Source organism: Xiphophorus couchianus, chromosome 21, assembly GCF_001444195.1.
Source record: "Xiphophorus couchianus chromosome 21, X_couchianus-1.0, whole genome shotgun sequence".
Classification (NCBI taxonomy): domain Eukaryota; kingdom Metazoa; phylum Chordata; class Actinopteri; order Cyprinodontiformes; family Poeciliidae; genus Xiphophorus; species Xiphophorus couchianus.
Genome location: NC_040248.1, coordinates 2,519,248 through 2,663,426, shown reverse-complemented (window position 1 = coordinate 2,663,426; position 144,179 = coordinate 2,519,248). Strand labels below are relative to the sequence as shown.

Here is a 144,179-nt window from a genome sequence, read left to right as displayed (position 1 = left end):
CTTAACACGTTTGAAATCAGAAAAAACTAATTTACAAAGAACCTTTCAGCAACAGATATAGAAGCTTGTTTTAAGTAAATAATTCCTTAATATTGATGAAAAAGTTCTAGTTCAACTGGCAAGTTATTTAACTTAATACTAGAACATTTTCATCAATATCAAGGTATTATTTACTTAAAACAATTTCTTATTGTATAGCTGTTTTTTAATTTCATTTAAGCTATAATAAGATATTTGTAGAAGAAACGATGTCAAAAACACTTTGTAAGATTTTGAGTTTTGCAGTGCATCCAAACCAATCAGGTTGTAGACGCATCAATCCGATATTAATATCTGCATCGGTCCGATATTTAAACAAATTCTAGTGAGAATGTGGCTGATCCATAAGGGCAGATCTATTCAATGCAATTCTAGGCTTTCTGCTATGAACAACCTTTATTATTTAATTTACATTATATTTAGACTTTCAGAAAGTTTTGTCAGTTTCTTTATTATTTATTTTTATTGGTTGTTAAACTCCTAGTTGCAGTGACTGAACAAATTAATGTTTTTTTTTTTACTTTTTTGACCAAGCAAAATGTGCTGTACAGGTGCAAACTTATCAAATAAATTTGTAATTCAGTACATTTATGTCTATATTTTAAAAAATAAACATTTCAAGTGAATTTATTATTGTTTTTCTGTATTGGATAGGCCGATACTAAACATCAGATATTGGTACTGGTATTGGAAGTGAAAAAAGTGGATCGGTGCAAAGTAGCCTGACAATTGAAGACGTCGAATTTAGTCTTTTTCACTTAACTTTTGATCCCTTTATGTAGAAAATGTAATACCATCTACAGGAAGAACACATAATTGTTTAGATATTACACAAATCCTTAAAAGAAACTTTATTACTTGTAACTTCAGAAACACGAGAAGCAAAAAGTTATGTTGAAATACCAGCCAAAAAGAGGAATTAAACGTATATTACATTACAACGTATCAACTGTGCTGCTGGTTTGAACACTTCCTCCTTTTCATGCTGACAAGTTTGTGTCAAAAAAACTAAAGGTAAAGCATCATAAGTGATAGAAAAACAACTAGTTTCCGCATAGATGTGGAATCTATGCGGTGGTTTCATAATTTAATATTTGCAGATGGAATATTGTGAAATTCTTCTGGTTTGTTTATTGTTTTGTGACAGTAATGAGGAGCGGCGAATTGCTCTCACATCCTGTCACCAGAACACGTCCTATAGAGTAATAATATGGCGAGCTAACACTTATCTCACAATAAATTGGCTACAGTGCGTCTGAGAAACATCACACTTCTGCAGGCTCAGTCCTAACTGAAGTCACAGGTTTGCTTTATGCAGACTTTATTCCAAACACCATTCTTACAGCGCTAATTAGGTAAACATTTCTTCCTTTGAAACACTAATCAAACTCCAAATTAGCCCGTCTGTCAGTCTAGAATTACTGTCATGTTTTTATTACTATTTTGTTCTCTTGCATTTGTAATTTAGCATCTCAGAGTTAATCGTTTTGATGTAAACTTGACACGTACTGGAAAAGTATGATGAGTAACCAGAAACCTGAAGTTATGGATGGAAAAACGTCACCAGTTCATCTCAAGGTAAAGTAACGCAAACACACTCAGATCTAAGGGAAATTTAGAAACACAAATTAGCCTCAAGTGGAAGGAAGTCAGAGTACACAAAGAAAAACTACAAATGAGCACCGCAAAAACACAAAATCTTACTTTATAGGACAAATATCTTAGAAATAATGCAAAACTAACTTACAACCAGAGTTGGAAAGCAACTAGCTACATTTACACAATTACATTTACTTGAGTAACTTTTTTCAAAACATATACTTGAGTAATATAAGAGCATTTCTACTCTTACTTAAATAAAATGTCTGGATTTTCTACCCACTGAATGAGAACCAAACATGTTTTAACCAAAAATCCACCAGACTCAGACACACCTGCTGTTTTTATTAAAGTTTCATACATTTTTCATTAAAAGAAAACAGATTTGGAACTTTTTTCTTTTTCCTGATTTTGTCATTTTTTGTTACTTATATGAATTATTTTCATTTTGTCTATAAGATACCAATATTTCCACTTAACTTTATATTTTGGTCCGTCTGATTATGTAGTTTTTATTTATTAAATGATTGATAATTTGATCATTTGAGTAGTAAAAATTACATAATCAGTTGGACCAAATATAAAGTGGAAATTTTTGGTATTTTAAAGATCAAAATGAATAAAATTTATATAAACTACAAAATAACAAAATCAGGAAAAATAAAAACATTTCTAAATAAATTTTTTTCAATATAAAACTTTAAAAAAAACCCTTGTAGTTCTGTGTGTCTGTCATAATAAAATGACTCAAGCAAAAGCAAAATAAATACAGTTTAGTAAAAATACCTTTAAAAGTAATTATTTTTCCCAAAAAGTTACTCTAGTAAATGTAACTCTGGAAATGTGCTATATTATAAATACCTGTTTTAATCTTTGTTTTATATTTTTATCTATTTAAAAATGTCATTGCTGTCAATTTTCTAATTGATTTGATTAGTTAGCTTATTCATAAATTCTACTTTCTCTCAGTATTATTGACATTTTAATCAAATCTAAGCCTCTTCTTCCTGTTCTTGAATATTCCTTCTTCTTCTGTGGTGGCCGAGTTGCAGCCATGTTTGATCCAGATTCACCTTTAAAAGACACTTAAATCCCTTTTGAAAGCGTTTGCTTCCCGTTTAGTTCTGCTGGCGTTTGGTTACACAACGGGGGGAAAAAAGTCAAATTTGTTTAGTTATGCTTATGTTGTGACTACAAAGCATCAGAAACATATTGGATTTTATAATAGGACTCCACTCAGTATGCAAATTCCTCCACAGCGGGTCTTCAAGGCAATCACAGAAACACTCAGCCGCTGCTCTTTGCTTTCCTGGACATGCTCTATTTTTGCACTGAATGGATAAAAAAAGTGTTTATTTTCAGAATTATTTGCTGTTGCTGGCTCCAGCTTACAGTTTCAAAGCAGGGGAAATGAAAGCACTCTCTCCTGGCAGACAAACTCCAAGAGGAATTTGAATATTGTCGCATCATAATTTAATTACATCTCTGCCACATTTCACTTTAACCCAAGTCTGATGGCTTTTCTTCTTGCTTTTGTTGGAGAAAACTGAAACAGGAGGAGCAACACGTGCTCTTCGCTCCTTAGAGGTTGTGACAGTCCTCTCAACACCCCGCCGGTAAACGGAGGAGTTGCACTGAGGGGGTCATTAGACTGACGAGAGCAATCTGAGCTGATCCAAAGCTTTCTTTGTGCGCAATTAAGGAAAATTATCCGTCTTCATTTTGGCAGGGCAGCAAACTAATGAAAATGTGCTGTGGTCAGACTGACTGTAAAGAGGAGGAGAAGCTGCATCTTGGGTCACCTGATGTCTTAGATGGAGACTTTTCCACTGAATTATGGGCTCCATCTGCAGATAACGGTTTGAGTTTCTGATATAAAACCTAATTTAGAGAAGATTTCTTCATTAATTAATAATTCAAAGCATGAGAAGAGATGCAGACGGACTGTAATATTGATGAGAGACGTGTTGCACTAGTCTCTACCGGATTAAATGGATCACAGGTGAAGGGGTGTGAATAAAGTATATGTGTAACATCTGTCTGTCTCTAAGTGCACAGAATCTCTACAGAGCTCCATTCTGTTCAGATTTTGATCAAAAAGTGAATGAAATGTTGAGATTACGAGTAAGTTTAAGATCCATGGTGCAGGGCAGTAAACATTCCAGTTAGAAACTAATTAGGGATAGCAAAAGATGCTTAACGGGGAAAAATTGACTTTTTACTGTATAATCAAGTGAGTACCTTTACATCAGTTTTTATAAAAATGCTATAAATATGAAATATCACTTAAAAATTTACTTCCTGATTTAATGTCTCTTTAAGAAGCTCCTGCTCCTTCTGAAGCTCCGCCTCCAGGATGTGATCACAACATGGCTCCTCTTTTAACCCTTTAGCACCGTTTTTACCAGCGTTTCACTAAGTAGCAGCTCCTATAATGAGCTCAGCAGCTCCACCAGGTGTTTGCTAATTGCTGTTGACTAGTCTGAAGGAGCCGAGTGGGGGAGGAGCTGCGCCTTGAAGGCGGGGCTATGTCCAACTGGACATTTTGGACACTTGAATGGTTGCCACGGAGACTAAAGGATTTCTCAAAGCAAGCATGAAAGAATCAAAGGAACATGTCAGGTATGTTTTTGATGAGGGAATAACAATATAACATGATGCAAATCTCAAAAAAGTACATTTCACATAACATTGCCTTTAATAGGGTTAATTTACTTTTTAATTTTATTGTTCATTTGAAAGGGAGAGATCATAGTTAATTCGAACACTCGTCCCCAGAAGGACCTTTAGATGCAATAAAATTATAAAAAAAGAAATATAAAATCTACTGATTCAAAACTATTTTGATATTTAAAAATGAGTACAATTCTGGTTCATCTTCAGCCAATTTTTAAGCCTTGAAAATAATATTTTAATGTCAGTTACAGTCTTAAAATCAGGTGGTAATGAGCTCCATAGTTTACGACTGCTAATAGAGTCCAAAGGTTGTCCTTCGAATTGGTACTTCACAGTCATAAAAAGAAGAATTTAAACCAAGTGAAGTTAAACTATGATGAGTTCTGGGTAGAAAATATTTACAGATTTTATTTTAAATGCAAAATGTATCTATGTTTTGCCCAGTTTTGGCTTAATTACTGCTATCACTAAGTTTTACAGAAATGACCTGTTTTGAGTCTGCTCCAGTTAAAGGATCTGACAATTATTTAAATAACTGGTTAATCTCATTATATGTTTCAGCCCTACTTGTAACCAACGTATTCACAACTGCAGTCAAAGTCTACCTTCTTCAGGGTTTATTAGCAGGCGGAGACGTCAAAGCTGATCAGTGCAACGCCGGTTCTTGCAGGATGTTCTCTACATGGTATCCTAGAAAGCTGACAGAGCCAAACACCAAACAGACAGTGCATACCACCAGTCCCCCCCTCTGCTCTCACGCAGGCATCGCGTCGTCTCAAATTAGGCCTCCTGCACAGACACAAAGATGTGCGTGTGTCCAACCAGCCTGCAGTCTCCGGGAATCCGGCTTCAAATGTGGCGAGTTTTCATCAGCAGAGTCAGAGCTGCAGGCGAACGCTGCACCTCCTCTGAATCAGTCAGTTAGACACGCACATCGCTTCAGAACAGGTGATATCGCTCCTGAGATCCTTCTGTCACGTTATCTCTTCACTCGCCATTTCAAGGGCTCCTCAATTTACAGCAGGGGCATGAGTTACGTTTTTTTACACCGATAAAGCTGATTTACGGTTATTTACCCTTGGCTGTAAAAAACGGCGCAATAAGCATTTTGCAAAGTGAAAGGGAAAAAAATAAATCCCTCTGCAGGTAAAGATTTATCTGTGTTACTGACTGGCTATATTTTAAACAAAAGTTGTTTACATCTGTTCAGTTACTGAATACGGCAAAATATAAAACCTGGAACAGGCTAATTACCAGCATCAAGGTATACGACTGTTTTAAAACAAAACACTTTCAAAAACTCCCTTTACAGTGCTCTAACAATTTACATTTCTTTAAATAAAAAGACATAAAAAATGCAAGAGGTTAAATCTCTTCATTGTCACCTATTTACTACTTAGTCTGAAAGTTGGCTACTATATTTTATTTCTTGTTTCCAAATAAGAAAGAAAACTGAATATATATATATATATATATATATATATATACATATATATATATATATATATATATTGTTTATTATTAGCATTATTATTAGCTAATAATATATATATATATATGTATATGTCTGGTTGTAAAAAATATGGACAGTTTTGGTTTGAAAACAAGCAGAAATAAATCAACTGTCACTTTTAAGGGAGCATCATTTTAACACTTCACTTGGGAAGCTAATATGTGTGTTTTTCAATAGTTTTACCCAGTTTCAGTAATATTAAGAAGAAGAAGAATTACTTTATTCATCCCAGCAGGAAAATTATTTCGCAGTTACAGCAAGAATTTTTTATACACAGATTAACACACACACGACGGGAGCTGCGTCTGCAGGCAGCCAGCTGAGCCGGCGCCATTTTTGAAAGACGACATGCGGCAAAGGTCGTCGGGAATCGTCGGGACCGGGAGTCGAACCCGCGACGTCCGCGGGTCTAAGGCCTCCAAATGTGGGGCGTGCTAACCCCCTGCGCCACAGCACGCCCCTTTTTTTTTTTTTTTTTACATAATTAGTTAAGCTTTTTTAGTATTATTAGGAATAATTGTTGGTTTTTGGTTCTAAGTTAAAACATTTAGACCATGTTTATTTATGTAAATACAGTGAAACTTTACTCAAGGTTACCAGATTGTGTCAACATCACTCCTCCACACGACTAAGCATAAGTTTAAAATGAAAAGTTCAACAAACTAAATGTTATAAAGAAACTATAATTTAAAAAAAATAAACATCTACATTAGATAGAAACATAATAAGAAACAAAACAGTTCTTTACAAATTGTAGTATTTCTGAATACGTTTTAAAATTTTCCATTAAAGTATGTTAAAGATTGAGATTTCTCAATAGTTTGGTTAGTTCTGAGAATAATTTTTAAAAAATGTATTTGTAATATCAATTATTAACATCGTACATGGCAACAACACCAAAAACTAATATGAATCCTAATATGAAGTGAAGAATTACTCGGTTAATGATTTAATAACAATAAAACCAGGAACATCTGTGTTGCTAAGCTAACCGCTATGCTAACGGTTAGCTGGAGGCAACTAAAGGGGGCTGTTAACAACATACAAGGCAAAAAAAAAACAACAATCCCAATCTTGATCTGTAACTTAACAGTGAATAATTTCCCTGTTGATAATTTAATATGTGTCTGTAACATCAATAAAACCAAGAACATTTGTGATGCTAAGCTAACTTCTATGCTACTAGTTATTTGAAGGCTGCATTCAGAGACTATCAGCATTATAAATGAGAGAAAATGCTAATAATAATCAATTTAGAACTTTATATGTAGGCTATATTGTCAATTAAATCTTTGTAAATATGAAGTAATATGTGGATTCAGGAAAAAAATATATTTTTGTGTTGCTAAGTCAAGCACTGGAAGCTTTTATAGCAAACATTATAGAAAAGATTAGGTTACAAAATTTTAAGAAAATAGCATCAATTGTTTTTAGAAACCGACTGATAAACCGTCAAATAATTTGATTGGTCGACCTCAAGCATTCAAGGTTTGCTTTATAGTTTTTATTTTAATGTGATCTATACTTTAGTTTGCGATAACATGTCACAGTAAAATGAAAAAAAAAAACACTATGAAAAGGTACAATAAATAAGGTGTACTGTTCCTCATTTAAACATTAAAACAGTTAAAATAAATACAATGTTGACTTTGGATTCTCTTGTTTTTACTGAACAAAATCAAAAAGAAAAAAGTGTGAGTAACTAATTTAGCATTGGTAAATTGAAGAAACTGTCAAATAAAAGCTAAAAAACAATAAAAATAACAACTTATCTCACCCTCCGGCACTTTGCATCCAGTAATTAGAGAAAACAGCTTCTAGTCTGGAAAATTGTTCTGTCAAAGTTGAAGCCAAAAGAATGATCTTATTTGATGAGGGTTGCTTACAGTGAATAAATCTCCTTGGCTGTCAAACTCTCGATCAAAGTTACACTTGTTATGTTGTATTCAATCATAAACTGTTATTGATCTTGTTCTGAGAACATCCCTGCAGTGCATTGTCTGAGATGATTAAGTGGAACATCTTCGCTCATTTGTCATGTTTCAAATCCATCGCGGTGAAAATAACTGCAGGACCCAGAACAAGAGCAAATCATGCAATCCTGGAGCTGTTGCTGTAATAAAACCTGAAGATTGAAACCAAATAAATCATGGCCTGATGAAAGAACAGCTGACCAAAGCTAGACAGGCACAGGGGAACATAACCAGCAATCTGCAAGTCTAAACAAAACCCACACAGGTGTCAGGTGTTTCAAATTAAAACAATTGTTCACTCATGGAAAGATTGTCAGCTTTGTGAACAACCTTCCTCTCTGTAGAAGATTAACGGAAATAATTATTACCATTAATAATATACACATGTGATATATGTAAATAGGTAAGCAGGTATATTGTTAGGCAGGCAGTAAAGTGGGTAGGTGGGAAGGTTGGCAGGTAAATAGGTAGGTAAGAAGCTAGGTCAGTAATTTGGTAGGTAGGTGGGTAGATAGGTAAGGAGATAGATAGTTTGGTAGCAGTGACGTGCGGTCAGGAGAGGCATGGAAAAATAATATATAATGATAAAATAATTTATATTGCTTTTTCAACCTGTAGTTTCTATTATAAAGTACCTATTTTTCATTTATCTTAACCAATTCTGATTATTTATTCTTTAAAATCGCTGAATTTTCGCATTTTCCCATTCAAATGCTCGGGAGAGCAGCAGGTGAGGCAGCAGCAAGCTGAGCCTCACCTGGGATTGATCAACCTCTCACTAACTGCACTGGCTGCCATTCCATGAGAGCATGCTCCTCCTGTCTGCACGTCGTCAATAAAATGTTAAAAAACATTTAATATATGAACTGATTTTCCATAATTTAGCTTATGTATATAATGTACAGTGTTTTTTGTCACCAACTGTGTGTGTAACGTGTTTTGTGTGCTGATTAGCGATCAGAAACAGCAGAGAACAGATTTGAGGTGAGGCAGGCAGTTCTCTGGCCTCATGGCAGGGGGCGCTCATGATCCCAGACATTGTGACTCCACAACTGCAGAGTAAGAGACAGAGACAGCGAGCTAGCCATGGAGCTAGCCATACAGTAAAGTCAAGTGCAGCCATACATTTACAGTTTTCTCCTCTTACCACAGCAATCACTTATTAATAAAACCAAAATAAACATTAAGCCTAAAACCATACCACTGCAACAGACTGAATGTTCTGCTCTTTGTGTGGGAAATATCTGAGTGTTTTTTTGTGCTGTTGTTGTCAGTTGCTATGGCAACGAGTCTGCGCGTAGCTGCGCTGATACAGAGAGCTAGAAAGACATGGTTTTGACTCCTTAACGGTTTTTACCTTTGCTGTGGAGAGCAGCACGAAATTAATAATATCTACTTGTCCAAGTTTGATTGAGTTCACGGAGTTATTCTACGGCGGCAGCGCGGCTATGGATGACATGTAAAAGAATTGCCGTTTTGCCCTCCGTTGTTGTCCGCATGCGCAAAATTTCCTCATGTAAATAATAACATGCAGGGGTCTATATTTGTAAATGTGATTATGATAAAGTCAGTGCCTCACCAGCTATGAACCTGAACGCACGTCACTGTTTGGTAGGTAGGTAGGTTGGTTGGTAGGTAGGTAGGTTGGTTGGTAGGTAGGTAGTTTGGTTGGGTAGGTAGTTCGGATGGTAGGAAGGCAGCACAATAGTTAGGTTGGCAGGTCAGTAGGTAAGTTTGCAAGTAGGCAGCAAGGTAGTTAGGCTGCCAGGTAGATAAGATGGCATTTGGGTAGGTGTGTATGTCGACAGGTAGCTAGGTAAGGTAGATAGGTAGACAGACAGACGTGTCATCCCTAAAACGCAGACAATATTTGCTTCTATGAGCCCATCGCTAATTAAGACACAATGCCAATCATCACCGATTGACAGCAAGCTACCAAAACAATGACGACGATCAGTTGATCAAGTATTTTAATTTGCTGCACCAGGCAGCTGCTTTTCTTTTGAAATCTTCTGGACACAGTAGGGGTGTACTTACTTTCTCACACACAGTTTCTCCACAGTAGCTTTGTCTTTAAGCAACAAATGACAGTTCATGTAAAAATTAAATACTTTTAGAACTTGGTAAAAAAGATAACTGATTTCAATCAATTCATCATACATACAGTATGTGTTTGTTTATGGATTTATTGTCTTTATTTTAGCTTTACAAGCCCCAGATAAATAAAAAGCCACATGTGCATTTGTTGAATTTTTTTCAGTTGCTGTTTTGTTGGACAGTAAAAATCACCCAGACCGCGTTTTACCGCCTTCTGTCTCTGTCGCCCTGCTTTATTTCTCATTCTGCTCCCATCTCTGGGAAAACCCTCCCTCCCTCGCTTACTCACCGTGTTTCACACAACATAAAGAGACAAAGTCTTTCACCCAGATCCACAAGCCGCTAAAACAAACATTTGTTTGTTGTTTTTGCTCATTTCCCACTCGCTGCTGCGACATGATGTGTGTGTGTGTTAATAAGTAAGACGAGTGTGCCTGTGTCTTCGTTTTTGTGCTTTTATGATGCATCTGCTGTGAATTGGGAACACGCGCCAAAGACAGGTCACAGCTCTCCTTGTATTTGCACATTAAAAAGCCTTGCTGTTTCCCCTCCTTATTATTATTCATTTTTATTCTGTATAATGCCGGAAAAGGTCCCTGCAGATGTTCCTCTGGCTTACTGTCAAAAGTTATCTGACTGATATAAGGAAATGTCAGCTGAATCCAAAAGTAAAACCAAGCTGATTATTCTTTTCTGTGAAAGGTCACCTGTGACACTGTTTCAGGAAATGTGAGATAAATTTGTGCAACATGAGGTGTGCTCGGCCAAACCTAAGCTGCTCGTCTGCATCTCTGCTCCGGCTCAGAAGAAAGACCTCAGAGTTTTTCATTTGTTTATAAAATCTCTGGTCTGATAAACTCTGTGTCACTCACCGGCGGCTGCAGCTCATCTCAGGACTTTTTGTTGCGTCTGTCTGTTCGCCGTTTCGTAATCTCGTGTCTCCATCGGGCTGATTGTGCACATGCAGTCGTTTTGTGCTCTTTCACAGGTGACTGCTTTGCTCCTAACACTCACGGAAAAAGTGCATAAAGATTGCTTTCTATGGAGCGCGTTCTGAGCGGCCGGGGACGTTTGTTTACCTCAGGCAGGCGGCGACGCTCGGCACTAAGAATAAACATGTTGGAGATGTTTTACCTCATTGTGTGACTTTAAAATAAGGCTGTACGCAGCGCTGTGGGTAAACAGAGGTGATAATATGGTAGAAAACTAAATGTTCACAGCGGTAAAAAGGCAGTCAGACATTATCACCATCATGTTTGACTGGAGGCATGATGTTCTTTTCTGAAACGTTGTGTGAAAGGCTAAAAATACAGAGAAATAATTTCTGCAGGAACATATAAATGTTTTGTTTCAGTCATGCAGTTAATCCTGTTTCCATCCACCTCAGATCAAATCGTAACACTGCAGATGGTCTTTATTTTTGATTCCACAGGTGATCAGTCACCTGAATGACTTTCAAATTAAACAAAATTGGTGTCAAACGTCTGTGCTGCAAATATTTTTTGTTTATGTTATTATTTTAAATATTTTATAAAAAGAAAGGTTCCAGAAGTCACCAGAAATCAACTTTGCTTTAATCCTGTTGATTTTACAACTCAGAGCAGCTAATTAGCATCTAAAAAGCTTAAAAGTGACCTATTATGCTTCCCTGAACAGGTTAGGATAAGTTTATTAACATGTTCAATACATTTTTTTACACCAAATCATAATTTTATTCTGGTCAATTCACTTCAGAATGAGATGTTTTAGGGCATCTTGTCACTTTTATCCAAATAAGCTGCTCCTGGACACAACCCACATCTCAACGTTTACACACATGAGAGTAAATGAGTGCAAACAGATGCGCAATTATACAACCATACATCTTCGAAAAGCAGAAGTGGAGCCTCCTGCACAACCAACAAGAATGCAGCAAGTGGTTTCTATATGGCAAGTCAGCAAGAAAACACTTGTCTTTTCCAGCAGCCATTGTACAGCGCATGTGGCGATAAAACACAGGTGTCAAACTCCAGTCCTCAAGGGCCGGTGTTCTGCAACTTTTAGATGTGCCTCTGCTGCACCACACCTGAATAGAATAATTAGATCATTAGCAAGGTTCTGGAGAACTGATCTACACAAGGAGGAGGTAATTAAGCCATTTCATTCCAGTGTTTTGTACCTGTGGCACATCTACAACCTGCAGGACTGCGGCCCTTGAGGACTGGAGTTTGAAACCCCTGCGATAAAACAAGCTACACAATTGTGCTGGAGTTCAGTTTGTGTTGCTACAACAAGGTTGCTAGGTTGCTAGGTAACGGGGCAGCGTCACCTGATTTGTCAAGTAACGTTCCGGAAGATTTTGAAACCACAGCAAAGGAAAAAATAACACAGAAAAACTGTTGAATAACTCAAAACCACTCGTGATTCTTTTGTCTCCCTCTCTGTGTCAGCTACGCTACGTAGACCCGTAGCAACTGACAACGCCACTTTGTTTCAAGATTCAATATAAAAAAACACCCAAACATTTCCCACACAAAGAACAGAACATTCAGTTTGTTAGTTTTATGGTTTTAGGCTTGATGTTTATTTTGCAATTGTTATTAAATGATCACTGTGGTAGATTAGCTACCGCTGCTATTAGCTAAGTTAACACCGCAGTCGTTGATTAGCTAAAACAATCCTGCGGTGGCAGATTAGCTAATTTAAAAACCTGCTGTACTGATGATCTGTCAGAGTTGGTGTTTATGTTGTGGTGTTTTATTTTTTAACTAAACCAAACGACAGAATCCCACAGCACATATACATGTTAAAGTTGTCATAGTCAAGCTAGCATAACTGACATAAGTCAAGCTTCTCTTTCCTTCGCGATTTCTTTATAAATTAAAACTTTTCCCTCACCTTGTTATCTAGTTGTTGTCGTGTTGACAATTAGTAGCAATGCACTGCCTCACTGCTTCATTAAACATCACATGTACATTTAAGATTTAGCACGCTTTACCTACAGGTCCGAAATTATGTTAAGGAAAAAACTTCTCTCTTTCCCTCTAAACCTCCTGTTAATGATTTGGATAATCTTCTGTCACCTTCCCCACCGAAAAAGGGTCCTATTTCATGTTTGTATGAGAGATTGTGCTGTCTTCGTGAGTCCCCAATTCTCTCAATCAAAGCGGCATGGGAAGAGGACTTGGGTTTTCTGTTTCCAGATGACTTGTGGGATAGAATTCTTTACCGTGTTCATGGTTCGTCACTGTGTGCCAGACACGGACTAATTCAGTGTAAGGTCCTGCATCGCACTCACTGGACTAAGGCCAGGCTTTCTAAAATATACCCAAACGTTAGTCCGGAATGCGATCGTTGCCATCAAACACCTGCCTCACTGATCCATATGTTTTGGTCATGCCCATCACTAAAGCAATATTGGACAAACATTTTTGCAGCCTTGTCTGAAGTAGCTCATATGTCCATCCAGCCTGATCCACTAACTGCATTGTTTGGTGTACTTTCTGAGACGGTTTCTTTGTCAAGACTTGAGGCTGATCTGGTTTCATTTCTCACTTTGTTGGCGAGGCGTAGAATATTGCTGTGCTGGAAATCAGCTTTACCTCCCTCATTTGAAATCTGGATTAAAGATGCTTTACACTTTAGTAAACTTGATAAGATTAAATTTACCCTACGAGGTTCCACAACTAAATTTTTAAAGATTTGGCAGCCGTTTTTTGATTTTGTTCAGACATTGCCGTCCCGTACGGTGCCCAACTAAATTTAGCTTTTGCCTGACCTTTTTATTTACATTATCATATTATTTATCAAATTATTTATTTTGTCATTAATACCCATTGATGTACCTTTTTCTTAAATCCTTCCCCCCCCCTTTTTTTTTTTTTTTTTTTTTTTTTCTTTCTTTCACTATTAAGACCTATATTTATATCATTGTACTTTGCACACAAGACTAATGTCTTTTTTATTTCTTCTTCTAACATATCTACTTTTTGTTTTTTCTTGTTTTCTTTTCTTACTCCTCTGGATTTTATTTGGGAAGGCTTATCCATGTGTTCTGTACGACTTATGTTCGGTTCTGTTATAGAAAAAAAGTTTACATATCTTGTTCATATATTTTTGTACATTTTGTATTTTGATGTTAAAACCTAATAAAAAAAAATTAAAAAAAAAAAAAAAAAAAGATTTAGCACGCTATATTGACAATTTAACAGCTAATTTCAAGGCTAATTATTGTTAGCAAACAGCTTTTTGGGGTGGGATACTGTATATTAGGTATTTTTGACCTGAAATAAATTGAAATGATTTCTTAATACTACAGGTCAGACAGTAACTTGCCCTGGTTGAAATTTATTCACCTTTTTTATTCACCTAGATTATTTATTTTTGTATTTATAAATGAAAACATTTGTAAACAACCTTTTTCATCTACTCGGGTTATATTTGAGTTGAAACATGTAGGTGTGATAAAAACATATCTCTTTTGTTTACTGTTTTTGTAGAGCTTCTTAAATTGTGCTTTATTTTATTTATTTGTGCACCTTTTGCCTCATTGAGAGCCTTTAACTTCCAGCTGTACAAGTCTTTACAGAAAAAGTGAGGCAATGATACGGTGAAAAATCAAAACATACATTGGTGTTTCCCGCAGCTCCTGCTGAGCGTCATGCAGATTTACGCTGCAACCCCGTGACAGTGAACACAGCGCAGCGTGAATTTCCCCCTTGCCTAATGATGCAAATTATTAAAACGCCTTTCCTTTCGCAACCTGTTTCATGCACTTTCTTCCAGAAATAATTGAAGAATCTTTTCATGTTTTCAATTAGCTACTTTTTTCCCTCCCGCCTTTGCCTCCCCGGCTCATATTCCTCCTAATTGCTAAAGATTCAGAGTTTGCCTGAATATTTTGTGGGGCATCGCAAATAACAGACTCTTTATTTTTCCTGTCAGTCTTCTACAATATAACAGAGAAGCAAGAGGGAGGTTAGAAATAATCACTGAAAGAAAAACATTAATTTTTCCCCTTTCTGCCTCGGAAAAGATACACACTTATTCCTCACAGGGAGTAATTAAACAGAGTATTATTGACACAGCGCAGTTATTCTGGTGAAATTTGCTGCACTCGCACCTGATGCCCATAAAATCCAGATACTTCAGGAAGTTTTTCTGAATTAATTCTTGTTAGTGTTTCATTAATGAACTTTTAAGTGCTTGTGTTTCTGTTTCTGGTCCAGTGTTTGCTTCTCATCATGACTTCTAAGGATTTCCATATTGATCTTCCCAATATTGTATGAAAAATTATAATAAATTATTTAAGTCTCAAATGTACAAACACAAAAGATTCCACAGTGTCATTATTTATTAACCAAAGACAAAGAGAAAACGCTGTGAGTGAAAAACTGATGAATCGATAGATTTAAGCAGAAATAACTCTGACTTCACTGGTTTCTCTTTTTGTAACGAACAACGTTCAGCCTGGTCTTCTTTACGTCGCTTCATTCGTTTAGAGTTGGGAGTTTTTCTCAAGAGCTGCAACATCATCCTTGACTGCAGAATTCAAGTGCGACCATAAAAGATTTTGATTTTAATTTCTCGGCCTTCCTTCACGTTTTCGCTCAGTAAAAATCTTGAAAAAGCAGCTGAGGATAAACTAAAACTGTGGTTGAGCTCCTTCACTCCCACAACTTCAAACCTTCACAATAAGAGCCTTAAACATACCGTTTTGTATTTCTAGTTCATTAAAATAGCTTAAAGGAACTTCTCTGCTTGTGAAAACACAGCAGCCTCGATGCCATTCGTGTTCGAATCACATTAATCACTGCTGGTAAAAACCAAAAACCTAAAACTCTGTACAGCGGCCATGAACTGCAAACCACATCAATAAATCATCAAGCACAACTACAAATTAAAAAAATACAACATTAAGAAAACAGCAGGAAACCTGAGAAAGCGCTGATTGGACGATTTGAATTGGCTTTAATTTGTAGAAATATGAATATTACCAGTACTTTCCAAGAATATTTAGAGTTGGAACAAACTTCAACTTCATTCTTTCTACAGTTTGGGCAACGGGCAATAATGTTGCGCTTTCTTAATTTGCAGTTGTTCCAAGTTAATGTTGTGTTCTTCAGTTTGTAGTTGTATTTAGCGATTTATTGAAGTGGTTTGCACTTCAGGCCACCATAAATACGTGCTTGATGCAACATGATGAAAACACTGCAGACAGAAAAGCAGCAGCTGCAGATAAAAGTTCAACACATAAAATATTTAATTGGTGTATTCAGCCAAGTCGTAGGCTATCGCTGTAAAACAACGATCGCTTTAATCAGTGGAAAAGATTTTGTTCGCATCACAGAAATCAATAGTAAATATGATTTCCTGTCAAAAGACGCCTTGTAGTTATGGAAGTACTGATTGCAGTTTTCTGGTCTTTCACTGATATTTTCTGCAAGTTGTGTTTAAAATACATAATAGTATCTTACAAGAACGTTTGTTAATATAAAGATTGATTGAAAGAGACAGCATTTATAATTTGTGGGGATCTAATTATAAATGCAAATAGAAATGTTGTTATTGTCTTTATTTATACACATTGGCTGTTTTGTGTTTATTGATTTTTAGTTGCTTATAGAAAATTTACTTTTGAGAAAAAAGGTAAACTATGTAAGTTTTCCCAACATGTTGCATGTTCATTTTAAGGTGTAAATGAATAAAATAAACAAATAAATCTTTAAGAAAAATTTGGGCCATGGTGATTTTTTTTGTTTTGTTTGAAAAGTAGTGACAAATTTGCTAAGTTGACAACAGTAGGGTGACGATTTTTAACCAGGACGGTTTTTAAAAGACATTTTGAGTCACCATAAGGCTTTTCCGGTTAAATAAAGATGAAACCAAAAAATAATTGGTGCTATCACTCTGATTGATGAACAGCAACCGCAGCTTGTACTGAGGTTTTACAGATGAATTTCCTGCTGCTTTTTAAAAAAATCTATCAAAAACAACAAGAGTGAAAGATCTAGAAGATTTAGAACATTGTAGAGACCAAATCCTTTTTATTACGCTTTTATACTTCAAACTCTCTCTTTTCTTCCATTATTTTATCAAAACTGCTTGACAAAAGTAATAAACAGTTTTTCTAAAATTTGCATAGTTCTCTTGTGTTAGTATTTTTCTAATAACCATATTGTGGTAATTTCTGCGTGGATGTTTCTGATGGCTCACTCTAACTGTATATAAAAGTCCAAATGGCCCATCAGAACCGAGGAAGGAGCTACGTTAATGTTTATGGCTTCTACCTGCAGGCCTCTACGTTGATTTCCCCGCTTTATTATGAATAAGTCGAAGCCGTTACCAAGCGTCCTCAGAGTGCAGTAAAATAGCAGTGGTTGGTATATTGTTCTGTTTGGATTATGTTCAGCCTCCAGCGTGCCCAAACCTTTCCTCACGCCACGAAGTTATGCGTCTCACAAGAAAGATCTGGAGTTTCATTTATGTGTGCAACGATAATTGCAAACGCCGGGACAACTGATGCAAAAATCAAAACAGAAACAGAAGAAGAAGAAGTGAGGTGCCTATGATGGAAACTGCATGTTATATTCTAATTCTTTACAGACTGAAAGTAGAATTTATTGGTCCAGTTTAACCAAAAATAAACTAAATTAACAACTACTGTACATCATGAGCTAAAGTCGGTTATTTGCCCATTTTTAAATGAAAGGTATGAAACAACGATGGTAAATGTGGGAATATATGGAGCAACACTTTCCAGAAATGGTTAATCTCATTGCAGAGACTTCACAGGTTGAAATGCAAATGGACGCCTAATTCAAAAACATCAAATATTATTACTGATAAATAAATATTTTTTATTGATTCACCAAACTTTGGGGTTTTTGAAGATTTAACTTTAGGAAAATCTGGATTTAAATTTAAATTTTTACCAATGCACTACTTGGGTTTAAATAGTTCAGTGGGCGGCCATCTTGTTTTACAGATTTTAATTCAAATCAACTCTACGGCAGAAAATTAGGACCAGACTAAGAGTTTATTTGTAAATACGAGAATAAAGTCAGAATATTACCAGAATAAAGTTGGAATATTAGGAGAATAAAGCCATAATGTTATGAACTCGAACACAAAAAATACAAATCTTTAAACTTAGAAATGTTAAGCAATGTTAATCTTGTGAAGTTATACTTTGGTATATTTGAAAATCATTATCAGTAATTTGTGAAAACTACTGTGTTTATTTCAAAGATAAATCTTGACAAACTCGTTAAAACAATGTATTCTCATAGTTTAAGACATTTCTTCTGGGAAAATTTTATTTGCTAATAATAATATATTCTTGTAATTCAACAAACATTCTCATAGCCTGACCTTAGGGATTCATCGTACAACTCACAGAAGGGATGACTGAAATAAAATCCACTTTGTGAAAATATTTCCTGTAATTTATTTCCTTAGAAAAGAAAATCGGCAAAAATTAAAAACAAAAAAATGATTAAAATCGATTACAGGCAAACATTCATGGAACAAACTACCAGCATATGTCAGAGAAAAATGACAACTTTTTAAAAAGAAACTGAAACATTTTTGTGTCTATTGCTTGTTTTAACATGCTTATGTGTACTTTGATTAATTTTTTTTAACTTCTCTTAGGAAATAGGATGAAATTTAGCTGCTGTGCTAATTCCTGCATATTTACACTGCCATGAACGGTGGTAATGTTGATTAATGTGAACTGTTCTAATCAAATAGATTAAATTCAACATAGTTTTGATTCTGTATTTGGGGAAAACTATTAATGCTGTTTTTGTTCTCTGTAAAGAAGCGAGTTTCTTTTTAATGGTCTCAGCTAAACGCCTTTTTATGTTGCTACAATGAGTCCGTTTAAACTGCTGCCTGTTTTTAGGAAACATGAACTCCAGCAGCGAAGCTGCAATCTGAACAGGCTGCAGGTATTAAAACTCTGAGCCTCGAGAAAATTAAACAAAAAGCTGGTCAAATTCTCTCTGCCCTGTTTACGACACAAATTACTAAAAAATAGTGAGGTTTGAATACTCAATCAGTAACAAACCAGATGTAAGGTAGAAAATGGTTCCTGGAAAACTGGACTCTTAATTGGGTTTATTCCCTCGAGGGTCCTGGTTAGAGATCATCAGAAAAGGTGAATGTCATCCCCAGAAAAGCTGGTATTATTCTGCTTATATGCTAATCGGTTTTACCTCTGTCCCCCTGTGCTGCAGGGCGCCTTCAGGCAGGAACTTTCTCCCTTACGTACCGTGTTCATACACGTCTATTTTCCTGGTAAATGGAGGTGAAGAAGAGTTTTCCTGCTCCACATATGACTATTCATTCATTAAAACATTTATTTTATTGTTTAACCATAAACCCAGCAGGAAGATGGTTGAATTTAGACATATTTGTTGTCCTTATGCATTATTTATATACCGACAACTAAACATATGCTGCTCTTTAGATCCTGCTAAAATTACAGCAAGCAACACTGATTACAGTTTACTTTTAGTTTTAAATTCAATATTGTTTTCAGTACATTTTACTCTGTAATTATTATGTAAATGTATCAAAAAATGAAATCATTGCTTTATTCAAACAGCAAAGATAGTTTTTTGCTAACTAGGAATAGGGCTTGGCTGTTTGGTAAACTGAATAAAGTTCAACATCTGCGTTAAAATTTTGGTTCTCAGATGTAAATGAAAAAATTTATATTCATGCTCTTATTTTGAAGTGACTGTAGGCTGTTTATGCAGGAGTTTCATTTCCTCTCCACATGTTATTTTTCTTTTTGCCCCCAAAAACCAAGAAACATCAAGGAACAAAATGGAAAAACATAAACAGTAGAGAACAAGATATAAACATGAATTCAATATCTAAGGCAACATAGAATTTGTAATTTATGTCAAAATATGTCAGTATTGTGTTTTTCAGGCACATAGCACCATTTTTATAGCATAACCAACTAACTATATTACAATTAGTTGTAAAAATGATACATGTATCAGATATGACTTAAAAGAAATTTTACTACGTAATTTGACATCTTGAAATTAGGCCTCTGTCTCTTTAAGAAGCTCCTGCTCTTTCTAAAACGTCGCCTTGAGGAAGTCATCACAATATGGCTCCGCTATTAACCCTTTCACAATGTTTTTATCAGTGTTTCACAATGAAGAAGCTCATATATGGAGCTCAGTATTTGCTAATTGCTGCTGGCTAGTCTGAAGGAGCTCAGTGGAGGAGAAGCTGTGCCTCGAAGGCGGAGCTATGTCCACCCAGGTGTTTTGCACAGGTGAATGGTTGCCATGGAGCTTAAAGGATTTCTCAAACATGCTTAAAAGAATCAAAGCAACACTCCAGGTCTGTTTTTTTAATGAGGGAATGACATTAGAACATGATGTAAAGGTAAAAAAAGTCAGTTTAACGTAATACTGTCCCTTTAAAGTGCAGATATAATGAACTGACGTTAGCAATTTACCATTAGCTTCTGCTAACACTTTAGAAATAGCATGTTTACGATAACTGTTTTAGTTAGAGGTCCCCAACATTGGCATTTTGTCCAGTTTTGAGCCAACAGTTGGTCGGCTAAATATGTATTTCTTGCTATATTTGAGGAAATACAGAAAAAAATTGTGTGAAACTCAAATTTATTGCTTGAGCTGCTCCAATTTTTCACATTTTATTGAAGTATACGAGCGTGTGTGTGTGTGTTTTACAGAGCAAAAAGCCTGTGCAGCTTGCTTGTAGAGAAGAGCTTTGTGAATGAGTGGGTAAACAACATTTTGAGTGGTAGAGTATCAAGAAGTAGTGCCACATAAAGGTACTAATCAAATAGTTAATTGTCTTTTCATACTTTCACTGGTCAAATTGACCTCAGAAATCAAACATCTTACGGTGCAATCAAAGAAAATATGTCCTTCACGGACCAAGAGCCAAGAAAACACCTTTGGTGCCATTTTTCTTTCAGTCAGTGCTACAAACAGGTCAAAACGACCTGCCATCACTCGAGGGTTAAGTAGACGTTTCATGCTTGACAATGTAATGCACTCAGCACTACAAAAATAAATGGTACATAAATTCTTCTAGGTTTTAAAGGCTGAACAGATTGGTGGTTCTGTCCTTCAGAGAGAACAGCAATTGTAGTTTGAAAATACGTCTGCTACAATGAAAGGTGCTTCAGTCACAAAACAGCAAAGGAGAGACTCCTGCTGCTTACCTGCAGGTTAAATGCTTTGGAAGAAACTGAAAACTCCTCACAGCAAGTGAGAGTGAGTATTGTACAGCAAATAGAATAAAATTAAAACTTATTTCTGCCACGACGGATCAAAACTGAGAACAGTGGGAAACAATCAGCCGAGGTATATCAGACTGTTGGCTTGGCTGGTCAACAGCCAGGACAAATTTTAGTCCAAATACTCTTTATTAAAACTAATAAAACTTTGTTGATATCTGGCCAATGTTGAACAAACACAATTGTTCACGCTTTAAGTCATTAAAAACATTCCTCCAACTACTTCCTGTGGTTTTTCTTTGTGGTTTCTGCTAGTAGCAACATCCTGTTGTTTACCATGTGACTCATGATGCAAAAAAGCGTTCCCATTGCAGTTTTGCGAACTGAACCAATTTTGACAAAGCCAATGAACCACCTCATCCTAGCGCCAAAACTTTTAAAGCTAAAAACAAGAGTTTTTTTCAAAATTGGCACGTTTCCTTTAAGCAAATTTATTTCCAAAATACGCAGCTAGTAACAGTGATTAACAGTACAATTGTCCAAACTGTTCTTAATGAATTACTGGTGAAAATTGGCTAAATGTTTGAATTTAACAGCATCTATCTTTGGTATGGGACACACTTTGTATAAATGCTACAGAATACTTTGAAAAAAAGCTAAGTTTTATCATGTTTTATATTCAGTGTTTAGTAATTACTACATTCATTTAGCATAAATGCTGCCTCATACCATCTGATTTTAGATGGCCATGAGTTCTTTTACTATCAGATCATGTATTATGACTTTAATTCCAGATAATACAGATTTTCATCAAAATCCCATCTTTTGATTATAAGAAAATACGGAATATTTTATATTAATCATATCAAATTTTACTTTATTCCCACTGTTCTTATGGTTTTTTGCTGCTGAATGGTTCCTTTGGTCTTTTCTTGTCAGAAACTTTTCCATTTATTAGTTATGCTAGCTTGATGAATTTGACTAATCAGAGAACGAGCATCGGAAATAACATTTAAATAAAATATTTTAACTTGTATCTGATTATAAAAAAAAAAAAGATCTGCTATTATTGTATCAACCTTCCATACCTCTCAAGTCTTCTGGTTCTGGTTTTAGTCTGGTCTGCATCCCCAGAACCAGAACCAAACACGGAGAAGCAGCATTCAGCTTCTATGGACCACAAATCTGGAACAAACTTCCAGGAAACGGAAAAACTGCCGAAACACTGAGATCCTTTAAATCAGTGGTAAAATCCCTACATGTTGAGAGTTAAATTAGAACCATAATTAACTGACCAACATGTTGATGTTTAATGGCGATTTCAACAGTGGAACTAGACAAAATTTAATGTTTTTCACAATGTTTTGACTGTAAGATGAGCATCAAGGAACTTTTTACTAAAATATGATATACAAATAAACTTGACTTATTGAAATCTCAAATTGTGCAGCTATATGGTCAATGAAATCACAGCTACTGGTGAAAATTGGTTAAAGGTTGAAACTTGATTGGATCATAGATTGGATCCAATACCTTAAAAGAAACAATCAATAATCAGATTATTACATGAACTAGTTCTTCCCCTCTGAGGAGAATTAAATTCCTGACTCCTGCAGCGAGGTGGTGAAGTTGAAACTAGGCTAACCTTTCTGGCCTTTTCCCCCCTTGGGAGACGGTGGCAGCTGTATAAAACCTCTATTGCCCTCCCCAGCACATCTACAGCCCCAAAGCTCTGCAGGCTTCCCTTTCATGCTGCGCCAAAAAAGCCAAGCTGGAGCAATCCCAAGGGAGCTCAAGTTTAGCACCGGCTCTTGGGTCTGAAAATCCACAGAACATCCGCTCAGCCGGATCAGTTGAAGGCGTCCGTTTGCTTGTTTTGTCGTTTTCTGTTCTCATCCTGGTGGACGCAACGGTTTTCCATGACATTTAGGACGAAAACGCAGAACCAAAACTCCAACTCTTCACATTTCCTCCTGGAACCAGCAGGAAGTCACACACAGTTAGCAGCTAACACTAATCAGCCGTGGAAAAAACAAGTGAAAACAGAATCAACCGAGACATTTTCTTCTATCACTCGAAGCATCCTGGAAGTACAACAATCACTTACAGACTAATCCCATAAAGCAACTAATCATGCTGCGAGGTTTGCCTTGAAACATGGACGCCAGAAGAGGCTGTAAAACAAACAGAGATGTGAATAAATCATCATCAGCCGAGCTCTTTTTCTGTTAAATCAAACTTATCCTGACCAAACTTTGCAGCACGTAGATTAAATGTTAATAAAATACACTAAAATGAAACTTAAATAGTCTTCCAGTTCTTGATGAATCTAACTGACAGCTTCCAATTAAACTGTCAACTTATCGCAAGATTTCCGGAAAGCTGAGGCATGACTGAAATTAAAAATCACTAATTATTATAGTTTTACTTGATTGGAATAAAATCCTTCTTACAGCTCATATTAACCTCCAGGCATGAGGAAAAACTGCAGGATTCAATTCGTTCTTTATGAATAACTGCAGAGGAGATGTTCTGCGCTTCTAAATTATTTATGCTTAATATCCAGAAATGATCTGTGAACTGATGGAGAGGACCGACTCTTCCCCCAACTTTACCGTTCTGCTAAAAAGGTCAACATCTGCTCTCACCAGTTCGAAACACAGTGGGAGGAAGAAGAGGACTGGAAATGAACTGGGGCTTGTTTTAACTGGACATTAGAGTTGGTTTATAACTAATAAACTCTAAATGTGAAGTGAAAAGCTTTACAACCACGTTGTAATACGGCTGAAAAAGTACATCACGATATAAACATTTCATATCAGTCGATATTGATAATTATTGATTTATGTTTTTGCTTTAAATATCTAAAATATTGTGTAATCTTTTCTGTTTTATCCACAATTTTCTTTACATGTCGTTTTTTTTATTTTTAAGCAGCTACACTGGCAAAAACTGAAACTGCTGCTGCACAAGTTACTCAGCATGTCGTTGCTAGGTAACCAAAGAATGAGCGAGTTGCTAGGTAACCAAAGAGTGAGCGAGTTGCTAGGTAACAAAAGAATGAGTGAGTTCAGTCAAAGCCACCAACATTGCTTTGCTAGTCTTGAGAGATTGAGGAACTACAGTATTTCCTCTGCCTAAAAAAAGTTACACAAAAGTGTTTCACTGTAAAGACGGTTTGTAGTTTGTTTTGCTGAAACTTGAAGTGTGAAATAAACTTCAGTGGAGTTTGAAAACAAAATATGTGTATATGTTTATGTCTGGTTGAACGATGTGTGCCCAGTTGATTTTTCTTTCTTTGTTGGGGGGGATTTTATTGTAATCCTGAAAATCTTTGGGAACCACTGCCTTATCCGATGTAGTTTCCTCTGTGCTTTTATTGCATGTTGCTGTTTACATCCGGACATTTTGCGTATGCGCACAGTGCTGGGGGGCAAAAAGACGACTCTATTACATGCTATCCATAGCTGTGCTGCTGCTATAGAAAGTTTCTGTTAACTAAATAAAACCTGGAGATGTAAGTATTATTAATTTAGTGCAGAGCGCTGCAGCAAAAAAAAAGAGAAAAAATATTAAAGAACGACTCCGAACGACTCGTCTTCTTCTGTTTTTCTTGCTCTGTGTGTCTGCTTTACTCTGCAGGTCTACCTGTTGCCATAGCATAGCATCATAACATGGGGAAAAATATTGTTAGAAGTTAAATAATCTGCCAAAGGAAATACTACTTTTGTTTTTATCAAAGTGAAGAAATTATTTACTTAAAACAACCTCATATATCTTGCTGAAAAGTTACTTGTACATTGATTTTGTCTTAATTTAAGATATTTGCATTAGAACCTAAAAATATTTGGTAAAATTTTGTGTCTTTGGAGTGATTGCAATCATTTCTAGGACAATTTAGCATTCAGCTAAGCTTGTTTTTGTGGTAGGCCTAATTATGGGTAAAGTTTTGATCTTACTGACTTTAAATGGAAGGAAATTTGCTGACTTATCTCACTGAACCTGGAAGTTCTGCTCTGCTTTGGTCCAGGTCAGACGTCCAGTGAACCTGAAGTTACTTTGTTAAGCATGTAATCCTGCTAACTGCAGGCCGTCTGTTGGGTTTATCTCTGTGCCTCTTAGCTTGAGATCAATGATTACAGCTAATAATCGACTGTAAAGTCCCAAAGTGGAGAAAAAAAACTTGTACTTGCTCTACGTTTCAAATGTGTAAATTAGACAGACGACGTAAACGTTTGACGTTTCTGCTGCTAGTCTTTATGTGTCTGAGTCTCAGATGCTGGATTTAATTTGCATTTTTTCTGTGTGAAGCGTGGCATTTCACACATTCCACGTCTGCGGAGGAGAGAGATGGTCCCCGCAGTGAGAGGCAGCAGCTTCTTCCACCAGTCCACACACCAGCGTGGTATAAATAAATACTCACAAACACACATCCGCTCAGAACCGTGCTGAGAACCTCGGAGCAGACTGACAGTATATGGCTCAGGAAGAAAAAAAAAAAAAGGCAATCCATATTTTTTATTTGATTTGTTGCTGACTGACAGGTTACTGCACACCAGGTTTGTGAGGCTGACAGCTGAACATCAGGTGAGAAAATGAAGAGTCGTGTTGTGATCAAAACCCAACTTCAGTTCGTATCATGTCAAGCGGGACCCTCCGAGTCTGCCGAGCCGTCATCGGCGGACCTCAGCTGCTGTCCGTCATAATTATTCATCATGCCAGCAGCACACAGGTACACAGCAAGCTGGAAGCCGGGAGAACGGCGACTAACCGTCAAAGAAAAGAAAACCGGTTGAGTCCTTTCTTTGCCCCAAGTACCCCGCTGGTCCGCAACGCTGAGAACGAGAAGAAAAGCATCAATCTTGCATTTGCTGTTGACGGCATTCGCAGCCTTTTTCAGGCAGATTTGGTTTATCATTTGAATAATTTGTGCCGCTGCTGTTTTGCAGCCGCACCTCATCAACAATTTACAGCGGCTGTGGTTTCTCCCTCCGCGGTCTGTTTCAGTCAGTGACAAACTTTATGTGACAGTTGTGTTTGCAGTGAAATATTGATCCGGTTCAGGAAGGCAGGTGCAGAGTGGGGGGGGGGCAGAAAGTAGTTGACCACCTGCCCCTTCCCTCCTAGATGCCCCAAGTAACTTTTTTTAGGTTTTTCTGTTGGTTTTGTCATTTGTTAATAACAAATTAGCTAAATAAAACGATCTGGCTCCATTATTGAATATAAACAAACCAAGGCACAGCCTGGTAACGGTTCGGTTCTTTCTTTACTTTGTGTTTTTACGCTCCAGGTTTGGTTTATAAAGAATCCAAACTAAAAGTAAAATATACTTCAAAAATAATACAGACTTATAAAGCCAAGTGCATGGTTAATTAACTAAATATTTAACTTCTAATGAAATATTTAGTTTGGAAAATAAATATAATCTCCAAAGTAAATATTTATTTTCCTAACTAAATATTGAGAAAGTGATCTAAATATTTAACTTGCTTCCTCATTTATTTATTTAGAAAGTTAAATATTTAGCTTCCTAATCAAAAAAATTATAAAGCAAGCTAAATCTTATGTTTGCTAAATATTTAGGTTGCTAGCTAAATATGTTGCTCATAACCAAATATGTAGCTTCCTAGCAAAATAATTAACAAGCAAGCTAAATATTTGGGTAATTATTTTGCTTACTTGTTAATCATTTAGTCGGGAAGCTAAATATTTAGGTTGCTAGATAAATATTAAGCTAGCAACCTAAATATTTAGTTTTTGATTAAATAACTAATAAGCGAGCTAAAAACTTAGCTTGCTAACTAAATATTTAGGTCCAAGCTAAATATTTATGAAAACTAGCAGAAGTAGAATATCAAAATAAAAGCTGGGTTTGCTGACCTCTATATAAACTCTGAGTTGTAGCTCATGTAACTTTTTGTTATTTTATCATTGGTTCTTTTCCTCTCAACATGCCCAACATTGGTAGGACTGTAGGAGTTTTTGCTAGAAAAACTAATTCAGCAAGAAAAAGCCTTATTTTTAATTCTAAGCGATGCGCTCAGGCTCTCTTTAACTGATATTAAAACTAGTTTAATGATCTGAAACGTGTGTGTGTGTGTGTGTGTGTGACGAACAAGAAAATGCAGCAAAAATTTAACCAAGCAAGTAAATCATTTGGGTTTAATATCTTTTAATTGCCTTCCTTTCTGTTTCCCTCTGTAACCCTTTTAGATATGTAAAGCTTTTGATAAAGAGGCTCATAATATTATGTAGTAATAACTTTGAAAACTTGCACCTTGAAAACATCCTGGACGTTGATCAGTGAAAATAAGCTCTTATCCCATTGATGGCGTCCCTGAATATTTAGAATACATTACTGTTATTATGACCCTGAAACATTAATCCCTCGTCTAAATGCCAGTGAATAGATGTAAAACGGTTTCTCAGTAAAATGATCCTATGTTGCTCTAATCACTGCTGCTTGGTTAACTTTACATAAAAATTGTCAATTCATCTGAAGATGGTTTTACTTTTTATTAAGGGAACTAATTCAGTGTTGGAAACCTTGAGATGAGAAAGTATTTCATTCACAGTTATATTATATTTTCCTGCTAATCTCTACAGTTTATAGAAAATGTTATTATTATTAATAATAATAATAATAATAAATAAATTCTGATTGGCTGAAAAGGCCCTCTTGATGGCTCCATCTTTTTGTTTACTTCAAATGATTTATGTTTTTGTTCAGATTTAGTGTGAAAATACTTGAAAGGTTTGTGACAACAACATCACGGGTTGTTTATTGCAAAACTAGAAAGCGGACTACAGTGCAGGGAATTCTGGGTAGATGCAACCAAAACAAGCGCACCAGTATGGGGTTAGTGGGAGAAATGGATTGTGGTTCTTAAGTTGTTCACTAAATATTTAAGTTGCTAGTTCAGTTTTTAGCTTGTAGCTAAACATTTAGAAAATAAGCTAAATATTTAGCTCAACTAAATAACTGGGAACCGAAGCTAAATATTTATCAGTATTTTTTCAATTGTTGTTCTGGAGTTGCAAACGTTTTTTAACGTCATCCTGGTTTACATTTTATTTTTTTCCTAACTTTGAATCCCTCAATTTGACCCACTCTCACTTCAATGTTTCTAAGGCCACAAAACACTATTTTTAGGGTTTAAACACGTAAAAATCCCCTTCAAAATTCTGAGTAATTATATTCTAACACTGATGTAATTTCAGACAGCTTAAGAAGGAATAAATGTGATTTATTAATCGGCAGGAACTGCTTTTTAAACTGAAAAACTTTATGTCTTATCACTTTTCCATCATTGCTAATTTTATATGCTCCAAATGTGGCAAAAAACAAACAAACATGTTTTTGTTTTGATTTCTGTGTAAAGAGAATTCACAAACACTAACTGTTGCTTGAAACAGTGATTTTATCAACGTCTGTTTCCTGGAATAAGAAGACAAATCCCTTTTGAGGGGGAATCAAACATTTACTGGAAGATACGTTTTAGATGACGTAATGATGTGGCTCTGGTTCTCTGCTGCATTTCTATAAAACATGCAACAAATTGTTTTCTAATTTGAAACTTTTTCCAATGTAATTGCCATTTTTTAATAAAATTTATGCACTTTTACAACTTGTACTTTTTATTTCTTTATATTAGAAGCCTAATACGCCAGAGAGGACACTCAGTCCTGTCCTTGCAGAGGGATTTTACTGTAACAGGAACCTAAATCATTAATCCAGCAGGCAGGACCAGCAGCCACTGCAGATGCTGATCGCAAATGGCAGTCGGCTGTGCTGCAGCCCGAAAGTCAGGGACAAACATCCAGCTAAAACCGGCTGCTGTCACGACCAAACCTGACAATTAGGAAGCTGTCGACATCTTTCCCCAACAAATTGCTCACATGCGATGTTGAGCAGCGGCCCCAGAAACAGCCAGCATGACTTCAACCAGTTGTTCTGACTTTATTTACCTCTGGTTGAAACTTTTAGCCACCTGTCAACCGTGAACGTCGAGCGTTTTTCTAGGAAAGATTTGCAAGGAAAAAAATCCTCAAATTTTCTAGAAAAAATGTGAAATTACAGAGTTCAAAACTTCAAAAAAAAAAAAAAGAAACCTCAAAAACATTTAAAAGATTCATTTTTACATTAATTTGACATATTTTCTCAAAATAAACTAGAAATGTTAGTTTCAAAAGTAAAAACTTTCAAAACACGTTTCAGTCCTCAATAAATTCACAATAAAAAAGGAGTAAATTTCTACAAAAGCATGGAAATTCCAAAAGTCAAAAATTTGCTAAAACAAACAAAAAAAAACTGTTGAGATCAACTTTGCATACTTTCTAGAAAAAGCTTGGAAGTTTCTGACTTCCAAAGGTCAAACATCTGTGAGCTCAGAAATTTCTGTTTTTCTCTTAATTTTCTGAAAAAAAAAACAAAACAATTTCCTATCCTGGGAACTTGTCTCCTTTTAACGATTCCTGATTTTTCTTTCTCACAAATTTTCAACTTTTCTAACTGCAAACTTTTCACATTTCTTCAACACAATTTCTGAAATTGATAACCCACTTTTCTTGTTTTCTCCTCACAAATCTTTTACTTTTGGAACTCCAAAAATGTTTTTTGGGTGGAAATGTGCTCCTCCTTTTTCTTTTCTATCTACAATGGCATTAATACGCCGTGACAGATATCAGTTAATCGCATAGACTCCGTTCTGTTTATTAAATTCCACCATTACTTCAACATTTTCCGCATCTCGTAAATAACAAGCCCCCATAGACAAATACAAGTTGGGATTTGAACTCATAACCTTCTTATTGCAAAGTAGCGGGCTACCACCTGCTGCGCCGTAGTGAATATGATGTTAATCAGCGGCACACAGCTTCTGTGTCACACAATAAAATGAGAACAAGAAGTCTTGAGCTCGAGTTGTATGCAATACGAGAATCTGTTTAAGTAAAAAAGTAAAACATACTATGACATAAATGTTAAAACTTGTTTTCCAGGAAAACAGGTCTGTCACTGTGCCTGCAAAATCCCAGTTTAGCAAGAAGTCGAGCAGCGGCCATGCATGGCTAATCACCGGGGCGCAGTGTGTGGGTTTCATATGGATAAGCAATAATGTATTCATCATAATGGGATCCTGGATGGAGGCAGAAGCTTTGCCTGTGGGCAGTTTTTAATGACCTCACTGCAAACCCCAAAGCTGGCCCAGAGCCGGGAAGTAACGGAGCCGAAGGAGGCTTCCAGAGGAGCAGCGGTGAAAATGCCCGAGGAGGCAGAGCGCCGCGCCTGGAAACATGGACTCCATCGCTGCCGCCTCACACTACTCTGACAACGGCGGGGGAAGCCAGAATCCAGACCACACACCACCAAATTAATGAAAAACAAAAAAGTCATTTGGAAAAAAAAAATATACATATATATATATAAAAATGAAAAGTAAGTTACTTTCCATTTTCTTACTTTCTCATTACCAGTTCTTGTAATGAAATGTCAGGTTTATGTTCATCGATTCCATTTACTTGCTTTGAGGGAAATGTGTGAGTTGCAAGCAGACTACATGAAACATGGAATCAGAGCATCTGCAAAAGCTACACTACAGTCAATTAGGTAAAAGACAGGTGAAACACCTGTGAGTGCTCAAGTAATCAACTGAGACATAATTGAGAAAGGTTTTGAGGCACACTGGTTAAAGGGAGAGGAAACCAACCGAACCACTGTTGTGTCAAGGCATAAAGAACAGATCAACAATGCCGAGAGGAAAGGAGACATCCGAGGACATCAGGAAGAAGGTGGTGACAGCCCATCAGGCTGGGGAAAGCTACAAGATGTAAAGGAAGAAATATTTATTATTAACTTTGAACAAAACGTTTGGCTCGTATCTTCCTTTAAAAGCCGGGTCCTCTCGGCGAGCAGCAGGGCAGCTGTAAAACAACCCACAACAAGGCGTGTTGACGTCACAGATCACAGAGTTTAATTCATACAAAGCAACGCATGAATCAGTTAACAAAGCTGCAGAGGTACAGAGATATACATTTTATCACAAAATAACAACAGACAAGGGGAAACACACAAACACGAAACACAGAGACAGACAAACAATGACAAAGGCGCGCCCTTGAGAAAAATGGAAAAAAACTCTCTCTATTTTAGCGTTACATGTAACTTTATACTGAGTAGGTGTTTCCCCACTTCAACATATGCAAAGACGGCGTTCTGTTGTTCAACCAATCAGAGACCTGTTTCGGCCCCCAGAGAAACCCGGAAACTCCCCTCACTACAGCTCAGATGTCTGGTTTTTATCTACGCAAAAGGGCGGACCACTTCGTGCTCATCTCTGTCTGATACGGGCAGACCCCTGGCGCCAAAAGTCCTAAGATGAGATTTCGCAGACACCTCTAACACATTCCAGCGCCGTTTCCATGGAGATGCTAATTTTATGGCTTTTGTGTGCTCTTAAGCAGACAGTGGAAGGCGTCTGCTTGTCTCCTTGGGCCTCTCTCGAAGGGTCACACAAAGCCTGTTTTTCAAATAAAAGTGCTTAATATACCTTTACACATGTTGTAAGATTAAGTGTATTTTTAGCACTAAAATAATCATTTTTTCTTAACAAAGACCATCACAAAAAGATTACAGCTTCATCCATGCACTGTAAGACTAATCATTTACAAAGGGAGGACGCTAGGCATCACCGCAACTCTGCCCAGAAGTGGACGGCCGACAAAACGTACACAACGAAGAGCCAGAAAAATAAGAATGCAGGTAAAGTCCAACCCACACATCACCTCCAGAGAGTTGCAGACCTCTCTGTCAGCATCTGGGATAAATGTACGTGTCTGCAATCCGGCGAAATATCAATAGATGTGGGATTTATGGGAGAGTTGCTAGAAGGAAGATCAAAGTCTGGATCTCAATCCCATAGAAATGCTGTGGCAAGATCTGAAACGGGCAGTACATGTACATACCAGATGTTCCTCCAACCTCTCAACTGGTGGAGTTCTGGACAAAATCCCAAAAAGCAGATGTGAGACAATCGTTTGTGACAACAGAAGACGTTTGGTTGAAGTAACGGCTGAAAAGGAGATGACACAAGGTACTAACTGAAAGAGTTCACACACTTTTGCATTTTCAGTTTTGACAAAATACTTTTGTTGAATAAATAATGAAAATATGTATCTTTTTTTCTTTGTAAATATTTGGAAGGTTTGCTTTACAATTTGAGATTTGGATGTTCATTTCACATGAATATTATAATTTTTCTTTAGAAAACAATGACCATGTTTGGGTGATTCACAAACTTTCGAGCAGCACTGTGTATCTATATATATATATATATATATATTTTTTTTTTTTCCTAATTGGTAAGTAAGATGTTTTCCTAAAATGAAATTTTTTTTATATCAATTTGGACATATTTTCATAATATATCAACTCTTTTGCCAATTTTAGTAATTTTCCTTTCAGTGTTGATCCATTCTTAATCCAAATTTTAGAATAATTTATTAAATTTTAATAATAAAATTATTACACATTTGTGCAGTTTTGTGTTTGTTTTCCTTCAGATCCAAGCTTTATTTCTAAAAATGCGTAATATATTGGCACCAACATCGGTATCGGATAGTATTAGTCATTTTTATTAACATATCGATATCGGCCAGATAAATGAAACCAAGCCAATATGAACAACTGGTATTTAAAACAGATTTAAAACCCTAAAGAAACTGTTTCCCACATTTTCTGACACTGTCTTTGTTGTTATTTATAGATCTATTTGTGTAGATCTTCATTTCCGCCTCTGCCTCTGCCAGGCTGTTCTAATTGTTTCTTCATCTCACTCTCCGGGGACGTATTGGCACGGCCTTATTATCCCAGCAGATCGATGCCGTTTTATCGGTTTACGGAGTGAGACATGCAGATTGTCTCATCTCTCAGGGAGAAACCTCAGAAATCAATCACAACCTCCCAGCCGGTCGCTGTTTTCTCTCTTCAAACTGATGAACCAGACTGTTTTTCTTCTTCTTAAACACTCAATTAAATCTCTAAAATGTAGGATTCATGAGAAAAATACTGACGATTGACATCTTGTCCTGCAGTAATGCTGATGAATGCCAAAATGCAAATGGCCGCCTAGTTAGCATAATGGTGTTAGCCCTCAAGAGGACGAGACGTTTCCACAAAGCTGAGCAGATAATTTCCACAAACATCTGATGTCACTTTGTTTCAAAGATCCCTGTTTTTTATTGGAAATCAGCATCGCTAGAGAAAACAGTGCAAAATACAACAAAGCGACTGCAGACCTGCGCTTGTATTGATCCCAAACAATTGATTAGATTTCCCCCCACACACACTGCCTGGATTATTGGATCTATTTTATTATTTTTGTTAAAAATAATGTTCTTTTTTAATTACAATTTGCATCTGCCATGGCTGCAATAAGATCAAGACCAAACAGATAGGTATTCAGAAACTGCAAAAATAAAAAATGTTACAAAGTATTTTTGGTCTAATTTCTAGTGCAAATATCTTAATACACTAAATAAAACAAAACTAACTTACAAGTAATTTTTCAGCTCGTTTTAAATCAATATTTTGTTAATATTTATGAAAAAGTACAATTTCCACTAGCAGATTATTTCATTTAAAACATCGGAAAAATGTCTTGTTTTAAATTAAATAAACTGAAAAGTAAGATATTTGTGTCAATATTTTCAATAAAAGTATCAGAAATAACAAATTGTTTTAATTTAATGCAAACTCTAGTCTGGTCTGAAATATGATATCCATGCATTTTACTAAGTTATGTATTAATACTTTTATATTTAATAAGTTGATGCTGTATTTATTTCCAGTTTGAATTTTTTTTTCCTGACATATCAAAATGATTATTTCTTTATTGTTCATATTTGGCATCATTCACTATCCATAGAATACATATATTTTCAAAATAATTTCCCTTCTAAAATATGTTTGAAAAACAAAACAAACAAAAGAAAATAGACTTAATCCCTCGTAAATTTCACTGAAATTAACCACATTAGAGCTAGAATCATAATAGAGAATCAGGGTAGCATTAAATACCTGAAAGAAATACACACAAAATAAAATAATATGTCTCTTTTGAGCAGTTTATCTCTTTAATTCATGCTAAAACTAAAATCGTAGGTTTGTCCTGCGTATCTGGTTGTAGTTGCGTTTCAGAGCGGCTGAGTCGATCTCCAGACGTGTTTACGTACTGGCTGAGGAGGAAACCAGATAGAAATCTCCCCAAAAAAACTGCAACTGAATTAAACTGCTGTTAAGAGGCCATAAAAAGCCTCACAAAGGAAATCTGCACAGCTTTAACCATGTTACTATTTCTACAGGATTTTTGCAGATATTACAAGTCAAGGATGAGCAACTAAAAAAAAAGAATATTTCTCCCTTTACAAGTTTAATTATTTTAATTTCTTTTCTCACGAACAAAAACATGTTTGATATATAAATTAGAGGGAGAGAGTTGGGATGTTTAGTAACACAAGCTGCAGCAGAGGCAGCGAAACTGGTGCACATAACTTAGGTAAATGACAAGAGAGTTTTGTCTTTGGTTTCCAGGGCAGAAATGCAGATGTCTCATAAAACAATCTTTGGTGTGTTTTTTTGTTTTCTGTAAGGATTTATTTAAATTTATATCTCTGTGTTGCGTCATATTCGTCCTCAGGGAATCAAAAAGCAATTAAAAGTTTGTAGATACTCAGATCGATTTCATAAAAAGAGCATAAAACTAAAAAAGGTTTTCATTATGATTAATTTATAGGAGCTGTTAACCAGTTGCATTAATGCACTCGAATTAAAGGTCGAGTTTCTTTAATCTATTTTTATTGCTGCATTTTTACACATCTGTACTCGCAAAAGTATTCAAGCTGTTCCTCATGTCGCCTCAAACCTCATGGCATCTTGTTGGGATTTTACCACCAACACAAAGTATTATATATAAGAATTGGATGAAAAAAATTAAATTCTTTGTAGAGTTACCTCGAGTTACATATGTATTGTATATCTAAGGACTGGAATATTTGCCAATTTTCAGGTCTTCCCAGGTGGATTTAGGTCTGAGACATAGTTCTAGTTACATGTTTATGTTTGTCATAAAGAAAAGGTGATTTGTTTTCCCCATATATTTGATAAACCATAAATCTATTTATTTCCACTCTAGGTATAGAAAAGGGTTATGCGACGTTTATAAATGTTGGTTTAGAGCCGTTTTTGTTAAATAAACATTTGTGGGAAAAAAACTGAAAAATGTTCAATAAATATCGTCTATAGGAAATATGTGGTCATTTTTAAAGTGTCACTCTCTTAGGTCTTTAGGTTTTAAAACAAAGAAAAATATTGAACATTTACTAAATATTTTTCATCTATTGGATGCTGATGCTTGTGGAAAATGATGTAGACAAAGAAAAGTACATTGTCATACAGATTCAGTTCAATTGGAGACCAAAATTTGAACATTTGTTACATTTTCAGTGGCTGTGGCTCACTTTCACACTGCACTGAGTCAAATGAATCAAACCCTTTGAAAAACCTGTTCCCCTCCTCACCTGTGGGGGCGCTGCACCAAGAATCACTAATGGAAACAACACAAAAACCTCTGACGAAGTCACTGGGCGCAACTTTCTTCTTCATGAAATGTAAACAAAAATGGAGTGGCGTCAGATTTTATCGGTAGTAGGATTTCTCTTTAGCCAGTGCTAAACTAGCATGTTTGTTTTGGTTGTATTTCACCCAGAATGCCCTGCGTTGTAGTTCACTTCCTGCTTTTGGAGCGGTCTGATTCGAACAGCACCAGAGTTCAATTCAACGTAATGATGAAAAGAAAAATACTGATACTTGTCATACATGTCATGTTGTTATGAAAATTTTATACAAGATTTATTCATGCAAAAAAATGCTAAGATCTGCATTTTGTTATATCAATATTTTAAAAACTTGTTGGTTTTGCTGTTTTGTAGCAAAATTATTAAGAGGCGCTAAAGATCCAAAGAGCCACAGGTTACTTAAAATCCCAATAAAATTCAGAATAAAATATCAAAACATTATTTTTTACTACATTACCTCCTGTTCAACCTGTGTCTATCCTATCCTACCACTTCTAAAATAACCAATAAAACGGCTAAAGAAAGAGACTATGTGACATGTTAACTCGTCTGAAACACTCCTGAGTGTTTTAATTAAGACCATTTAATTATTAACTAAGCCAGGGAATGGGGCAGTAAATATTTACTCATTAATCTTACACATTGCTTTTAGCCATGATTAATTTATAAACCAATTTTCCTATAGTGTGTGCTCACGTGTGAAGAATGCACAATAATTCAACCTGCACTGCAAAAACACAAAATCTTACCAAGTATTTTGTTCTAGCTTCAAATGAAAATATCTTAGTAAATTTGAAATAAGACAAAACTAACTTATAAATTGAACAAATATATTTTCAGCAAATTATAGGAGCTTGTTTAGGGTAAAGATATCTGCATGAGAAACTAAGTAAATACTTGGTAACATTTAGTTTTGTTGAAAAGTTACTTGCAAGTTAATACACTTGAGATAAGACAAAACAAATGTATTTGCACAAGTAACGAGACCAAAATTACGCAATAAGATTATGTGTTTTTACAGTGCAAGTACTTTCTCACAAGGAAAGCCTGTGTTGTTTTTTTGTTGTTTTTTTTTTATATTTTAGCTGTACACTGCAAAAACAGAAAATCTTACCTAGTATTTTTGGTAGAACTATCTTAAGATAAAACAAACTTTTCAGCAAGACATAGGAGCTTGTTTTAAGTCAATAACTCTTTAATATTGCTAAAATATATATTGCTAGTTCTTCTGGCAGATTATTTCATTTATAACTAGATATTTTTCTCATGTTATCAGTAAAATAATCTGCAAGTGGAATTAGCCCTTTTTGTTGATATTAAGGAATTATTGACTTAAATGGTCTTGCTGAAAAGTTGCTTGTAAGAGAGTTTTGTCCCATTAATGTGTGTTAAAATATTTGCATTAGAAATTAGTAAGGCTTAATAAGATTGAGTGTTTTTGCAATGCAGAGCACAAAGTTAATAGACTATCAGTAAAAGGGAAGAGTGGGTGTGCTACATATGCAGTGAAGAATCGTTGGATTTGTAGAGTTAATTCATCTACAATCGCTGTGGCTGAGCATTGATGCGCGGCGCAGGGATGGGAGGGAGAGAGCAGCAGAGAGGGAGAGCCGCTGAGCGAGCTCGTCCACTTGGCTGCGAACGCAGGGAAGAGGCGGAGAGAGGAGGGTCTGCCTTTTCACCTGAAGATTACTTTGTCTCACACTTTGCTCACCCAGAGCGCTGCAGAGAGGCGAGTCGATCGGACTTCTCTTACAGAAACCGCTGCCATCGGAGTCCCGACTGGGGAGAAAAAAGTGCAACAAGAGGAGAAGAAGAAGTAGTTCTGGGTTTCCTCTTCAGAGGTAGGATTTCATTTACTTATTTACAACCTGCGAGGAGGTAAGTGAGCTCTGTGTCTGTCATGACTTTGGCATTGGGAGGTGAAGAAGTTGGAGGGGAAATGTTGAGGAGTTTAGTTGGTGCACTGGATGGCGGTGAGAGGAGAGTTGCTGTGAGTGATGGAGGAGTTGGGGGATAGAGGGGCGGCTGGCAGCCGACTCTGTAACCAAGGCAGCTGAGACGAGACAGAGCCAACAGGGGACACTGGGATTTCTATTTTTCACCCTCGCCGCGATGCGTTCGGGCGCTGCCAAGTCCCCTGCCTCATCCCTGACGGATAAAGATTTCATTGTGCGCCACTGTGACCGAATTCATTAAGCATCTACCCCTAGCTCCCCCCTCTAACTACCCCCAACCTCTCTATTTGCCCCGTAGTCAGTTCACCCCGCGCTGCAGCAACAGTTGAGTTTCTCCATGCTCTGCGGGAAAAAACCCAACTGAGAGCTCCTGGAGGGACGGTGTCTACCCCCGAAAAAAGTTTATCAGTGAAACTCTCAGGACACCACATGGGGTCGCTGTAAATGCAAATGACCGCTTACTGGAAATTTATGTCATAGCAACTTGACCAGTTTGCTGCCGCTTCTGGGAATTGGATTCCAGTGACATCCTGCTGGCTAAGGACAAATACAGCAGTAAATGTGGGGAAAATATGCAGAACCTAAGAAGTATTTTCTAAAAGGCTGTACAGCTGTGGTTTAAAAATCAATCATTTTGCATTGTTTCTTGTTAATATTGACTTCCCTTAAGGGGTTCTTATCTAATTGTTTAAGTTTTTCTTCCAATTAATCTTAAACCGCAGCCGATTCTTTTAAATTTTTTCTTGGTTTTCATTTATAAGCACCCATTTTCTACAAAAATTGTAGCAATAAAGAGAACGGCAGAATCAGTAGGACTGAATACAGTTTTGTCTCCAGCTGGCCTGAATTTCTACAAATGAGCAAATATGTTCACTGTACATTAACAGAATCGAGGTGAATGCCGGTTTTATGCTTGTAGGTCGTTTTTAGGTGCCCTCTTGTGGCCCAAATAAAAAACAAAACACCCTGGATAGTACAAGTCGTCGGTTTCTGAATCAGAACTAACATGATTTATTTTGTTCATTCAAGCAGGTTTGATTTAGGCAGAAAAATTGGTTGAAAAGGGTTTAAAACAGTTTCTTTTTGAAAACACATTAAAACAATTGAATTTTTGGGTCTTCAATGGGATAAACAAGCCAAACCAGGAAGGGGAGAACAGGGCAAGCAAAACTGATGGATTTAAGTAGGAAGTCGACAGCCAGACCACTGAAAATGTGTCGTTTTACCAAGATTGTTGTTGTTATATCAGTGTTTTGTATCTGTTAAGTGATTCTCTTGATAAATAATGTTTACCCAAGCTAATTAGCAGCAGCAGCACCAGCTTATTTTCTTTCCACTGTGTCTGAGCCAAATGAAGGAGAGCGTGTTTGATTACAGCTGCTTTCTAACTGTATATCATTATTTGAATTGGCTGTTTTTGACCAAACAACATGCAGAGGTGGGGACACTTACTGCATGGCTACATTAGTGTAAACTGTCAAGACTGATTATGTCAACAAAAGTAAGACCTGCAAATTACTGCATTAATAAATATTAAGGACTCTGATAATCTAGCCTGGTAAAACCAGCCTCTTGTTCTATGCTTATCTTCGTACAGAGTGTCTATTGAGTGGTTATTGAAAAGTGATTGGTTCTCAGATGCGTGGACTTTGTTTAGGTTAGCAATTTTACACAATCACTGATTGTGATGTGTATCTGTCTGGTATGCAACTTAGCAAAATAGGCATGATTTGGTTATAAGTCTGACAGCTACCAATACAACTATTGGTATGTGTTGAATGTGCATCAATCGGCAATAGTGGCATATAGCACTAGCTCGGCGGTGTGGTGGCTCTAAGCTAATTCACAAAATTTGTTTAAAATGATTGCACAATTATTCTGGATTCGTTGGCACAAGTTGTTTTATGCTATTACACTCTCCTAGCTTATGTATTTTTTATGAAAGTTGGAATTCAACCTCTTTAGAGAAACCTTTATAGCATAACAGAAGCTAAAGATTTGTTTTACATGTTCACAAATGTAAAAAATCGGAGACTGCTCTGTGCGTTTTTCTGGTTACTAATGATGTCTGCGTTAAATCTCTTTGGTCTTGCAAACACTACTGGTGATGTCCATTTGTTTTACTGCCTTAGACTTACAGCTGTGCAATAAATCAGTAACAATATGAACATCACGATTGACACATGATCAGTATCAATAGATATTACGTCCGAAATAAGTTCAATAACTTCACCAAAGTTAGAATCACAGAGCATTCTGGGAGATGTAGGCAGAGAAAACACTTTAACCGCTCTAACCAAGATGGTATCAACTAACTCACTCACTCTTTGGTTACCTAGCAACAAATAAAAAACGGTGTGGAGTAAAAACTGTGGGTAAGACAGGCCAGATATTTAAAACAAAAAACTAGTCAATATTTATGGATATTGAGTGATATGAAACGTTTACACCATGGTAAATTTTTCAGGCATACTGTCCAAACCTACTTGACTTTCATAGTAACTGGACATAAACTGTTGTGAGATTTCAACAGCGTTTCGGCTGAAATTTGGAAAGTTTGTTCCAGATCATAACCGACTCTAAACCAAATAAATTAGAACCTTTTCTTCTGGCCAACACATTTTTAAAGAGGTAGCAACGACTGTGAAGGTCAGTGAAAAGGCTGAATTCAAAAGGACTTTATGTGTTTTCGTTTTACACATCACTCTTTTCATGCCTCTCTTCACAGTAAAGCCGGAGTCATCACCCCTTTAGGTAAAAAGACTGGTACAGGCTTTTATGGGCTCCTTATTGTTTCCAAGATGTGAGACACCACCCTCGTGGTGAAATCAATAGCCCAGTAAATTCCTAATTGAATGACTGCGGGGCTCAGAGCCTGACGGGGCTTTATAGGCTACCAGAAGGCGCCTTTGAGCGCGCGGAGAGCATCAAGCACACTGCTGGCGTTGTTGTGGTCTGGGAAACAACGGCGCGTCAATCAGCGACTGCCTGGCAGGCGACAGTAGCGTTAGCGTTCGCACACCTGCCAAGATATGCTTCACGAGACGAAGAGGGGATCACGTTACTGACAATTAGCTTTTCTTCCTGCTGAACCCGGCCACCATAAAGCAGAGAGGACACCTGTGAGGCGGGTCGTAGGTGTCAGAAAGACGGAGCGGGAGCCTCGGGGTTTAAGCGCAGGAACACGATGAGACTTGTTCTACGTTCGCCGGTACTGTGCATTGGAGCAAATCCTTTTGTTTGAGCTGTAAGTCATCTGTCTGAGCTGCTGATGAAGTGACTGACCTCAGGGCTTATGCTGCTGCTGCTTCAACACAAGGAAAAGACAGCAATATGTTGTTTGTGGAAATGTTTGAAATGTCACACCTTTTCAGACAATACACCATCTCTCCTGTTACTTTGTTGGGAAGTAGACAATGGACGGGGTGATGTTTATGAGTATCATGTAAATGTTCCTCTAAACCTAAAAAAAAATCTAATATTTCCAGTAATATCTGATTACATACCAAATGATGAAACTTACAGGACAATAAACTCACAAGTTCACTACAAAAAAACAATATCTTTTGTATCTTTGGTCTGATTTCTAGTGCAAATATCTTAGTACACTTGAAATAAGAAAAACTAACCAACAAGTAACTTTCCAGCAAGAAATAGGAGCTTGTTTTAAGTCAGTAATTTCTTAATATTGATTTAAAAAAGCTATAGTTTCACTGGCTGACAAATTCACATAAGAAATTTTTTCAGTGCTTTTTCTTTAATACTAAAGAATTATTGATTTAAAACAACTATATCTTTCTGAAATGGTATCCATAAGTCTGTTTCATCTTATTTCAAGTGAACTGAGATGCTTGCACTTGAAACTACACCAAAATATTTGGTGGGTATTTTGTGTTTTGCAGCATTAACCCTTCATTTTATTTTGACATGGCTTTACCAGACCATAAACTATCATTATAGACTTTGGGTGAGAAGTTTACTGTGTAGATTTATGTTATTTTTCCATTGTGAAATGATTATACAACCATCTTCAACAATGATTGAACCGGCTGCGCAATGCAGTTAAATTATTTAGGAAAACATAAAAACATAATAAATCACACAGTCAACAGCTGTGAAAACCATCAATGTTTTATTTATTATGGTTCTAGAGCTCTAACTGGCTGTTTGTAGTTTTCTGGAAGTTTGTTACAGATTTGTGGTGCATAGAAGCTGAATGCTGCTTCTGCATGTTTGGTTCTGGTTCTGAGGATGCAGAGCCGAACCAGAAGATCTGAGTGAGTCTAAAAATTTGATACAACAGCAGATTTTTTATATATTTTGGTGCTAAACCATTTGAGTGATTTATAAATTAACAGAACTATTTTAAAGTCTATTCTCTGAGCTACAGGGAGCCAGTGGAAGGACTAAAGTTAAAATCTTGCTGTGACATTAATCCTGTAATCCAGGAAATGTTCTTCAGGTTATAGAAGGCCAACTTTGTAACTGTCTTTATGTGGCTCTGAAGGTTCAGGTCACATTTCAGCCTGATCTCCAGATTCTAGCTGTAACAACTGAAGCTGCTCAGAACATGAGCTCATTGTTTCTCTTGTTTTTATTGTTTCGCCAGGCGGAGCCTCTCAAACCAAAGCTGTTCACTGAATTAAGTCTGAATCTACATTCATGGCTGTTGTTCATCTATTATGTCAGAATATCGCTAGCTGACACTTTCCACACTGCAATGAGCATTCACAGAAAGAGACAGCTGCTTGCTTCAGCCTCTAAACGCAGACTGGAGATATTAAGACATCGATTTGCAGGGAAAATGAGACAAACACTGTAATCTGTGAAGATAATCTTTCTCCCTGCACTGATGGTCCTCCACAATGATCCAGAATACAGCAGAGAGGAATTAAACACTGTATGGGAAAAGAGTTATCCAATGATGTGATGTTATGGCTGTGTGGCATCTCTCGGTGTGCTTCTGCTTGGAGAGGGAGTTAAGAAGATTTTTAGCACAAAAATGTTTTCAGTTATTTCAAACTATTAGCAATCTGCCTCACAGCAAAACACTACAAAAATATTAACACCCAAATGTTAACTGTGGCTCAGAAAAGCACTCGTACCTTTTATGTAAGCTTTAAAGCTGCATATAACCCTTATAAAATATGGTTTTTAAATGTTTGTTGGAACAGTTTTCATGTCTGAGACAGATAATCTGTGAAAAGATCGATCTGCTCAACCTCTACCCTGAGTTGCTATTGCCTTGTGAAGAAATGACACCGCTCCCAGTCAAAAACAACCAATCAGAGCACAGCGCTGTCAGTCACTTTTGAGAACGGGATGCCAAGTGAGCTAATGGCAGAGAAACAACTCACCGTTACAGGAAAACCATTTATCTGCTGTCATATGAAGAAGCTGTAGTATACCAGAGAAAAACTGAGGGGTGAGCTTGATTGACAGCGCTGAGACCCGCCTCCTTGTTCTTACTGGTTGCTTCTCATTAGCACTGGCAGAAGACAGAAGAGCTTGATTTTTCAGATTATTCGTCTCATACAATACTGTCACAACATAGTGACAGTTTCAATATTTTTGTGGAAAAATATTTTTATAAAAGTGACATATTGCAGCCTTAGTGTATTTTATGGGGCTATTATGTGAAAAGCCAACCAAAAGGTTCCACTGACAAATTATTTCCCAAGTTAGAAATGAAATAATCTGGAAATCTCCTTAATATTGACCAATATTAAGGAATTACTGACTTAAATCAAGTTCTTATTTCTTGCTGAAAATATACTTGTAAGTTAGTTTTGTTGAATTTCAACTGCATTAAGATATTTGCACTAGAAACTGGACAAAAACACTTGGCAAAATTGAGTGTTTTTGCAGTGTGGTGATGGACTCCGACCTGAACATCTGGAGCCACATAAAGACAGTTATAAACTCGGCCTTCTATCACCTGAAGAGCATTTCCAGGATTAAAGGACTAATGTCTCTGGAAAATCTAGAGAAACTCATCCATGCTTTTACATTAAATAGAATATGTAAAGAATGTATGAAGTACTTAAACTGGAAGAATAGCCTTAAAATACTTCTGTGAGTTTATAAAGCACCACAAAACATTACAGATCTGCTGCTGTTGTATCAATTTCTGGTTCTGATCTGCTCTGCATCCCCAGAACCAGAACCAAACATGGAGAAGCAGCATTTTCTGGAAGAAACAGAGTTTCTTTACATAGATACTAAAAAGAAGAAGTCATTTGTTCTGAGTTGCTTTTGATAAATAATAAATAGAACGCTGATTCACTGACGTCTGGTTTTAACTGTCATCACTTCATGTTGGCACTTCAGTGTTTTGCTTGTTTGTTTTTTATGTTTTCATCAAATGAAGCACTTTGAACTGCTTTGACGATGGAATGTGCTAAACATATAAACTTGCTTTACGTTGTTTTAGGTTAAAACAGGGAAGCTGGTCTGAGTTGTTGAGAAACTGGACAATCCTGGGAGAAATCATGTTAAAAAGTGGAGTCCAAACTGTCCAAAATCAATACATTTAAAGAGTTTGAAAGCAACAATTTTAATTTTTTAAATATTTTTTGAACATGTAGTATTTGGATAGAAAAGTGTCCCATTATTCTGAAAAAAAGTTATAGTAGATCCAACACAAAGGGTTTTGTAGGTTTTCCTACAGTTTATAGAGTCGTCGAATGTGTTTTAAATTTCATTTAGAATGAAAATAGTCTGGGAATTTCTTTTAAAAAAGAATCCTTTTAGACAAATCTTATGAAAGTTGCTGATATTTTTGGTCATTTGTACTGATTTTAATAATCAACAAACATCATTAATAAAAGATAAATCCTTCCTCTTATTCCATTTTAGGAAGATTTCAACTTGTCAGTAAAAACAACCTGCGTTAGTGGCGCAAATATACAGGATGTTGCTCTTTGTCGTCATGGCAACGGTGCTTTGGACACTACTGTGTATGAGACTAGAAGAGTCCCGGGGTGAAAGTTCACCTTCCCGAAGTACAATGACCCCAAACATACAGCCAGGGACACAGTGGAATATTTTATAGTAAAGCATGTTCACATGTAAGAATGGCCTCAACCAGTGTTTTTCAAATTGGGGGCCGCAGACCCCTGGGGTGACGCCAGGGGGCGCTGTGAGGGCCTCAGAAAGTTGGGAGGAAAGATGCCGGAAATTTTTTTTTTCATCATAATTTTTTATTTTATCAATCATTTAAAAAAATATAGGTTAAAATAATTTACTTAAATGCCATTTCTGATGCTCATTTTCTGATTGGCTGCCAGTCAAATTCACCAAGCTGCTTTGCTCTTCAAACTAGGACAAAATGGAAACACTTCTGACAAGAAAGATCAAAGGACTCTACTGCAAAAACTGTGGAAATTAAACAAAATTTGATAGAATTAATATAAAATATTACATATTTTTATAATCAAAACAGGGGATTGTGTTGAGAAATTGTATTCTCTGGTAATAAAGTCATAATATATTATCTGATAATAAAATTTTCCGCCTTGTAACTCATGGCAATCTAAAATCTGATGGTATATGGAAGCATTTATGCTAAATGAATGTAATAATTATTGAATAGTGAATAAAAACATTCTAAACGTTAATGTTTCTTTACATATTTTCTAGCATTGTCTGTAGGTTTGCAACGGGGGACCCCAACCAAAGGTTAAGCCAAAAAATAAAGACTTGAATATTGAGCTTCATAGATGCTCTAAATGTTGCAGGTGAAATATTCTTTCCTTTTCATAGTTAGGAAAGAACTAACTAACTTCTAACTTCTGTTTGCTGATCTCATAAAAAAAGAAATAAATGGTTTGAGTTTTTAGGCTAAATCAAACATGAAAGAGTCCAGGGAGCAAAAATACTTTTGCAAGGCACTGAACACTTTACACAGTTTGGGGAATATAGTAAAGAATCCAGATTTCTTCAGCTCTTTGGGTCACATTTGGTTGAAATCAAAGAAAAACCCACTGAAAAAGTAGCAAGAAATCTTTACACACAAGGCTCACATCTCGCTTCTCATATTGCGACAGAAGACACACTCAGACTTTATCATAAACAGAAGCTACCGTCTCTGTAATTGCTTTGTTTTTATAGACGTTTTGGACAATAAACGTCTTCACTGGAGGCACAGTTTGAAACACAGAAGCATCCATTTAGCCCCGGTGGACAAATGTACCGAGACAGCTGAAAGTACAGCTCTAATTTAAGCTGTCAGTACCAACACAACTAATACAACTCCAAGTAATAAGTTGGTTCCCCTGGGCTTCTGCTGCAGCCTAAATACACTGCAGTAAAGGTAAAAACTGTGCATGAAGTGGGAGAACAAGTTCTTAAATCCCCAAACTGATCCCACATAAGAAGATGCAGGTGTTCATTTGATTAACTTATTAAATTACTCCAGTTTGAAAATGCACTCAGAGATGACAGATCTATTAGAGGGAGACGGACAGGAACACGTCGGCTCTACAAATTAAACAAATTCATATTTTTCTGCTTTCCTACCTGACAGGATTTATTATTTTCCAACTTCCAAACATTCGAGGCCATGTTATGAAAAAAATTAAATAATAATAATAATATATTTTTTTAAATTGAGCTGATCTGACATGTGAACCTTCTCCCTCGGCAGTCCTTCACAGCGCTGCGTGGAAACATACTGTAAGCCTGTTGGTTTTTAATGAACTGCTGGGGAGCCGCGCTTTATTATCCATTTGATTATTAGTGAAGCAGATCCAAACACTGCAGATAATGACGAGCGTGGCTCGTAAAATACATACTGCTCATAATAAACTGCGGCAGCCTGCTGAATTAAAAGCAGAAAATATTGGAGACAGGTCTATAAATGCTGCTGGGGACACAACAAAGAAGCAAACACAGTTAAAAATCAGTTCTGTTAATCTGCGTAGATAGAAACTACTAGCTGACATCCAGGAGCCTCAAATGTGTTGTCCGTTCTACTCTAAACTTAAATATTATCAATTATAAATGCACATAGATTCAGGAATAAGAACAAGAAACTTATTCCATCTTCTCCACTGCCAATTTCTGAAGCTAATCTTTAATAAAGGCGAGCTTTGACACCTTTAGATTGTTCCCAAGAGTGGGAACCCGTTTGCCGCTGGTTACAGAGTCTCATCTTAGGGTGCTTTCCCACCCGTAATGTGATCAACTGGAATGAATTCACACATATTCACTGCACAAGACTCCACGGCTGAAGAAAAAGCGTGTTCGAGCTTGTTTAAATTCGCTGCAGAAGATTGGGACAAGCCAGGGAAACACAGAGAATTTTTGAGACCAAAACTCAACTCTCTGAATGTCAACACACACCATGTTTGGAGGAGCACAAAATCCAATATACAATTGGATATGAGAATAAAGGAAGGCTGTGTTTTAGGGTGCTGATAGTCTGGTAGACTCTGTTTGATTTAGGAACAAAATTGCAACATTTGTTATGTTTTCAGCTGCTGTAGTTCTCTAACTCTGCACTGTGTCAAACGAATCAAGTCCTTTGAAAAACCTGTTCCCTTCCTCGCCTGTGGAGGCGCTGCACCAAGAACCACTGGAGGTAACAACATGAAAGCCGCAGTAGAAGACACTCAGCGCGACTTCTGTCTTTACGAAATGAAAACAAAAATGGAGTGACGTTAGATTTTAGCGGTTGTAGAATTTGTGTTTTGTCTTTGGTAAAACATCACTACTCTTATCTCCTGCTAGCGCTAGACTAGCATATTTCCTTTGGTTGTACTTACCCAGAATGCCCTGCACACAGTGCAGTGATCTTGGTCTGCTTCGTGTTCATATATGCATTCGAGTTCACGTCAATCGAACCGAGGCCAAGGTTTTCAGGCACATTCACACCTCACCAAACAAACCGGACTTTCTACACAAACGGACTGGAGTGGGATTAAAGCGGACCAAACAGGGCTGGTGTTAATTTACCCTTAATATCTCAATATTGAAACAAAATTTTACTTTCTATGGTAAATTGAATTGTCTGGCTGTTTGAAATGACAAACTTTTCTTGGGTTATGGGTTTGCGTAAATCTATAAGGGTCATTTGTCTCTGTTTTATGTATTTTGTGAGTGAGAAACCCAATATATTTGGTACTGTAACAGACAACAAAACAGCTACATATACCATGTACGTCCTTTCAGTGGAAAGTTACAGTCCCGACCCAAACACCCACAACCCAAATCACCATCGATCTGTTCAAACCTTCATCCACTCCGTCGATTAAAACATCAGGAAAAAACACATAAAATATTCATCTGATCTTTGAACTGCAATTAACTCAAAATTAAACTTCCCCAAACTCATCCATTATCTGAGACCAGGCTAAAAATAAACAGCTCATCAACCTTCAGCGGAGGCCAGAACGATCATCACCATGAATAAGGAAAACAGGTCGACCTTGGTGCTGGCAGACACTGATTATGTTTTATTGCTCCTCCCAACCAAAATGAGCCAAATACTCACCAATGTACTCCGGCGGATAAAATGGAGCGAGACGGGGAATGAGTTATAGCGTCTGGAGCTGGCGTGCTCCAGTTAACTTTTTTCTATCCTATAGCAGAGCAGAGGATGAGCCATAAATCTGACCCACACATCCATTAGGTTTCTATACTCTCCAGCTCTCAGCATGACGTCCCTCTCTCCATTTATTTTAATGTGCTGTTTTTTTAACCGCGTATAGCGTGTTTGCGTGTGCCAGTTTAGCTAATTAACTGTTTGGAGAAGTGTTTTGGTTTCAATCTGTGCATGAATTTGCTCTCCGAGAGAAATGACCCAAACTGAAGAGGATCCAAGGACAGTCAGTCAGATTCAATCCAAAAGCGGCTCCAGCTCTAAATGGCAGCGCTTTAAATGACTAAAGAGACAGAACGCAACATTAGAAGCAGCACGATGTGCATTAAAACACTGATTATACTGTAGTCTGATGACGAGGAGAGCATGCAAACAATCTGCAAATTAAACATTTCACTTGTTGAATCCAACAACATAACTAACGCAGTGAGTCCTGCACATTCATCAGCAGCTTCTGAGTTACAGCACACAGCTGGAGAAACACCGCCGTTTCCATCTGGGTACCAACAGAGTTTATCAATCATCCTTGTGACTCTCAGCTGGTGAGGCAGAGCCACAGTTTACTGCTTCCTGTGTGTTAATGATTAACGCTTATTTTAACAGTCAAAATTAGAGATGCGCTGAGCCAATATCAATATCTGTATTGGTCCTGAAATTAAAAAAAATTCTCCGCCATTTTTCTTTTCACTGGCACACATTTCTCCATCTGTCAGCTGTATGGGCCATAGGAAACATGTTTAGCACATTTTTTGCACAAAATACTTCTTTTAATGTCTTTTCCAGCAGCCATTTTACAGAGCATACAACGAGAAAACCAGCTGAACAACAAAAGATGTAGATCGGGTTTCGGAGACAATGTGCCCGATCCATAAGGGCAGATCTATTCAGTCTAATTCTACGTTTTGTGCTCTGAGCGACGTCTTGTTTTATTATTTATTCTGCATTATATTAAATGCAAACACCAACTTGCCATGCTACTGCTGTAATCATGGTCCAACAGGGTGTGTACGCGCCTGCATGCCAGGCTTGTTTTGGATGGTTCTGCAACCCGGTGCATATAGTTTATAACCTCAGAGAACAAATTTAATGCACCTGCATTCCTTTTCTGCACCTGGCAGATTTACGGGCTGCATACCAATGAGTGACATGTAGAGACTCGCCCTTGTTTTGGTTCTTAAAGGGGCAGTATTATGTGTTATTTTAGAGCATAATCAAGTGACTGTTACCTTTAGTTGTTATGAAAATGCTACAAATGTCAAATATGACTTAAAATAAATTTACTTTTTAATTCAACTCCTTGAAATTGGGCCTGTGTCTCTTTAAGAAAGTTCCATCTTTCTGAAGCTCCGCCTCTAGGTAGTCAATACAACATGGCTTCTCTATTGTCCCTTTAACAACGGCTTTACCAGTGTTGTACTGAGAAGTAGCTGCTACAGTTGATGTGCAGTTACAGCAGGTGTTTGCTGATTGCTGCTGGCTAGTCTGAAGGAGCTGAGTGGGGGAGGAGTTGCACCTTGAAGGCGGGGCTAGGTCCACCCCGGTGTTTTTCACATCTGAAAGGTTGCCATGGAGATTAAAGGATTAGAAGACAGGCTTGTGAAGAAGGAATATCATGATAAGATGATGTAAAGCTGAAAATGTTGATTTTACATAATACTGCCATTTTAAACATGAAAAAGAAAAATTATTCTATATCTATTTGGTCAGATTTGCAAGAAAAAGAAACAAAACTTGATGCAAAACTCGCTACTACGGCGCAGCTTTGCTGGTGTGTGCGTCTGTGTTCGTAACTTGTGAGCACATGTGTGTGTCGGGGCGTTTTTCCGTTGCGTGTGTGTGCTTGCATCAGCGCAGATTGCTCATGAAATGCGACCTCTGGAAAAGTTTCCTGTCCACATTCTCCTCTTTGAACTCCAATCCATTATCTTCAGGTATCAAATTCGCCCCAACAGGTGTATTGTGGTAGATGATACGGGCCCGTGGCAGCCTGCCACAGATGCAGGGATGAAAGAGAAGATCCGGGTCTGTGCACACACCAACACACTCGCGTATCCACCTTGAGAGTTTGCAGAAAGCGCGGGCCTCATAATGCAGCTATCGCCGGGCTCATCGGCAGCTGCGAAGGAAGTGAATCTGCTTTTAAAGGACGTGTGAAGACGTCTATCTGGGTTCCTGTCATCATTTTTCTTTCATACCCAGAGGCGTTCGATCGATAGCAAACAGAAACAAAGAAAGTCTCATACTGTTTATGTGAGACAGCGAAGAGGTGAAGCAATAAAACACTGGATTTAGTTGTTGCCTCACGAAGATGCTTTCAACCTCGGTTTTTACAAATTACCATCCTTTGTACCTGCTGCACATTCTGAAACTGTACCTGTACCAGTGGATGGTATGAAAACAACTAAATGATGAGTGTAAAACGAACATTTTGTAGAGCGAGAGCCTTCCTGTGAACTTGGTGGAGAAGGAAAACAAAGATAAAAAGAAGAAACAACAGCGAGCAGATGGTCAGAAACACAACTGTGTGCTAGATGTGTTGTTGAGCAGCTGTATGCCGACACGTTCAATTTAATAAGCTGCAAAAATGCCAGTACTGTTAACAGCTTGTTGCACAGCCCCCTCATGGACTGCAAAGACATTCGCTTGTTCATTATTATCACTATTTTCTACATAAAAACAGAAAAATCCACTAAGGACTGCAAACTTCAATATATTCTACTGGGATTTAATGTGGTAAAGTAAACAAACTGGCCTATAACTGTGGAAATTATACATTAAAATGGTCTCTGTGGCATCGGCATCTTCAAAAACAATCCGAAGAATATCAATTTCCATGTTTCTAAAAGGTGTTTCTGAAACTAAGAAATATTCACACTGCACCATACAAGAACAAGTGGCCACCCATAACGTACTTACTCCTTGATATTTGTTTAAAAAACACAAAATGCGTCATTATAACGTGATTTTAGCTCCAGACAGATCTAAGAAGGTTGAATTTGTGAATGCAAACGTGTTAAATCTGGATGTGGCTTTATGGCTTTGGGCTAATGCCTGTTTAATGTTGTGAAAGTTCGTCCATATGGTTGAGATAAAAATTGTTTACTCACCTCCAGTCCTGCTCAGAGCTTCTTCATGTTTATTTTATGGGCTTAATTTAGCCAATTTCAGATTTAAGAGTTAGCTGACCTTTACTAAAACCTGTCAAATTAAAAAAACTAAACAATCCACTAATCCTATGATAAATTAAAATGAATTAAATAGTTTCCATTATGACGATTTTTCAAAGGGTTTGTTTGCTTATAGAGACACTAAAATTCTTTGTATTTATGGTTGTATGTGTCTTTTTATTATGTGCATTTTATTCATTGTTTTTGGTTGTTGTGTTTTAGTTTGGATACATAAAACATTCCAGTGTTTGATGTTCCTTCCATAATGCAAGTTTATTAGTCTTTGAGATGGCAAATTTGCATTAACATGCCATTATCAATATATTATCACAATAGTTTCTGGATCAATTTATCGTTCTGCAAAATGTGTTACTGTGACAGGAAACGCAGGAAGCAAAGAGAAAAAGAAAATCATTTTTTTACACATTTTTCAATGATTTTTGGTGTTCCCATCCTTAGAAGTGTCTTATACTGTAGCTAGCCAAACAAAATGGTGAATTATCGCCACATTGTGGTTATTGGCTGCTATTTAAAAACTAGATCAACATGTCAATGTTGACAATCAATTTTTATAAACTTCTTCCCCGGCTAAAAACATATTAAAATAATATTTAATACAGTCATAAATTATAGACAGAGGTAATGTGTATTTCAGATATGACTGATTAAATTAGATGCTAATCTTGCTATTGAACTAATGAGATTAGATCTGCAATGATTAACCAATTATTGAAATGAAGTCAACTAATTTAGTAATTGATTAATTGTTAACTAGACCATGCAACAAACTTAAAAAAGGCTACTTACTGGAAGGAACAACATATTCACAGGTGCAATTAAATCAAACTGTACAAACTTTTTCCCACTTAAAATAAAAACACCGTCAGCTGTAATCAAGTCTTATCCAAAACTCCTCAAGGAAAATAGTACTGTATAAAAAGGTTTAAGTGTTTAAAAGAATGTGAAATGTTACATTTTCTTAAGCGATTAATCGTCAAAATAATTGATTAATCGTTTAATAAAACAGTTAGTTGCAGCTCTACTTTCTATGTATATGTAAAGCACTCAGAACCACATAACTGCAGTTAAAAGAGAGATGCTCTAAACATAACCCGTGCTCTATTTCCAAACAAATACTCTACAAATGTTGTTTGTTTTGCTGAGCTCTTGAGAGTACACACAGCTTCAAATTCATCAGAGTTCCTGCTGTTTGATGCAGCTGACATCCCTGGCGCCTTGTTGCAGCAATAGGTGGGAGCGTCGGGGCCGAACACCTCCCCACTTCCACACACTAACATGGATGAGTCGTTTGATCCCAGGGTTCAAAAGACATCAGCCATAGTCTCTGCTCCCCCCTCCCCGCTCTCCGTAGCCGATTCTCTCCTTTGAAATAACATTACCTGTGTCCTTTCTGTGAGCTCAAGAGTCTGCAGCAGCAGATGAGACAGAATAGAAAAGGTAGAAAAGGAACTACGGCGTTTGTTATTGCCTCTACAATCGGTAGGGCGGATCAGTTATTCTCCCTGAACTATCGAATGTCTCCTGTGAAGGTTTATCCAAACTGGTGGGAGAGCTTCTTAACAGTTTTCAAGTCTTGTCGTTAAAAATTCCTACAGTTGTTTGAGATTTTTATGTATTAAATTGGTTTTAAAGTAGACGTCCTTCGGTTTCATCAAATTATTGGTTGGATTTCAGCTAATAGTGTGCTAATCGAGTTTTGGGGTACTTACAGACAGACTTTGTAAAGAAGATGAACACGGTCCATAACGTCAACTGGTTTGTTGACTCCACTTCCTAATCCTCAAGTTTCACCGCCAATTTTGAAAACTGGAAACCAGTAGATGATGCAGCGCCTCTGAAAAACAAGATAACAGAATTATCTGTATCATCAATCATGCTCTTTCTACTTTACTCAAGGCTTATCGTCTTCTCAAATTCAACATTAGTACATTAGCGCTCCCAAAAAGCTAAGCTACTAAAACGCTTCGAAACAGCCAAGCTCTTTCGAAGCAGCAAAGACCAAAGTACTAACCAAAGAAATGATTGACATTTAAATTTAAAACAAATAAAACATGTAGATACAGGTAAATTCGACATACAGGTAAAGAAAATCAAAATCAACTTGAACGACTAATATTTAAATATTTGAAATCAACAAAGGCTACATTAACACGGCAGGTCTTTATGCTCACTTAAATTTTTTTTTTGTTAAAATTATATTTTTTTCTGAAGTGGTCGCTAATGCAACCAAAATTAGACTTTTGTGTGAACAGTTTACAACCACAAAACAGAAAAGAAAGACGTTACACTGTAAAGACGTTACCAATTACCAATTACGGAACCAATTATTGATCAATTTTAAAGTTTTTGAGCAACAGGAGCCGACAGTATTGTCAAACATAAACAGATTAAGAAAATCTACCACATCTGGTTTGTTTTGGTGCAGAATTATGACGCAAGGCGGATGAAATATGACATTCCCGCTCTGACTACCAACATTTTGAAAACCATCGGATACCGATCCAACTTAGAAACACATAATGTAGCACAATTAGATTTTTGGGGGGTGAAAAAATTGGAATTGGTTCGTTCAAACTGAGAATATGGGTAAAAAAACCAAAAAAAGTATTTGAATCATATGTGTCTGCTGTGTGAACATAGAGTATTTAAATTACATTTAAGTTTTCTGATCTTTTACTTTTTGTCTCATAATACAGGATTATGCTGTTAGATTAAATAAACAATTAAATTATTCAATTCAGTAAAGGCCAAACACATGGGCATGTTTTAATGTATCTTCTCTGTGGAGTGAAGCTTCTTCTCTGCGTCGCGTTGGATTAGGCAAGGCAAGGCAAGTTTATTTATATAGCACTTTAAAACAGTACCACTGACCAAAGTGCTGTACAATCACAAGATTAAACAAATAAAAATCAAAATTAAAACACATGTTGGATTATAAAACTAACAAACTACAAGACGAACATGTAATTCACCATTGTTGTTGTTATGTATGAAATATTTGTGTTTAGAGGTGTTTTCGCTGTCCAAATGAAAAAGTGTTAAAACAAATTTAACTTTTAGGGTTTAATAAAATGGAGGTTCCAGTATTTTCTGGGTTTTTACCAAATAATGACTAATTAGCTAAAGTCTGATTTGCTAATTCAGGTTAATTTGGTTTTTGTTTTATGTATGAAATTTGTTGAGCTGCATCAACAAATTTCAGATTAAAACACAGATATTAAACCGAAAATGAAAAAAAAACAAGTCACCTTGTGCTAACAGGTAGCGGTTCTAAGCTAGCAGGAAATAAAGCAGAAATGTGAATTATTGGTTCTTCTTCATTTGATGGTAAAGTCAACATGAGTTCAGTTTATATGAAGTGGCAGGTAATCACCAACATCTCTCCTAATTTATTCTTTGGTTAATCTAAAATTAAGTGCAGTAATATTATAAAATGATTAGAAAAAAGGTTCCTTTCTGTCAAAACTGTCTGGTTCAACAACGTCTCTTATCTATTCAAGTGTTTGCCGTCACGTCAGTGAAGTTCCAGCATTAAGTATTTGAAGATCCAGGCATGAATTAGGAGCAAAGAGACGAGACGCCTACAAATCATATTTAGGTGAATTAGAGTCCGCTGACTCTAAATGCGCCTGGTTCTTTCTATAAATGATTTCAAGGCAGATAAACATAGAGAGAAAACAGAGTTTCCTTACTGTAAACAAAAAGAATTGTGTGATTTTCAATATTTTTCCATCTGAGCAAAGATTGCAAGGACCAGATCTAATGATAAGTTTGGAGGAGATAATTCCAGGTTTATGGTTTTTATACACACATTCAGTTCCTCCATGCTTATGTATTAGTTTGAGACATTTTAGATAACGCCACAACACAAGAGGGAATAAGTATTAAAAAGCATCAAAATGCCTTTTCTCACTAAATATATTCCACGCCATGTTGGTAACAACCAACTCTTTGTGAAGCAGGCGCCAACTTCTGGTGTGAATTTAATGTCAACAGGCAAATTAGACAGATAAATATTTAAAAGTAACTTTTGAGCAAAGAATCATCTTATGTTTGGTCTATGCCTTTACACTGATGAAATAACTGATCATTTCACTTATAACAAGACATTTTCCCCATGTTATATGTGAAATAATCTGCCAGTGAACTAGAAACTATCGACTTAAAATAAACTCCTATCTCGCTGAAAAATTACTTGTAAATTTGTTTTGTTTTGCTTCAACTGAACTAAGACATTTGCACTTGGTCACCAGCATTACGGAGTCAGTGACCAAAATACTTGACAGGATTTTGTGTTTTTGCAGTGTTTTATAAATTTTCAGAGGATTGCCACTTCTATTTGGTCTTCAGAGAGAGATTAACACTGAAATTCATTCTGAGCGGACAGTTTAATTTAACTTGTATCAAATAATTTTCAGCAAATAAAAATAAAATGTTAGATGCTATCCTATAAACATTTGCTGAGAGAGTTGGCATGATGGCACCTCCCTTTAGTATTTTGTTTCTGAGCCAATAGAACGGGGGAAAAGCAACAATTACCTTTCCTTTCCTTCTGTGTTGGTTTTCTAATTAAAATTGTATGCATACATAATTTTAAGGGCAACTCAAAACGATTTAGAGTTACATTTTATCAGATCCAAAGATTTATACACTTGGCAATGCTGCAGTAATTTGATGTTTATTAAAGAAATAATAAATATTATTTATAAAGAAATTACCTCAAGACAATCACTACCACATTATGCCACAGCAGTCAGAGTGGTTCTTTTCTTAATTATATATTTTACACTGAAAAAAATAGAATCTCACCAAGTATTTTTGGTCTAGTTTCTAGTGCAAATGTATTAGTAGACTTGAAATAAAACAAAACAAACTTACAAGTAACCTAAGTCAATAAATCCTTAATCCAACTGAATTTCAACATATATTTTTGAACATAGCATCTACTGCTAGTGTAAATTATGGTATGATGCTAATTAAATCCACTAGGCACTTAAGGAACGAAACAGACTGTTAAATCTTATTCTGTTGAAGCCACTAAGAGTTTGTGTTTTTGCAGTGTACAGTTAAAATAAACTAAAAGATATTAACTTTCCCAGAGATAAAGTACTTGCACTGCAAAACACAAAATGTTACCAAGCATTTATGATCTAGATTGACTTGACCACAAGTACACTTGAAATTAGACAAAACTCACAAGTAACTTCAGCAACAAAAGAGCTTGTTTCACTTAATTAATTATTCGAAATTGATTTTAAAAAGACCTGGCAGATTATTTCACTTATGTTAGTTTTCTCTTATTTCAAGTGTACTGTGATATTTGCATTAGAAACTAGATCAGAAATACTTGGTAATATCTTGTATTTTTACAGAGTAAGCGCTGTAATTGCACCCAAAATCCTTGTGAACTTGCTAAACAGGATGGAGACAAAACCCATCAAATCTTTAAGATTCTGCAGAGAAAGAAAGAAGTGAGACAGACATAAGTAAACAAAGCAAGTGGAGAGAAAGTGAGATGAAGGCCTGCTGAGTGTTGGACTGTGGATTTCTCTCCCTTCAGCTGCTGGCTAAGTCTGTCATCTGCTCAGCGTTTGAATCAACATCTGGTGAAGTCGCGAACACGCAGCTTCCCGAGCCTCCGACGGCGAGGCAGCGAGGGCGAGTGAGAAGCTTACACACTCAGCTGGGCGTCACAGTTGTAAGGAGCCGACGGAGAACAACACACACGGCCCCGTCGGTGATGTATTTTCAGCACATCGCGGCCGTTCTGCTGGGAGAAATGCATTACGGAGCCGGTGCCTCGCTGTAATCACATTAATGTTTCCTGTAATGGAGTAATGCTGGATATTAAAGTTCAACTTTTAGCATTACGCTGCATTTACTGATCCTATCAACAGGTCACGACTCGGATTACGCGCTCAGCATTGTAAATAAGCATGGAAGATCATACCTATTGGGGGTCTCATTCGTTTACGTTTCCTGGTGTACATCAGGAAGACGACAGCCTTATGATCAGAGTTAACTTTGCTTATTGGGTTAATGGACATTTGAAACATTTGCAAAGCTTCAGGAAATCTTAAATGAAACCAAATTATCTTTATCTTGCTCTTGGCTCATGCTTGTGTATAAACGTTCAGTTGTTTCCAATGTTTTGGAGTTGAAACTCAAGCCTTCTTGGTGCAAAATTGGTAAAGTTTTGAGAGAAACAAACACTTGGATATATAGAAAAAAAGAGCAGACAAAATAAGAAATAAGATGTTTGAGACATGATGAAGATGAATAATCTTTAGCTATAAATTAAACATTAATAATTTGAACATTTCACTTACCACCAGTGTAAATTATGGTATGATGCTATTTAGAACCACTAGACGCTAAAGGAATGAAACAGACTGTTCAATCTCAGCCTGTTGACTATTTCATAAATGCCACAAATAATCAAAAGAACTTTAAAATTGAGTCAAAATATTATGTTTTGACTATTATGTGGATGATACTAAGATTTTGTGTTTTTGCAGTGTGCAGCTAAAATAAACTAAAAAAACATAAAAACACAGACTTTTCCAGATATGATGTACTTGCACTGCAAAAACACAAAATCTTACCAAGTAGTAACTTCTCCGCAAGATATAGGAGCTTCTTTTAAGTCAAAAATTCCTTAAAATTGATTGTTTTTAAGTACAAGTTCCACTGGCAGAGTATTATTAATTAATTATTAATTAGAGTAGTATTAACAAGAAGTTTTTCCCATTTTAAAAGTAGAAAATGTAGGTTTTATTGCCATGTTAAGGAATTATTGACTTAAAACAACCTCCTATATCTTGCTGAAAAGTTACTTATATCTTAGTTTTCTTATTTGAAGTGCAAGTTATTTGCACTCAATACTAGATAAAAAAAAACAGTTGTTTAGATGTTGCGTTTTTGCAGTGTAGATATCTACAGATTTTTATGTCAGAAATCATCATTGATCATATTTACCACTTTTATTATTATCCATTAGAGACAAAGGCCCTCAAGTCAAACCCACTTTCTATCTGGGAGATTATTTGCACCAGATGCTACAAACAAAGAGTAAATCCCACTAATTAGATTTATATTTACAGTGCAGAGACATCTTGTCACAACTATTGTTGTAGCAGATGTTCAAGCTGTCATATTCTCATTTTTTAAATCTATGAGGATAAAACTGAGTTAATGGGGAACACAAGAACTTCAGAGGAAACCCATTATTAATTATTTGGAGTAGTTTGTGAACAGAAACAGTATTTGTCAAAACAAGTGATGGCATGAAAAATATTTCACAGTTTACTGCTTTAAATGAGCGTGCAGCGAGTGTTTCAGTCGGCCATTACAGGTCATCCTCAATGCATCAAGCTGTCGTTTCTATTTCTGGGCAGTAGCAGAGAGACGTCCTATATCTTCGCCTCTTTGGGTTGGCTTTATGGGAGACCTCCTCCTCATGCAGTTCAAGTCAGTTGTCAACATGATTTATGGAGATGTGAGCTATCTCTAGACCAGCTCCTCAATCTTCCCCTGACGAATTGCTACCATCGGCCCTTGTAACCGTCGTTTGTTTTCCTCGCAAGCCAATTTTCATCCAAGCTGACAAATTAAATCTGCCATGTTTTGAGGAAGCAATTTTTCCTCCTCTTTTTCATATATGACCCGCTCGGCAATTATCAGAGATGTGAGTCTGACACACGGCTGAATGAAGCTCTCGGCGCAGTTCGGGAGTCTGATGTGAGTAATATCCACACTTCTAATGGAGGTAGAGCGCTATAAGGTTTAATGGGTGGGAACGTGAGTTAGATGACATGTTTCTCTCAAAAGATACGCACCAGTTATTGTCCCAATCATCTTGTACAGCTCACTAACACCGGTGCTACTTGATTAATTTGACTTTTATGAGCAGGATAAAATACAGTGCAGATTATAGAGGTGAACAACCGGGGAAACTTTCCAAAACATAAAAGGTTCCAACAGCCAATGCAAGATGCAGGAAGTGAGAAATGAGAGTCAACACTGTAAAAACACAAAATCTAACCAAGTATATTTGGTCTAGTTTTTGGTGCAAATATCTTAGTACACTTAAAATAAGACGAAACTAATTTAGAAGTCATGTTTCAGTAATTTATAGGAATAAAAAAAAATTCTATTCATGAAAAGTACTAATTCCACTGCCAATTTATTTCACTTATACCATGGGAAAATATCTTAGCACTTTATCAATAATAAGGAATTATTCATTTAGAACAAGCTCCTATGAGCTGAAAAGTTAGTTTTGTTTTATTTTGAGAGTAATCAGAAATTTGCACTATAAACTGAACCAAATATACAAGTAAAATTTTGTGTTTTTCAGAGCAAGCAACAACGCAAAGCAGATTTCAGCATGACAATACTGCAAAAATTTAATCTTACCAAGAATTTCTGGTCTAGATTCTTATTACCAAGGTATTTGATATCAAAATATATTCAAATAAGACTATAAAACTAGCTTATAAGTACATTTTCAGCAAGGTAGGAGCTCGATTTAAGTCAATTATTCCTTAATGTTGATGAAAAATATCTAGTGTCAGACTATTTCACCTACAACACAATAAAAATGTTGTATAAGTGAAATAATCTACTAGTGCAACTAAAAAACAAATTTTTGTATCAATATTGAGGAATTATTAACTTCTACTTTTGCTGAAAATGTACTTGTATGTTAGTTCTGTTTTATTTGAAGTGTTGCATTAATTAGTCAAAGCTACAGGTAGGTTTTCAATGATAAAATTATATATTTATAATATTATACATAGTCCAAACATGTCAATACCCCTTATTGTTTATTGCATTTGTTTTTACTTATTGTAGTTTGTAGTTTCTGTCTCTTTTAATCCACAACCACAATGTTGGTGTGCATCTAGGAAACGCACACCAACATTTCCTAGAACCATCTGGTTGTAACCAAGTTTTACCAAAAAACCCAGTAGTGATGTCATTCTTATTTTGCACAAACAAAACTGCATCTCCTCCATTTTGGGGTGAATCTGTTGCTTTTCCGTTGAGAAGCCGTTCAGGGATCCTTGTTTTTAGTAAAAACAAATGTTCCCTTTGATCCAATAAGGTTGTCTAAACCCAGGCACCAAATCACTGGAAGAGAATTTTGTTCCAACAAAACTCTGCAAGCAGATTAATAAACTCAGATTAGTCCCGGAAATTAATTCCTTTAAGCAATTTGAAGTTTTGATGACGGCGTGAATTTTAGGAAATCCAGAATAAAATGTCCTTGGATTGAATGAAAACGAACAAATCAAGACATCCTGGATATTTCTGCTGAGACCTTTAACTTCCACAGATAATAAAACAGCAGCCGAATGTATAAACGGCCACTTCTAAATCTGTCTCAGGAGTAACAGCAGCGCCGCTGCCAGCTCACAGAGATGGATGAGGCGGCAGCGTTGGGTTCTGATTTAGTACCCACAATGCAGCTGAGTGATTTTCTCTGTGGAGCGCGAGAAGAAAATTTACCCAAGTAGCCGTCTACGTGTCCCCAGCTGCTCAAACGCTTAACTCCTCCTTTGCTTTCTGAGATGGGGATGATAGCTGCTAATGGATTTCAAGTCCTGGGTGCTTTTTGGAAAGGAATTTTGTGAGGAAAATATGTGACTTTAAGGTTTTTCTTCCAAGAAATCCCTTGTTTCCACTGTGTTGGGGTTGAAGCTCAAGCCTACTTCAGGTTTGAGAGAAACAAACACTTGAATCTATGGAAAATAAATAAGTGGATGCAGAAAAATGACACCTTTATCTCCTAATTTGGAGGCAAGCAAATAAAAATAGCTTTTGGTCAAATACAGCAGGGAGCAAATCAATATAATATAATAATAGAATAAAATATCCATCCTTATTTCCACTATTTAAGAACTAAAAAATGCAAAACCAAATCTATTCTTTCTTGCTTGAATTTACATCCAATTGTACAAAAAAAATGTATAACTTGTGTTTCTGGTGTCAATCGGAAAATTTTAACATTTCACCCACCACTAGAATAAATTATGGTTTGATGCTAATTAGATCCACAAGGCACTTAAGGAATGATGCCGACTGTCTGTTGACTACTTTATGAATTCAGTGAAAATGTTATGTTTCGTTGCAACTATTACATTTTCAATGTTTTACAGTGTTTTAAATGCAGAAAAACACCGTAAAATTTATTTGCAACACATCCGCGAGCTTCTAAGCCCCATTTTAAATATGAAATCAAATTGAATTTCAACATATTTTTGAACATTGCACCAATCCTTTGTGTAAATTATGGTGTGATGCTAATTAGATTCACTAGGCACTGAAGGAATGAAACAGGCTGCTCAATCTCAGTTTGTTGACTGTTCTATGAATGCTACTAATGGTTAAATAAACTTTAAAATTAAGTCAAAATATTATGTTTTGTAACAACTATTACTTTTTCATCATTAGTGTTTTAAATGCAGTTAAATACTGAAAAGTCTTGTTACTATACTATCGTAGAGGCTTTATCCCATTTCACTATAAAAAATATTGTATTTGGGTACTTATATACTTATGTAAATAATGATTGAATCATCTATATTTATATTTTATAAACTGCAGTAATCCTTTGATTCAAAGTTGTAAAGTCAAATGACTATTATTTCTATAATTATACATAATGTTTCTAATTACTAGTATTACTCGTTTCCATTCCTTAGCTGCCTAGTGTCGCCGAAAAGCTTCAGACCCAAAATTAGAAAATAATTTAAGAATTTTGATCATATGTGGTCAAGAAGACATTAGCACGTAGAAATATATTATCTTATTGCACAACCCAGCTCAGTTATGATTATTTACAGAGATTATCAGCAGAAATCCATCTGCAAATTGCACTTCCTTTAGTTCACACTTTGGCCACAACATACAGTAGGTATCAAAGCACTTCTAATAATATCCTTACTATGTGTTTAAATCACAGGTGTCAAACTCCAGTCCTCGAGGGCCGCAGTCCTGCAACGTTTAGATGTGCCTCTGCTGCACCACACCTGAATAAAATAATTAGGTCATTAAGGCTCTGGAGAACTGATCTACACAAGGAGGAGGTAATTAAGCCATTTTGTTCCAGTGTTTTGTACCTGTGGCACATCTAAAAACTGCAGGACTGTGGCCCTTAAGGCCTGGAGTTTGAGACCCCTGGTTTAAATGAACATTTGTTATACTTACACACCCCTATGGCTGCATTCACAAAAGATATGAAGCTAATTAGCTTCACTTGAAATCAAATTGAATTTCAACATTTATTTTTGAACAACCACCCTGCAGTGTTTCCAAAACAGCTAAATACTGAAATACAATTAAACTTTTTTAAAGTAGAGACATATATACATGCAGACACAGACAAATGTGTACAGAGACAGCTATGCTTTTGCCTGAGGTTGTAGGAAACAAGCGCCATCAAAGCTGCTCTTTAAAGATGGGACATGTCACAGGGGGGCAGACGGAAATCCTTCCCGCCTGGAGGCAACACGGACGAACCGTCTGGAACCGCAGAATGGGAATAGTGTAAACACAACAGGCGGCAGCGGCAATCCCTGACATTTCTCTTGGAGCACTCGTCTCAACGGCAGCAGAATTCAGCGTCTGATAAATCTCCTGACAGGTCGGAGACGGTTTATCCAGATGAGTTACTGGGTCGGTTTGATGGTTTTCCCAAACAGAGCAGAATCAGATGACTGCTGATTGACTCTGTGCACCAGTCTGCCTAATCTAAACGCATCAAAGCATAGAGAATCCCTCAAGAGCCATTAATGATCCTCTGGATCATTAACTTAAAGCTTTATGTACTCTGTGAAAAGCAAGTCTCAACTCAAATTTGTATGAAACTGCTCAAAATGTAACAAATAAGAGAACTAATTTTCCAAATGTTAAATGGTTTAAAAGTGTTTTTGATCCATTCTGGACAACAAATTTGAAAACTTTAGTTTTAGCTACATGGTGAAAAACACAAAACCTTACCAAGTATTTTTTCTAGTTTCTAGAGCATTCTAGATCTTCATACACTTTACACATTTTCAGCAAGATATAGGAGTTTGTTTTAAGTCAATTTTTTCATCTTCATCAATAGTACTAGTCCCACTTGCAGATTTCTTTTCACGTGTAAAAATAGATTTTTCCCATTTTATAAATGAAAAATGGGAAACAGAACTAGAAGTTCTTTTAATCTGTGTACTTCTATTTGGGTTTCTCCTGCTACTAAAAACAACCCAAATGCTTAAAACACATTTGGTGTTTGGCAATAAGTTTTTATTGTTTGGAAAAGGAGCCATTTCAAAAACGGTACATATGTAACGACATAAATCAGTAGGCACTGCCCGGTTGCCCAGCAACCCCACGGAAGCTCAGCCCGTTACTTAGCAACCCAAACAGAGTTCCAGCACATTTGGTTTTATGTATGCGCTGTTAAACGGCTGCTGGAAAAGTCAAATGTTTTTTTGACTTGCCATAAAATGTAAGTGATAATACTTTTAATAAAAAAAATCTTTGGCATATTTAAAACTTGAAGTACATTCATAAGGAGGACAAGCTGCTCCAAAATATCACTTCCAGTCAGAAGAAACATCCATCCATCCATCCATCTTCTTCCGCTTATCCGAGGTCGGGTCGCGGGGGTAGCAGCTTCAGAAGGGAGGCCCAGACTTCCCTCTCCCCGGCCACTTCTTCCAGCTCTTCCGGGGGAATCCCGAGGCGTTCCCAGGCCAGCCGAGAGACATAGTCCCTCCAGCGTGTCCTGGGTCTTCCCCGGGGCCTCCTCCCGGTGGGACGTGCCCGGAACACCTCACCAGGGAGGCGTCCAGGAGGCATCCTGACCAGATGCCCGAGCCACCTCAACTGGCTCCTCTCGATGTGAAGGAGCAGCGGCTCTACTCTGAGTCCCTCCCGGATGACTGAGCTTCTCACCCTATCTCTAAGGGAGAGCCCAGCCACCCTACGGAGAAAACCCATTTCGGCCGCTTGTATCCGCGATCTCGTTCTTTCGGTCATGACCCAAAGCTCATGACCATAGATGAGGGTGGGAACGTAGATCGACCGGTAAATCGAGAGCTTCGCTTTTTGGCTCAGCTCTCTCTTCACCACGACGGACCGGTACAGCGCCCGCTTGACAGCAGACGCTGCGCCAATCCGCCTGTCGATCTCCCGCTCCCTTCTTCCCCCATTCGTGAACAAGATCCCGAGATACTTAAACTCCTCCACTTGGGGCAGGACACCCCCCCTGACCCGGAGAAGGCACTCTACCCTTTTCCGGCTCAAGACCATGGCCTCGGATTTGGAGGCACTGATCCCCATCCCGGCCGCTTCACACTCGGCTGCGAACCGATCCAGCGAGAGCTGCAGATCACGATCTGATGAAGCCAAAAGGACCACATCGTCTGCGAAAAGCAGAGATGAGATCCTGAGGCCACCAAATCGGATCCCCTCAACACCTTGGCTGCGCCTAGAAATTCTGTCCATGAAAGTGATGAACAGAATCGGTGACAAAGGGCAGCCCTGGCGGAGTCCAACTCTCACCGGAAACGAGCCCGACTTACTGCCGGCAATGCGGACCAGACTCTGACACCGGTCATACAGGGACCTGACAGCCCGTATCAAAGGGCCCGGTACCCCATACTCCCGGAGAACCCCCCACAGGGCTCCCCGAGGGACACGGTCGAACGCCTTCTCCAAGTCCACAAAACACATGTAGACTGGTTGGGCGAACTCCCATGCACCCTCCAGGACCCTGCTGAGGGTGTAGAGCTGGTCCAGTGTTCCACGACCAGGACGAAAACCACACTGCTCTTCCTGAATCCGAGGTTCGACTATCCGACGGACCCTCCTCTCCAGGACCCCTGAATAGACCTTGCCAGGGAGGCTTAAGAGTGTGACCCCTCTATAATTGGAGCACACCCTCCGGTCCCCCTTTTTGAACAGGGGGACCACCACCCCAGTCTGCCAATCCAGGGGAACTGCCCCCGATGTCCATGCGATATTGCAGAGTCGCGTCAACCAACACAACCCTACAACATCCAGAGCCTTAAGGAACTCCGGGCGGATCTCATCCACCCCCGGGGCCTTGCCACCGCGGAGCTTTTTAACCACCTCGGCGACCTCGCCCCCAGAGATTGGAGAGCCCAACCCAGAGTCCCCAGGCTCCGCTTCCTCAGTGGAAGGCATGTTGGTGGGATTGAGGAGGTCTTCGAAGTACTCTGCCCACCGGCCCACAACGTCCCGAGTAGAGGTCAGCAGCACACCATCCCCACTATAAACAGTGTTGGTGCTGCACCGCTTCCCCCCCCTGAGACGCCGGATGGTGGACCAGAATCGCCTCAAAGCCGTGCGGAAGTCTTTCTCCATGGCCTCTCCAAACTCCTCCCACACCCGAGTTTTTGCCTCAGCAACCGCCCGAGCCGCATGCCGCTTCGCCCGCCGGTACCCATCAGCTGCTTCCGGAGTCCCACAGGCCAAAAAGGCTCGATAGGACTCCTTCTTCAGCCTGACGGCATCCCTCACCGAAGGTGTCCACCAACGGGTTCGAGGGTTGCCGCCGCGACAGGCACCGACAACCTTGCGGCCACAGCTCCGATCGGCCGCCTCGACAATGGAGGCACGGAACACGGTCCACTCAGACTCCATGTCCCCCACCTCCCCCGGGACGTGTTCGAAGTTTTGCCGGAGATGGGAGTTAAAGCTCCGTCTCACAGGGGATTCCGCCAGACGTTCCCAGCAGACCCTCACAACACGTTTGGGCCTGCCAGGTCTGACCGGCTTTCGCCCCCGCCACCGGAGCCAACTCACCACCAGGTAGTGGTCAGTGGACAGCTCCGCACCTCTCTTCACCCGAGTGTCCAAGACATACGGCCGCAGATCCGATGAAACGATGACAAAGTCGATCATCGAACTGCGGCCTAGGGTGTCCTGGTGCCAAGTGCACATATGGACACCCTTATGCTTGAACATGGTGTTCGTTATGGACAATCCATGGCGAGCACAGAAGTCCAGCAACAGAACACCACTCGAGTTCAGGTCGGGTGGGCCGTTCCTCCCAACCACGCCCCTCCAGGTCTCACTGTCGTTGCCCACGTGAGCGTTGAAGTCCCCCAGCAGAACAAGGGAGTCCCCAGGAGGAGCACTCTCCAGTACCCCCTCTAAGGACTCCAAAAAGGGTGGGTAATCTGAACTGTCGTTCGGCCCGTAAGCACAAACGACAGTCAGAACCCGTCCCCCCACCCGTAGGCGGAGGGATCCTACCCTCTCGTTCACCGGGGTAAACCCCAACGTACAGGCGCCGAGATGGGGAGCAACAAGTATGCCCACTCCTGCCCGACGTCTCTCTCCCTGGGCAACTCCAGAGTGGAAGTATGTCCAGCCCCTCTCAAGGAGACTGGTTCCAGAACCAGAGCCATGCGTCGAGGTGAGACCGACTATTTCTAGCCGGAACCTCTCGACCTCACGCACTAGCTCCGGCTCCTTCCCCACCAGAGAGGTGACATTCCACGTCCCAAGAGCCAGTTTCTGCAACCGAGGATCGGACCGCCAGGGTCCCCTCCCTTGGCCGCCACCCATCACACAGTGCACCCGACCCCTTTGGCCCCTCCCACGGGTGGTGGGCCCATGGGAGGGGGGGCCCATGTTTCCTCTTCGGGCTGAGCCCGGCCGGGCTCCATGGGTAAAAGCCCGGCCACCAGACGCTCGCCATCGTGCCCCCCCTCCAGGCCTGGCTCCAGAGTGGGGCCCCGGTGACCCGCGTCCGGGCGAGGGAACACCAAGTCCAAGGTTTTCCTTCATCATTGGGGTCTTCGGGCTGCACTTTGTCTGGTCCCTCACCTAGGACCTGTCTGCCTTGGGTGACCCTACCAGGGGCATGAAGCCCCAGACAGCATAGCTCCTAGGATCATTGGGGCACTCAAACCCCTCCACCACGATAAGGTGGCAGCCCATGGAGGAGGAAGAAACATGTTGGTGTGAAATATCATATACCCAACTGTAATAATGTCACAACAGACATTATTGCGATAAACAATAATATAGTTGTTTTGAAACTATTTTTGAGTAATTTAATGGTAATGGCATAATAATGCAGTAACACATTCTCAAAGATTAATCATCTTTAAATTAAACACTTAACACTGGAACTAGAAGACATTTTAAATATCCAAGATACATAAAACAACAGAAACGACAAAATTGTTCTTTTCAAGAAGGAATAATTGAGACCAAAGAACCAGACTGAATACTTTTATCACTTTTGGATAAAAAGAAAAGAGAAAAATGATAAAGCATGCAAATGGAAATTATTGAGCTTGTTTTAAATTATCTTGCGATTGATTGATTTATTGCTTTTTGCTTCAGACCTAATGATCCTGTTACCGGTATTTGTTTTTTAGTTTGGATATAAACTTTGACTCCTTTTGTAAAGTGACTTAAGATGACATGTTGTGAATTGGCACTATATTAATGAACTGAATTGAAAATATTTCCGCGCTAAATATTTACATCAGACAAGACAAACATGCGTTAGAGAGAGAGAACTGTAAGAGTTGTTTTCTACCAATTGATGACATCTTTCAGCTTTTCTTCATCCTCAAACCATAAAGTGCTGTTCAGATTTCCTCCAAGTGTCGGATTATCTCCCGTTTCCAGAAAAGTTTGAACACAGCACTGCTGGATTGAACCGTTTCCTTTGCAGCTCTCCTCTGTCATCATACCCCTCTCCTGTATAACAGGCTGTCTCTCAGGGCTGTCACGGTTCAGTGGGCGTTCGTGTACCTAGATGGGGCCTCTTTGGTGGTCGGAGAGGTCCTAACTCTTAACAGAAGCAGCAGTCTCATCGTATCTGAGTTTAAAGCTGCACATGCGACAAGTGTGGCCAATTATTTCTTTTCTCCGCTCCATGTCCGTCTCTTTCCCTCCATCTTTCTCACATGATCCAACACTCTGATGAGTTCTTTATCCAAGTAGAAAGTGAGCATCTCTTGTTAAAAGCTTCTGAAAACATGCTGAAGTGAGCAGGAATGTGTGTTAGAGGTGTAGGTGGACAACTTTTTATTTATTTGGGTTTGATTTCAGCTTTAACAATCCTGACAAGCTTCCCGACTCCTCTGTCAAAAGCTTCAGCATTCGATGAGGAAACAAACCCATGCTGGCCTCAGTAGGAATGTCTGGAAAATCAATGATGTTAGGATAAGCTCACTATCACTCCTGACATCTGCTCTGCCTCCCCTTCATCATTTTCTTTGACAGAAGACAAGCAGAAATACAAGCGCTTGAAACGCTGTGCAGGTGTTCACATACATCAGGGTGTGCAGCAGCAGTGAATGGTGGGTAGTTTGGGAGCAGAGAAAATGAAAATATCTCAAAAGAAGCGTTTGTTTTGTTTGGAAAATATTGCAGATGGAAAATAACTCCAATTGCCAACTGTGGTGGAACTCTGGTGTAATATTTTAATGGTGTAAACATCAAATATACTTTAATATACACTAATACATGCAATGGAAACTGTCTTAACAGTACCACAGAGACTAAAATTTAAAGTCTCTTCTTCACTCTTGGTGGTTCAGCCAATCAGCGACAAGGAAACTGAATGGCGCTCCTGGATTGGCTGCTTTAAAAACACCATTCTGTTATGTCAACTACGCATTTCAGCTTCCAAAACTGCAATTTTGTTCCAAATATTTTAGAAATGATCTACAAACAATCTATGTGAATTTTTTCGCAAATAATTTAGTTACATTTCTTCAGAAAAATCTGCAAATACTGAACCATGAATAGGTGATTAATCAAAAAAATTGGACAATTAACGATTAATCAGATTTTTTAAAAGTGGCACATTCTGCTGATTTTTCATTTAGTTATTTAAACATTTTCATGTAAAATTAGAAATACACAAATAAATGATTCTATTCCATCTTCAGATAAGAAAAACATTTTATTGCCTAAAATGCAGAAATACAGAAATCCATTATTGAACAACTGATCGTTGTAGATTCATTGATTTAATTTTGCATTAGTGACTAATAATCAAACAGCAAAAGGCGCTTTTGTTTTTACAGAATTTGAACCAGGTGATACTAAAACTAGTTCTGGTTTAAATATATTCTTGTTTTTTTATTTTAAATTAAAATGTTTATATTTTTGTACAGTTTCCACTTTATTACTGCTCTGAGTGTATTGTTCTTTCAGCAAATGGACATTTTTTGAGTTTGTATACGCCAGTTAACGATGAATCAATTACCAAATTAGTTAATGATCATTACAATAATCAATTAATCACGATTAATCGTTTCAGTCCTACTAAATTGTGAATTATTGGAGATCTGAGACAATTTAAGTCAAATAAATTAAAAAGCCAAAACTATGAAAGGGGCATGAAAAAACATGGGATTATCATCTTATTTATAGTAATGTATTCAGTTGATTGAATGTAATTATTTTAATACCCATCAATAAAATGAAATGATTAACAATTAAACCAAGCATTAAAGATTAAATTATGTTAGCATAAACCAATTAAATCTCTTAATTTAACTGTTATTAAAACTGTTTATTTCATTAATATTAATATTTCTAACATAACTGCAGGATTTTTCCTTTAAAATGTCAAACAAGTCCTTTCTGCTAGTGATCTAGTGGTTTTACTCATTCACATCCTTTCGCTTTACCCAATTTCAGTCGTGCTCAGGAGGAATTGAGTCCCAATATTCCAAACCTCCTAACGTTGCTGTCTAAATGTAGAGAGCCCTGTTAGGAGATAGAAGATTCAGTCTGTGTAACAGAATGGACTTTAAATTACCAGATAACATAGATAGCCACAACTGAGGGACACAACAAGCCTCTCAGGAATCAGAAAAACGTGGCAAGAGGGGGCACAGGTCATCGTTAGAGTGGGTCTGAAAGCAGCAGATGTGGAATTACTCAAACTTAGGGATGAGAAGCTCAGGACATTAGGGTCAAAGATCAAAACTAAAAGTAAATAAGTATAATGGTGTGCAAAATGCAAAGTTTTTACATAAAAGAGTTGAGTTTTTCCTGTGGAGACAACAGTTGTTGCATGGTCGAGTGGACAGAGGTCTACGTGAGTGAAGATGTAATCATGGTTCAACAGCTGTGGAGGAGCTGAAGAGGCAGATGACAGAACAGCTGCAAAACACTTCAGCCACGTTTTTTGTTTACTTCTTGTCAGTTTACCAACTTGCTCAGTGACAGGACTGCATATGAGGACAGAAGGATGTTTCTTTATTTACATATACACAACTTTACAGGACAAAAACACAACTTACTTACAATTATCTAAGGTGTTTTCTTTCTTCTTTATTGTGCAGATTGAAGGATTCAAATACTAAACTGGAACAACTGCCTAATTTCACTCTAAAAAAAGGTTTAGACAGTTTAATTGGAACTGTAGTGACCCAATAAATAAACACGATGACTATATCAATATCCCACTGTTAAAAGATATATTTATATATAAAAAATCTTATGTCAAAATCTTACTTCAGGTAACGATGAGTAAATTGAGCTAAGAGCTTTTTGGAATAAAATACTACTTAAAATGCTAGCAGAGGAAGCTTAGCTTTTATAGCAGTTTGCTTTGATCACTGTTAGCTTAAGTAGTTTGTTATATTTTCCTGGACAAATGTTAGACTGAAAAGTTCAGAAAGTCAGAGCCTAATAAGTTTAAATAGATGTTAGCTTGCGTAAAGTGTATACAGTATATCTGTTAGCTTTAATAGCTATTAGCTTAATGCCCTTGTAGCGTGCTAGCTGGCATCTTAAAAAGACGCCAGATTATGTAATTTTGAAAGCTGTAATGTTGAGTAGCTATTTATTTTACTTTCAATAATCAATTAATCCCGATTAATCTGATTAATCGTTAAACAGATTAATCAAGTTATCACAATCAATCATTTCAGTCCCCCATTAACTTTCTAACAAATGAACTAAAATTACTGATGAACCCATGAATCTTTAAACTTTGAAATTTTCAATGCATGCTTAAGATTTACTAAAAGATTCTGAATGACGTTTTAAATTTAAGTTTAAATAAACTTTAATTCAAACTTGACTAAACTTTACTCAAGTTTACCAAAGTTTACTCCATTAAAGTTTGAGTAAACTTTAATTCACAATAGAGTCTGGATACTCTAGTTAACAATTAATCTATTACTTAATTGTTCTCAATTAATGGCGATTAATCGTTAATCTGAGTAATCAACTCTTCAGGATTAACTCGATTAATAATTTCAGCCCCATAAAAGGATGAATAATGCAACATTAATCTCAAGTAACTTCCTCACAAATGTACCAAAAATAGTGTTGAACCTACACATCTTTAAACTTTAAGTTGTTCAATGTATGATTAAGATTTAGTCAAAGGATTTTGAATGAAGATTAAGAAAAAAGGAAAAAACCTTGAGGTTAAACTTTGGTTTGGCTAGTTCCAGCTCTGGCCAGGCAGATTCAGAGATATTTCCTCACTGTTATTAGGAAGCCAGAAGCCTGGGGTGAAGAGCATGTTTAACATCTCGGCTCTTCCTACTCCACTATGAGAGGCTCGGTCTTGGCAGCATAGTGCTCCAAGATCAACACAAGGTTGGTGGCCATCTGGTTAACAGCAGAGAAACTCCTCACCAGGCCAAAACCAGCCACAGCCTGGGCAGAGCCAGCCAAACAAGATGAGATCAAACAACCGTTTCATGTGTGGGACGGTATACGTCTTTAAACACAGAGGTGATGGGCTTTGTGGTCTTATTTATGGCAGCATTTATCTGTGGGAGAAACACAGTTTGTGAAGGCCAAGAGTCTCCTTCATCAGAGGGAGTCGGGTTTGCGAGCCAGTCAAGGCTTTCCACGAGAAGCAGCTCACTCGAATGCCATCATTCTCCTTCGTTATAGTTGTAACATGCCCTCTCTGGATCATCATGTCCGCCAGAGTCGCTATAAATCATTTTTACGGCAACAGAAACATCTATTGTGATTGCATGCCCTTCTTTTGGCAAATGTCATCTTCATAATAACACCTGGGAGAGCTGGCTATGCTATGAATATGAGCACTGCGCTGATGCGGCCAAATAATCGGCGCAAAGTACAACCTCAGGGGGCGGTTGACTTTTACACAGCGGTGACGAGTTCCTGAGTGCATAATGAAAAGATCTGAGAGCACAAACAGGAGGAAATACTGAAAAAAACAAAAATATTACCAAATATTTCTGATCTAGTTTAGAGTGGAAATATCACTTGAAATTAGGCAAAACTCCAAGTTACATTTCAGCAAGATATAGAAGCTTGTTTTAAGTTAAATATTCCTTAATATAGATAAAAAACTAATAGCTCCACTGGCAATGTTTTTTATTTATGATATAGGAAAAATGCCTTGTTGAGTGAAATAATCTACCAATGAAACTAAAACTTTTTAAATCAATATTAAGGAATTGTTTACTTATTTACTCAGTCTGAAACATTACTTGTAAGTTAGTTTAGTCTTATTTCAAGTACACTAAATAACGTGCGCTAGAATCTAGACCAAAAATACTTGGTAATATTTTGTTTTTGCAGTGTTGGCAATGCTGTTAGTTACAGTCATGCTGACTTCTGCTTTGCTTCGCTGCTCAGTTTCATATTCATCAAATGAAGAACATCAATCATGCTTCCTCTGCATGTGTTCTTCGTTGCGCCGTGATAAACACGTGTCAGGACGCGGAGACACATCAATACGATCGATCCGCTGATGGATCACACCCGGGGATGAATTACTCGCCGACAATTAGCTAAACAGGTAGGGGATTGATCTACGAGCGGGAACGGGTCCTCGTTAAGGGAATGTGACGCCGGGCGGTGGTGAAGCTGGAGGAAGAGAAACGCCGCAGAGATGCATCGGGTGTAGTGAACGGTGAAGGCGAAGCAGGAAGCCACCCTCTGAGACGGCATATCTGTAACTCAGGATGACGCTTCGCAGGCCCCGAACGAGAGCGTTCCTCGGAGCGCCTGTCAGTTTGTGTGCAGGATGAAGTTTGACTTGCAGGGCTTCTGGAACATATTGTTTACAAAGTGCTGCTGGAAGCTGTCTGCGCGCTGCACAACCCGGGAACATTTTGTCTCTTTGCATGCGACTCGTAGATTTGCCTGCTTGTTGTGGCACATTGAACTTAGGCAAATAGCAGCTTTTATGTGCTTTAATCCTGCAGCACATAATAAATGTAAGCAGAGAATTTACCAGACAAATATGAGTTGAGGTCAGAGACTGGAAAATAAAACAAAAAGAGTCCATCTCCAGCCAAAGATTGTCTCTCAATTCTAATTACATTGCTTTCTGAATTAATTATTGGCGTTCGATAGAATAATACTTTTTAAACTGCACAACTGCATTATCACCTGTACTTGTTTTAAGTCAATAATTCCTTAATATTGATTTTAAAAAAGTACAGCTTCCACTGGCAAATTATAAATCAATATTAAGGAATTATTGACTTAAAAAAAGCTCCTATTTCTTTCCTTTCAGTTAATTTTGTCTTATTTCAAGTGCATGAAAGTATTTGCACTTGAAAATACACCAAAAATACTTGGTACTATTTTGTGTTTTTACAGTGTAAACACCGAAACCAAGCTAACGACTATCAACATCACTAAGTGCAAAAACAAAATGTCACCAAGTATTTCTGGTCTAAATTCTAGTATAAATACCTTAGTACACTTAAAATAAGAAAAACTTACTTAAAATATAAGCTTCTTTGAATCAACAATCCTTTAATATTGATTTAAAAATAACTAGTTCCACTGGCTGATTATTTCACTTAAAACTGGGGTTGCACGATTTATCGGCACCAACATCGGCATCGATGTAAAAATTAACAACCAATATTTCTTTTCATCTCATTGCTGTTTAATTCTGGTACTTCTTTCCTCAAAGTGTTGAAATAGTGGTAAAATATATATAATAAAGGTACATATCACTCATCAGCCATAAAAACAATATTAATATTGGATATTGGTATTGGCCCAAATTTTTATATTGGCACATTTTTACTTAACACTCCCTATTTCATCAATTTTAGGGAATTATTGACTTAATAAAGGAGGAAAGGAATTGAGAAATGATTCCTACATATGCACTGCAATGACATTACAAACTGTTGCTAAAACTTTAAATTAGTCCATTAGATTTATTTATTCAGTTATGTTTAAAATACATTTAATTTATATCAGTTTAAAATAAACTATTGTCACTGAATGTGACACAGAAGCATCTTTCATCATGCACTACATTGTAAAATCTGTATAATTCTCATTTATAATTCAGAAAAAAACCCAGAAGTTTAAGGAGTTAAAGAAAATCAGCATCACAGTGTTTCATCAGCCTGGAGGGCTGCCAGGCTTTACTTGCCTCCCCGCCAGGGTGAGCATTGTCTGTTTAATAATTTCTGCATTTTTTATATACATATTTTTCTTTTGTAAAAACTTTATAGTTGGTGTTTAGGTATTGTGAATAATGTCTTCCAATTATCAAGTGATATTTTTAAATTTACTATAAAACCTTTTACATTTTGTGACTGAAACATGTCAGGGTGCTGGATGCCGTAACTCGGGGCTTAGCAGGTTTTCTGGGGGAAACTCTGCATCATTTGCAGCAGTAATCATGAGGCCTGTTGTGTTTCTGTAATGAAAGAAATCTAATTCTGGCAACAATGGCAGGTGGAGCGCCGCTCTCCTGACAGACGTACGCGGCTATAGAAAACCTCAAATTGTCGCCACAAATCATTATGTGAGTAATGAAACAGCACGCCCCGCACTCTGCTTCTGTCTTGATGGAGATGAATTAGAAGAAGAAAGAGAAATGGGGCGCCACAAAAAGAAAAAGCAAAATAATAAAAAAGAGAACGCAGCAAGACGAGTGTGAGAAGAGAGACGGCGTCGACGACGGGTGAGGAGCTTCATCCATTTGGCATGGCGGGCGAAGACACAAACACATTCAGTCTGAGGGGAGTAAAGTAGACTTCAATCAGCTAAAAGGTGATAAAACATAATTAATTCAATCACCCACACACCGAGGCGCTTCCTGCACGGACGCATTCACACATGGGAGTTAATGGGAAGAGACGCTCGCTCTCTTTCTAAGCCTTTCCTCGTTATTTATCAGCTGCTCGTCTGATTCTGTGGGATCACAATGGGGATCGGCGCCATTAAAGGGCCGGTAGGTAACAGGGCCGCCAGGCGCAACGCACCGGCCCTGGTCATGGAGAGCCACATGTTGAGACACCGCCGCCATTAAGAGGAGGAGAGATGAACAACTGGAGAGAGAGAGAAAGGACAGCCGCTGGCTTCAGAGAGAGACCATCAATAACCAATCAATATATCGATCAATCAATCAATTTAACATCCAAGAAACCAAAGCTACATCCACGAGAGTCCATGGAAGCAAAACAAGGAAGGAAGGAAGGAAAAAAACTTAGGAAGAATAGAAAGACAGAATTAAGGAAACAAAGAAGGGTGGAAGGAAGGAAGAAAAAAGATAGAATGAAGGAAAGAAGAAAGGATGAAAGGTAGAAAGGAAGGAAAGAAGGTTAGAATAGAAAGATAGATTGAATGAAGGAAGGAAAGAAGGAAGGGAGGTAGGAGAGAACCAAGGAAGGAAGGAAGGATAGAAAATGAGTGAAGGAAGAAAGGATAGACCATTTGTTCTAGGTCAAAGGATTGATTGACAGAAGGAAAGATTGAAAAAGATTGAAAAAAATAACAATCAAAGAAGCAGAATGAAGTCAAAGAAAAACAGGACGACGAGAGAAATGGAAACATTTTGGAAACTGAACCGCTGACGGCTGCCGCCATATTTATGGTGCGCCTTCTCTACCGTTGATCCACGCCGCGGCGGCCATTTTTTCTCCAAATCTGAGCATGTCCAGAACCCAGCAGAAAGAGAGTTTGACGCTGGGAGAAAGTGCAAAGTGAGGATGTACCGACTCTAAATACGAGCCAACATCAGGCTTCCCCTCGTCAGGCAGGTGTGAAATATGGGCGGGAAAAATTAGCTGTTTGTCTGTGAAGTCGATGCGCAGAGATCAGAGGAGTGTGTGATTTGAGAACGGGAGGTAAAAAGGCGCTGGAGCGAGAGACTCCATGCTCATTTGTGGAAGGAAGTATATCCCTGAGAACTGGAGCGCCGCTGAAAGTCTGCTCGTTTCCCACCAGAGCACGGTGTGAGGAATGAGAACAATGGCTACCGAGAGCGGAGTCGTGTTTCCGTCTCCCATAACAACCGGGCGCTGCACTCCAGGGAGCGGCTGGTGTTACAGGAAACGGTTTGTCCTTCCCAGAGTAACCAGTGGATCACTGTCACCAGAGAATCCAGCAAATTACTACAACAACCAGAGTGGTGACTACAGGGGCTCGGAAGGGTCAAAGTGCAGGTTCAAATTTAAGACTTTTTAATGGCATCAAATGTAATTTAAGACCCAAAAAACTGTAAATATAGAGGATGGTTGGAGAAGCTTATTGCATTACAATCAGGTGTATTTAAAACCGGGAACGCAGATTTGGGCCACAATGAAGGCAAGGCAAGGCAAGGCAAGGCAAGGCAAGGCAAGGCAAGAAGGAAGGAAGGAAGGAAGGAAGGAAGGAAGGAAGGAAGGAAGGAAGGAAGGAAGGAAGGAAGGAAGGAAGGAAACAAGGATTTTAAGAAAGTTTCAATGAATCAAAGAAATCAGTGGAAGGTTCTGAAGAATCAAATATATTTAACAGTGAAAGCCATTGAATGTGACCACATTAGATTGGGTGATTCAAATCTAAGCTTCAAATGAACAAATACATTCAATATTGAGTGGAAATTAAAAAAGGAGCAAGGTTTTAGTTTTCCTTTTACCATCTAACATTATCTTAAAGTGAAAAATGATGCGACTTGGCATCAGTTCAATACAATATGCTGCAATGTATTGCAATTTTTTGTCATCCATCTAGTCTAAGAGTATCCAATATTTTTTAGTGTCTAAAATCTATTTAATGAGCGTAAATGAGATTAGATGGTAAAAACAATATTCATAATAACAGATTTTCCCTGAGATAAAGCTCAGCTCTGTTTCTGTGCAGCAGCTGCTGATTTTTGCTCTGGAAGAAAATAAAAGCAAGCAGTGAGAAATATTGTGGAGTCGGGGAGAAGAGCGCAGGTTTCTGTTTAAATGTGGATAATTACTTTACCACCTTTCTCCGGCAGTTGCGTTGCTTTAATGCTCATAATTAATTTCATTATTTCCCGCCTTGGCTGTTGAGCGCAGATTAGTTCTGTCTCCGAGTCTGGAGGATGAAAAAAAGAATTACAAATTAAAAAACGCAGTAATTGCTTATGACTCTCAGAGCTCACATTAAATTATAGTAAAGCCAACGAATTAGAAAATATCCAACTGCCTTTAGTTAAATACAAGACTGCCTCTTGTTTCTACTGGAGCCTTTTTTTTGTACTTCGGCTATTCAACTTCCTTCCTGTCTCGGTAGTGAAAATGTGATTTTATCCAATCTAAATATAAAGAAGTGGAACAAAAGTAAGACACTTGGATGATGTACAGTAGAGAAAGCAAAGTTTAGCAACTCTTTACTGTCCAGTTTCTTTTTCCAACCAACATTTTAACCTTGTTTCAACTGCAAGGTTTCTTTTTCACGTTTGATTTCTGATTAAACTCTGGAGTGAAGATGGTTTTCCTGGTTTTAAAACGTTCTGGTTTACATTGCTTTTAATAATAATATGTCCAACATGGTGATTTAGTGCAATTCTCTATGCTTCTCGTTTGTGGGAGCTGTTGCTTGAAATATGATGAAAAATTTTTTTTTGTTTTAAAGCTTTTCGTCTTGAACAAAATCAGAAAGAGACAATATGGGACAATATCTAGCAAAGGTGTCAAGGTTGGGAACTGAAATCAACATCGTTCTAGCTAAATGTTTGCAAAAAGTGATAATTTAACCTTCCTTTATGGCTTGAACCAGAGGTAAATAAAGTTTCTCCTTCTTTCAGTCTGGAGAATCCTCAGATTTTTTACGGACTTCCTTTTTAGCATAAACTTTTTCCTAAACTAAAATAAAATTATATTAACTAAATATTGTATCACTACAATGGTGTATTAGGGCTGTTATCAATAGGAGGAAAAATTGGTACATTTCCACAAAACAATTCTGAGAATTTGAGATTAATTTCAGAAATTTTAAAGAAAAAGACATGGAAATTTCTGAACTCTAAAAGCTGAAAATTTGACACGGAAAATTCAGAAATTTTGTGATAATTCTCAGAAAATTTTAAAGCAGTTTTAAGAACATTTCTGAGTCTCAAAAGTCAAACCAAATTTTTGAGTTGTTTTCTAGAATATTTTTGAGAATAATCTCAAAAATGTCTGAATTTTTTGGCCGAAATTTACTTTTTTTTTCTATCTACTATCTAATATGCTGTCATACGTCACGCGTCAAGCTCAGAGTGAACAGACAAAATAAAAGTCATAAAGTGTTTTGATTATAATAAATGTATCCCAAAGTGAATGTAGTGATGAAATTAAAGATGTACGACATGGAAGAAACTTCACACTTTTTTATTTTACATCCAAATCTCAAAAAGTGCTTTCTTGTTATTCTCCTGCTTAAAAGAAAAACTAAACATTGAACATTCAGGCTGAAGAATATTTCTGAATTTAAAAGTGTCAATGATTATTAACATATTTGAGACTTAAAATACTCCGTCTCAAACCATTTCATTACCTCCAACTGTTGGAAGAATCAATATTTGCTCAGTTTGTTGATTAATATATTTTTGGGGAACCATAAAAGAGGGTTGTTGTGCTAAGTAAAACAAATGTGTGGCAGCGCCTCCAGATGGGGTTTTGTTCTTGCCCTCCTCCCTCAGTCCCTGGTCTGCTCTTACTACCTTAAAGTGATGGAGTGCAGGCAGCTGCTTGTTTATTTGATTGAAGTGTGCCAAGTTAGCCATTAGGCAGACATTATGCAAATGTGCTTCATTGTGATGTTGGTAAGTAAAAGAACAAAAAGTCTGATCTGCAAAGGGAAGAGTTTCAGTCTTTTCAAAGGCAGAAGGAGCAACAGGCGTTGATGTGGCAAAGTTCCCTGGAAATAAAACCGGGACATTTTATTCCCATTCGCTGTTTATATGTGGCTCTTACACAATTCACACATATTTACAGCAGATAAATTGTTTTTGTTTGCTTGATTCTCCAAAAGTCTTACAATTGATAAAATAAAAAAAAGACTTCCACTAGCAGATTATTTTAGACATTTTGCTTATAAATGTTATACATTTTATATCTTGCTGAAATGTTACTTGCAGTTCAGCTTTGTCTTATTTGGAGAGTACCAAGATATTTGAGCATGAAACAAACAAAAATACTTGGTAAGATTGTGGTTTTGCAGTGTAGTGATGGACTCAGACTGCAACATTCAGAGTCACATAAAATGGTCACAAAGTCGGCCTTCTACCACCTGAAGAACATTTCCAGGATTTATGTCCCAACCAAATCTTGAGAAGCGCATCCATTCGTTTATCTTTAGTTGCATTTATTACTGTAAAAATTGTGAGATTTATCATGAAATTTTTCTTTTCATGATTCTGTATTATTACCATGATAAATTGCATAAAATCACAAAATCTTGCCAAGTGTTTTTGGTCTAGCGTCAAGTGGAAATATCTTAGTACACTTGAAATAAGATAAAACTAACGTATAGATAACCTTTCAGCAAGATACAGGAACTTTTTTTAAGTATATAATTCCTTAGCATTATTAAAAAGGTTCTAGTTCCACTGGTAGATTAGTTCACCTAGAACACTGAATAAATGTTTTGTTATAAGTTAATTTATCTGCCAGCAGAACTAGAACCTTTTCACCAATATTAAGGAAATTATTGACTTAAAACAAGTTCCTATTTCTTGCTGAAAAGACAAAACTAACTTACAGCTAACTTTTCAGAAAGAAATATGAGTTTGTTTTAAGTCAATAATTCCTTAATATTGATGAAAATTTTCTATTTCCTTTGGCAGATTATTTCACTTATAACAAGACATTTTTCCCCATGTTGCAAGTTAAATAATCTGCAATACGATTATACTTTCTAATCAAAATTAATGAATTATTTACTGAAAACAAGGTAAGATTTTGTGTTTTGCAGTGTATTGATTAAAATAGACTCCTCTTACCTCCAATCAAGCTACGCACAAAATGAGGAACTGTCACAAAAATCTGACATTATTTGTAAAATTAATAATCTGAAAGATTATTTTGTTGTTGAGCTGGCAAAAATATTCACAATTATAATTTTCAGTTCACTTTGACTTGCTGATTTCTATAAAACAAAAGTTGGGTCACCACTGATATGTCGCTCCTTTAGAAGCACAGTAAATTGGAGAGCTTCTCTTTAAAGACGTGTCCTGAACCCCGACATCACACTCTGTTGTGTGGCGACACTCCCTGGCTGGAGGCTCAGTATGCGGCAAGCTCGGTGTTCAAAGGAAGAAAAGAAGTAATCTGTCAGCGGCAGCAGAAAATCTACCTGAGCGGCACATCAGAGGACAGGTTGTTTAGAACGGGTCACAACTTCAGTAACAAGATCTCCACGCAGCTCCATCAGGAAGGATGAGAGCGTTACACGGGCTTCTGATGATGGCTCTTTGTACGTATTCGGGTTTAAAAGCGGCTCAGTGGAAAGGCAGCGTAACGAAGGGTGACCCAAATAGACGGACGAAAAGGAGAGAAAAGATCACAAACAGGAAAACATGTTTACTCATGTTTTCATCTTAAGTTTGGAGTTTTGAAACAAAGTATTGCCTCTTAAATTTAATGTCTGACTTTGTGTAAAATCGACTTTTTATGAGCTTTACATTGTGTTGTAATGTTATTCCCTTGATTTTCCTTGATTCTTTCATGAATGTTTGAGAAATCCTTTAATCTCCATGGCAACCATTCAACTGGATGGACCTAGCCCCGCCTTCGAGGCGCAGCTCCTCCCCCACTCAGCTCCTTCAGACTAGCCAGCAGCAATTAGCAATCACCTAGTGGAACTGCGCATCTATAATAGGAGCTACTTCTCAGAGCAACGCTGGTAAAAATGTTGTTACAGTGTTAATAGAGGAGCCATGTTGGGATGACGTCCTGGAGGCGGAGCTTCAGAAAGAGCAGGAGTTTTTAAGGAGACAGAAATCCAATTTCAATGAGTTAACTCATAAAATCACATTTCTTTTAAGTCACACTCGATATGCATGTCATTTTTATAACAACTGACGGGACCATAGTTGCTTTAATGTGCTATAAAATGGCTCTATGTGCCTGGAAAACACAAAATGCTGGCCTTTTATGTGACTTCTTCTGATCGTAAATATAAAGGCTCATTATGTGACAACAAAACTGGAAAAGTTTCCATTTTACATGACCCACATGCAACCTTACAGCTGACAATTTTCCCCCCAAAAGCCTGATATCCAATAGGAAACCAAACCATGACACTATTACCTCTCTGCTTCAGTCTCAGGTGCTTCTGATACTTTTGTAATACGCAAAAAAAATCAGACTCATTTCAAAGTGAAAAAACCCCTAAATATTAATATAGCAAGACGCTATATATTAGTTTCTACAAGTTTTCTCAACAAAAAATCACATTAATGAAAGGGATGTGGAGATAAAATGAAGCAATGCGGCTCACTTACACTCTGGAAGATTAAATCTGTTTTGGTTGATTATGCTCTTTTTAAGTTTTATGTCTTTGAACAAAAAGTCCATCTGAATTTTGAGTTGTGATTGAAGACCAATCGTTTTAACTGTAGAGCATGCAGACCATGTCATCTTTAATCTATTTGTAGCTTATTTTATGAACTTTAGAGTTTCATGTCAACCGCCTGGGAGCTAAATGAGCTAACCACTGAAATAAATAACCTTTCATTATCTTACGAACCTTGACAAGTTTACAGTCGATGGACTCAACATCTCATTAATATATTCCAGGTAAAAACTAAATCTCCATTTGCTGTCAAGTCCTTGTATATGAATAAACACAAACCTAAAACATGGAAAGGTTCTTTTGCGATGCCTGCCACTACATGCAGTAAGATTAGACACCTGCATGTTTGCCTTTGAAGAGAAAACAATATCTCAAGGTTTGGATATCTTATAGAGGTGAAAATGGAAAGTTTTTGGTTTAACTCAACAAACCAGACAGTCATGGAAGAGAGGATAAAAGAAAGATGTTGAAAGAGAGTTCAGAAGTTTCTTTATGGTAAACGTTTAGAATTGGGTGAGACAGGGTGGAGGCAGTATCATGATGCGGAGATGTGTCTTCAAAGCAGGTTTAAGCTTTCATATGTTCACTTTGTAGTCATTTTTAAAAAAGGTGATTTTTGTGTTTTTTATGCAGTTTTTGTGTAATGTTTGATATAAAAGTGCCTTGTTTTTGAGATTTGATTTCAGGGTCAGCATTTGTGTTTGTGAGGCTTTTTGCATAAGCACATACAATCATAGTAATATAATTTATCTCTAAAAAAAAGATACTGCATCTTAAAATACTTTTTATTGCAACGTTTTAAGCACTATGATGCATAATCCTTCAATTATTTGTACTGTACTCCAAGAAGTTTAGGTCAGAATTAGTGCTAACCACTAAATTAACCCTATATTATTGATATTAACAGCCGCAATGAAAATATACAAACCACCTAATTTAGGTAAACTGACTCACCTTGAAGGTACAGTATGTAACTTTCATAAAAAATATTTTTTCTACATATTTGGTGAAACTATCATGACAGTATGGGACAGAAAATCAAGCTGAGACAACCAATCAGAGCCAGAGCCTTGGGGTGTGCTGTGTTGGCGCAGGGGCTTAGCACGCCCCACATTTGGAGGCCTTAGACCCGCGGACGTCGCGGGTTCGACTCCCGGTCCCGACGACCTTTGCCGCATGTCCTCCTTCAAAAATGGCGCTGGCTCAGCTGGCTGCCTGCAGACGCAGGTCCCGTCGTGTGTGTGTTAATCTGTGTATAAAAAATTCTTGCTGTAAATGCAAAATAATTTCCCTGCTGGGATGAATAAAGTAATTCTTCTTCTTAGCGATGCCAATCATGCTGGTTCACCCTCTCCCCCTTCCTTTCTGCTACAATACAGGTTTGTCCACAACAGCATAGCCAGTTGTGAATGCTAAGGCTAGTTAGCATGGCCATCAATAACAAAGAGTTGTTTCTCTGCCATTAGCACATTTAGCTGCGTGTTCACAAGTTTGATTGACAGCGCTAAGACCCGACTCCTGGCTCTGATTGGTTGTTTTGGTGCAATTATTACGACAGCAATAGTAGCTCAGGGAGGAAGTGGAGGATGTTATTTTTAAATAGATTATCTTTCTCATATTGTGACATGGCAACAGTTTTAATAAATATGTTAAAAAAACATATTACATACTGCAGCTTTAAAGGAGAAATCTGAATTTCTCTGTAGCTTGATGTCAAGTTCATATGTAGAAACCAGGTTCAAAGATGGATGCAGCATCATAGCCGTGCCGTTATATATAATAGGATTAGACGGCCACATATTAGCCGTGTATCTTCTCCTTTGAGAGACACTGATCTCAGTGGCAGCCGCCGCCGCCGCAGCGTTTCCGTACCTGCTGGTGGCAGGCACAACCGCACGGAAGAGAGCGGTCAGCATTCGGCCATTTTACTACCTTAAATTCAATTTGCTGGCCTTTAATTCTGTTTTAAATTACTTTTTTTTTAAGTGCATAAAGATAAAGATCTTTTTTAATTAAGAAGAATGACTCTGCTGTTTAGGTCAGACTTTGAATATAAACAAGAGCAGAAACCCAAGGAAGGTCGCTCATCTGAACAAAACAAACAATGCTGCTAATTAGAAATGTAACAAAAGCGCCATCAGAAGCTTGACAAAACTGGGAAAAAGTATTTCTTCTGTTTTTTGTTTTCAGCAGCTGAATGTTTGGATCAAACAAATTGAGAACATTCAAAAATCTTGATACTAAATGAAAAAGTAATCGTCCTCTTGCCAAATCGTTAATTATATGTAATTAAACACATATTTTTTGTTCAGAAACTCAAACTTCACTCAAACACTGATGGTGTGGGAAACTTGAATCCTACTTTCTTTTCTAAAAAAAAAAAAAAGAAAAAAATTATGTTAAGCTCAAATTCATATTAAGCTCAGAAAAAATCTAAATTAACTTCTCTGAGCGGCCCAGTCAAAGTATATGTTTAAATCCAACAGAGATGCTTTAATATGATTTTAAGGAGGTGTGAAAGTCCTGAGGTATTCAACAATACAGGAAACGTGGGTCACAGTGATCATAGAGACTCATTGCCAGTTGTCGTAAACAGTTGACGATTGTTCCTGATCCATAAGGGCAGATCTATTCAGTGTAATTCTATGCTTTGTGCCCTGAGTGATGTTGTGCTTTATTATTTATTTTACATTATATCCAGAATTAATTGCACTTTCTAAACCATTTAAAAAAGGGGTTTTGTTGTTCATTTTTACATGTCAAAGGTAGTCAAGTCATTGTTTTAGTCAGTTTCAGTTTATTATTTATTTTAGGTTTGGACAAAAAACAAAATCTTACCAAGTATTTTTGTCCAGTTTCTAGTGTAAATATCTTATTTCACTTAAAATAGGACAAAACTAACTCATATGTAACTTTTCAGGAAGATAAAAGGGCCTGTTTTAAGTCAATAAATCCTTAATATTGATAATAAAAAAAGTTCTTGTTCCACTGCTAGATTATTTCACTTACAACATGGAAAAATGTCTTGTTATAAGTGAATTTATCTGCCAGTGGAACAAGAACCTTTTCACCAATATTAAGGAATTACTGACTTAAAACAAGCTCCTATTTCTTGCTGAAACGACGAAACTAACTTATGAGGAACTTTTTTCAAGTGTGCTAAAATATTTGAACTAGAAACTGGACAAAAACATTTGTGAAGATATTGTTTCTTTTGCAGTGTTGCTGTTATACTAATAATTAAATTTATTTTTACATGTTTGACCAAGTAGCTTGTTACTCAAGCTACTGGTGTATTTAAGTATGTTATACTGGTGCAGTTATCAAATTTGTAATTTAGTACATTTATGAAACATTGCAAGTTAATTAAGCATTGACTTTCTGTATCAGTCGATACTAAACCTCAAATATCGGTATTGGCATCGGAAGTGAAAAAAGTGGATCAGTGCATCCCTATTGTCATTATCCGATATTAAAGTTTGCTTGGTGATCTAAAATGTTTACATGTAATAAAACAGCAACGAAGGAAGAAATCTGTAGAGGAACAAATACTAACGTAAGGCTGCTAACTAAGAGTTAGCATCTTTTCGATGCAACAAAGCTCTCTAGTCACAGCACTGTTCTTCTGTTTTAAGCTTCATAATAATATCACGGGAGCAGAAAATGAATTCCTTCGTAGCTCGTAGTGATTTATGCCGCCTGACTGAGCAGGAGGAAATTTAGTTTCTTATTCAAGGACACTGCTGGAGCACATGTGGCAGTTGATGGACGTGAATCCAACCTGTGAGCAGACGAGTTCTTTAAAAGGGAGAGCTGATGCAGAGGGGGAGATAATCTCATCAATGAAGGGAAAGGTCAGCCAAAAGGAGAGCTGAGATGGATCACATTTCATACCATTTACAAAGTTTGGAGACTATTTTTTACTGTTTGCTGGAGATTAACAACATTACTGCAACGTCGAAGCTTCAAATAGTAAAGAATGTTGAATTTCTGCAGCCATATCTCTATAATTTTGCTCATTCGCTGGTTATTAGCAGTGCTGTTTCAAACCCAATCCAATGGTCTTCCCCACAGTAATCAAGTTTATCTGTGTAGCACATTTCTGCAACAAGGCAATTCAAAGTGCTTTTTCTCATAAAAACACAAAAATAAAGTCATAAAAACATCGTACAGCCACCAATTGAGAAACCAGAAAAAAACATATTTTGTCAAGTGCCATCATCAAAATACACCAAATATGCTGCAATCTCAAAACACAAAGTCTTATTAAGTATTTGGTCTAGTCTCTAGTGCAAATATATTCATACACTTGACTTAACTTATAGATGACTTTTCAGCAAGAAATAGGAGCTCGTTTTAAGTCAATAATTCCTTAATATTGATGAAAATGTTCTAGTTTGCTGGCAAGTCATTTCACTAATAACACTGGAAAAATGTCTTGTTATAAGTGAGTTTATCTGGCAATGCAACAAGTAATTTTTCATCAATAACACGGAACTACTGACTTAAAACGAGCGCCTATTTCTTGCTGAAAATTTACTTGTAAGTTAGTACACTTAAAATAAGACAAAACTAAGAAAATTTGCATTACAAACTGGACCAAAAATACTTTGAGATTTTGTTTTTTTACGATGTTGTGGATTAAATATAATTCTGAACAGGTAGGTTTCTAGTCTTGATTTAAATTAACTCAATATTTCAGCAGTTTTCTGGAAGGTTGTTCCAGATTTGTGGTGCATAGAAGCTGAATGCTGCTTCTCCATGAACCAGAACCAGAAGACCAGTTGGCGATAATTTTACTTTTATCCATGATGGACACAAAAAGCTAGCTAGCAAGTAAATATATAATAGCAACAACTGAGCGGTAGCCTCAACCGTTTCGAGTCAGTGAACACAATGAAGATGTTTCATCTCTGCACAGACATACTGTCGTTTGAGTGTGACTCAAAAATTTGTCTGTCAGAAAAGTCCAGTGAGAAAAAAATACCTAGAATATACGAGATTAAATAATCCTGCCACAGCAAAACTTAAGACATATTTAATGGCAACTCACTTTTCATATGAATTTAAGATATGTTAAGGCCTTACAGGAATACAGGAATTAAAGATTTCGTTGAGACTCTTTAAAACTCCAGTGAAAACAACATTTTACATATTTGTTGTATCCAGTAGGCGGGTCTTAGCGCCGTCAATCATGCCCAGAAGAGCTTGTCATGAATGCTAAGGCTAGGTGTCATGGCCACGGAGGATAAACGGTTTTCATGTAACTGTAACTTGTTTCTCTGCCATTAGCACATTTAGCACAAGGTTTACGAGGATGATTGACAGCGCTAAGGAAACCTCCAGATTCTGATTGGTTGTTTTTGTTGCATTTCTTCAGACAGCAGTAATAGCTGATCAAAAAGGTCTCCACATGCTGATAGTTTTAACAAATATCTAAAAAACATGTTTTATAAAAGCAGCATACTGCAGCTTAAAGGATGCTAACTGTCAACCACACCAGCTGACTTTAAGCCTTTATTGGCTTAAAGGCGCTAAACGCGCCGGTAGGTTAAGGTTCTTGCTTGTCTCCAAGATTTTCTTTCAATTAGAAGAAAGAATTCATCAGATAAGTTGTCCAAGCTAATCCAGGTCTTGGAGTCCCAACTCCATGGTGGAGTACATCCGGTTCACTTTGCATAAAAATACTCCTTCAGGTAAAAAATATCCCTCCTGGTCAGTTCTTCCAATTATGATGTTTAAAACTGTCACATTCTGCTCCTAATACATAATGCCAAACCGACACTCTGGCTGTAGCATCTCTACTAAATTTGCAAATGTCACTTCGGTGAATGTGGATGTGTCACTTATTCCCAGGTTCTGCATAGAGGATGGATTCTGGATTAATTTTCCTGCGGATAATGCCCACATCAGTCCCAGAAGTGTCACATCTTCAAACACTTGGCAATTATTCCCAACTTCAGGCGTCTTCAGCCCGCTCTCTTCAGCGTTAGTCGCTACCAAAAACACTTCCAAGAGTGTTGGGGTAGTCTTTGTCACTCTCTTAAATGAGGTATTAAAATTCCTCTTTTCTCTCTGAAGCCGTCTATCCAGCGTAATAAAGTAAGGCTCTCCGTTTGGAAACGAGCAGTGGCGGCGTCGGAGGGAACAACGCCTCCGGATTCTGCAGCCCCGAATCCCGCCTTGCCGCGGAGCCGAGCGCAGCGGCGGAGTCATTAGAGCAGTTGGGGAGATGATTTCAGATCAATCTGTCAGTGGCTCCCGCGATGCCGCCCCAGTGTTGCATTAATGGGGACATTATTAAATCAGCGCGAGAAACAGGTGCCAGATTTTACTGGGAATCAAGCTGCCACTTAAACCTTTGTTTCATCCCACTCTTCCAATTTTACAAATATTTTTTCCTCTCATAGTTAAAACCGTACCAGCACTTGAAAAAGAAAATTTTATCATTTACTGAGATGCGAGATAAAAGGTTTGCACTTCAATACATGTGGAAAGAAAACAAACCTTTTCATCCTGAGGTGTAATTTAAACATAAAGGCTTTATCTTTGTAACTTTTCTGAACTTTATTCCTGAGATTAAAAAAAGGGAGAATCAGAGAATCAGAGTCAGCTGAAAATGATACGTTACATCCTGATGGAACAATTTAAATGATTTCTGAACAAGCATCCAAATTATTGAACGGGAACAGGCTTTTTTTGTGAGTTTGGATTACTCAGATAATGTCACAATCTCAAAGTGTTTCAGCATGCTTTGTTATTGTGCTAAGCATGTTTTAAGACATTTATTGGTATTTCTTGTTTTTGTAAAGTTGCTCCTCCCAGTTTGTTGGATAACCGTGTAGTTTATTCGTAAGTTTACTCGTTCTGCATCGGGGCTTTTGTTTCACACCTGACTCATTTTTATGTTAATTCATTTTCAAGTAGTAATAAAAATCTTGTGCGTACAGCTTAGTAATTAACAAAATCATCAAAAGTTAATTAATTTCTGTAAATAAATTTAAAATGTTTCATGTGGACGATGGAGCACGTGACATTTTATCCAGGAGGCAATCAGTGATCCCACCCATGAGAAGGTCCTTTATTCAAGTATGATAATTGTCTGTGGCTACATAAACCATGTTCATTACATTTTATTTGTGCAAAACCATTCTTAGATAATGAGATTTTAGTCATAATGAGCTGTTTTAGGGCCTCCTGCCACTTTAAATTCAAATAAGCTGCTGCTGGTAACAACCCAACTCAACGTTTACACTCACACGTGAAAATGGCTGCAAACAGATGCGCAATTATACAGCCAAATATTTTGGCAAAAGCATTAGTAGAGCCTCCTTCACAATCAACAAGAATTGCAGCAAGTGGTTTCTGGATGGTAAGTCAACAACAAAACTCTTGTATTTTCCAGCAGCCATTGTACAGTGCACACAGCTGTAAAACCAGCTGGCCAAACGGGCTAGGGTTCCGCTTGAGTTGCTAGGTAACAGGCCGAACTCTGCTGGGGTTGCTAGGTAACGGGCTGTGACTCAACAATCTGGATGATTTTGAAACTGCTCATTTTCTAGGCACCAAAAACATTAACTTTTGCCAAAAACTAGTTAAGTGGTTTCTTTTAAGTACTTTGTTTTTAGACGCAGTTTATACCCAAATGAAAGTAAAGAAAACATGCAAAATTCAATAAAACAGAAGTCTAATGCAGTATTGTATTGATTACAGAGTTTTTATGTTTCTTTTAGGACATTAAACAGTTTTCTGTTCCAAGTAGCAGGTATAAACCAACACGGTGGGATGCAGTTATGTGTTTTGGTGTTGACCTTCATTTTAGGAAAACAATCATTTCTTCTGCCTCCATCTCTCAGTTATCATTCAAGGTGTCTAACTTATTGCTCCCAAAACAGGAAACAACCTGAGAAAAACAAAAACACCTACCCTCTATTCATCAGCAGCACCTTGTCAAAGGAAACACCAGGGTAGTCTTTCAGATAAAGTGCAACAATGAGAAAGTCATGTTCTTTGGTAAAAGGGTTCACTGCATAAGTTTTACCTCTGGGTTGTGTGAGTCAAGCCACACTTTTCAGGATCTGTGAATGCAGGAACTTTGGAGGTGAGCAGGTCCTGTGAAGCTTTTAGTTGCCAGGTGACAGAGGAGTAAAATGATTCTCAGACCGAACGCGCTGCCGCAGACCCGCAGGTGGAAGGACGACCTCATAACTGTCCTAATTGATTTTTTCATGCTCCGCTGGTTAACGAGGAGCCGGCCAAGATTGTGGGCGACAGCTCCATCTCCAGCGCAGCACATGTTTCACAGGAGGAATATAATGGCTGCTTGGATTCAGGGTTTTGGAGAGAGAAGTTTTCATGCGTGCAGCTTCTAAATGAATCCTCGGTTCTGATAAGACAGGCTTGTTTTGGATTTGGACGTGTAGTTCCCCGTCTGATCGCCGGATCAGAATTGAACTACCAAACAAAGGAGACGTTTATTCTTGGTGTGTTTGTTTCTGGTTAACTCTGGCAGCCGATGCGTGTACCCCAACCGCATACCAAACATGCAACGCAGCGGGAACACTCCCCCTAATTGTTATTCTATTGATTCAGGGAAGTGGGGGTAGGGACTCAGTCAGACCTGATGATATGGGACACGTGCACATACTGCTGAACAAAAGCCATCTCGCTGAGAAATACAAGATGGAAAAATGACTCTGCATTTGAAAATAATCGAATCAAAGGCTGATTTAACCCTTTCAGATGCCACATCCACTGGAACATTGGTATTTCTGGGCTTACGCCAATAAAAAAAGTGGGGATTTTGTCATTTGAATTATTTTTATTGATTAGTTTCTCATTGACCAATGACATAGTTTATTGTCATCCAACAAGACAAGCGTAAGTGTCCATTTTCCATCAAAAATATAAATTAAAGTTCATTGGTAGCCTAATAATAAATTGCTCTTGTCATTTTAAATATTTCCAGACAGTATTTGAAGCTATTTTCAAAATATTTTCCATCACTAAATTATAGGATTTGTTTCAAAGTTGAATGTCCAACCCAGTGGTCATCAGGACTTATGATCTATTAACTTTTTTTTTTTGAGACAACGAAAAGTAAAACCAGAAAAAAAATAAGACAATTTGAAATAAAGTTTAATTATTTAGTGCTAGCATGCAAAGAGGAAAAAATGATCTATAAGCATTTTATAGCTTATTTTTGATTTCATATTTCATTTATTTTCTTTCATTTTTTTACTTTTATGTTATTTATGAATATAAAATCATTTTTTCCTTTTATTTTAATGCTGAAATGGAGGAAAAAGTAGCGTTTTTGCTCTGTCATCTTGGGATGATAGCTTTCATTGTCAGAGACTAGTTGTTTTTGTTAGTTGCATTTAAATAATGAAACGGGGCATAATTTACCAGACGGAAGAGTTTAATAATTCAAACATGTTTCGTGTTAATCTGTGTTTCTTGCTTGCATCAGTCACAACATTTGCGCTGCTTCAGAAGTTAACTCCCGCCTTTCATTTGGGATTCAGCTGCAGAGATGGGGGTCACAGGAACAGAGCGGAGCAGCGGTTATAAGAAACGACAGAGCAGGGAGGGGTAAATATCAGAGCAAGATGTGCTGCTCCTTAGGTTTGTGGTCCTGCCGCTTCAAGGCACCACGTCTCCTCTGCTCCTGTCAGCTCATCAAGGCCACATCCCAGCCGATCCCTGCTGGAATACCGCATCAAACAGCCCGGGGAGCCTTTTATCCTAAACAGAACGCCGCCTCGTGTCACGGCGCCGGCTCCTCCACCAGTGGCACGCGGATGGCGGAGTTTAACGCAGCGGAGAGAAAGTCAATAACCCTGCTGAGGTGGCGGAGCTCAGACATGAGAGGGGAAACGGTGAAAAGGTCGGCAGGGTAAATGATATCCTGAAGGTTGACAAAGACAGAAGCACAACTGGGGGGGGCGGGTCAGACGAAGCCAAGCCAAGCTAATGTCCAAGGTCACTCTTTTAAGACAAAAAAACCCCCACCAGAACTTGGGTTTGTGATAAAAAGGACTTTGACTCAGAGTTGCCAAGATCTCACAAGCCAAATTTTATCAAGAACCATAAAATATATATTAATTTTCAGTGACAGCATGCCAGGATCTTACCTCCTGTAGAAAACAGACTGACTTCAGTTCAAATGATGAACTCTGTATGAAAGAGTTAAGCTAATAAGTAACAACTGAAGCAAACCGCTCCTTGCCACTACATAGGCTAAATCAAAAACTAGCTAACTGCTACTCAAATATACAATTAGCTAACTATTCCCTAAACTAATTGTTACTGAAGCTAATTTCCACTTAAACTCCATCTGTGATTTAGGTGAACAACCGATCAACCTCATCGTTATTCAAGCTAAAGTTAACAAGCTAACATCTATTTAAGCTAATTGTTACTCAAGCTGACAGTTGCTTATGCTGAAAGCTGGCAGGATTTACATTTACTTGAACTTATCGTTTCTTACGCTAACAGCTGCTAATGCTAAAAATTGACTGGTTAACATCTACTTTCATTCATTCATAAAGGAAATACAAAGCTCACAAACAGTACTACAATAGCTAATAAAAATATATATATTAAAAGATTTAAATTCTAGTTGAAGTTGTTACTCAACCTAACAGTTGCTGATGCTAAACGTTGACAGAATCACATCTACCTCGGCTAATTGTTACTCAAGCTAACTGTTGCTAACACTAAAAGTTGACAGACTAATACACATGACTTGACCACCTTATCACCACTTTTTAAATTGTTTTACACTGCATTTAACAACAATTGTACCCAAATACACCACAACCAGAGAACCTGAAGCCATGCTACTTACATCCTTAGCCAACTCTTACTGCAGTCCAGGCAGTCCTCCCAGAAATAACCACTGCTTTAACAACAGATTTGCAACATATTGTGCTGCCCGAAAGTAAATTGTCCAATTTTTCTAACCGAAGGTTCTTTGTCTGCACACAAGAAAAATATATTTTGAGATTATATCTAGCCCAGAATGAGTCATAGCCAAGAGGTAGCAGTATATGCTCAGCAATCCAGAACAACAGATATAGTTCAACTTTATGGCACAGATAACAGTTTTATAAGAAAGTAATGATGGTTAAAATACTTAAAACAACTCTCTCAGTAAACCACTTGTAGTTAGATGCAGCAATTTGTATGTTTTATACTTATTTCTTTAACAAAAACTAACAGCATATAAAGCAATTCTTGCAATAGAAAACTGAACTATTGCACTGATTCAACAGCAGCACAACTTTATTTTTATTTGTATTGATATGAAACCATTTTCTTTTGTTTAAAGGTATGGTCAGATAAAGAGCACAGTGTTGATGAGGCTGCCCTTTGGATGCAACCGATTTGTTTTTAAAGGTTATTAACCCCATGGAAGAAACATAAATACTTGACAAATCGTCTGATGCTGAAGTGTTATTCTACCTTTGGAGATGAAATATCTCATCAGCCCCAACTTTAATGAGACAACGCTTATATGCATTGTTTTACATTAGTGCTCCAATTTGATTACAAATGCGTTTGCGTCTCTCAATTGCTTGAGAATTAAAAAAAAAACAATAGCATGCGTGCCCTGTGGCACTGCTGGTGTTTCACAATTAAGGCCAACCATGTTATATTTATCTTTTCACCAATTACTGTAAAGGTTACGGAAACTTTACTTGTTTTCTTCTAGGCTTTTCCATCAACAAAGATGCAATGACTTCCCAATCTAATTTTCCTTTGTTGTGACTCTCAGCCAAAAACACAGACATGAAAAGCCTGAACTGTGGATCCCAAAGACACAGAGTAGCTCTTTGTACCCCAGCTTGTTCTGCTGCATGCCATTTTTAATCTTGGGCAGAAGGGAAGAGAGCTGCTGCTCTTATCTTAGATGACATGGAGGCTTTGCTCCCTCTCTCTGGGGCTCTCTCGTCTTGCTCTTCTGAAACCTAACCCTCTTTTATGCTCTTCCCTCTTGGTGGTTTGGTGGCAAAGAGATACAGCGAATGAGACTGGCTAACTTTTGTTTAGCTTATTCCATCTGAAGTCTGTTACATGATACAGGGTGTGAAGAGGCCGGGTGTTGCCTTTCTGTGGTAAATTGTGTGCTTGCTAACTCCTGTTGATACTCTTAGCTCTTCTTTTATTGCCCAGGGCTGGTGGAAGCTTATTCAGCAGGAAAAGAGAAGTTATGATTTGGAAAATAAATTACTGCTCCTTATTCCACATTTCTGAAATGTTAAAAATTCATGCAGGTCCTGGCAATAAAGGGAGGTTTTATAGTGCTGTGAAAAGATTTTTATCCACAGACTACTTTGTCTTCACTTTCTGTCACATAGAAATGTTTCAGATTACCCAACAGTTTTACGTGGAAATGGAAAATACCATTTTCTAATAATCTATTTATTCACTAAGAGGGAAAAAATCACTCAAAACAACCTGGTCTTATGTTAAAAAATAACTGCCCCATTTTGATGAACAACTTACTGCACGACAAAGAAAATCACTTAAAGAAAACCTTGATAACTTCATAAAACAGGCTAAAATATCTCAAAACCTGATATATATCCCAAAATAGATGAGAAGTAAAGCTTATTTTCCATTACTAATTTGTGCAAAACTTTTGTCAATATTCCATTGACGCCTAAAAAAAATAAAATTTGCAATTGCTATGTTTCCATTAAAGAAGAAACACAATTAAATCACACGCAAGTACATTTGTTTGCAACTTCCTGTTTTCTTCTTCTTCGTGGCTTGCACCAGTGGCAACATCCGGTTGTTGATCATGTGACTCGTGTGATGCAAAAAGAAGTGTTTCCATTGACGTTTTCCAAAATAAACCAAAAAAAACCCACCTCATCCTAGCGACAAAACTTTTTAACAAACGAAGAACGAGTGGGTTTTTTTTTTTCAGAATTGAAAAGCAGCTGACTTTTGAAATGTCAAGTTTGTCAATGGGAATGCAGCTAGTGACATCCATCACTCCAGAATGGATTATATATTTCTAAAGTTTTGAAACTACACAGTGAGCCAATGTCCAGTTATGTACAGGAGCATGTTTTAAGTCAATATTGATGAAAAAGTACTTGTTCAATTGGCAAACGTCTTGTAACAAGTGAAAAACATCTGTCAGTGGAATTAGAATTTTCTATATCAAAAATAAGTTATTTTCTTAAAACAAGCTCCTATATCTTATAGAAAAGTCAGTTTTGTCTTACTTGAAGTATACTAAGTTATACTTGGTAGGTCTTTGTGTTTTTGCAGTGTGCATAAAGTATTATTCTAATGTCATACATAAGAGAAAGTGGAGGCAAATGTCATGAAATACTTCTTGTAAACCAATCATTACCTCTATGTAGGTCTAACAGGCATGTAATGTGCTTTTCACTCGATTGTCGGGAGTTGCGATAAAATCTTCTTGTAGGTGTCGAAACAAGTTTGGCCTTTATAAACCGACTTAAGAAGAGGCGTATTTGGATCCCTAAAACATCCTGCCAAACCAAAGTCCAGAAACATGCAGAACACAAGTGTATCCAATCTATTTCTACGCCATATCCAGGCTTTTGTGCCGAGGCCTGAAGGGACTTGTTTTCCAAACGCCTGCAACTATAAAAGACTTAACTGAGAGAGGCGCTTCCATGAGTCCAATGGGTTCAATTTGTTCTGCTAATCATTACCAGCTTCTCCGCCGCAGTAATGGGAGGTGTCGTTCAATGAGCTTCAATGCCACTCTTTGCATGGACGGTCCAGACAAAGAGGGAGCCCCCTGCCTTTATTTTTCTCTTTTTTTTTTAAAGGGAGGTCCAGTCAAGCATTCACAAACAGATTGGTAACCAGTCAGGTCTTCAAATAGACAAAGGCAACAGGGTGGGCCGCAATGATGGGAGGGTGGGGCGATTGTGAAGAAGAATGACCTGCCAAATGAGAAAGAGGACTTATTGAAAGGGACAGAGTGGGAGAAAGGAAAAACATATTGAACCGATGGAGAAGCTCAACCTTTTGACCATCTGCCTCAGTGGGTGACAACAGCCTTCATCTGTATTTTTAGAGCTGTACAACACACCAAATTACTCTGTCAGAAAGATTAAGGAGAGTCAATGGGCTGTCGAGTGGAAAAACAGGGCAAAGTCATCCCAGTGTGGAAACTTTGCATGTTTGTGTCTGCAGCAACTTTATGGCGTCAAGGAAATAATTCTGAAAAATTAAAAAAAACAGAAGCCTGAGAAACAAATTGTGGAATAAAAATCTCATTTATGTTTAAACATGGTTGAGTACATCTACAAAATGATTTCAATTTCATCATCCTTTTCCTCCTGTGGAGAAATTTGCAAAGGACATGACTCTGAAAACCCGTTTTTTGCTGCATTAATTCCATGATTACTTTAAAGCAGAAATGCTATTTTCTCCCTCTGAGCTAAACAAGAATCAGATCTCCATGACTAATCTCCCAGTGTGGGTATTGTATTCTGGTATGAACCTAATATTTGAGGCTTTTTCTGCAGATTTGGAAAACTAATTATGCTTTTTTCAGTAGTGAAGTGGCCAAAAATAATGCAGGTAAAAATTACTCTCAAATTCAGACATGACTTAAAAGTAGCATATAAGCTTTTCTTCTAGCATTGGAAAAATCTGAAGAAAAGTCTGATCTAAAAATAATTTTAATATTAACTTAAGCTACTCTAGTAACATTTAGACGGCTAATAGGTATTCAGGTTAAATGTAACTAAACCAAACACTTAAATTTACTGCTAAAACCTAACACTTACACAAGCCAACATGACCTTTAAGGGTTATTTAACTTAACAATCATGCAAGCTAACAATTGCTAAAGATAAATGTTATTCAAGCTAACGTCTACTCCAGCTAACTGTTATGCAAGATCACAATTTGTGAAGTTAATGGCTATTCAACTAAATGCAACTCAAACTCAAGTTACCCAAGCTAAAAGGTACTAGCTAAATTAAGCAGGTATTCAAACTAATGTCTACTCAAGCTAACTGCTACCTAGGCTAACAGTTACACAACCCAACAGGTATAAAAGCATGAAGATATTCAAGCTAATAAACTCTCAAGCTAACAGTAACACCGAGAAATATAGTTCTTTCTGGAAGACATTTCACACTTTCAAAAAACTACAACATTTGTATGCAACAGTTATCAAATATCCCCTAGAAATAAAGTTCTGTGCAGATGATTTGACACAAACTGGCAAGAATTCCCAATCCAAAACCAAATCTCAATCATCGGTAAAGCTGGACAATATGGCTGAAAAACTTATCACGATATAATCATTTCATATCAGTCGATATCAATAACTGCCGATAATAATTGAATTGTTTTTGGTTTTAAATATCTGAATTACTGGCAAACTGGTGGTGTGACCTTTTGCACAGTTTTCACTCCACACCATTTTTTATTTATTTATTTTATTTTTAAGCAGTTATGACCCACAATGGCAAAACTTGAAACTGCTGCTGCGCAAGTTACTCAACAGGTGGTTGCTAGGTAACCAAAGAGAGAGTTGCTAGGTAACCAAAGAGTGAGAGAGAAATGAGAAATTTATTATCAGATTTATTATTTATTACTGATATTTATTGTTATTGATTTATTGTCCAGCCTTAAACATGCTAAGAACAAACAGGATTAGACAAAGAAGAAGTCATAAAGAAACAAAAATGAACTATAATGAAAAACCCGAAACTATCATAACCCTGAGTACCACCTAGAGCTTCTTTCCTCTCATTCCTCCGTCCCATCCTCGTCTGATTTTTCACCCCATCCCTCCCCTCTCTCTGTAATTTCACCTCTGCCCTGCTGTCAGTCCCACTCCCCTCCCTCCGCTCCATCTACTTTCTCCTCCTCTCCTCTTTTCGCTGCTCGTGGTGGGAGATTGGTGGATTACGCCGGAGTAGGGGGAGAGGTTGTCGCGCTGATTGTAAAAGAGAGGGACAATAGGTCCTTTAGTCTGATTGGGTCCCCAGGTTGGCAACACCCGAGATGAGAGTGCACAGGAAGCCGCTATAGAGGCAGCATGAGAAAATGCACGTTTATTTATATGTAGATGGAGAAGAGGGGAAACTTTACCGAGAGGCTAACAAGGGAGAGCACGCATTCAAGGTGACTTTAAGAGAAATTTCATACCTTTAAGAAAAACTTCAGGCAAAGGAAGAGGAAAGAAAAATTAGCAGAGGAGAAGCAGACAAGGCAGAAATAAATTTAAAAAAAGGTAAGGCACTGACTTATTTGAGTTTTGTTTTAATTTTTTTATTTTACACAGATGCTGATGAATTTGCTTTATATGATATTAACTATCTGCAGATAAGAGGTTTGCATGCACTTTGGAAAGTTTGAGGCTTTAATTCTGAACACGTCTGCACTTTTGAGTCTTCAAACAAGCGACGGTATCTGCCTTTTACGGAGCGTCGTTTGGCATTCAGACCTCATTCCTCAGTCTGAGCCAAGGTTCTACTCTCCCAAAATGAGGACTCTCTTTTTTTCCATTTTACTGTCAAACCCATTAAAGTACAGCCTGTCTTGTAAGGAAGAAAATAAGGTACGAGATTGGCATGTGTACCCCCGCCAGAGCGTGGAGACGTTTCTTTGATATTATATCAGGGGAAGGCGGTGAAGACGGGCTTCGGGTTGAGATATCTTCACTGACATTTGCAGCGTCTGACAAAGAGCTTTAAGAGGACATGGACCTTTTTCTTTCTAAGGAGATCCAACGTAATGCTGTTTAATTAGTGACACAGATTGCAAACTTTTCCAGATGACACTTATAAACGGTGACATCACTTCCATGCACCAGTGGCTGGGATGAATGCCAGTTTGTGTGATTTAATTTATACACAAATGATGACAGTTTGTTATTTTTGAACTACAGTGGCTCTCTAAACTCTGGACACTCCTCTTTTAAAGAGAGTTTAATGCAGAAAATAAAACATTGATAAACTTTTCCATCTTTAATATGGATATTTGAACTGCTGAAAAGTAGAAATTGCAACTACCTAGTTACATAAATGAGTGCACAATAAAACTAACGGTCCATTCACACCAGCTCTGTTCAGTCTAATGAATCCAACTCCAGTCCGTTAGTCTAGAAAGTCCGGTTCATTTGGGAAGGTGTGAATGCACAATCACACCAAAAGAAACAAGCTCTGGTCCCCCTAAAAATATTGGTCTCGATTGAGTTGCAGTGATCTCTGGTATGGTTCGAATGGTCTGGAGACCGCTCCAAAAGCAGGAAGTGGACTACAGCGCAGGGCATTGTGGGTAAATACAACCAAAATAAATGCGCTAGTGCTAGCAGGAGAAATAGCTACAACCGCTAAAATATGAATCCACTCCATTTTTATCTACATTTTGTAAAAACAGAAGTTGTGCTCAGTCTTCTTCAGACGTTTTTGTATCGTTTCCTTCAGTGGTTCTTAGTGCAGCGCCCCCACAGGCGAGGAAAAGGAACAGGTTTTTGAATTAGTTTGGCTAATTTGACACCGTGCAGTTTGAAAATGAACCACAGCAGCTGAAAATGTAGCAACTTTGGTCCCTAATCAAACCGACTCTAGTGGACTATCAAGTGGGAAAACATCATAAGACTTCATCAAAACAGATTCTGATTTAATTTTAACTTTTCTAGAGGATTTCATTATCTACAGATGTTCTGATTAATTGATAATAAAGGATTGCACTGCACAAAGGTACCAGTCATGACAAGAGAAAGAGAGAAAGGCAGAGAGAGAGAGATAGCTAGATAAAGGTAGAGATAACTTGAGATTGAGAGAGAGAGATTGATCGCTGGGCAGAGTGAGATAGCTTGAAATAGAGATAGAGATAGAAAAATAGCTTGAGAGAGACAGAGATATATAGAGATAACAAGAGAGAGAGATAGCTTGAAAGACAGAGGTAGACATAGACGGATAGCTTGAGAGACAGATACATAGATAAAGCTTGAGAGAGAGATAGCTAGACAGAGTCAAATCAATATATACAGACAGAGAGATGGAGAGAAATAGAAAGCAAGATAGACAGACAGACATTTCTCCAGTTTCTTGTGTTCCTTTTAGGAGGCTAAACCCAACCAAAAGATTATTCTACAAAGTATTAATTTAAGGTGTGTAGCTTTAAATATCTCACTGAAGTTGAAGGACACTTTCCAGAAACGTTTATCATGGTCTCCCATTTTAGATCGACTGGAAATGTACCCTAAAGAGGAGGGAAAGGAGGAAACAGATGTTTTAAACAGCAACACAGATGTTTAATTGGGCAAAATGTGCATCAGATTTGCGGTTCAGAAACCCAACTGGTGCACAAATATTAGAAAAGGGGTAGATGAGAAGAGGAGGGAGTGCCGAGTAATTAGAAACACCTTGCAGTAAACGAACCACAGGGAGGGGGACGGAGGCTGCGGCGTGCACAGCTGCACGACCCCAAAACCCCGGGAGCTCCCCACAATTAAGAGAGACCGGTTCAAAGCCAGCGCCTCGGTCCTGGGGGGGCAAGGATAAAAAGGCCGACACACAGAGCGAGGCACGTTCTGAACTCTGATTCAGACCAACACAAACAAGCGTGTGATGTTGGGAGAGTCTGGTCAGGATGCTCTCTGCCTTTGAAGGCTGCATTCCCGCCCTGAGAGCCAGATAAGAAACTGGGTCCTTCCTCAAGGCGCCGATGGGATGGACATTTCATTTTAAAAACCACAGAACCTGCATGACTTTACCCAGACTAATCCACAAGCTGTGCTGCTCATTAAAAGCTGGAAAAGCAACTGCACAATCAAACTTTACTTATGTTGCAGTTAGAAAGCTGAAACGCTTCTGCATGGAGAACAAACATTGGACGCAATCATGGAAATAAAAAAACAAACAGGAGTTCACAGCAAAACACAGAATTTCACAAAATTACCTAAAATCCAAACTGCATATTGTGGCCATTTAAGATTTAAGAAATTTCTGACTTTGACAAGTCAACAATCTTTTACTTTCTCCGCTTTAAACCAAGGATTTCCACACTTTTGAGAGCCACTGAAAGTCAGAAATAAAGAACTGTCAACATTTGTATGTCAGTTTTTATCTAGAAAATGTCTTAGGTCAGCCATAGCAAAAAACTCTCTGAAACACCAACGGCTTCACCAAAAAATTAATAAGCAAATCTTAGCGCAAAATTCAGTGACGCAAAGTTCTGAGCCCCGTGCAAAATCAATTGTGGTTAACAAATTGGCCGTGACGTCTCACCCCACCATGAGAGCTTTTATGGACCCGCCCACTTTTTAGGGCCCTTTTCTCCACCCTCTCTTTAAAAGCTGAGGTTAAGTTAAAGTAGACATGGCCGGTGTGAAATCTACACTCCATCACGCTGCAGACTGACCCAAACAGACCTGCGCCACACACAGAGGCTCCTCTAGATCGGCAGATCAAAGTTTGAAGGCTTCATTAAACTTTATGAATCAGTTAATTATTTCACATTTAAACAAACCCAACAAAATTAAATGTGAAAACATATTAAACTTCAAAGATTTCCCCATTAAAATATCAAAAGTTTACCTTATATATTTTTAAAGAAGACTTTATATCTTAACCTTGCTCATCTTTCTGAAACTTAACTACCGGTAGTTTGCTTTCTTATGTTTTTGTTGACATATTTTACATGTTTTAAAAATAAATACAAACAAAACAGAAAAACTGCCAAAGAAACTGACTTAAAGCAAACTCCTATATCTTGCTGAAAGGTTATCAGAGTTAATTTTGTCTCATTTCAAGTGTACTAACATACTTGCACTAGAAACTAGACCAAAAATACTTGGTGAGTTTTTGTGTTTTTACAGTGCAGCATCTGCAAACGCATCTCTACTTCCTTATTTTTATAATTCTGTTGGAAAAACATGAATTATTCAAAACAATCTGAGCTTCTGATCCCTAAGCGGTCGTCGTGGCGACCTCTCACGTTGCCAATGTTTGATTTCTGATCAACCCGAGTTTCATGTGTGCAACCGCAGGGATGGCGCCGGTTTCGGCTCATTATTCCCAACAGGTGGAGCGGGTCACATCCAGCTGAACCGTGCCGCTCGCTCGCCGTTTGTTTTTCTCCCTCAGTAGCAGAGCTCACCTTTCTCCCTGGTGTCGCAGCGGTTTGATGTAGTCTGCTGTTGACAGATCGCAGTTAATGGAGCAGCAGGTGGACTCGGAGTACGATGATACAACAATATGGCCCGTCATTTTCTCACGCCAGCTGCTCCCCCCCTGACAATCACAGCCTCCTCCGCCGTCACTCAAACTCTTCCTCCGTCTCGATAAACACCTCTGCCTTTCAGGGCTTTCTCATATTTCAAAACAAACGCACGACAAATTGGATGGCTCTGCGCCTCCTTTGCCACGGTGGCTTTTCTTACAGCGTTTTCTAGATAACTTGAGATTGGGTTATTTTTTCTTGAGAATGCAGAAGGCAGGAGGGGAAAAACTCCTCTTAGTTGTAAACTTTTTCATATGACCGATTGTCCAGGGATTCCTGCACATGAAGAGGTTCAAGACTTTTCCAGATTCAACTTCCAGAGTTCCCAGTTCCTCATGTTCACTTTAAAAGGAACACTGAAAGGAGTTAAGGAAGGAAGGGAGAAGGAGAGATAAAAGGAAGAGAAGAAAAACAGAGGTAGGACACAAGAAGGAAACAAAATTAAGACTACAAGGAAAGAAGGAGTAAAGGACATGAAAAAGGATGGAAAGACATGAGGGACGGAGGAAAGGAAGGAAGGACTGGAGAAAGGACACAAGGAAGGAAGGACAGAAAGACTGGAGGGCATGAGCAAGAAAGTCATAAGGAGGGAGGAAAGAAGGAAGGACATAAGGAAGAAGGATAAGGAAGTCATGCGGAAGGAAGGGAGGAATAAAGGAACAAAGGAAGGAATGAAGATAGGACAGAAGGGAAGAAGGGAAGAAGGAAGGACATGAAAAAGGATGTCATCAGGAAGGAAGGAGGGAGGAAAGAAGGAAAAAAGAAGGATCAAAGGGATGACATCAACTAGGAAATCATAAGGAAGGAAGTGAAGAATGAAGGAAAGAAGCAAATAAGGAAGTAAGGGGTAATTATATGGAAAGAAAATGTCTATTTCTTGCCGAAAAGTTACTTGAAAGCTAGTTTTGTCTTATTTAAAATGTACTAAGATATTTGCACTACAAACTATACCAAAATTACTTGGTAGAATTTTGTGTTTTTGCAGTGTAATAAGGTAACTACTCATTTATCTCAAGTGATGTCAACTTTAACCAAACTGATGGCGTGTTGCGTGTTTTCCTAGCATCATGCTCCCTTCGTAGGAACCCTATTTATCCCTTCTGTCATCCGTCAGCGGCTTGTGAACCAGCTGCTTCCTTAAACAAGCGAGATACCATCACATTACCAGGAGAAAGGACTGTGAAATGTTTTACTTTGCACGTCGCCTCATTAAGCTTAACAAAACGGAGCAAAACGGCCTGGGTGAAGGTCGTGACCTTTCACTGGGCGTGGCTAGGAGCGGGGACTTCATAATGGAGACCAGGCGGCATGAATGGGCTGAAAACGAAGGGAGCAGCCGGGTCGAGGGTCAGTCGTCCTGCTAAGCTGAGTTTTCTTTAACAAACACACACCAACGCACACACACATTAGCCAGGCGCCCGCTCACAATGCAGCCAAGCCTCCCACCATTCGCTGCCTTTTGTGCCTCTACCACAATGATTAACTGGGTTTGGTGATTCAGAGAGTCTACAGAAGCACAATGCTCTCTTTTACAACACATAATGGAGTCGGTCCATGAGTCAAACAGCCTGCTTTTCATTCCTTTCCTTTGGAGCACCAAACTTTCCGTTCTGCCCCCCACTCGCTGCCTTTTCACGCCCCTTGTTCTGTTTTTTCATTCATCTATTTTTCCTCTCAAATACATTAAATCAAGAAGCAGGCTGCCTTCTTATACATATAAACAAGAAGCATATGGAAATGTACAAAGTCAGGATGCAACCAATCATTTTAGTGTCCGATTAATCGATTATACGGACGATTAATCAATTGTTCTGATGATTAATCAATTAATCACATTTTTTTTAATGGCATATTGCACAGATTTTTCATTTGACCACTTCATAGGGGTTTCTTACAGCTGAGATACAGAGGGAAAATTTGAGAAAAAAGTAGCATTCTTGTAATGAGCAGCGTGCAGCACTGAAGGGAGCTTGTAGAACATGGTGCGAGTGTAGCTGAACAGGAGTGTTGACAGAAACACTGCAATCTCAGAACATCACACCACGGGCCAATTACACGAGGTGTGAAGGAGCGCACCTCTGCCGATGACAGGAAGGGGAGGAAGGAGGAAAGGAGTGTGGCTCCTTGTGAAGACTTACTGTCCAGAGCTGGAGGGAAGTAGCAGCAGCTTGGCGGGATTTCTCCAGCTGTTAATGTACGCGTCATTAAGAATTTGGACAAACTGTTTTAAATTTTGAACAGGAACACTGGGAGGACTCAAAAATTAAGCAAGCAGCCATGTTAGAGTGAAAGGTTTGGTGAAAACAGTCCTGAAGGCCTACTGGAGCCCGTTCCCCCCTGCTGTTCGCGCAAACGTTGACACTCCCGTTGATCAACTCAGATAAAATAAAACCTTCTGATCACAGAATGGACGAAATCTGGTGGCGGTTTTTCTAACGTCAAAGTTTGTTTCATGTTGCCTGGAAAGGTTACCGAGTTCTTACAAGAAAGAAAGAAAGGATGGATGGATGGATGGATGGATGGAAGAACAAACTGACAAATGTGTAAATAGAGGATGGATGGATGAATAAATGAATGGACAGATGGATGAGTGGATAGAAATTCAGATGGATAAATAAATGGGAAGATAAATAAATGACTGAATAGACAAACAGATGGATGAGTAAATAGAGGATGATGGAAAGAAGGATGGATAAATAAATATAATCAATGGATGGATGATAGATGAATAGATGATGGATGATTGAATGAATGAATGGATGGCTGATCGATCAATAGATGAATGTATGTCCTGATATAAACTTGTATTTTTGACGTTTTTCCTTCTCGTACCTGAAGTAGAACTTTGTGAACACCAATCAGCCGGCTCCTGGCTAGCAGCAGGTGAACGCTCTGGACTCTTTGTGTTCTCTCCTCCATTCTGTGTGACTTTACTGGGCTCAACGGGATCCCTTCCTATTCAAACACACACAGGCAACCCAACAAAACCTCAGCAGTGGAGAAGTAATCTTGATGCTGAATAAAAGGACGGCTGCTTTATCCACAGGTTTCCAAATATAAAAATGATAAAGACACTCATCTGTCCTCTCCTTTTCTTTTCTTTTCTCAGAAAGTCTGCTGCAGGAATCAGAAAATAAGAGGAAATAACACGTGAACAGCACAAGTCTGTTCAGCATCGCTGCGTTTCACAATGGGGGTCCAAGTGCATCTTCCAGCCACTGTAGGCAGCTTTTTGCTACCTGTGACCCTTTGCATTTTGACCCTTCTGGCTCAAGGCATCCTGGGTAAATCAGGAGACGAGGAAAATACCAGAAACTCTGCGCTTCTGCAGAGGGTGAAAAGAGGATGGGTGTGGAATCAATTTTTCGTCTTGGAGGAGTACACCGGACTGGAGCCGCTTTACATTGGAAAGGTCGGTGCTGACTGCACACACACACTCACACAGTATATATATATATTTATATATATACATATATGACAACATAAAGGTACAACCTGAGGAAATGCTAGGTGAACAACTTTTCAGTGTGACCTTTTCAGTCAGTGTTGCTGGTGTGAAGACAAGCTCAGTGTAGGAGTAGCTAAGTTTCCAAACTTTCCACCAGAGCAGAGTAACAGATCTTCCAGAGAGCTCAGCAGCCTGAAGGAGGAGGGATGATCAGACGAGAGGCAAAGGGCGGCTTCAAAGGTATAAAAAAAAAAATCCAGATTTAATCCTGAGGTCTTCAGGCCCTCAGCAGTGCTGTCGTTGGAGCTTTGACATACCCCCGACCAAAGAAACAGGCAAATAACATGCTCAAAATAGAAACGGTGAGAGGATTATTGTCTGATCTGGTTTCATTTGACCTGAGATGGGATAAACAGGTAAAACGGGAAGTTTTAGCAGACTGTGTGAAACTTTAGGAAAGACTTACTGGTTGCAATTTAGGGGTTTTCATTATTCATCCCACTTGGAACTGCATTGCTCCGTTCTAACCACATAACGCTGTTACAATCGTGCAACGCTTCGTTATAATCACACAACCCTCTGTTGTAATCATGCAATGTTTCGTCATAATCATGCACCGCTGCTTTCTAACTACATAGCATTCTGTCCTAGCCACGTAGCGCTCCGTTCTGATCACGTAACGCTCCGTTCTAACCACATGACATTTCGTTATCACGTAGCGCTCCATTCCAATCACGCAATGCTTTTTTCTAAACACGCAACGTTTCATTATCACGTAAGATAAACTGACCTAAAGAAATTTAACAATCCGTGTGTTTTTCTCCTTTCCTACATAATATTTTCTATACTCACTTTTACTCTTTTTACATTGAATTGCTTAAAATTTTCAATAATGTTCTAATTAACTGAGAAAGACACATTCTTAAAATAAACTTGGTATTTTAAACTGTACAGCCTTAAAATTCTTTCGCTTTGAAAAAATTTCAACGCTAACACGGCTTTTATATGGGAATGATAGAAACCTGCCAAATTTCTATTCCTGATCAATTTTATTTGAAAATATTTTAGAAAATTATGAATTTTTAAAACCAATGGACAGAAACTCCAATGGTGTTTCACATGGATTGATTTACGTGTTAAATGCTTTTTAATTTAGTCACTTTAACATTTTATTGTTGCATTTGCTATACAGGTAATTTTTTTATCTTGATCTGAGCTTTTTAATTTCACTTACAGTGCTTTACCGAGTAATATTTCATATCTGGATGACAACAGTGGTTCAAACAGATCAGTCACCAACAGAGGGAGTATAAAACATGAAAAATATATGGCATACTCTCATCTTTTAGCATATTTCACCTCGATTCAAAGCTCCTCTGAGCCATTGTTAAAAGCCTTTAGGTTGGGAGATGAAGCAGGTAACTAATACCCTAAGTTTTCAAAGCCCTTGGAGGTAAAAAGGGATTAGTGCAGGTGAAGGAAAAGCTTCGGCCTACGATGCATCAACATAAAGAAGAAGTCTAAAAGCAACAACACTGTTGATTTAAAAATTCTGCCTGAGCCTGATGAGTTTGCAGGTTGGAGTGCAGGTGAGCATGAGGTCCAGAAGCAGAAAGGGAACACTGCATTGTCCGCCGCACGGGAATGATAGGTGTTACAAAGAGAGCTGGTGAAGCATCAGCGGCATAACAACAAGGAGCTGTTTTACAACCCTGTCTGGGTCTCTTCTTTCAGAGGCCACAGATGATGAAAGGCCAGAGCCAGCGTCTTGAAAGCAGTGTGTTTTCAGATAGAGTGCTGAGCATGTGTGCTCGCCTGTTGATTGTATACAGCGCAGATACCAATGGAGGCATTGAATTTCACTCTGCCAACGTGATGGCAGTAAGTACTCGTCATCATACAGAGAGGCCCTCTTAGTACAAAGTAAAGGCTGATTGCACATCAACAGGCTGGCATTTGCACTTAGAGGCCACAAAAGGCTGCTGATTGCGCCGCTGGGTCCATAGCAACAAACAGGGAGCGAGCTGTGATTACAGGTCTGCTGCCTGTTAACAGATTAAAGTTATGCATGTGACCACACATCACCCCTCTGGTCTAGTTAACTCATTTTCATTTCCAAACTGGACATGCACAGGACCTGTCAGTTTTGGATTCAACAGACATGTTGCAGAATGACCTCACACATTCAAAAACTGCTGACAGACGATGACTACCATTGGTTTTAGCTGTCAAGTTGTCAACATAACATCAAATCTTAAATGTACGCATGATAATACAAAAGAAAAATGGATGCAGTGAGTCGATACGAATTCTCAAAACTACGACAACCAGATAAGGTCAGGAAAAAGGTTTTAATCAAAATAGTGAGGGATACGGACGTAGGCCAGTTATGCTAGCTTGACTTTGACAACCTTAACATGTAGATGTGCTGTGCAGTTCAGTTTGACCCACACTGCAACTCCAACAGCTCGGCCGTAGAGCAGGCATTTAAATTTCTAATCTGCTAATCTGATACCACATTGCTAATGTGCTGCTAATTCGCTACCACAGGCACAGCTAATCTAACACAGTGATTAATAATCGCAAAACAAACATCAAACCTGAAAACATAAAACTGTAACGGACTGAATGTTTTGTTCCATGTGTGGGAAATGTTTGCATATTTTTTGGTGTTGCATCCCGATACATTAGTGGCATTGTAGTCAGTCAGTTGCTATGGCAACAAGTGTGAGTATAGCATAACCGACACAGAGAGCGAGAAAAAGTTAGAATACATATGGTTTTGAGTTGTTAAACCGTTTTTCTGCGTTTTTTTCCCTTTCCTGTGGCGAACTGCACTAAATAATACCTACATCTCTGGGTTTTATTTTGTCAAAGGAGTTGTAGTTATGTTCACATGGCACACTTTACAGAAAAATATATTGGAGATACTTCAGAAGAATGAATTTCAAATAGCTTTAATAATGTATTTGCAAGAAAAACAATTATACCAAATGTTTTTTCTTAATCCCATATGGCATGCTAAATGCCTAAAGCATGCCATTATATCACCACCAGCCTAAACTAATGATAACAGGATGGGTCAATGTTTTCCTGTTGTTTACACCAAGTTCTGACTGAGTTGTTGAACTGTTGAAGCTAAAATTGAGACTTATCCCCAATGTTGGGGAGGCTGTGTAAATTGTAGCTGCTTCAAGGCTCAACCTGTTTTGTGTCCAGATGTGTTATTCAGCGCACCTTACAAGTAAGCAAGTGGATGTTTGAGCTCCTTTTTCTACTTTGTCTGCTCATTTGTCCTCTAACATCAACAAGGCCCTTTCAACCACATACCTGCCTCCCACTGGTTATTTTCTCTTTCCTAGCTTTTCTAGGACTACTTTTTGTAAAACAGAGATTTTTTTGTGCTAGAAAATATTAGTAGAGCAGCAGTTTCTGAAACACTCAGACCAGCATGTTAAAAGTCGCTGAAATCCACTTTCTTCCCTGTTCTGGTGCTCACTTTGAACTTCACTAAGTTATCGTCACCACAGCTAGAATCCTGAATGAGTCTAACATCATGTGATTAGAAAATTCAATACTTTCATTAACCAACAAGTGTAGCTGGCTGGTAGGTATATGTATCAAAGAATGAGAGCAAAGAATTTTCTGAATGCATGAAAGTGAAAATGGCTGACAGTGGTGCCTGCTTCCTATCTCTTAAAATTGTTAATGAAGTGTCAGTTCTGGTTTCTGATGAGCAGCTAATTCAATTATACGAGAACTCCAGAAGGAAACAGTTCAATGTCTTTGGTCTGTATTTTTTATGCATTTATATCCCTTAAAAGAACAGTTGGAGGTCATCTGCATATTTGTAAATATTAAATTCAGTCATAAGCAGATGAAATTTAGGCACATATTGTAAGTGTTGATGCATAAATTAGTATAATCAACCAACTTCTTGATTTCTGTTCACACCTGTCATTAATCTGAGTTTATCGCCACCTACTGGTTATTTATAGTTTCTGCTGTCTTGCCTGATCAGAGAATTTTGCTAAACATGAAAACCTTCCATAGCATTGTGATATCTTTACAAACATTCTTTCCAAGTTAGCATTTCTTTACTTGGATGTCAGATTTCATACAACTTTCCCAGAAACTAACTTCATGAAGTTTGAATCTGAATTTATCTACATGCATTCATCCAATCTGCTCCAGCTTTAATTTGAAAGCTTTTATCAGCCAAAACTGATAATGTGCTGATAATATTGTTAAGTCCACATTTCCACAAATAACTGCTGATTATTTTCTGTTTAAATCAGCTCATGTTTATCTCTGCAGGCATTTTTTTCCTCCAATCGGTCTGTTCTTCAGGGATTGAGGAACATGCTAACTTGGACAGAGATCATAAGGCTGATTTGGCCTGGAAAGTGATTTGGTTGTCTTATCTTCATGTTTAGCAGAGCAAGGCAGCTTTATTGTTGTAAAACTGGGAGATGTGACCCATTTGAATGCCCTCAAAAAACACATTGCCACCCAAAATACTGAGCTTGTGGCTGAATTTAGAAGCATTCACTTGCAGACTGTTGGGATCAGACTGGTCATTAGAAGAGTTTCATTGTCTTAAAGTGTTGTTTTCCTGCAGCTCCACTCGGACATGGACAAAGGTGATGGCTCCATCAAGTACATTCTGACGGGTGAGGGGGCAGGTACCACCTTCACCATTGACGATAGCACCGGGGACATCCACGCCATCCAGAGGTTGGACAGGGAAGTGAAGTCACAGTACGTTCTCCGGGCCCAGGCCCGAAACCGCCTCACAGACCGACCTCTGGAGCCTGAATCAGAGTTCATCGTCAAGATCCAGGACATCAATGACAACGAGCCAAAGTTCCTGGATGGTCCCTACCAGGCCACCGTTCCAGAAATATCCAGAATAGGTAAGCAGAAGGGAAAAATCATGGCAGCTTGAGTTGTATCACCAACAAATATCCTCATCAAACCATCTCTTCTTCCAATTTGCTCAGGAACGTCTGTGATCCAGCTCACTGCCACAGACGCCGACGACCCCACGTATGGAAACAGCGCTCGTGTCGTCTACAGTATTCTGGAGGGGCAGCCATACTTCTCTGTGGACGCAAAAACCGGTACGACTGCAGACATGCTGCACACCTTCCTGTTTGACTTTCAGCGTCACGGAAGTTGTTTTTGGGGAGGTTGATTTTGTTTTTTTGTTTTTTGCAGATTCTGGTTTACATATGTTACAAAGTTAGGAATGTAGCTTTTCTACAAAGTTAAAGAAAAAAATTTGGAGCATTTAAGTTTCTGCATGCGTAAATTATGGTTGCAAATTGCCCCAGAAGTTATTGATTCTTATTGCGATAATTGATAATATAGTTCTTTTCTGACCATTTTTGAGTAATATAATGGCAATAGCATAATAATTCAAGAACACATTCTCAAAGATGAATACATTTTAAATTCTAATGAACATCTAACACTGGAACTGGAAGACATTTTAAATATCCAAAATAAATACACAAAACAGAACAACTACTAAAATGAATTATGGTGTCTCCTTTATCCAGTTTTTGGTAGAAACAGAAAAGAGAAAAACAATAAATCATGCAAATTGAAATGACTGAGATCATTTTAATTTATCATGCAATTAACTGATTTATTGCTTATTGCAACAGGCCTACATGCACATGATTTAAATTATGTTTACATATGATTTAAAGTTACAAGTGTAGCTTTCCTACAAACGTAAAGAAATAAATCTGGAGGATTTAAGTTTCTATGTATTAAAAGCAGAATTTGTGTACAGAAAAATCATTTCTCAATTTAAAACTTGAAATAATGAAATAAATGCATAGAATACATAATTTTATCTTAAGTATCTATTTAAAAGCCAATCAGAAAACTTTTTGAACAATCCTATCCAGACATGTTTCAACTCCCAGATTAAAATTAGGCATTCAATCTGTATCTTTACACCTTGAAATGATTTGACAGTGATGATTTAAATCAAACTGTCCAGTCAGATGGCAGATAATCAAGTCATTTCCTGCTCATCAGGTGCTTCATTTAAACAAACCTTACTTATTTCACCTCAACCATCAATCTAAATTCAATTTAAACCAAGAAGTGAGCAATTATTCAGCTTCATATTTTCCTTTATTCAACCTGCCTCATTTTAATCTAAGCTACACCACTGAAGAGAAGCTTAACCACTGATGCATATAAAACTACGTTCACACAGCATCCTTTGCTGAAACCAGATTTTTATTTTTATTTTTTGCATGGTCGTTCATACTACTAATTAAATGTTGTCTATGACTCCAAAGCGACCGGCAGAAGAACAACGCATTTTTTCCAGGACTGCATGTGTCCTTTCTGTCTTGTAACCCAAAGCAGAGCTATATGGAGAACAGAGGAGATTGTTGTCACTCTGGAAATTCCTGCAGGTCATTCAGTAATCTGTTTGCCTCTTGGTAGAACAGTTTCCATCTCATCTTTTCATCCGTTTTGCAGAACTTTCCAGTTTTTGTGATGTCCTTCTTGTCCCATGTTTCCTTATATTGGTGACTGTTTAAACTTTGTACATTTACATTAAGGTGGAAATGTTTTGTACCCGTTTCCTGACTGATACTCCTGAATCTGTTTTTTGGGAGATTTTACAAAATATGTGCCACAGTACAGGGAAAATCATTTAAAAATAACTTTTGCATTTAAATTTTTACAGCTTTGTCAACGTTTTGGAGCCACTGGTAAAGTAAAAACCTTCCTGTGGCTGCTGTTTTTTCCTCCTCTCTGTCACCGTTCTAAGATGTAGCTGCAGTGATTTCAGTGCTCGCTTTATGCCCCCTGTGTAAACCAACCAGCTCAAAATGTGGGGAGCTCAGCATGGCTCTGGTTGTTGCTACGAAACTACCCAACGTGTTTCTTTTGTTGCTACATATAAAAACTCGCTCATGGCAGCTGACAAAGAAGACGTGTTAAGCTTAAAAGTGTGACTTTCCTGTTGATAATGAGGACAGAAAGCAGTCTGTAGTGTGGAAAGAGGCTTACTTGAAAAAACTTTCAGCTTATAATTGAAATCTAGCCTCTTAGATGTGTTTTTTTTTAACCAAGCTGCGTTGGTTTGATTTCAGTTATTTGGCTCTTACTCTGTAGTCTTGGTTACTGCAGGGTCAACTTGATTATTTTTATGAAACTGCATTTTCTTCTGGAGTGAATCTTTCCAAATGTAAAACAGATTATTGTTGGTATTTTTTACAGAAAAAAGTGAGTTTTATTTTCAGGTATCCACACGTAGATCGATTCAAAAGACGGCAAAAACAACATCTCTGTTTTTCAGTGACTCACCAAGAACTCTCAAAGGCTGCCAAAATAACTAGAAAACAGGAGGAAAAGATATTAAGCAAAGAAAAAATCTTACTCTAGACCCACATTATACCTGCAGAAGAGAAGATTGGAGGAAATCTGACCAAAACAAACAAGCGCTTGGAAAAATATCACAAAAGAAAAATCGTAATAAAGTCTTTGGGCAGCAGCCTTGGATTAGTTATTAAAAACCCTTTAGACGGGAATGCTTACAGAAGCTGAAGCATCTCAAGTGGAAATACAACAATTAACAGTAAGCTCAAGGCTGTTCTGGTTTGCTGTGGTGAAGAGAAAACTTGTCATTCACCAGTGAATCTACATTCCAGTTTACCACCTTGGTGATACTGGGTTGGATCCACTTTTCCCAACAGAACTGCCCTGTCTCCAGGAACAGACAAGGTCAACAACAGAACTCAGGTTGACTGCCTTTAAACGAGGCTCAGATTATCATAAGAAAATGTCTGCAAAATGAAGGCTGTGGCTGGAATCAAGGCTAATCAAACAAGGAATGTTTTTGTCATGTAATTTATGAGCAAGCTTTCAAAATGTTGCCAAAAAGAGAAAATAATGTGAGTTAGGTGTGTTTCTATTTACTGGTTTGAAGTGAATCAACCAGGCGACTTAACTTTTATAAAAATATATTCTTTTTATAAATTAGTTAAAACCATCACTTTGTATTGACAGTATAGTATAAGACCGATAATCTATATTTTAAAAAATCTGTCTTCTTCCAGTGCTCCCAGTACTACATTCATGCACAACTAGGTCAGAAATAACCAATCAGAGCCAGGAGGAGGGTCTTAACACTGTCAATCACCACTGTGTATGTGCTACTCACCTCCTCCCCCTTTCTCTCTGCTACACTACAGCTTCTTCTGACAGCATAGCCTGTTATTAAACCTCAGGCTAGTTAGCATAGCCACTGATGGCAGCGGATAGTTTTCCTGTAACCGTAGGTTGTTTCTCTAGAACACTGAGCAGCGCGTACACGGGGTGAATTGACAGCTCCAAGACCTTCTTCCTGGTTCTGATTGGTTGTTTTTGAACCGGCGCATTTTTGCCACTAGCTACAGTGGCACAGGCAGGAGTTGGAGGAGTTCGATTTTTTTTTCACAGACTATGTGTCTCGTTCCAAACTGCCACGACATGGTGACAATTTTAACAGAAAAAAAAAATTTTCATGAGTAAAGCAGTTTTAAAGGATTTACTTTTGCCATCAACCTTTTCTAATGCTGGACTTGTAAATATGCATTAAAAACATTGATAAAAACACAGCCTTGGTTTCCTGTTGTTAAGCTAACAGAAGAGGCACCTACAGTACAAACTTATTCAATGTTCAACCTGTTGTGTGTCCAGAGATGCTTTTCAACACACCTTGCTTGTAAACGAGTAGATATTTGAGCTCCTGTGTCTACTTTCTATTCTCCTCTGACATCAATAAGCCGCTTTTCATCCACACACTGGATATTTTCTCTCTTTAGGAGCACCAGTCCATCTGGCTGCAACAACCATGCCAAGTTCAAAGTCTCATAAATCTCTTTTCTTCTCCATTCTGATGCTCGCTTTGAACTTCAGCAGCTCTTCAATACTTCTAGATGCAAAAGGCATCGAGTTGCTGCCATTTCATTGGTAGAATTGCTTATGTATTTGATAATTACGTGATTGAATAAAGAAATTAAATGAATGCACACTGTTAAAATTAGGATAAGTGGGGGATAAAATCTTTCTTTTGATTGTGACTCTCAAACTCGATTAATCAAGAGTGCAAGATTTATTTTAATCCCTGACAAAAATTAGTTTGAATCGATTAAATAAGAACCTTTGAGCAAAGGATACTAAAGCTCCTGGGCATTTATTGTATCATTTATCGTGATAAATTTCAAAAAGATTTGACTTAACATTGCCATGATAAATTCCTAATTATGTTTTAAAAAACCAAAACCATCTGTGATGTCAGGATTATTTTTACTATTTTCTCCACTATTTGTGCAACGTGCATCAATAAATACCAATAAATTTCTAATTATGATTAAATGCCGTTAGAGTGTGCAGTTTAGTGATACAAATCGCACTTCTTTAAGTGACTGGTGTTCTGATAGTACCAAAAGTTCCACAATAGTACCTCAAAATATTGTGATAAAACCTAAAGTCCTTATCGCCCACCCATAGTGCGGGATGTAATCATTGCCCATCATGATCAACGGAAGAGAGAGTTTGAACTTCCTCCTTTTCAACCCATCTGGGATTTGGGGTCAAAGTTTAGGTGTTATTTGAGCTTTTGACCTTGTTGCCATGGTTACGCAGCACAACAACTTTTCTAAAATAAATTTTAAAAAAGTAAGAGCAAAAATCCTTCCAGTTGCACATCATCCAGAACCAGGGGGAACAATTATCCAAACATTCATGTTGTTGCCAAATTCGAAACGATCATAAATTTGGCAAACAAAGCCAATTCCTAAAATTGTGCAGCAGATCTTCAGGAAACACTCATACTGAGACATCTTGTCTTTTAACGACCTTCATGATTTAATGCTGGCATACAAAAACCTTTTAGTTTTCCTGTTTTATTTCATCCGACAGCTCCCCTGTCAATAAAAACTCAGCATGGCTCTTGAGCAATGAATCAGCTTCCTGGGTTCCACTGTAAGTGCTGCCTTTAAGGCTTTTACTCATGTCAACACAGTATAAAACTCAAAACTGGAGCTGAAAACATCATCAGCTCACCCAGACTTCTTGTTTTCTGCATAGCTGTTGGTTTTTATGAAGACTACACTGGTGAATTAAGTGTGTCGAGTCACAGGGTGAAGGCCAGCCACATGCACTGAACTGCTTCTACTGTAAAACCTGAGACTTCACATATACATCCCACACAAACAGCACAGATCTCTGCCAAAGCATCCACACCTATTTGAAGGTTACAACCATCAACTTTTATATATTTTATTGCTATTTCATGTAATTTTTTTATTATGAATTTAATCTCAGTTGCTCTGTGAAGACCTAAGGGATTTTTTCAAAGAACATTACAGAACAATTAGCTTTAATAAGAAACCAAAGCACTGCAAAAACTATATTTTATCAAGAATATTGGTCTAGTTTCTAGTGAAAATTTCGCAGTACACTTGAAATAAGACTAAACTAACTTACAAGTAGCTTTTCAGCAAAAAACAGAAGCTTGTTTAAGTCAGTAATTTTTTAATATTGATAAAGTATTCATTCCATTGGCAGATAAATTCGCTTATAACAAGAAATTTTTCCCATGTTACATGGTTATATTTACACAAAGCATTCTGCTAATGGAACCAGTCCTTTTTCATCAATATTAAGGAATTATTTGCTGAAAACAACCTTTTTCTTAATGAAATGTTATCAATAAGTTAGTAGTTTTATTTAAAGTCTACCACAATATTTTCACTAGAAACTAGACCAAAAATACTTGGTTAGATTTTGTGTTTTTGCAGTGAACGGAAAGGTTGGGGAGGAAGTTTCGGATTAATCAGAGTTAAGCAGAGAACCACAGTAACTCTGGAGTTAAACATGCAATAATCTGCTTTTAGAGGGAATCTAACAGAAAACACCATCTTCATGGTGAAACACAGTGGTGGCAGAATCATGCTGTGAGAATGCTATTCTTCCCACAGGACAGGGATGGTGGTCAGTTGATGGAGATAAACTGGCAACCAGAGCTACAAAGTAGCATAGATCAAATGATATCAATGTGTTAGAATGGCCTAGTTAAAGTTCAGACAATTTAATTGAAAATTGGTGACAAAAAGGCCAACTTTAATCTGTAGAGGTGCAGAGCTTGTAGATAATTAAAATCAAGAATGGTCCTAAGAATCAGTGGTGATAAATGTAAACGCATCCTATGGTTTTAATAATTTTTTATTGCCAAATACTTTGTTTTGATCTATTTCATAAAATAGCAATAAATAAGATTGCAGGGTTTGGTTGGCAAAATGTGAAAATGTCAATGGAGATTAAATTCTTTTTAAGGTTTTTCATGTGTTAAAGTTTTTTCTGTTTTAGTCCAAGTTCTGGTTTTCTTACTTTGTTGGGGGTTTTTTTCATCTTCTTGTTGGATGTTGTTTTTAACCTTTTTTGTACAAGCTCTTTGAATCGTCTCTGGCTGAAAGGTGCTGTACAAGTAAAGTTACCTTGCCTACTGAAAGTCTATAAAATTCATGAACATGGGTCACCAAACATCCATTTATGTGCCATTACTACATTCAGTCATTAACTGATGGGAAAAAAATGTAACCAGAAAATTTTTAAAAATCTATTCTTCAAGATGAAAGTGAACTATATTTCATGGACACACTCTGGAGCAACTCTCCTTCTATGAGCTTTAATTGACCCCGTGACCTTTGGTTTCTGCTCCCAGGTGTGGTCCGGGTGTCCTTAGCAGACATGGATCGAGAGACCAGAGAGAACTACACCATCCTGATCCAGGCTAAAGACATGGGCGGACAGCTGGGGGGGCTGGCGGGGACCACCACCGTCAACATCACGCTGAGCGACGTCAACGACAACCCGCCCGTGTTTGACCAGCGTAAGCAAAACACAGAGTCTGTTTACGATGCATCTTCACCACCATGACACACTTTATTACCTCTCCTCGAGTTTTTAACAGCTCATTTACTGTAAGCAAATGGCTGCATGCACAGCCTGCAGCTTCGAATATCTGCAGCTGCTGCAACAAACCTTTGTTTTTACAGAGAGATATGCTTCGAGTGTGCTACAAAACATAAAACAAAGCTCATTTTTAAATAATTTTATTTTATAGATATTGTGTTTAGAGGGGCAGTACTTTGTAAAATGTAATTTTCCCAGCTTTCTATTATGCTGTAATGTTATCCCCTCGCCAAAAACATTCATGGAGTGTTTATTTGATTCTTTCATTCATGTTTAAGAAATCCTATAATCTCCATGGAAAACATTCAGCTGTGCAAAACGACTGGGTGGACCTAACTCCGCCTTCGTAACATAGCTCCTCCCCGACTCAGCTCCTTCAAACTAGCCAGCAGCAATTAGCAAACACTCGGTGAAACTGCACGTCTGCTGAGCTCATTATAGGAGCTACTTGTCAGTGAAACACTGGTAAAAACATTGTTAAAGGGTTTATAGAGGAGCCATATTGGGATGACTTCCTGAAGTCGCAGTTTCAGGAAGGGCAGGAGTTTTTAAAGAGACAGGGGCCCAACTTCAAGCAATTACAGTACGTCAAACTTTAAGTCATATTTGATATATATAGAAAGCATTTGTAGAACTAAAAGTAACAGTGATTTTATTGTGCTATAAAATGAAATTATATTCCTGGAAAATACACAATACTGCCACTTTAAGGGGACATAATAACCTCTATCTGGGATGTGCTTCACTCCTTTCTGTTCAGACCGATTAGGAAATATTCATAGGATCCAGAACTACATAAAACGTCTCAATTTTAGCCCAGTTTTTTTTCCTGGCATCACTCCTCAACTTATTCACATCATGATGGTTGTATAGTGAGTTGCGGCACTTTGAAAGTGTTTTATAAATAGTTATTATTAATAACTTCAAACAAAGTGTTGAACATTTTCAAGAAGATAAAAACAGTTCAAGTTAAAAAAAAAAACAAGATTTGCAAATTGTTGACCAGAGTAGACTGAGCCTTAAAGAGATGCAAGCCAAAAATGAGCCATAATATAAACACATAATTTACATTCCACTTACTCTAGCAGACCGTTAAAATAAAAGTATTCACCCATGAAATGAGGGGGAAAAACAACAAAATAATATTTTAACTTGATGATAAAAATGGCAAGAAGTTGTCAAAAAGTGCTTAAAATTGGAAGAAATTGGTGTTATCATGCCAAATACAGCAGAGTGTTAAACATAATCACTGCTTGCTTTTACTCCACTCTACGAAAATCACAAATTCTCCCTGAAGTGCAGAAAGCGGCAGTTCTTATCGCGCTGTTAGAGTTCACAAACCCCTCAGTTTTGATTTATTTGGCCGCTTTTCTTCCAGAGAAAAAAATGGAGTGTGTGAGCGCAATGAAATCCGATTTATTTTCCGTCTACCTCAATCCAGATTAACAGACATCAACTGGCAACATGTCATCAGGAGAAATGACAATAACAAACTGTGTATCATCAGCATAGATGTGAACATTTCAAGTTTTTTATCTTGAAATGTATAAAGAAGAGAAGGATCAAAGCTGGAATCTCAACAGTCCTGCTTAATCCGCTTTAATCCAACTCCAGTTTTTTGTCGAGAAAGTCCAGTTCATTTGGGAAGGTGTGAATGTGCAATTGGACTAAAAAAGTGAAGTGTACTCTTTAAGTGTACTCTTGAATGGATATTTGAACGCTAAGCTGACCAGAGACCGATCCAAAAACAGGAAGAAGACTATGGTGCAGGGAATTCTGGGTAAATACAACCAAAACAAACCCACAAGTTTAGCGTTAGCAGGAGAAATGGCTTGTGGTCGTTTACTGAAGACCAAAGAGAAATACTACAACCGCAAAAATGTCACGCTACTGCGCTTTTGTTTCCATTTAGTCAAGAAGGAAGTTGAGCTCAGTGTCTTCTTCAGAGGTTTTTGTGTCATTTCCTTCGTTAGTTCTTGGTGGAGCGCCCCCACAGGCAAGGAGGGCAACAGGTTTTTGAATTAGCTTGGTTTAATTGACAATGCAGTGTGAAAGAGAACAACAACAACTGAAAATGTAACAAATGTTGCAACTTTGGTCCACAATTGAACCAAGCCTACCAGACTATGTCGTGGGAAAACATCCTATGATTCACTGCTAATGTTCTGAATAGATTGTGTTTTTATTCTTCATTCAGTGATGCGTTTCCTTCCCAAAAAGCATCCAGGTGGTGAGACCTTCAGTCCAGCTCCATGTTTAACTCATGATAACTCCCCTCTAAAATCCGGGGTTGTCTCTCTCTCTTTGGTCATGTTCAGATGGCTGACTCATGGCTTCAGTCCCCAAGAGAAAAAAAACTCACCACCCACTTCCACCTCCATCATAACTAATTAGCTCTGACCAATTAGCACTGTCACTTGTACAGGCTTGATCGGCTGCCTGATCACACCACTCTGTGCAGCTGTCACCTTTTCTTTGACATTAGGCGGTAGATGAAGCCCTCGCCGGCCCATAAGGCGGCGTATCAGGAGTTTATGGCGCCATTTATGTTTCTCTGGTGTGGAGTCAAGCTGCAGTTCCGATACAAGGAAGGTGTTTGGCTCCCTCTAGAGGACAAATGAGTGAAACGTGGCTGGTTTGTGTTGTCAGGGTTGTATCAGATGAGCGTGCCGGAGTCGGCCCCTGTGGGCTCGGTGGTGGGCCGGATCTGGGCCAAGGACAGGGACATTGGCGTCAACGCTGAGATGAAATACAGCATCATCGACGGAGACGGGAGGGACACGTTTGACATCAGCACTGACGCCACCAACCTCTTTGGCATCATCACCGTAAAAAAGGTAAATGTTTCAGCGCAGATATTGATTGATTTCCTTAAAATAAGTGTTTTTTATTTTGCTCATTTCTAAATCATATATAATCCTGAGAGGTAGCCATTGTTGCCACAATTTACTGCATATTTAAAAAATTATTACATATATATATGTATATATATATATATATATATATATTCAGTAAAATACTAATTCAAAAGCACATTTTTGCTTTGCAGAATAATTATAAGCAGGCATATTATTGTTAATAGCAAAATATAGCATTTAAAGGTTTCTAATATTATCTTTAATAATCGCAATAATTAATACAAATTATTGTCATTTATTATAACATGAAATGAAGCATTTATACAAGTTATTTTTTATAATTTAAACCAGTAAAAATAAATAAAATATACATGACATGTCACAATTTAAATTTAATTTTGTTTCTACATTTATATGTATTTTCACCTTTTATTTAACTAATAAAGCTTTTAAAAAAATATTAAATTGCAGCTTTTAGTTAGATATGTATATGAGTGATATATTAGGACAAATTAATGAAAATATTAATGAAAAATGTATGTAATTTATAGAATTATGCATGCCATTAATTTATAAAAATGTAAAAGGATTCACATAACAACAGCAATATAACATAAGTTTAACGAGAAATATTATTCAATTATTTTCCAAAAAGTTAATATACACAGTATAAATAATAAAAATAAACATACTTGCCTTTAATAAAAAATAACTTTTTAAGTTATTGACCCACTTAAGGGCTTAAACTAATTTCCGCCTCAGTTAGTGGCATGAATGAAATGCGGCCATTTTGCTTTCCATGTAAATCAAACCCCATAATCCAGATTATCTGCTTCTCTGTTCAAGCCGTTAAACTTTGAGAACAAGCCAAGCTACACCCTGAAGGTGGAGGGAGCCAACACCCACCTGGACCCGACCTTCCGGCACCGCGGCCCCTTCAAGGACGTCACCATCGTTCACGTGAGCGTGGAGGACGTGGACGAGCCCCCGCTGTTCGGCTCGCCGTCGTACTACATCGAGCTTCTGGAAGACGCCGAGATCGGGACAGTGGTGAAGACGGTGTCGGCGCGAGATCCTGACGCTGCCAACAACACAGTGAGGTGAGAAGAAGAAGAAGAAAAAACACATTCACACTAAACAGTTTTTTATTTTCTCCTTTTACAAATTCAGTTTTTGTTTGTGATTATTTCAGGCAGTATTTTTCTCAGGTTGATCTACGTCAGTTTCCCAAAACTACAAAAGTTTTTTTGGATTCATTTAGTTTTTTTTTTTCTCAGATAAAGTTTAAAACAAATGTAATTTCACTTCATCCCAACATACTGTATGAATAAAAAGAAAAAGTCGTTTTTCCCAAGGAAAATCTTTAATTCTCTTATGTTTGGCAAATACAAATAAAGAAAACACTCAAGGTGCATTCAAATGCAAATGTCAGGGGGGGGGGGGGGGGGGGGACAAGATAAGATAAGAGATAAGATCAGATTTATTGTCATTGTCATCAACAGATTACAACGAGATTGAGATTTACTCGAGTTAAGATGCAGGTTATGTGTATATACATAATATACCAAGATAAAGAAATAAATAGTACAAAATGAGAAATAAATAGACATCAGAAGATGGTTGCAGCGCCTGGAGGTGTCGCAACAGAATTTACATTTTAACAAAGTGGTGTCAAGAGCAGAAGTTCTTATGCCTTTGAATTTAGTCCATGATTGCCATCGGGTAAAAACTGTGTTTTAGGCGATTTGTCCTGGTTTTTATTGCTCTGTATCTCTTGCCTGAGGCAGCAGCTGGAAGAGACCATGGCCAGGGTGTGAAGAGTCATTTAAAATGTCCAAAACTCTCTTGTGGAGCCTGGAAGTGTAAATCTGTTCCATAGTGGGGAGGGGGCAGCCTATGGTTCTCTCTGCTGCCCTAACAACCCTCTGGAGCGCCTTCTTGTCTGCAGATGTGCTGCTGCCGTACCAGACACACAGACCGTACGTGAGCACACTTTCTATGGAGCAGTGGTAGAAGGCCTGCAGCAGGTCTGAGGGGAGACGGTTCTTCTTGAGTATTCTCAGAAAGTACAGTCTCTGCTGTGCCTTCTTCAACAGCTCCTTGGTGTTGGTGCTCCAGGTTAGCTTGTCCTCCAACTCCATGCCCAGAACCCTGAACACTGGGACCCTCTCCACACAGGTCCCACTGATGGTGAGAGGCTGGATGTCCGTTTTGTTCTTCCTGAAGTCGATCACCAGCTCCTTTGTTTTGGAGGTGTTGAGGAGCAGGTTATTGACTTTGCACCACTCTGACAGCCGCTTCACCTCATCCCTGTACTCCAGCTCCCCCTTCCCGCCTGAGATGAGACCAACAACAGTCGTGTCATCTGCAAACTTTATGATCTTGTTGTTGAGGTGGTTGGAGACACAGTCATGAGTGTAGAGGGTGTAGAGAAGTGGGCTGAGCACGCAACCCTGTGGCGATCCGGTGTTCAGGCTCAGAGCAGTGGAGGTGTGGGGGCCCAGTCTGACCCTCTGGGAGCGACCTGTTAGGAAGTCCAGGATCCAACTGCAGGTGGCTGATGGGAGCCCAAGGTTTGCTAGCTTGGACACCAGACGTTGGGGAAGTATAGTATTAAATGCTGAGCTGAAGTCCACGAAGAGCATTCTGACAAGATATAAACAAAGTGGTTTCTAACTTATTGCAACTGATTCCTATTTAAAAACAGAAAACATATTGAAACTAACAAGTATTTTTTTAAGGTCAGAATTAAATCTCTCTCTAAACTAAGCAAATTAACCAGACTAAGTCTTTCAATCAGTTTCAAAGTATCCAAGTGCTTAAATGATATGTAATGTTACCTTTGCACCACCAGAGGGCAGAATTATAACACACATTAAAGCTGATCACAGATGAAGCCCAATAAAGACAAAAATAATGACCAATATGTGCTTTTAGCTGATAAAAATAACCAGTTTGACCAGTTTGAAACCTAACCAGTACTTTTTGTGTTTTATAAAAACAGATGTTGGTGTTCAGATTGAACCATTCATAAACTGATTAGACATAAATCTCTTAATTAGGTTAATAGTGATAGGAAGGAATCTCAGCTCCCCTATAAAACTTCAATCAGCTTTAAGATTAACTAAATTAAATTATTTATCATACATTTTTTTCTTAAACCTGTTATTTTGTGTCACTTGCCCATTAATTGCCTGTCGTTTTAATGTAAAGAGAGGAAAAGGTAGCAATTTTTAATTATTGTTCGTATAATAACATGAACATGTTTATGTCCAAATGTAATTAATGGGTTAGTATTTTAGTCAAAATTTTTTATTTATTTTTTTTAACTAACAATTTTTAACTATTGTTCATATACTAACATTTTTTTGTTCAAAAAATGGAGTTTATGTAATTCACACGCTAGTATTTTGTGTTACGTTGATTTAATATTTTAAAAAAAAGATTTTTATAATTTTCCAATGCTCTTAATGAAAAAATATCTAAACATCTACTAAGGTACAGTGCTGCTTGAAAGTTTGTGAACTAGTTGTGTAGTTTAGATTTTTCTTATTTTTAACCATGATTTTCTTATTTTCTCATTACCAGTTTTTGTATATGAAATGTCAGGTTTATGTTCATCGATTCCATTTGCTTGTTTTGAGGGAAATGTATGAATTGCAAGCAGACTAAATGAAACATGGAATCAGAGCATCTGCAAAAGTAAATGAACCACAGCTGCACTGGTAAAGACAATCCGGTAAAAGACTCAGGTGAAACACATGTGAGTGCTCAAGCAATCAACTAAGCAGACCAATCAAATGAGACATCCTTGGGAAAAGTCTTGAGGTGCACAGGTTAAATGGGAGAGGAAACCAACCAAACCACTGTTGTGTCAAGGCATAAAGACCAGATCAACAATGCCGAGAGGAAAGGAGACATCTGAGGACATCAGAAAGAAGGTGGTGACAGCCCATCAGTCTGGGGAAAGCTATAAGACCATCTCCAAAAGATTACAGCTTCATCCATCCACTGTGAGACAAATCATTTACAAGTGGAGGGCACTTGGCATCACCGCAACTCTGCCCAGAAGTGGACGGCCATCAAAACTCACACAAAGAAGCACCAGAAAAATAATAATGCAGGTAAAGGCCAACCCACACATCACCTCCAGAGAGTTGCAGACCTCTCTGTCAGCATCTGGGATAAATGTACATGCGTCTACAATCAGGCAAAATATCCATAGACATGGCATTCATGGGAGAGTTGCTAGAAGGAAGCCTCTGCTTTCAAGAAAGAACAAAGCTGCCCATTTAAACTTTGCCAGAGCACTTGGACAAACCAGAGGCTTTCTGGAAGTCCATTCTCTGGAAGGATGAGTGCAAAATTGAATTATTTGGCCACAATCACAGGCGTCATGTTTGGAGAAAAGTAAACACTGCATTTAAAGAAAAGAACATCCTCCCAACAGTGAAGCATGGTGGTGGATATGTGAAAGTCTGGGCCTGCTTTTCTGCCTCCGGACCTGGACGACTCCATATAATCCAGGGAACCATCAATTCCCAGGACTATCAACAAATTCTTGACCAGAATCTCCTGCCATCAGTCAGGGAGTTGATGCTGGGACGGAAATGGATTATGCAACAAGACAACGACCCAAAGCATTAAAGCAAAAGTACCAAAGATTGGCTTAAGAGAAAGGAGATTCACACTCTGGATTGGCCCAGTCAAATTCCGGATCTCAATCCCATAGAAATGCTGTGCCAAGATCTGAAACGGGCAGTACATGCCAGATGTCCCCCTAACCTCACTCAACTGGCAGAGTTCTGCAACGAGGAGTGGACAAAAATCCCATAAAGCAGATGTGAGACACTCGTTTGTGGTTATAGAAGACGTTTAGTTGAAGTAATGGCTGCAAAAGGAGGAGCCACAAGGTACTAACTGAAAGAGTTCACATACTTTTGCACTTGGCAGATTTTCAGTATTTTGACAGATAAAATACTTTTGTTGAATAAATAATGAAAACATGTATCCTTTTTCTTTGTTTCCCTTATTTGGAAGGTTTGCTTTACAATTTGAGATTTGGATGTTCATTTCACATGATTATTATAATTTTTCTTTAGAAAATAATGACCATGTTCAGGTGGTTCACAAACTTTCAAGCAGCACTGTATGTCAAATTAGTGCCACATTAAAACGCATTAGAGTTTTTTGATCTTTGTGGATTCTTTTGATTTAGTTTAAAAAGATGCACTGATAATTTAATACATACTTTGTACATGTTTGCTCTTAAACTTTAGAAAAGAAATACTAACAATAATATCACTGATTAACAGGACCATAATTTTTTAAACATTAAAAAAGCATTACACCGGTTTCATAATTTCTGAAGGTTTGTGACTAAATTAAGAAAGATTTCTTCTTTAATCATGGCTTTGTCATGTCAGTTTGCTGAAAAGAGGAACAAATTCAACGTTTTTCTGTATCGGATTGGTATCGGACGATATTAAACCTCAGATATCTGTATCGGTATCAAAAGTGAAAAATGTGGATCGGTGCATCCCTGTGCATTTAAGTGTGCAGTAGTAGTGCAAAGTTATCAAATTAATTTGTAATTCAATAGATTTATGTCTGTGTTTAAAAAGAAACATCTTAAGTAAATTCAGTGCCGTTTTTCTATATTGGATCGTATCGGATGATACTAAACCTCAGATAATGTTAACGGTATCGGAACTGAAAAAGTGGATCCCTTGTACATACTTAAAAATCCTCCACAGGAAAGAGTTAGTAAAATTTGTCTTTGTAGAAATGATCTCACTTCGAGAATCTCTCATATTCAGTTGTCAGTGTTACTGGCACCAGACCTCGGGGAATCTGAGCCAGTATCAAGCGGTGCAAAGGCACATGAATCCTTTGCAACCAATTTCTGTGGATCACAGAGGAAGCGAGTTGAAACAATGTTACTCTGGCAGAGCTCGTTTATTCTGAGCCGCGCATTTTCAATTAAACAAACACAACCACAATACAATTCAAATGCAGTCAACAACATCCGGAGTTTCCACAAAGAAATAAAATAAAATAAAATAAAATCCTCAAATAAAATTACATTATAGCAAAAGAAATTAAGAAAATCTAATCCTAAATTAACATAACCCAACTGAACAAAACATTCCATCTACAACACACAGTAAACACCAACGTTTGTCAGTTACAACTGTTTTTTTAACGTTTGTCAGTTGTAACTGTTACAGCGGCCACAAAAGAGATCAAGCCCACCACAAATAAATACACTGTTATAAGAAACAAAAATATTATAATGCTACCCAAACAATACTGACCGATCAAGTGATATAAATAAATTTAAAAATCCCCAAGGCTCCAACAACAAAAAGCAAGCTACACGCCGACACAGATCAACGGCAATACAAAACTTTGCAATTATACATGTAAGTTATACAATAGACTCCGAAATTAATCTTTATATATGTACAGATCATTTTACATGGCTTATGAGAGTGGCCTTCTATCTTACCTGTGGATCACAGAGGAAGCGAGTTGAAACAACGTTACTCTGGCAGAGCTCGTTTATTCTGAGCCGCGCATGCGCAGAGCCAGGAAACTCGTTCTCGCTAGACCCACAGCGGCGCGAGAGCGCCCCCACTGGCAAGAAGACACACGCACACAACAAACACGTCTACACACACAGGAAAAAAACAAAGACAAAAGACAAGACCAACTCCGATAGAAAAATAGGGGGTGTATTTTCTATTTATTTATTGATTTTTTTTAACCTTTTTTTCTCAACCCACTACATCAGCAACCTGCTCCTCAGAGAAGCTGTTGTTGGAAATCGGCCCACAGTGACAGAAGATGAGCCAAAGCAGCTCTCTGCAGGTTTGTGTTTTCCTGCCGCCTGTTTGGCACGGGGAGCAGATACTCTGATTAAGCCTCCGATCAGGAACGCCGTCTCCTCGCTGCGCCTGCAGAAGCTGCCAGACGCCTTATCTCCCCACCGCACACACACATGCACACGCAGCATCGGATACGAACGCGCGGCGGCCCTCAGACAGGATTACAGCACCACCAAAAAAATAAAACACGCAGAAGTGCACTTTATACAGCGCTGATGTGTTGATATCAGTGCAAAATCCAAATCTTATCAAGTATTTTTCTTCTAGTTTCTAATGAAAATATCCTAGCACACTTGACATAGAACAAAACTTCATAATAAAATTACTCAAGTTAAAGTAAAAAGTACAGCAGAGTAAAAATACTCCTAACATTACATGTTTTCAAAAAAGTTAGTGCAATTGAGTAAATGTAACTAGTTACAACCCAAAACAAAACAATATTAAGTGAATTTTTCTGCCAATGGAACATGTACTTTTTCATCAATGTTAATGAGTTATTGACTTGAAATGAGCACTAGACTAAAAACTCTTGATAAGACAGTTTATTTGCAGTGTACCCATTGATTGAGGTGTCATTTTTTTGGCTTGCAGGTATTCCATCGACAGGAGCAGCGACCCCAAAAAATTCTTCTACATTGAAATCACTTCCGGGACGCTGATGACGGTGCGTTCGCTGGACAGAGAGGAGGTGGGATGGCACAACATCACAGTCCTGGCCATGGAGATGAGTGAGTAGAAAATAAGCTGATAAGCAAATAAGTGGAGTAACTCCACCAAAATCAGAATGTGACTCAATTTGTAGCAGAAATACTTCCTAAAGATCTGGAACAGTAGTTCTAAAACTGTGGCCACCTAGTGGTCTGCAAGGTACTGCATATAAACCACCGTTTATTTGTTGTGACGTCTGCTCAAAGACCGATGCCACAGCTAGCTTGCAAAAGATTGTGTTTAAAAATAAGAATGACTAAGTAAAAGTAGGGAAAACTGAAGATATTGGTAAAAAGAAAACAACCCCAGGATTACTTATATGACCAAAGGAAGCACCAAGTCACCTTCATCCTTCATCCATTGGCTTTGTTTGTCTGGAAGAGTCTTTGTTTGCTCGACACACCTTAAAGGAGGCGGTAATGGATTCACCGGCTGATTAAATAAGTTCTCGCGTGGCGGCTAATTGAAAATGAGACGTTGAGGGCAGCAGTAGGAAGACCTGGTGAGGCAGAGCATGGCGGGAAGGAGGAAACGATGAAAAGGCAGAACGAGAATCAACAGGGAGAACAAAGGGAAGCCAATTGATTTAGAGAACAGGCAAAATAAAGTTACACACTTCCTCCAGTTTTACTCTCAATGCTTCTGTCGCTTTTTGCTCACAATGCGGTCGGTGGGTGGGTGGGTGGGTAGGATGCTTTCATTTATATAATAGACCAAAAACTTTACCTATATTAATGTGTTACATTTAGTTCTGGGCTTTGACTAGACCATTTCGACTGAGAATCCAGTCTGACTGAGCTTGAGCTAAGTTGGTGAAAATCCAAAAAAGGTGTAAAATACTAATAAATGGGGCTGATTTTAAATATGCTACAAAGCAAAACACTTCAAATCATCTATTATTTTCCTTCACAGTGACCCAACTGTTATGCACCTCTTTGAGTTTGTCCATCACATAAAATAACAAAAATAAGTACATTGAAGGTTGAAGCTATAAAGACAAAAGTATAGAAAAGTTTAAAAATACTTTTTTAAACCAATGTAAGATGCATTTTAGTCAAAAGAAAAAAAATCTAATTGTATCAGCAGCAAAATTTAAAAAATGACAACCAACTTGATTTTTTTCCTTTGAGAAGACATCAGTAAATAAAAGAAATGTTGACATTTAAAGTGGGCGGAGCAATCCCACTCTGTAGGTCGGACACTATTAGACCCTGTGGAGTTTTGACCTCCAGAATCAAAGTCACATTGCTGACTGAGCGATCGTGTGATAAAACCTGAGAAAGTAGTTACCGCCCTCTAATTGTATTTTTATAGCCCATTACACAGTTGGTTAAGGTATGCAAATCGCTGACTGTAATGAAGAGTAATAGAATTGTGATGGGAGCGTGAGAAGCGGTAATGTGCTGCGGGTTGGCAGTAAATGAGGGGAAGATTAAGCAAGTCCCACCGGGAGCTCAACACCTTACAGCATCTTTGTGTTTTTTGCAGATAACCCCACGCAGATCGCGAGCGTGTCTGTGGCTGTGAGGGTGCTGGACGTCAACGACAACCCACCGTCACTGTCGCATTACTTGGAGACGTTTGTGTGTGAAAACGCCAAAGCAGGACAGGTACGGAGACCAAAGTTACAAACTAATGGTTTGGTTCATTCACACTTACACAAGTGAGAATTGTGTTGAATGGGCGGCATCATGCGATTCTTAAAACATCAGTGGATGCCGTTTGAAAGGAGTCTTGCTATTTCCACCAGCTGCTCAACAGGTTTTTGGTGTTAAAGGCTGACAGAAAATTTTAAAATATGACTTGGTAATTATGTGTCATTGGAAGATATTATTGATGACATCAGCTGCAGTCCTAAAAAAGGCAAACAATAAAATAAAATCACCAATTTTTTTGCACTTTAGTGGATCTTAAACAAGCTGTGCAGTCCTGGTTACATTTAAAAGTAGAGTAGATTAAAAATGAATATTACCTATAACGGTCCATAATAAGTCACTAGTCACTAATAGGCAGTAAGCAATAAATGAAATCATAAAACAAGCTCAATAATTTCCATTTGCATGATTTATCGTTTTTCTCTTTTCTTTCTCTTTCTGCCAAAAACTGGATGGTAAAAGTCTTCAATCTGGTGCTTTTTTTTTAAGGAAAGTTTTGTTTACAGAAACTTCATAATTCATGTTATTTGTTGTCCTGTCTATTGTTTATTTTGGATATTTAAAATGTCTTCCAGTTCCATTAGAATTTAAAGTTTATTGATCTTTTAGAATATGCTACTGTGACTATTATATTACTGGAGAATGTTCTGTTATTCCATAATTATCCAGTAAAATCCAGTGAAACTCTGCGGTTCACAGCAGTAATCACACCTGTCGCTGTGTTCCAGCTGATCCAGACCGTGACGGCGGTGGATCCAGACGAACCTCTGGGAGGCCAGCGCTTCTACTACAGCTTGGCTCCGGAGGCCGCCAACAACCCCAACTTCACGCTGAGAGACAACCAAGGTAGATGATCTGAAACACTGAGTGTGGCGGCATTAGCTGCACGGAGCCGATCCCAACTGTCCCTGCCGCTGCCAGGACAAACGAAGCTCCCACATGGAGCAGCAGCTCAGGCAGCTCTGCCTGAACTCCCTACTGTCTACTGTATGAAGGCAACTGCAAAAAACAAAATATTACCAAGTAGTTTTGGTCCAGTTTCTAGTGCAAATATCTTAGTACACTAGAAATAAGACAAAACTAACTTATAACTAACTTTTCATTAGGTATAGGAACTTGTTTTAAATAAATAATTCCTTAATATTGCTAAAAAATGTTTTTAAAAAGTTAGTTTCACTGGCAGATTATTTCACTTATAACAAGAACATTTTCCCATGTCCCAACAAAAAATAAATTAATTGCATGATAAATAAAAATGAACTTGACCATTTCCATCCTAATGATTAATATTTTACAGCAATTTTATCTACAGATATAATATATTTCATTTATTGTATTGATTGTGTTTATTTCTGGTTTTAATTATTGTAATTAGTCATCTTGTTTGTTTTTCTTTTTTTTTAAATAGTCCCCGTATTAAGTGTTATTAATTCAAGTTTATTTATCTTTGAGAGGGCAAACTTGCATTATTATGCAAGTTAATTACAAATGGTCTCAAAACAATAATATTATAGTTGTAATTTCTTACCAATATGTAAGAAATTGGTTAACTCTATTAACCAATTAATAATCGGACAGAACCATAATAAATAAAACATTGACCAAAAGTTTGATGAGCAACGATGGCCTTTGATAAAATGTAATGTTTACTGTGTGTGTAATGTGTTGTTTTTCATAACTTGTTTTTATCAATCATGTTTATTTATATAACACATTTCAGCAGCAAGGTGGTTCAAGGTACTGTACATAATGAAAACAGAAAATTACAACGTGATAAAGAAAACACCCAGTGGTGGAGAAAGTACTCATACAATGTACTTAAGTAAAAGTAAAAATACACAGACAAACATTTACTCAAGTAAAAGTCAAAGTACCACATTATTATTTTACTTAAGTAAAAGTAAGAAAGTACAAGCTTTTAAAACTACTTAAGTATTAAAAGTAAAAGTACTTGCCGACCATAATACCTAACGGCTTATATAATGTCATTCAGTGTACCTATCGTATTTAGTTTTAATAAATCAGTAATGTACCATTTTTAATGAGCAATGCTGCAGATAAAGCATGTTTTTATTGTGTTTACCCCCTGTGACAGTTTAGATTTAGATATTTTATTCTATGCATCAGAATTCCAGGGATGACCTGCAGGGTTACATGTAATTAGGCAAAATGAGAGAAATTATTATACCTTTGAAATGTTTTATTTAATTCAAAATAAACATGTTCAAAAGAAAATTGTTTCCCTGAAAAAAGGGACTTTAAACTGACCTAACAAACATCAAGCGATTTGGAAACATCTAGTCTTTCGTCCTAACAAAACATGAACTTAACTTTTTTGCCAGCTATTTTGAGAGAACTCTTAACAGAAAGGGGCTGACAATGAACACCTTCCAGGCAGGGGGGGGTCCGGCTGACTCTGTGGGCGGGAATGTCCGCCAATGTCGCCGGACTTGCAACAATTGCGTCTCATTGGAACCCATATTCTAATTTATTGAATGTGACTGTAACTGTTACATGGAGATTATTTTAATGGCGCTAACATTTATTCAATAACCAGGACGTGAAGGAGTTTAGCGTCAATGTATATGTAACATTCATGGCGGGAGACGTGATCACGACCGCAGTAATCACTGTTACTTGCAAGTTCATGCTAGCTTATAACAATATACAGTAATCGTATTTATTTACTGCAGTCGAGTTCAACAAAAAGCTTGCTAAGATTACATAAAACTTCACTAACACAAATTAATTTAACATCGATAGCGTTTAGCAACTTAACTTACCTCAATATGTTTTTTCAAATTTGATGGTGAATTTTTGAAAGATAGAATTTCATGCTTTCGGGGAAGGCAAAGGCGGCATTTGAATCTCCAGGACGCGTTTTTTGACCCAGTTATTTCAAAGAAATCTTTTAAATAAGGCCATGGGTGGGGCAGGTCTTCTGGAGGATGATTATCCTTGGACTCCATTCTGGAAGTTAATGATTCTGCAGGTCCTGCGTACTGTGCTGCTCTTCTTGAGGGAGGGCCTAATGGTTATTTCCCGCTTTGGATTGGTTCAGCGGACTGATTCTGCTCTCGCCATTGGATACTTTCAAACTAACGAACAAATCAAAAAACTGAAATGCGTCTTGGATGTAACGAGTAACGAAACGCTATATAGAAATGTAGTGAAGTAGAAAGTACAGATACTTACTGTTAAATGTAGTGGAGTAAAAGTAGAAAGTATCCATTATTAAATCTACTTAAGTAAAGTACAGATACACAAAAATTGTACTTAAGTACAGTAACGAAGTTACTGTACCACTGAAAACACCATACAGTCAACAATTGGACAAACATTACATTTTGATGAGTTCCATCACTCAAATTCATGCACAACAAATATGTTGGTCAATATTTCATTTATTATGGTTTCTATGATGTAAAGCTCTTTAAACTGCGTTGTTGCTGAAATGTGCTATACAAATAAAGTTGGTTGACTGATTGAAAGCAAAAGCTGCTTAAACTTTTTTTTTTTTTTTTTACATAATTTGAACCTGGTGAAGCTAAATCTGAATCTGCCAGAACTGTTTCAGATAAATAAGTTTTATCTGATACATATTTTCAGATAAAAAGGTTTATTTTATCTTAAATGCATACTGTATGTATTAACTGTACAGTTTTGGTTCAATGATTGTTTTAACTGTGTTGTTTTTCCAGCAAATGGCCTTTTTTTGAGTCTTGTCGATTGGGAAATTAGTCAACGATGATTTCAATAATTGATTAATCATGATTAATCGTTTCATCCCTAACAGATTCACAGTGCCTCTTGAGCTTCTTATGCTACATTACTGTGCAGAAATTATTATCCAACTCAGAAGGTCTCCAGTAAGAAGAGATCTATTAATGAAGACGACTTTAAAAATGTCCACCGAATGCTGGACTAAGACTTTCACCTTCCCTCCAGTCAGCTGTCAGAGCTGAACCTTATCTCTGCTGTCTTCAGACAACACGGCGTGGATCCTGACGCGCCGCGGCGGCTGGTCCCAGCAGGACCAGACCATCTTCTACCTGCCCATCTTCGTGTCCGATGGCGAGCAGCCGATGCAGACCAGCACCAGTACTCTGACCATCCGGGTGTGCAGCTGCGACCAGGAGGGAAACGTCATGTCGTGCAACGCCGAGGCCTACAGCCTGCCTGCCAGTCTCAGCAAAGGAGCGCTCATTGCTATTCTGGCCTGCATCTTCGTCCTGCTGGGTGAGTGAGCAGCTGGTGCTGCAACTTGTGCTAAAAAACCTTCCAGAACAAGTTGTTTCTTGTGGTTTTCCTTGAATAAAGCCACCAGTGGCTCCTTGAACCTTCTCCAATGGCTCTTAATAACTTAGCTAAATATTAAAAGGAACCAGTTTTACATTTATATACAGACATTAACGTTGAGCAATTAATTGATTTCAACAATTATTCATATTTGACGATTTAATTTGAAAAAATCCAGATTTTCAAAAATTAAATCTTTAAACACCAAAATTTTGAATATTTCCCATTGTACTACAGTAGATTTTAGTTTTGTAAGGGATGACAGCTGTAATTCCAGTCTAAGGTGGTAGTACAACTGTTAAAAATATAAAAAATGTATAGTACAAAAATTTAAAGATTTTACATAAATATTCTTGTAAGGTTTTGTACTGATTTCCAATTTTTTTTTTTTCCCCCCAGTGATGATTCTCCTCATGCTTTCCCTGCGGACACATCGTAAAAAGCCCTATCTCTGCGACGAGGAGGAGAACGTGCACGAGAACATCGTACGCTACGACGACGAAGGCGGCGGTGAGGAGGACACCGAAGCCTTCGACATCGCCGCCATGTGGAACCCCAGGGAAGTGCACCATCCTCTAGGCAAGATACGGCAAGACATGATGCCGGAGATCGAGAGCCTGTCGCGCTACGTCCCTCAGCCGTGCGTGATCGGCGTGGGCAGTGGCGAGGACAGCAACGTCCAAGGCTATGTGCTGGCGAAGCTCCTGGAGGCCGACCTGGACCCGTGCGCGCCGCCGTACGACTCCCTGCAGACGTACGCGTATGAAGGCGAAGGCTCGGTGGCCGAGTCGCTCAGCTCGCTGCAGTCGGGAACGTCGAACGCCGACCATGAGTATGACTACCTGAACGACTGGGGGCCACGCTTTAAAAAACTGGCAGAGATGTACGGAGTGCTGGAGACAAACACGCCTCCCATGTGGTAGAAGGAGAAGAAAGGCAAAACACAAATGAGAAGACAAAGCTGGGACGCCCGTATTCTACATCCGAAGGCTGGATTATCAGCAGCCTTGAAGGCCTTCACGCCTGCAGAGGCAGTCTGAGCTGGGTTTAAATCTTCTTCAAAGATGGGCTGGATTTTTGGGCCTCATGGGGCCCAGTAGAGGAACAGCTTCAAAGCACACGTTAACCCCCTTCTCGGGTCTGAAACACCCAGACAGAGCCCCTTTGGTTCAAAGTGTTTGAGCTGGAGATAAAAACTCCCTACACCACAGAGATGTTTTCTTCTGAGAGAAAATCAGTGTTTTGATGTGTTTTTGGTCCTAATTTACTCCTTTGTTTCAACTTTTGTATTTATGTTTTAATTTATTTGGGTTCTTCAACTAGCACTGTGCGTAAACTTTAAAAACATCACATATGTTGTGACAGTAGACACCTTCGGTTTGCTAGAAAGGAGCTTTCAATGCTTCTAAAAGTCACACCCATTGGTATAAATTACCATTTGGTATAAATTACTGGATTGGACATTGCGTCACTATCATGTCAGTGAAATTTGTATGCACTGAGTCGCGAATATCAGTTGGGAAAATGACATGATCACATAAAGAAATTTTAAAAAGAACACCATGTTTTGATATTAATTGTCAACACTAAAAAGAAGGAAGTAGGTCAGTTATTCTAGCTTGACTTTGTTAACCATAACATTCCAATGTGTTTCGGTTCAATTATCGCTAAAATAAGGCAACCCACACACCATTCTGACAGATCAGTAGAGCAGGTGTGAAATGAAGAAAACGAGTGATTTAGAGTTGTTTATCAGTGTTATCTGCACTGGTGCACTGCAGCTGCTGTAATTTCTAAAAGTTCAATAAACGACAGAAGCTGAGCTAGATGCCTTGTTTGTTTGCAGAATGTCGCAATATTCTTAACAATCATCAAAATGGATTAAATATTTCGTAAAGTAAAGCAGCAATTATGTAAAATTAAACTATTGTCCAAGATAAAGGAGAAATTTGTTTAGTCCTCTCTTGCATTTTGACTGAACAGAGAGAAACCAAACTATTTACAAATGTATATCTAGGGAGAATACATACTGTACATATTAAAACATTTTCAGCTTTAAATTAAGACATTCATAAAACTCAGATAAGAAATAAGGCCGTTTCCATTTCAAATGTGGGCTAAACTTCTTCAATGTTCTGCTAATGTCAAAAAACCCACAATTTTGCAGCTGTGGTGATTCCATTAAATGCGAACACAATTAAAATCACACATGACTAACTTTGTTCACAGGAGAAGTCCTGAAAAAATATGCCATGCCATCATCCTCCTACTACTTCTTTGTTGTTTGTTTCTGCCAGTAGTAACATCCGATTGTTGATCATGTGATTCCTGTGATGCAAAAAAGTATTTCCATTGCAGTTTTGCAAAATAAACAAATTTTAATACAGACAAAAAAATTCACTTGATGCTAACGCAAAAACGTCTGAAAAAAAGTATTTCTTTTTTCCAAAATTGCCATGGCAAAACCCATGCCTTATTTGGTTAATTACCATTAACCAAATTTATCTTTGTAATTTGACTTATGTGGTCAATGGAAACGCAGCTGGTACGGCTTGTGGACATGACTCAGTGCATAGAAATGGCGACACTTCCTATTCCGGCTAATAAATGATGTCCAAACCAGTAATATACATCGATGGTAACGCTGTATTCTCATAAGGGTCTTTGATGTGTCTATTGTGATATTGTCTGTCATTTTTCACCTTTTTGTATTAATTCCCAGTTTTCTTGAAAGCATAAAGATGTTGCCATGAGGCCGGGTGGAGGTTTATCTCGACAGAAATCTGAACGAGCACACGACCAAATAGCCTTTCGTTTCCGATCCCACCGCCGTGCCAAACGGAGTCCGACAGCGGAGAGGCTCCAACCGTCACGTTGCTTTTCTCTGGTGGAACCCTCCAACCGTTTGGGCTGCAGGGACACTGATCAACCTGCAATAAGTGCCAAATGTATAAAGAACAAAAAAGACTTAAGAAAAAAAAAAGAATCCAAGTGAGACGGAAACACCAAAATATGAAAAAAGGATTTTAGAAACTGAGAAAGATGTAAAAAGTGCTTTTTCATTATTGAATTGGGCAGATTTACTTGAATTCAATATGGTGAGTCATACTACACTAAGTGGTATGTGAATGTAGATATTTTTTGTATTCTCGTTAATAAAAGCTTTTCTAAAAAATGTTTGTTGTTGAACGATAATTAAGCCAAAGTTTAGAGTGAGCACCTCCATAAAACACCACGAGCAAAGACAACAGCAGTGGTGTTAGGGGGCAACTGGGCAATTATTTGATATTCAAAATGTACCCAGTCCAAAAATACTTTAATTATGCAAACAAACAAAGAGGTATGAATTATTATTCCTTGAAAAGTTCTTGACTTATGGTTAGCACTCTTTTGCCTTGTTATGAATGAGCGGTCTGCACGAAATGAAAACAAAAATGGAGTGGCGTCAGATTTTAGCAGTTGTAGGATTTATCTTTTGTTGTTGGTAAAAGAACACGAGATATTTTTCCCGTTAGTGCTAGACTCTTACATTTGTTTTGGATGCATCTACCCAGAATTCCCAGCGCTGTAGTTCATTTCCTGCTTTAGGAGTGGTCTCCAGTCTGTTTGGCGTTCACATAAGCATCCGAACTGCACCAGAATTCACTTCAACTAAACATAAACCTATGTTCGTAGGCAGATCAGAGATTGCTTTTTTGGTTGATTACGCATTCAGACTTCCCCAAACAAACAAGACATTTTAATAAAATGCAATGGAGTTGGATTAAAGCGGACCAAACAGGGCTAGTGTGAATGCCTATTAGGGTTAAGAGGTAACCAAAAACTTGGTTGGTTTTGTACTAGTCAAGAGATGCTTTCAGAGTAGGTCTGATCTTTAAAAGTCTGACATGTCTGGATTTTGATGTAATTTCCTTGTTTTTGCTACTGTACCCCAATGACAATATGTGGAAAAGAAAGTTGAACTGTTTCATATTCTTTGAATGTCATTTTGTAGTTTCCAAACTGTCAAAGACGAGAAGGAGAATCTGCACTTCCTTCTACTGTATTCTCATCTCTTCAGCACACATCTCGTCATTTTTCAGCACATACAGCTCACAACCCAGAGCCTCTTTCCTCCTCACTGCCCTGCTCTGCACCATACAGCAGTATAAATTAATCCCTTACATCCAGATGCAACAGCACAGCATCCTCTCCTTCACATTTGCCCCGTTGTCGACGCCTCCCACGGCCATTTTTAAGAAAGAGCTTTGCCACCGAAAGGCTCTGTGGGGCTAATTTTGTCTTAAGCTCCACTGCTCTCCCTAACAGACAATGGAGCTCAAACGCTTCACAATAATAAGAAGCCTTGCAGCTCTAATCCTACTGAGGGTAAACCGCGGCAAACCCACTGAATCATCCCCTAATGCCGAATAGAAAAACACTTCGCTCTGCTGGAAATTAGGGCATGGAAAGAAAACTCCTAGGCTCTGGAGAGAAGAGCAGGTCAAGCCAATCTGACACATGAAGAGTGAAACGTACATCTGAAGACCCAGTCATGTCCTCCAAATATTCTCTTCCTTCTAGCAAACAGTGTATTAGTTCAAACATCTCACACAAACTGTCAAATATGTCGGTGGAGAGTTGATGATTTGAGCTGATTATGTATTCATAGGACAAAGGCAACTTGAGATGTTTTCTCACCAACAGACTTGGTTCAATTGGGGGACCAAACGGTTCTCTTCCACACTGCACTGAGTCAAACCAACCAAACTAACTGAAAAAGCTGTTCCTCTCCTTGCCTCTGTGGGTCGCTGCATCAAGAACCACTGAAGAAAACAACACAAAAACCTCTGAAGAAGACATTGACTGCAAGTTCCTTCTTCACAAAATGTAAACAAAAATGGAGTGGCATCAGATTTTAGTGATTGGAGGATTTCACATTTGTTTCTGGCAAAAGACCATTTGGGATTTCCTCCGCTAGCGCTAAACTTGCATGTTTGTTTTGGTTGTATTCTCCCAAAATGCCCAACTTTATGACTATTAGTGACTTTGTAGAGACATAAATATTCTGTAATTATATTTAATTAATGAATTAAATACATGTCATTTTTTCTTGGTTTGTTTGATTTCTGTTTCTTAGGTCTTTTGTTTTTTCCCATAAATAATGTCAGTGGAAGCTCAAAATATAGTCTGACACATTTTCGGTCCTCACTAAAAGATTTAAATAACGTTTACTATCGATATATTTATAGAGATATAAATATGCTGTATTTGAGATTAGTTTATGAATTAAAAATAATATGTATATATATACTTTTCGTTTACTTTTTGGTTTTGTTTTTTCCTAATATTGTTAGTTGTAGGTCAAGATATAGACAGAAACATTTCTTTATTTCAGGCGTTTCAGTCCTCTGACTTCTGTAGATAACCAAATATAGATTTTCTATAAACAGCTTCAGTCTCTTCAGAGTTTGTCCTTGACGTGTCTGCTCTGTCCTTCATCCGATCTGAGCAGGATATAGAGACAGAAATAAATGTCTGAGCAGCACCAGCACCTTTTTGTAAAACTCTGAACTCCTGTGTTTTAGTTTGGGGAAAATATAAATATATTCTGCTAAGGCAGTGCCCTGCAGCTATTTCACACAAATTAAAATCCCATTTCCTTTCATTACATGAGAACTTAATTCTATTAGTTCCACTGAAAAACATTTCAGCAGTCAGCGGCGGCCAGGTCTGAGGAGGCTTTAAGGGGCGAGAAGTCCTGATAAAGTGCTTCAGAGGTCAGTCGCCATCGCCGGGTGAAGGAGAGGGCGGAGGATTCGCCTCAGGCTACGCCATTAAACAGGAGGATGAAGAGCAGGAGCTGTCATCATCGGTCTGGGATTACAGGATTTCACAGGGGAGCTGCCAGCAGACGTCACTCTGCATCCTCCAAGCTCTTCACAGAAAACCAGCAGCTGCATGAAGCTGCTCTCCAAGACAAGTCTTTATCTTCTGATTCACCTCATTCAGAAAGTGGAGTTTTACCGATTATTTATTCCAGTGTGAATCCAAATTGATCGGTAAAGCAATGATCTCCAGGAAATTAAATTTCAATGTTGGGACACAACTGGGTCTGCTAAGATAAATTTCCTGGACAATAAATTGTCGTAGATGTTACTGCGATAAACTTTCATATTGTTGTTTTGAGACCATTTTCAACTAGTTTAATGGTAATAATGGCATAATAATGCAAGAACACATTTTCAGAGATCAAGAAATTTTTAATTGTAATGAATCTTTAATTTTCTGAGTTTCAAAACTCAAAATTTTCAACTTTTGGAGCAGAGAACTTTCCACGTTTTTCTCTAGAAAATTTTCTGATATTAATCTAAAAATTTCAGATTTTTTTGACAGAAATTTACTCCTTTTTTCTATCTACAATAACAATAATATCCCATTTTACATATGACATTTTCTGGCAATATGGCTTTTTTTATTAGAATAGACTAACTCTGACTCTGAATGTCCTGATTTTTTTCTTGTTACCTCTACGAATAGAGTTAGGTAAGATTCAGTTTCAAAAGATTCCTAAACGACAAAGATATTTGTCTTCAAAAGGATAAACTGAAATATGTCAAGAAAATAAAATATTGATAAATGACCTGGGTTTTTATTTTTAGAAAACTAGTCTAAAAAGCTAAAATTATTAAAAATAATTCACAATCTTTTTTGTCTTCCCTATTCTTCTCAACAACTGATCTAAATGTTATGCTTTTGCAGCTTTCCCATCCTAAGATCTACTGAGACAGAGCAGCAGTTGTAACAGCTGGATAAACATGCAGGTCTATCTGATGGATAAGTCCATCCACTGAAGTCCGGATAAAGCCGGATTTGGGGTCAGAAATTGCTTATCTAAACAGAGAGCTGCATGACACCTGCTCTGAGAATTACACATTTTTGTTGTGAGCGTAGCCTCCTTTAATCTGTCACGCCACCCATCCAGCCTCCATGGTGCATTTATTAAGATGGAGAGGCGTAAACAGATCAATGGCTCTCTGGGAGGCAGACATGGAGGCGCACATGCTAGCAGTAGCAGCTTCCACACAAATGTGAATCAGGTGTTACTGACAGTACTGCTGAGATACTGTAGCACCAGTAGGAACGTTTTACATCATGAGCTACATTCAGCTCAAGGGTATACTAATGACAAAAGGTGCAGAAAAAAATAATATATTCGTTGGGGAATCACAATTCCTAGTTCTGGGAATTTTACATTTTAATATAAGTTCACTTTGGTTAGGACAAGAAAGTCTGCATTTTGTTTAAAGGTAAAGTTTTGGAGATTTATAAAACATAAATGCGCTACAACTGGGTCTGTCACGACAAATCTTTCTTAATGATGAATTGTCCTAGAAGTTATTGCTATAAACAATAACATTTAGGCCTGTCACGATAACAAATTTTGCTGAGCGATTAATTGTCTCAAAAATTATTGCGATAAACGATAATATTATTTGAAGACCTATTTACACTGATTTAATGGAAATGACGTAATAATGCATGTGATTTCCTGCCAAAGATAGATAGACTTTATTTTCAAAAGAACATTTAACACTGGAGCTGATAAACAAAATAAACAACCAAAAACTAAAATAAAAATGGATTCTCAGTCTCCATTAACAAAACATTTACTTGAATAAAAACTAAACAACATAAAGCCAAAGTGGAAATAAATACTGCATACAACCAAAAGAGTGCAGATTATGAAGTCTGTATATTATGTTGCCCTTCAGGAATAACTGGATTTAAATAGAGAAGATGGGCACATCGACTACCTGATGCAATAGTTCACACTACATGGTTTTTTTTTTTTTGCCCCGATTTTCCCCTTAGGACAATCTTAGAACCTTGCCGTTCTAAGATTGTCGCTTGCGATTTCATAACCGATCATCCTGTAGTGTGTTGTGTGTTACGGCCGCTCCGATCTAAATCAGAGGATTTTCCCCGACTGGGATCTTAAAGCAGCCTGTTGAATGTGACAGGTAGCCAATCAGAAAGTGTGGATTCTCCTCCTTGCTTTCTGACGGGAATCCCAAAGTCCAAGTCCAGCAACATTGGAGAGATACGTGGAAACAACATTAATGTTTATTCAACATGCAAAGAATATAGAAATGACAAGAGGAAGAGTTGGAGCAAAATTGCTACAGCAGTTGATAAACCCGGTAACTTTTCAGCTGTTCTTCGTTAACGTGACGTAAACAGGTTGTAATGATTTTTATTCAGTCAGGACTTTACGCTGACACTAGCAACATGCATTGCAGGTAGATTGTAGTAAAGCATTGATTAATGCCTGGTTTTAAAATTAGTTAACTGGACTAGTAGCCATTATTTTGTGCCCATTGTTGGCCACCACACGGCAGGAACGAACCCGATCAAACCGTTATACCTAGGATTTCTGTCGGCTAATGTGTGGTCTGTCAGGTTTTGAAAATGGGCCGACAATCTGACAGCTCTAAGATCGTGTCGTGTGCGCTGGGCTTTACACTAAGGAAATGAGGAAGGAGGGTCAGAGTACCGGAGTTGAGCCTTTTTTCATTCGGTGTCATCAACAGAAAGAGAAAAAGGCCGGAAGAGACGATAAAGCCGATAATTAAAATGACGTCGATAATTTTAATTTATCGTACAATTTATTGATTTATCGTTTATCGCGACAGGCCTAACAACATTGCTGTTTTGATACCATTTTCAAGTAATATAACTGTAATGGCATAATAATGAAAGAACATATTTTCAGAGCTCAATAAACTAACTTCTATAGACAATAACATTTTTACATAAGTAAATGTGATTATATTAAGGCTGCACAATCAGTGGGTGCAAAGACTTTTTGGAGAACAAAAATAATAGCTAGCTAACATGTTCTAAATGTTAAAAACTTGCATTTTTTATGCTAATGTAATATTTAGCTAGTTGGACAGAGTCTCATGGCAGATGTTCACACCAGACACTAATGACGTTACCCAAACTGCTAAAGGTCACAGAGTGATGGAAGCAGATGACAAACGGAGAAAAGAGGAAAATAGGCAGCTAATGTCACCAATACAAGATTTCCTGACACTGACATTTATTCTATTAGCCACTTGGAAAAAATTTTAAAAGTAAGGAAAAATTCCTTCCAACAGTGCAAGGAATCTACGGTACCATACTGAAATTCAAAGTCCAGACAGGCAACAATGCTAATAGCTGTAAAAATGTGGAGTCCCCACAATAGTTTTGGAAAACAACAAGTGAAAACAATTTGGAAAAGAAACATTATCAAACAGAGGGACTGCAAAGGGATATCATACAGACACGTTGATACATCCGGAAGTTTTGCGCATGTGCACAATGCTGCAGGACGAAAAGACGATTTTTTACAATCTCGTTAAAATAAAGCCTGGAGATGTATGTATTATTAATTTAAGAAGCACAAAGCATAGATGAACCATGACTAAGAGACCAACCAAAAGAAAGCATATTGACACTCTTGACCAATGTTCAAAATAAAGATAGATCAACAAAATGGCTGCCAGGATCGCCCGTATGAGACAGATATTGAAAAAATGTTTAAGCTGCCTTCGATCTCATACAATGAAATAGTTCACTACTTAGTGAACACGAAGAGTGTGCACACCATGGAGGAGCTTCAAGGCCTGAAATCCACTGATGCATATAATCAATGTTTAAACAGCTTTGTAAAGGACTACAAACTCCTTGTGTGAATAACAAGGTTCTGACTGGCTGAGTAAGTACATGTACTAACAAGGCTACACAGCCGTCTTAGCTAGCAGATAAAAGCTACATCCGC

General features: G+C 37.9%; 1 protein-coding gene across 2 annotated transcripts; it reads left to right on the top strand.

Moving 5' to 3' along the window:
- Positions 1-37,378: 37,378 nt before the first annotated feature.
- Positions 37,379-139,462, top strand: LOC114136628 (cadherin-20-like). 2 transcript variants are annotated; one of them, XM_028004746.1, is made up of 12 exons: positions 37,379-37,593; positions 105,626-105,928; positions 110,586-110,880; positions 110,968-111,087; positions 117,711-117,878; positions 120,611-120,798; positions 121,666-121,919; positions 128,301-128,437; positions 129,906-130,027; positions 130,801-130,918; positions 134,060-134,311; positions 134,771-139,462. In XM_028004746.1, exons 2-12 carry the CDS (start codon positions 105,707-105,709, stop codon positions 135,292-135,294), a joined length of 2,400 nt encoding a protein of 799 aa, XP_027860547.1. In that variant the 5' UTR covers positions 37,379-37,593; positions 105,626-105,706; the 3' UTR covers positions 135,295-139,462. The 2 variants fall into 2 exon arrangements, with proteins under 2 accessions (XP_027860547.1, XP_027860548.1); XM_028004747.1 differs by lacking the exon at positions 37,379-37,593 and adding an exon at positions 98,198-98,518.
- The last annotated feature ends 4,717 nt before the right edge of the window (positions 139,463-144,179 follow it).

Bases quoted from the DNA above. Each gene is read 5' to 3' on its own strand.
- LOC114136628 (XM_028004746.1), top strand. From the start codon at position 105,707: ATGGGGGTCCAAGTGCATCTTCCAGCCACTGTAGGCAGCTTTTTGCTA. The intron at 110,881-110,967 runs GTAAGCAGAAGG...CAATTTGCTCAG, and splicing joins TCCAGAAATATCCAGAATAG to GAACGTCTGTGATCCAGCTC. The intron at 130,028-130,800 runs GTACGGAGACCA...GCTGTGTTCCAG, and splicing joins AAAACGCCAAAGCAGGACAG to CTGATCCAGACCGTGACGGC.